Here is a 132,737-nt window from a genome sequence, read left to right as displayed (position 1 = left end):
TTAAATATGTTTTTTCTTCTCCTGTTGCATAATAATATCTAATATTGATATTAATGTTTATATGAAAAATTAATGTTAGCATTAACAGATCTTTGTCTTGTTGATAATGCAACAACTCATACAATTCTTAAGAGTAATAAATTTTTCTCTTGTTTAGTTATGTGAGAAATCAATATTAGTGTCATTTTTGGTACTACAATCGAAGGATCTAAAAGAGATACTATACTTCTACCAATAAATCTAATAGAAACTTATTAAGTTCCAAGGATAGTTGTCTAAATGGATATCATATTGAGACAAACAATAAAAGAAATATGAAATATCTTTATATCGCTAGACTTGGGTTGAATAAAAAATGTGTGTTGGAAAAATTATCAACTTTCTCTTATGTCTTGTACTACACATATATTAGTACAATTAAAATGCATGTCATTATAAACCAAAAGTTTACGAATCAAAATGAATTCCTTGTTTGACATGACTAGTTGGATGGTTTGTACTACTACACATATATTAGTACAATTGAAATGTATGTCATGGTAAACCAAAAGTTTACGAATCAAAATGAATTTCTTGTTTGGCATGATCAGTTAGGTCATCCAGGATCTATTATGATGCAAAAAATAGTTGAAAAAACTCATGTGGAAACCCACTTAAGAGTAAAAAAACTTCTTTAGTCCAATGATTTCTCTTGCACTACACGTTTACAAAGGAAAGTTGATAATAAGACCATCACCAAAAAATTAGAAATGAGTCAATCTCATCTTTAAAATGAATACAAGGTGATATTTGTGGTCTAATACACCTACCATGCAGATCATTAAGATATTTCATGATTTTAATTGATGCATCAACTAGATGGTCACATATTTGTTTATTATCAACTCGCAAAAAGGCATTTGCAAAGTCATTAGCACAATTAATCAAGTTTATAGTGTACATCCTAGTCCTAGATGATCTGATTAAGAAAATTCGTCTTGATAATGCTAATGAATTTGCATCTTATGTTTTTCATGAGTATTGTATATCAATTGGAATTAAAGTTAAACATGTAGTGGCACATGTTCATATTCAAAATGGACTTGCATAATCATTAATAAAACGTCTAAAACGGGTTGCAAGACCATTACTTATGATAGCTAATCTTCCAATGGCAACTTGGAGATATGCAATTTTGCGTGCTACAATATTGATTCACATCAAGCTAACAAGTTATCACAAATACTTTATTATGTAGTTGGTTTTTGGTCGGTAACCTAATATTTATCATTTAAAAAGTTTTCAGTGTGGTGTATATATTCCAATTTTCACACCAAAAGGGACTATGATGGGTGCTCAGAGACGATTGAGAATATATGTTGGATATAATTATCCATTAATAGTAAAATATCTTGAACTATCAACATGAGACTTATTTACAATTCGATTTGTCGATTGTCACTTTGATGAATAAGTTTTTCCAACATTAGGGGGAGAAAGAAAAAATTTGGAAAAAGATATTAGTTGGAATGAATTATCATTATCTCGTCTTGATCCTCACACAAAAGAATATGAACTAGAAGTTCAAAGGATAATTCATTTACAAAATTAGTCAATCAATTACCAAATATGTTTACTTATAGAAAAAAGGTAACTAAATCATGTATATTAGCTACTAAGGCTTCAAATAGAATTGATATTAATTCATAACACGTTTGAAGCGTGATAGGTCTATTGGTTCCAAAAATACGCTTGAAGTGCAATAGACCTATTAGTTCCGAAGATACGTTTGAAGTACAGTAGACCTATTGGTTCCAAAGATATGAACTCTAGAATGAGAAAATGAGCTAAAATGCCAAATGACCTAATAAAAAAACATGTGTAAATCCCAAAAGATTTATTTGATATAATTAAGGATTCAGTTCTAGAAGAACCTCAGGTGCTTGAAATTGTTGAAAATTATCAGATATAAATTATGGCATGGATATGAAAATATGAAGTCAACATTGATGAGACTTTTGCATATAATATAGCGATAAATGTTATGAGTGACAATAAGGATAAAAAATCAATGATCATTGAAGGTTGTTGACAAAGAAATGATTGATTAAAATGAAAAGATGCAATAGAAGCATAATTATATTTACTTACTAAACGAATGATTTTTGGACCTGTAGTTCACAAACTTGAGATTGAAAAACTCATTGAGTACATATGGGTTTTTGCGCAAAAACAAAATAAGAATGGTAAAATTGTTAGATACAAAGCACAGTTAGTCGCTCAAGGTTTTTCACAAAAACCTGGTATTGATTTGTGAAGAAACATATTCACTAATATTGGATGCAACAACATTTCAATATTTGATTTTGCTAGTTGCATAATAAGGTCTGCATTTATATCTAATTGATGATGTTACAACCTATTTGTACGATTATCTTATTTTTGGACTCGTGGTTCATACACTTGAGGGTGTAAAACTCGTTGGGTACAGATGAATTTTTGTGCAAAATCAAAATAAGAATGGTGAAATTGTTAGATACAAAGCACAATTAGTTGCTTAAGGTTTTTCACAAAAACATGGTGTTTATTTGTGAAGAGACATATTCACTAATATTAGATGCAATAACTTTTCAATATTTGATTATCTAGTTGCACAATAATATCTACATTTACATTTAGTGGATGATGTTATAGTCTATTTGTACGATTCTCTTAAGAATGATATTTATATGAAAATCCCTGAAGGATTTAATTTGTCCAATAAGGAAAATTCTAAAGAGGATTATTCAATGAAATTGAACAAGTTTCTTTATTGATTAAAGCAATCAGGACATATATGGTATAATCATCTTAATGGCATAAACATCGTTGGAAAACCTAATGAGCTCACAAAGACAATTGATTGCTTAAAGAAAGAATTTGAGATGAGAGATCTTAGAAGGACAAAGTTTTGTTTGAGATTAGAAATTGAGTATTTAAATAAAGGTGTTTTTGTATATCAAGAGGTTGATATAATGAAAGTGCTTAAAAGGTTCTAAATGGACAAGCCACATCCATTATGCACTCCAAAGGTTCTAAGGTTGTTAGATGTTGATAAAGACTCTTTTAGACCTCAAGAAAATGATGAAGTAATTTTTTGTCTATAAGTACCATATCTTAGTATTATAGAAGCACTAATGTATTATGCTAATTATACTCAAACTGATATTGCATTTTCTTTTGATTTTGTTAAGCAAGATATAATTCTTCACCTACAAGAAGACATTGGGTTGGATTAAAACATATACTTCGTTACCTTAAGGATACTACGAATATGAGCTTATTTTGTCAAAATGATTCATAATTAAATATAATGGATTATGTAGATGCATGTTATTTATCACATCCTCACAATGTCACAATGGTTGATCACAAACAAGATATTTTTTCATATGTTGTAGCACAATGATTTCATGGCGGTCTGTGAAACAAACCATAACAACAACATCATCAAATCATGTAGAATTTTAGCATTACATGAGGTAAGTCATGAATGTGTTTGATGAATGTTTATAATTCAACATAAGCGACAAACTTGCGGTCTATCCTTGGAAATAATGGAATCAACAACCATATATGAAGACAATAGTGCATTGTTCAATTGAAAGGGTGATATAAAGATCTAAAAGATTCATTTATGTGAAAATTTGACAAATCTATTTACAAAGTTTTTACCAAGAAGAACTTTTGAGCAATTGGTTCACAAGTTTGGACTTTGCCATTTTAATGATGCGAGTTTACATGAGGAGAAGAAATATAATATGTGATGAACAATATTGTATTAAAGAACACAAAAATGTTGTACTTTGGTTCCTTTACTAAAATTTTATCCCAATGGGTTTTTCCTAATAAGGTTTTAACAAGACACATTATCTTATCAATGAACAATCAAGGGGGAGTGTCGTTATGAATTAATGGTCGTCAATTGATTTGATTAATTTGATACAGTAACTCAACTCATATGATTGATCTCATTGATTAATTTACTTGAATTACTCATATGATAGGTTTGAATATTTGTATTAACTATTTAATTTGTATCATTTATGAGTTATATTTATGTATTTATGAATGGGATTCTTCCTATCAACATTAACACACACACACACACTTAGAAAAAACAACTTTCCATTCTATCTTCTCCTTTTTCTTCTTCTCTCTATTATCAACTTTATTTTATAACATATTTAAATAAATTATGTATGCGTTTTTTTTCCTTTTAAAAGAGATAAGATGAAACAAATTATAAATTCTATACTTTTTATTTTATTTTTAGGGTTTAAAATTTTAAGTATAACTTAATTTTGTATAATGGAAGATTTTTCTATTTTGTGTAAATATTTTTATATCCATATTTTATCATTAATTATTATTTAAAATTAAAAAAATAAATATAAATTACTTATCTTTTTTTTCTTCTGAAAATCATTGAAGAGTCTTCAAGGTGGGGTGAACTTTATAAGGTGTCAAGGTGCTGCTACTGAGTAGTTAGAATTGAACTTAACTTTTTTTTATATTAATTTTTATCAAAAAGATTAATATATAATTATTATAGTTTAATTAATAATGTATTTGTATAATTATATTCAACCGTTATAGCTATCTATAATTCATATATGTAATACATAATACGTAACCTAGAGTTTATAATAGAAAAAAAAGAACTAAATAATTAATCAATTTTACTGTCATATATATATATATATATATATATATATATATATAAATATGTTATTTTGGATAGTAAAATATGTAATAAGAATTAAATAAGTGCATGAAATAAATGGTTAAATAAAATGTATCTTTGTCAATGATTTAATGGTTTTAAATTTTGAATACAATCTTCCGTATAATATTTATATTCAAGAACCTAAAGACCGGGATTTATTACTCCTCTAACCACAAATTTCATATAATGTCAGGTAATCAATGCATACACTAAAAAAAACTCGATTTTAATCCTCTTTGGATCACTGCCAACCATTTTTATACAATTCACATGTACAAAATTCATCTTATTGGTGTAAAAACGGTGGTTTTAATATATTGCAAAATATATTTATCACTTGCATCAGTTTTGACTTTGGCAATTAAATTAAATTTTGTATGGCAGTTGCTTTTGTTTTATTTTCACAAAGTAGTTACAATATCTTTTGATCATTGTGAAATTATTGTAGAGTTGTTACAATTATCCTAGTTGGCTATAAAATTTTTTAGCCCATCAGAGCCCTTATTTGCACCTATAAATATGTTGTCTAGTGTTCTCCTAAAACACACATTCTCAATTCTCTTAACTCTTTTCTTTCTCCTTTTATTTTCTCTTATTTTCTTGGGTTACTTCTTTTATAAAGAGGAGTATTTTCTTACTAGTTTTGTAACATTATGTTCGGATATTATGGATTTAAATAATTAAAATAGAGATATAAGTATAAAATTGCATTTATGATAATTCCTTTTCCCAAAACGCGAGAAATTTAAAACTTTTATTACCTCAATAATTATCCAAAATCCACAAATATAAATACTATTATAATTATCCAAAATTCTAGTAATAAAAATGATTACAATTTATTTGAAATCATGAAAATATAAAAGCTTTGATAAAAACTTTTCTCCCATGCTAGCCCCACTCCGGCTCTAGGCATCACCAGATCCACCTACAACATCATCTGCTCCCGTGTATCGCATACACGATCATCGCCAAACACAAGCAGATAGGGTGAGCTAATAGAATAAAACATATATATGATACATTTATATATAACACAATCACACCAAAGGAATTCCATCCTTTGATTTCATACCACATGGCCACCACTTACGTCTTCTAGTGAGTACCTCAAGATGTCTTGTTGCCACACCTATTGGCCATAACCGATAGAGCACGTGCAGGAAACCATGCTGCGGATCACACACTGTAACATTAGGTGGAGTTCCCAATACGAACATAGTTCGTAACGTCCTAAGACTACCAAACTCGTTCGCAATCTATCTGGACCCGCTGTAAGAGCCACAACCCGCGCACTCACACCAGCAACACTCGCCAACCTGAGCCACAACTCAAGAGTTCCTCGTGTTCATCTGTCATCCTGAGCCACAACTCGAGGGATGCCATTCCTAACCACAACTCAAGGAATGCCACGTGCTTAACCCCAATCCTGAGCCACAACTAAAGGGATATGTTCTGAGCCACAACTCAAGGAACACTAGCAAACCGACCTTTAAGATATCCTAGAAGCCTTGTAGATCACTCAACCAATGTCAGCAAACATAATTCATGCTCCAGCAAAATCGTCTGGTGCTGCTCACAAGGTGTCAGGCGCTGCCCACTTCCAAATCGCCTGGCAGACACCTCACGCCGCTAGGCGCCATACGCTTTCCAAAGCCTCTACCATATCTTTTCCGCTTGGCGGGTCACATTTTTCCGTTAGGTGCCATGCGTTCCAAGCTTCTATGGTTTTCCCTTATCACCTGGCAGCACACCCCAAGCCGCCAGGCAACACACCCTAAGCCGCTAGGCGCCACACCAGTAGCGTCATTGCTACTGGTTTTTGGCACTTTGAAGCAAGTTCCAAAGAACCCCAAGCACTATATATATAATCCATAACATGAAATATGCTTATCCAGTCATAATCACATATGACTGGATCATAGTCCAACACAATCCTGAACAACCAAACAATATACAAAAGTAGGAAAAATACATAATCATTGTCCCAAAATATTGCACGGACAATAAAACAATAATAATGATAATAAAATCATAAATAAAATAAAAAAATGATAATAATAACAATAATAATAAAATAATAATAAAATAAAATAAAATAAAAATAATAATAATAGGAATAATAATAATAATAATAATAATAATAGAAATAAAAATAATGAAAACAATAATAAAATAAAATAAAATGAAACAATAATAATAAAACAATAATACTAATAAGTTAAAACAATAATACCAAAATAATAATAATAATAACAAAATAAAGCAATAAAAAAATAATGATAATAAAATCATAAATAAAATAAAAATAATAGTAAAAATAATAGTAAAAATAATAGTAATAAAATAATAATAATAATAAAATAAAATAATAATAAAAAAATATTAATAATAATAGTAAATAAAATAATAATAATAATAATATTAATAACTAGTAATAATAATATATAAATAATAATAATAAAAAATAAAAAATATAATAATAACAATAATAATAATAGTAATAATTATAGTAATAAATAATAATTATAATAATAGTGATAATAATAATAATAATAATAATAATAATAATAATAATAATAATAATAATAATAATAATAATAATAATAATAATCATAATAATAATAACTAGTAATAATAATATATAAATAATAATAATGATAAAAATAAAAATAAAAATAATAATAATAATAGCAATAAATAATAATTATAATAATATTAATAATAATAATAATAGTAATCATAATAAAAATAATAATAATAAGATAATAATAATAATAATAATAATAATTACGCCGCTTTTAGGAGAAAAACTTTAAACATCTCGACAAGTAAAAAAAGAAGAATCATGATAATCATAGCAATGATTGAGTCACAAAAGTCAAAAAGAAGAATCATGATAATCATTGCAATGATTGGGTCACAAAGAGAACTCAATACAAAGAAAACCACAAGCACACACAAACTCTCTCTAAAACCACATACGACAAACATCAAGAAGTTAGACGATACAAGAATTTGATTCAGGAGAAAGCTTTCATGCATCAATATATAACGCAATTGCATATAATATCATTAAAACAAGAAATGATAGCTCCCCTAACCTAGATTTCCCGCTCCAATTGTGCTCCTAACGTCCTTTCTTGACCCAAAATTGCCTTGGGTATTTTCTCCTATACTTGAGTGCACCTTTTCCCCTCAAACACTTCCCTTTACCTTTACTCACTCATTAAGCTTTCGCCTAGTAATTACTACATTAATGTCCAAAAACTAAAACAATGATTTAAGCTCATCAATTGCCATGATCCTTACCTCTCTAGCTTCTTTAGAGACAGCCAGGGTTTCTTGATCACTTACTAATGTAGCCAAAAATAATCCAAGTGTAAAAGATCTATTTTGCACTAGCCAAGATTCGAACTCTCATCCACTCAATTATCAAGCATATGCACAACCATCAACCTATAAATGTTTCTTGACATATCATGCACACATATACTCATAACATCATGTGACATGTTCATATATGCGCCCACAATAAATTAAATAATTAAAACATAACATTAATAGCATTTGTAAGGCCTTGAACCCAAGTTCCCATCAAATGCACCAAGCGTGTCTAACCACTTAGGATACCATTGCTCCTTTGTCATAATTCTCCACATTAACTACTTTATAGATTCCTTCCCTTACAATTATTAAATAAATATTTATTTATTTACTTAATTTTCTCGGGTCTTAATAGTTCTGAGATCCTCGAAAAATTTGAGAAGTTTCTGTTGTATCTTGGGAGATTTGCGCAACACACTACGGATCAATCCTTAAGGGCAATGAATCTACATGCCTTAGGAAATGCTCTTTTGTTCGTGATTCGTCAGTTTCCAACAATCTTGAGGACTTATAGGTTGACGTTATGGACTTTGGAGAGAAGAAGAATTTTTTTCTTATGTGTTTTGAATAATTGGTCTTTCACATGAAGAAATCAGAAATATTGTGGAGTAGATTGAGAGTTGATCCTGGCATGGTAAATGATGTAGTGGACCATTATCAGGTATACATGAGTAGTTGTTTGTATACTCCCCACCTACAAATGAGGATGAGCATGACCATGTATTTGCTCATTTACCAATCTTAAATATTTATGAACGTGGGGGTACATGTAATTTTACTCAATTATTTGGAGAAAATTAAAAGAAAAGAGTGACTTTAACCTCCATTTTCAAAGGAAAAGAAAACAATTATTTGTGATGGCTTTTCACCTAATGATATTTAATATTTATAGAGAATGTGTCATTATATATGTGTATATAATATACTAATGATTGATATATGCAATGAGATAGTCTCTAGAGCTAGTTTCTAGAATCTAATTTTGAAATATGAATTGTTTCTATGTGAAGCCAATGTGATTTTAGAAGCAAAATCATAAGGGAGGGAGATAGTATAAATTTTGATTTCATATTCCTTATGATACTAATTCTAAATTAAGGAAAAATAGAGGAGAATTATTTTCTCAATCTTAGTATGCCTAGATAATTGGGAGCTTACTACCTTTGATGGTCTTTTCTAGGCCAGATTTTGTTTATGCAGTAGATAGACTGAGAAGATACACTTAATATTTTAATTAGGAATATTGAAATGCACTTGCAAGACTTATGAGATACGTAAGATATTCAATGGAATATGCCATTAAATATAGTGTAACTAAATCTCTGATTCAAACGTGACAAAATCCATTAGTGGTAATAGATTCACACTTGGGGGTAGTGTGATTCCACGAAGATCAGTCAGGGAAATAATTATTGTTAGATCAACAATGAAATATGAGTATGTTGCTCTTGAAATGGTTGATACTGAAGATGAGTAGTTGACGAACTTCTTAACTACATTCCATTAGGAATGAAAATACATTGTGATTGTTAATCAACAATAGCTATTAAAGAGTGGAACAAATTCCACTGAGTATGTGAAATCAGAATGGAATCTAGCGGATCCTTTGATAAAATCCTAGGATGAAATATGATTATAGAAACATCGAGGAGAATGAGACTTAAGCCACTTGAAACAAACAAGTGATGATAACCCAATCTTTGTGATTGTAGGTCCCATGAATAAGGTTCATATGGGTAAGAACAAGTCACTTGCTAGGTCTAATAACACTATAAATTGATTTTAAATCAATTATGTCTATTCCTATGGTGTGTGTGTGTGTGTGTGTGTGTGAAAGTGCTAGAAACTTCATTATTAAGAGATTAAACTTTGTAATTAAAATTCTCTGAGGTGTAAGAATTTTAGCTAAAACAAAGTTTTAATGATTTTCATATCCCTTATGGGTGGTGTATGATTTACAGAATACACTTGATGAAATCACTTTTATGAGTATAGAGTGAGGCCGCTTGTATGAGATCTTGGCATGATCTCTAAAACACTCATGAATACCGGACACATGCATGGCCTATTAAGTGCAACACAACGATAACAACAAAGAATTGTGGGGGTGTATTGTGATTGATAAATCGCTAACACACACTAAGTGTTTTGGTTCATATAGCTTTCTATACTACACTATGTGTTAAGTTTCTCAATCTAAGACTTATTCATATAGCTTGCTATAATAGCTCTAATGCATTGCATCTTATATGAGACCCATGATTTTATTTTCTTTAGTCTTTCCTTTCTTATCTTTTGCAATATGTGGGAGATTGTTGTAAAAATAGTAGTTTTAATATATTGCAAAATGTTGTTGTAGTGCCTTTACCACTTGCATCAATTTTTATTTTGACCATTAACTTTTGTATGGTAGTTGCTTTTTGTTTTATTTTCACAAAGCAGTTATAACACCGTTTGACTGTTGTGGAGTTATTGTAAATTTGTTAGAATTATCCTTGTTGGCCATGAGATTTTTTAGCTTATCACAACCCTCATTTGCACCTATAAATATGTGGACTAGTGCTATCCTAAAACACACTTTCTCAATTCTCTTGGCTCTCTTCTCTCTCCTTTTATTTTCTCTTATTGTCCTGGGTTAATTCCTTTATAAAGAGGAGTATTTTCTTTCTAGTTCTGAGATCCCTGGAAAATCCAAGAAGTTCCCGTTGTATCCTACAGGACTTGCGCAACACATCGCGGATAAGTCCTTAAGGCTAATGAATTTACACGCCTCAGGAAGTGCTCTTTTTTTTGTGATTCTTCAATTTTCCAACACTTATGAGATTACACCAAACACATAAATCATTAAGCATAAAATAGGCTGAATAATCAATTAGTCCCGCTCAACGAGAACATCCACTCGCTCAACGAGAACATCCATTCGCTCAACGAGTAGTGTCTGAAGGCATACTTGCCCAATGACTAGAAGTCTCGTCCAACGACATTAAAACTAGAACTTATGGTGATTAAATCTCCCAAAATTCGTCCAACGAAGTTCAGACACGCTCAACAACAACCAATTTAGTGAACTCTCTGACTTTGGAGTTGCTCAGTGAGAATATTCTCGTCTAGTAAGTATGCATAATTGTAGAAACCAAAAATTATACAATTTTGCAGATCCAACCTTTGCCAAACTCAATTCAACAGTTTCATACCCAAAATTAGTCTACTGAAGTCTAGACACGCCCAACGAAAACCAAGTTATTGAACTCTCTGACTTTGGAGTCGCTCAATAAGAATATCCTTGCCCAACGAGTTTGCATAGTTGCAAAAAACAAAAATTATGCAAAATTGCAAATCTAGTCTTTGCGAAACTTTATTCAACATCTTCATACACACCACAATACCAAATTTCAATTACAATAATTCAACTCAGTCCAATTCATTGTAATTTCAACATTATTATTTAATTTACTTCACAACTCAATATACAACCAAAACATACAAATTTAAGAACCTAACTCCCAATTCAACAAATCATGCTCATCACACAGCTCAATAATTCATGCAATCATAGTATAATCACTAAATCAATAATTTAAATAGTTTAAAACATAGAATAACTAAAATTAGCTTCCCTCACATGTGACCCATCTCAAACGAATCTAATAATACCAAAATACCTCTAACTCCGCAAGATGCTCTATGTACACATAGAAACAACATAAGAATGATCAAGATATACCGTTATGATCATTGATCAACATGGACTCTATATAGAATACTAAAAGAACACAAGCAAGCAGAAGAAAGCTCACATGCAAAAGAAAACAAATTTGAGCCTAGAGAAAGGAGTAAAAGACCAACTTACTCTATTGGAGATTCCAATAGACTACCCTTATAGAACTTGAAGCTCTAATCATAAAGGTGATCTTTGACCATCAAACAAATGAACAGTGAGGAAAAATTCCTAGAAAGAAATTAGAGAATGCTAGAAAAATGATTTCTAGAAAGATGATATATTTTAAAATAATAAAACTGGTTTATAACAAAATTATGTATACTAAATTTTTTTAATATTAAAATAATTGAGTCTCACTATTCTTAAACCACTATTAATTCTAAAGTACCATTTTCTAAATCTCTAAATCTTTGTAAAAAAATTGAGTATGAAACTTATTTTTTTAAAAACCGAAAAACACAATAGAGTAAATGATAGAATTGATTGATAAATAAATATAAACAGTGGAAATAGGGAAAAATACAATGAAACAATAATACTATTCCGCTTTTGGCCCAAGTTTGTTCGACAACCATCGTTAGGAACAACCACCATGTTCCTGAGGTATTGTCCGCTTTGGAGCGTTGGAGTTCCGTCACAGTTTTGTCCTTAAAAGATGCCTTAGAGGGCGGAGGGAGGTAGGAGTATTTAAACTTTGCTTGACCTCGACTCTGAAGCGATGTGGGACTTATTGGGTGTACTGGAACAAACTCCCCAATCGAAAGCAAGGGAAGTTGAAGGGGAGTTGTCGGTCCCCACGGTGGGCGCCAATTGTTCTTTCAAAAATAATAACTTAATGTCAGGGAACATAAATCACATCTTACCTCAACCACTGACTTCTCGGGCTAGTTCCTCCATCACTTGTATGCGTCTTTCTCCTAGTGTTGGCGGTCTGGTCCCTTGAGGGGTTACCTGCGGAAAGGGCTCCGACGATCATGTTAGCAAGGCTCTCAAAAGTCAAATCTCGAATTAGCGAATTAATGAAGGCGTACCTTTAATTGTTGGGGTCCAAGTGTATTTATAGAGTCATTAATTGTGTCTGCCCTTTCTTGTGGGCTGGGCCCCCCTTTAGCCACTTTGGGCTAATATTCAGATTCTTGATGAGCTTGGGCTGAGCCCAAGTTCTGAGTATATGTGAGGGGCCTAAGTTTGGAGTTAACAACTCTTCATTACACTGTTTATTTTTTGTGATTTAGTTAAGAAACTAGATTTAGTATGCATCTCTTGATGTTCTTAACAATCTTCCTTGTAATTCTTCTTTTGTACTTGTCTTGTTCTTCCCAAAATTTCTCCCTTTCTTAAATCCTAGTTTTAGTCCTTGAATCATCATCTCCTCATTCTTGTCCTCACTCATCTTCTTCAACTTGTAGGGCCATTTGCTTTCCCACCATTAAGGTGTCATTGGCCACAATGTCATAAACTTGGCCTCAAGAAGGTTCTAACGTCAAATTATTAAAATTGGATCGCTTCCGACAATTTTCATCAAATAATTGAAAATTAGAAAAGTCAAGATAAAGATAAATAAATATGAAGAATCATCATTTGTGAGCTATCTCATTAGATAAGAACTCTTAAAGAGAATAAACTCTCAATTTCTCAAACTTTGATTAATCACTAGTGCACCACACAACACAAGAGATAAGATATGAAGAGCTACTCCAAGGAGTGCCACTTGAGATATAACAAACTCAAGATAATAATAACTCACATTTTTTTTATATTATAGTATCAATTGTTTTATTTTTTATTTAATTATGTTTAAGTTGATTTTATTTGAGATGTCATTTACTTAACTTAATCAAATAATCTATCAACCTAAATAAAATATGGTATATTTAATTATATTTTAATTAATCTATCCTAAACTTAGTTTCACCTAAAATGGCAAAATAGTAAAGCAAATCGAGTGGGAAGAAGGTTTTTTTCCCAAACTGGTGCAATTTAATTACGTATTTCCTGAAATGGTGCAAATTTTTTTAAAATTCCAGCGAAGGGTAAGTCGTGCCAAGATGGTGCGATTTCAATATGAAGAAGTCGTGCCAAAATGAGGCGATTTTAATTAAAATGAGTTGAAGTCGTGCCAACATGGAGAGACTTTTGTGTTATGAAGAAGTCGTGCCATATTCAGACGACTTTAATTAACATTTTAAGCAAAGTCGTGCCAATATGGAAAGACTTCAGTATTAAATTGTTAATGAATAAGTCGTCCCATATTGGAGAGACTTCAGTGTTGTATTGATAATGAAGAAGTCGTACCATATTGGGACGACTTTAGTTCGAATAAAAATTAAATATTTTTTAGTCCTATTAATTAATTAAATAATAATGCATATAAGTAATTAAAAATTTTATGATGTTTTGGTTTGTTAAATAGGGCATCAAAGTTATCTATGAGAGCCTGTGCCACAAGGAGGTCTTCTTCGGTGTCGTCTAGGTCTTAATTGAGGGCTCTGAACTGGATCGTCATCATCATTATCTTCATGTTGTTGTCTTTGGTTTATATCTTCCACCATTTGTGGCGGCATTGTAGGTCGATAATATTGCTGGAAGGATGTGGGATATGCAGACGGAGGTGTTGACGAAGAAGTTGCAAAGACATTTTGTGTAGGACCAGAAAAAGTGTCTGGTTGTTGAGGAAACATGTTGTATGTGTATGGAACTTGCTGGAATGGAGTATGTGAAGACATTGGTTGTGATGCATCCAAGTATGGTGGAAAAGGAAGTGGTTGAAAACCTGGTTGACCAAACGACTGGTATTGAGGTTGTTGAACATATGAAGAAGACCCAACATGCTGATAAGGAGTGTGTGGTGGAGGTTGGGTAGACTCTTGTGGCAAATCGTACTGTAATATAAAATTAAAATATTAAGTTAAGATGATAAAAAATTTCAACTAAATTGTTCAAGTGAGGTGACTTACATCATTGTCGGATGTAAGTCACCTCTCGTATCTTTGGTTTACCAACTTTGTTGTTCACTTTTATTTTAATATATATCAACTAAAAAATTATTGGATCTTATATATTTGTTATTAAAAAACTCTTTTTTTTTTCTTTTCTTTACTTTTTTATATCTCGGTACAATACAAATTTTAACTTTTTTATTCAATTTAATTTTATCATAATTCAATATTTTTTCTCTTTTCAATTTAACTTTTTCTTTGTTACTTACAACTATGAAGTCGTGCCATTATGACCAGACTTCCTTTATACCGAAAATACTAAAGTCGTGCCATAATGACAAGACTTTCTTGAAAACCTAATACTGAAGTCGTGCCATTATGGCAAGATTTTCTTAATAACCCAATATTGAAGTCGTGCCAATATGGCAAGACTTTCTTAAAACCCTAATATTGAAGTCGTGCCATTATGGAAAGATTTCCTTAAAACCCATTACTGAAGTCGTGCCAATATGGCAAGACTTTCCTTGTTATCAAGTCGTCCCATTATAGGACGACTTTGATTATTCTCGTAATTAATTTAAGTGAAGTCGTCACCGTTTGGTACGACTTCATGAAAAATATTAAAGTCTCTTCAATTTGAGACGACTTCAGCTCAAATTAATCAAAGTCGTCTTAATTTGACACGACTTCTTTAAGATGAAGTCGTTCCATTTTCTCACGACTTACCTCTGCCGGGAATTAAAAAAAAATCTGCACCATTTTAGGAAATTGGAAAAATAGTTGCACCAGTTTGGGAAAAAAACCTGGGAAGAAAGTGGTTTAGTCAAAACATTTACACACGGGTTAAAGGTAGGAATATGATGACTTTTTTTCCCTTTCTGTAATATGTCATTTTTGAACTTTATTGATGTGAATAGACTATAAAGATTTTTTTTCTCAAACTAGAACCTTTTGTCTGTTTAAGTACAATTTCTTTTTACGAAAGATTAAATTACCATCACGTTTTTTCTAATTTTCAAATGTTGTTTGCTAATTTCTTTTGCAAAAGATTAAATTCTCATCATGTTTTTTTTTTTCTTTCTAATTTTGGATGTTGTTTGTTTCTGTAATATTGTTTTAGGAACAGATTCTTACCAACATTTTTTCTAGTTTTATAGAGTTGTATATTTATTTATAATAAATTACTTAATTAAAAAATTATAATTTTTTACAAACTCATGTGAATAAAAATAAAAGAAAATATATTTAATTTATCATTTATAAATTAATTAGAAATAAAAAAAATTTGAAAAGTGATTATAATAAATAATATAATTTAAATATATTGTAATTATGGTAATGAAAAAATTATCATAATAAAATATTGTAATTATGGTTGTTTTTGTATAATTTTTTATAACTATATTTGTTTGGTTAAAATAATTCATGTAATAAATTTTTTGAGTGTAATGACTTAGAAAAATAGAATTAGATATTAATATGATTATAGGTGAAAATATTTGTAATGTAAAGATGATATGAAGTGTAACACCCCATTTAATTTAATATACAAAATTAAAGGAAGCGTCACAATAAAGATAACATAATAGCACAGTTCTGGAGTTTAAAACTCAACTCCTTACAACTCAAGACACACCACAATGTCCAAAAGAAAGCTGGATAAAAAGTTACAAAAAGTATCTATATCCAAGGACAAACAAGTACATGGGCCATAGCCCTAAAGAAAAGCCCATAAAAAACTAAAGTCCAGACCACATGGACTATGCGGCGGAACCATCACCTCCCTGTTGTCCACGGGTGTTCCTCGCATATGCTCACACCAACAAGTTGAAGATCATCGCAAAAGAGAGTACCACACAACAGAACACACAACAATAAAAGTAGGGTAAGCTAGAGCACAAAAGATTTCATCTATACAATCAAACATATATATTAACCATCCTATATACACGAATCAACCAAGCATGTTATGACTTTGCAAACAATACACTAAGACACGACTCGACTCATCCGGATACATATAACCTGGTCGGATTCAGCGGATGCTTGCACTTGTGGTGGATACCTCTACTCACCCCCGAGCTGCTCACCCCCAAGCTATATGTTACAAGTGTTATAATGAATCAATTTCCCTCACCACAAGGTTAGCCCTTATTGAATTTCAGGCCTCCTGCTACTCTCACCATAGGAATCAGTCTGCTCTAGGTGAGACTAACTAACTCCTTAGAGTGTCAGGATACAACCTTACCTTGAATCCTTACCAAGCTATACAGATGAGGCACCACCATGGACACCCACTAACAGGGGCCATGGAATTACGTTCCGACCACTGGAGCACGATCCGAAAATCCCACCTAGGAATTTCCAAGGAATTACGCATTGACACGGACCAAGCATACCAGATCAATCGATAAATATTATTGCACATTTATATACACATCACATACCATCTCTTGATAATTCACCCTTTTTTAATTCTTTCTCAGTGGTTCCATACCTAACCATTTCTCTCCAACCATAGTTATGGGTTTCAGATCATGCCAACACCATGTCACTTTAACACTAACCATCTCATTTAGTTCACATGCCAAGTTCACACCACATCCATCATTCACATTTCATGAATCATGTCATTCATACATAGCAATTCATAATATATTTCTCATCATAACAATCATACCCAAGCACATACAAATCATCCAAGAGCAACAAAACACCCAAACCCTTGCCCAGCCCCTTGCTCAGGCTGAAAGGTCTCGCTCAGGCGAGCCCCCTTCGCCTAGGCGAGGGCTCGAAAAGGGGAAACAGGAGCTCACGCGGGATCTCGCTTAGGCGAGACCCCTCTCGCCTGGGCGAGATGCTCGCTCGCTAAAAAATTGAGCTGGTCGCCTGAGCGACCTTTCGCGTAAAAATGGTTTGGGCGAGTCCCTGCTCATCTCGCCTAGGTGAGACTAGCTCACTTGGGCGAGATTATCAGGTCTCGCCACTGTTTTCCTGCAACAGCCACCCACACCAGTCCAAACCAAGAATATTCATTCGTTCACAGCTATCATAGCATCACACCAACCATATAACCTCAAAATAACAGATGCATGACAGGGAAAAACGAAAAACAAGAATGAGCCAGAGCTTCCCTACTTGGAAATGACTAACACAAGACCATGACCCCAAACAGCGGAACGCGATAATTCGAGGGACAACACAAGGAGTTGGAAAAATATAAGCAACAACGGAAATATGAGTTACCTAAAGTAATTGTGGTGGAAATATAGACACAGGAGAGGGACCACTTACGTAGAGAAGAAGGAACTGGTTCGAACTTGCGTGCTCACGGTGGTGCCAAACCCTAGTAGAGATAGAAGGACGGTTGCGGCTCTTAGGACCAGGAACAGTTTTTGAAAATGAGAAAGAGTGTTAGGGTTAGGCAGACTTAGGGGTTTTATCTGTTGGGCCGACCTTAGGCTCACTAACAAGGGCAGCCCTTTAATTTAGGGCAGAGAGAACAACACAATTTTTAATGGACCTTACATGAGGGGTTAAATATGTTTTAGTCCTTAAATTTTGATCCAAAATTGGAATTCGTCCGAAACTTTGATAATTTTTGGTCCCTAAACTTTCAAAATAAATGAATATAGTCTTTTTAACCTAATTAAATTAACTTTTTTTTTGTGTCAAATGTATTTCCCAGCAGATAACTCCTATACTAACATGAAACGGGTTCGACACAAAAAAAAAAGTTAATGTAATTGGTTAAAAAGATTATATCGATTCATTTCTAAAGTTTAGAGACCAAAATGTATTGAAATTTTGGATAAGAATAAATTATAATTTTAGATCAAAGTTTAGGGTCTAAACCCATACTTAACCCTAATATGAATGTAAAACATTTTTTCTCAACTTCTCTAAAAATTTTGTAAATAAAAAAAAAAAAACTCTAATTTTGTTTCCTAGGAACGAAATTCTTATCGATATTCTAATGTAGAGTGTTGTGTATTTATTGGTGGGAACAGTGCCCTACAGGACAAAAAAAAAAATACATACAACAACAAACAACATGCAAAATTATAAAAAACATGATAAGAATTTAGTCTTTCGCTAACCTTGTGTTTGGATGGAGCATTTCAACAATGCTTAGAAATTGAAATGCTTTGTATTTGAATTGTTTGTAATTAAATTCCATTCATTCTTTAAATATCTTGTTTGGATAAGGAAATTAAAATTAAAATACCTTACATTTCAATTTCTTGATTGGAAAAAAAATTTGAATTTATTGTGAGATAAAATTTAATTTTAACAATATTTATTTTACGCTTAATTATGTTTTGAGTTCATGATAAATTTGGAAACATGCTCGACAACCCAGGTGGGTCGGGCAGACCCAACTACGCAACCTGATTAGTTAGACCCGACAACCCACCCGAGCTGGACCGACTGGGAAGCCCAGACAGGCTGGGTGGCCCGATGATCTAGAGGCCTGACAGCCCATAATACACGATTGTGCCGTCAAGTTCGTCAATATGGCCCGGTCCAACCCGTCTAAGTCATTGGCCCAATGCTCTAGACGGGTCCTACGATCCAAACAGGCCCAACGATCAAGATGGGCCCAACGAGCTGGATGAGCCCAAAGGCCTGGACGGGCCCGACGAGCTGGATGAGCCCAAAGACCTGGATGGGCCCGACGAGCTGGATGAGCCCGACAATCCGGACGGGTCCGAATACCCGGACGAGCCCGACGACTCGGATGGGCCTAAAGACTTGGACACGTCTGACGACCCGAACAGACCCGACGACCTAGACGGGCCCGTTCTCCACAACTTGTACGAGCCCTTTCAAACTGTCGGGTTCGTTTGGGTCGTCAGGCCTGTCAAGATAGTCTGGCTTGTACGAGTCATCGGGCACGTTTGGATCGTTAGAATCGTTTGGGTCGTCAGGCTCATCCGCATCGTCGAGCCTGTCTGCGTCGTCCCACACTTTTGGGTCGTCGGGCACGTCCGAGTCGTCAAGCTCGTCTAGGTCGTCGGGCCTAATGATTTGGAAGGGCTCGTTCGGGTCGTCGGGCTCGTTTATGTCGTCATGCCCGTCCAAGTCATCGTGCTCGTCCAAGTTGTCTGGCCTGTCTAGGCCGTCAGGTTCGTCCGGGTCATCGGGCTCGTCTGGATTGTTGGTCCTGTTTGGGTCGTCAGATCTGTTTGTGTCATCAGGCCCGTTTGGGTCGTCGGGTACATCCGATTTGTTGGGCCTGTCCGGGTCGTCAAGCACGTCCGAGTCGTCGGGCACGTCCGAGTCGTCGGGCACGTCTGAGTCGTCGGGCCCATCCGAGTTATCGGGCTCGTCCGAGTCGTCGGGTTCGTCCGAGTCGTCGGACACGTTCGGGTCTTCGGGCACGTCCGGGTCATCGGGCACGTCCGGGTCATCGGGCACGTCCAGGTCGTCGTGCTCGTCCGGATCGTCTAGAATATGAGGTTGAGTGAGAAGAATTTTAAATTCCACTTATTTTAAGGATATTTGAATTTTTACTAATTTAGCTAATTGAAATCCTTCAAAAAAAATGCTTGCATTTGAAATGCGTTTTAATTTCTCTATCCAAACAAAATATTTCATTACAAAGAAATCTAAATTCTTCAAAAAAAATGAATTGCTGCATTAAAATACTCTATCCAAACACACTCTAAATGAAATTGTAGAAGAATTTAGTTTGAAAAAAAAATGTTAAGATGTTATACTAACGTCAATAAAGTTCAATAGGGGTCTATAGCAAGAATAAAAATTGAATATGACATTTGCAACGGCTTAGCCATAACATATCTCTAACAAAAAAGACATTAATTTCCAAATGCTTGGGCTACGATTATGAGCTACGGTTATGAAATATTGGATTATGAGCAATGGTAATTGCACTTTGTTTATCACAAAATAGAACTAAAGTGAAATAAAAATACTTGTAACTCGACAAAAGTTTGAGCTAAACTTCCATACTCAATCTTAGTACTCAAGTAGGATCCTGTCATTTCCGAGACCACAAAGATATTAAGTTAGGACCAAGGAATATGGTTGCCTCCTGATCTAGAGCATCTATCATCAATATTTGAAGCCTAATCAACATCAGAATAGGCTTTTAAATGAAAGGGGGAATCAGGAAAGGCGGGATGAAAATGCAAACCATGAAAGATTGTACCCTTAAGATACCTTAAAATACACTTAAGAATTGATCAATGAGAGTCAAGATTTGAAGCCATGCATTGGCAGACCTTGTTCACAACATAACTAATTTCATGGGGAGTTAGGGTGACTTATTGAAGAGCACCCACAACTAACTTTTATAACGTAGGATTAGACAACAAACCAGCTCCATGTTTAGAGACCTATCAATTAATAACCATTGGAGAAGAAATAGAAAGAGCCTTAATAATACTCGTTTTGTGGAGTAAACCTCTTATGTATTTGGTTTGTGTCATGATAAGAGATGTATCATACAAGTATTTGACTTCAAGACCAAGAAAGTAGTCAAGTTGTCGCAATTCTTTCAAAAAGAAACATGAAGTTTTGATGTAATGGACTTAATAAGTTCAACAGATGTACCATTGATGATAATATCATCAACATAAATCATTAAATACAACACTTATAATTGTTTTTTTACAAATAAATAAAGATGAGTCACAAGTACTGTTGACAAAGCTAAGTTGGTGAAGTGTTTGCTACAATATGTTAAACCATTGACAAAGTGCTTGCAATCTTTGTTTAATTTACAAACAAGTCAGGTGGTTGAACTATGTAAACAATTTCATTCAAAAAAGCCATTTAAAAATAAAGACATTATTAACATCCAGTTGAATCAATTTCAACCATAACTAACTACGATAGTGATAATATGATGGTGATAAACAATGTTATCAGACTCAAGAGTCTATGTAGGCTCGTAAGAACTCCGTAAACTCAACCTATAGACTAGTAATAATCTACTTCATATGAAAACAAATATATATACTACCATACCAATTCAAAATTTCACCATTGATGAAAATTGTAAACAAAGTTTAATCATTCTAAAACAACTTAGTTTAACACACATGATTATTTTATAAGTTCAAATTACACAAAATACACAAGTTCATTCAATCACAAAAACATAAGTGTGCATAATCCTCTAATCATATCATCTCAATCATCATCATCATCATAATCATCATCTTCATCACCATCAAGCTCTTCCTTAGATGATAAGTGTGCATAATCAACACTGGTATCAAAAACTATATTATCAAGATTAAATGCCTCTATAATAGGATCAACTGAACTTGACCCAGCTATGTCAACATTTCTCTCGTCACTTTCACCTTGAACTGGCTCAATCAATGATATTTTCAATTCATGAAGACATGCAAAAGTTAAATATGAGGTGACAAATCTAGTCATACCTAGTCTTATCAAATGTCTACATTTGGTGAACTTCTTCACCTGGAGCCAAAAATTTGCTTAGATCATGAACATCTTTTTCTGGCTCTTGCAGCTCTTATATTATCTCATCATCTCTATGTTTATTTAGTGTTGCATCGCAGAGAATGATAATCTGCAAATTATAAGGAAAAACTAAAGTAAAATGACGATATCGTTGTTAATAATTCTCCAAAAATAAATCTCTTAGCGTACAATAACAAGCAAGGTTATGGGAAGTCCAATAGAAAGAAGAAAAAGCCCAATTAGATGGAGGATTTTGTTATTGACCAGGATAAGCATAAAATATAGAGTTTGTCTTTTTACTATGGTTTTTTAAGCTTAACAAACTATATATAGTAGAGATTTTCCTTTCTAGAGGAGACTAATAATAACAAACTTCATATTGTCTTCTCTCTCTATCTTCTCTGCCCCTCTCCCTCTATTTTTCCTCTATTTAGCTGTTTTCTTTCAATAACATATCAATTGGTGTTTTCATTGAGAGCGTCCTGGCTGGATCTTATAGCACCCTTGACTCAGCCACCCTTGAAACCTTGATCTCCATCATTAGAACCATCTCCACCAACCTAGAAAATCTCGAAAACACCTAGCTAAATCCAAAGTAAAATCCATGCCTACTCACATTAAGCAGAAGGTTCCAAGATTTGATGGTAACGATCCTTTAGGTTGAATATTCAAGGTGACCAGTTTTTTGATTATTATCATACCGCTGATGAGCAGCAATTGCATATCGCCTCTTTCCATATAGAAGGCGAGGCTCTCAATGGGTATCAATGGTGCATTCGAATGGGCAACTTTTGTTGTGGTCAATTTTTCTAAGGGCCTTAGAACTTCAATTTGCCCCATCAGATTTTGATGACCCACAAGGTACCTTGTTCAAGTTGACTCATAGGCAACCTCTATTTGAGAGTACTTGGCACAATTTGAAAATCTCGCCAACCGGGTGCATGGTCTTTCTGCTCCTTTTTATCTTAGTTGCTTTATCTCTAGACTCAAATAGGAAACACGACGAGGTAATTTCGTTCCATTACAAGAGAAAATCACAACAATACGTTGAAATTGGGGTCCACCACTGCTAAGCCCATTCTAGGGTACATAGCATCGCCAATTACAAACCACAATACCTGGATGCTACCCACAGTAACCAACATAAAGCCTTTGTTGGCCTCACCATAGTTGAGTAACTCTTCTTCTAAGAGTTGTGACTCCAGTTCACAAGTTAAGTAAATTTGCAAGCAAGGCGAAAGAAGGGACTTTGTTACTATTATGATGAAAAATATGCTTGTGGTCATCGTTGTAAAAAACAATTTAATTTGTTGATAGCAGCTCCACAGATTCCTTCCATAGATGATGAGCTTAACCATTTGCTAGAACATTTGAATCTTCAAGTTAACCGAGTTCAAACTTAGATCCAAACCCACATAGTACACTTGAATCTCTAGACGCACACATCAACATTCATACCCTAACGGGTCAAACTGCTCCATAAACCCTACAGGTTCAAGGTATCATTGGCAGATTAACCGTTAACATTTTAGTGGATAGTGAGAGTAACCATAATTTTGTCCAAGGTGGTAAAATTTTTGGGCTTGCGGCTATACCTGACCCAACCCTTTTCAGTGTTGGTTGGTAGCGAGGAAGATCTTCAATGTTATGCTTAATGCCTCAATGTAAGTCTCAAAATTGATTCCCAAAAATTCCACGTTGATTTATTCGTTCTACCACTTAGTGGGGCTACTTTAGTTTTGGGAATGCAATGGCTTAAATCTCTTGGGTGTGTGTTGACGGATTTCGAGACATTGACGATGAAGTTTATAAAAGAATGTGAACGTAATCCAATTTAGAGGCCAACCTAAACCGCAACCCATTAAGGCTATTGTAGCCCATTTTCAATGCCTAGCCTCAATGGATGCTATTGCTGAAATATTCCATCTTCAAGTCATTCCCTATTCACCTTCAGTATCGAATTCCTAACTTTACCCAAAACTAGTGCCTGCTTTGATAAACTAATTTGTGTAACGACCTTCCCCCCCCCCCCCCCCCCCCCCCCCCTCCCACCGCACGGAGCACAAAATTCCCATCTTACAAGGATCTAACCTAGTGAATGTGCGGTCTTATCGATATCCTCATTTTCAAAAGCAAGAAATTGAAAGATTGATTAGAGAAATGATGGAAACAAGGTTAGTTCAAAGAAGCTGCAACCCTTATTCTTCCCTAGTCTTGTTAGTTTGAAAAAAAAGACAAAAATTGACGGTTTTTGTGTTGACTATCGAGCTCTTAATGCTATAACCAACAAGGATTGTTTTTCAATTCCATCCATTAACGAGTTACTAGATGAGCTCCATGGGACACGTTAGTTTAGCAAACTTGACTTGTGTTCAGGATATCACCAAATTAGAATGCATAAGACAAACATTCATAAGACAACTTTTCGGACTCATGAAGGGCATTACGAGTTTCTTGTAATGTCGTTTGGGCTATGCAATGCGCTTGCAACATTTCAAGCCACAATGAATGAAATCTTCCAACCTTATCTTTGGTGGTTTGTCATAGTTCTCTTTGATGACATTCTAATTTATAGCAAGATGGTTGATGAGCACTTACTGCACTTCACAGCAATTTCTTATTGTTTATTGACTAATAATTTTTTTTTTGAAGAAAACAAAGTGCACGTTTGCCTATGTTACTATAGAATACCTTGGTCATATTATCTCCCAAATGGAATTGAGGCTGATCCTAAAAAGTTGAAAGTCATGATTGCTTGGCCTGTCCCTACCAATATTAAACAACTTCGAGGTTTTCTTGGCCTTATAGGTTTCTATAGGAAATTCATTTGTGGATATGCTTCTATAGTGTTTCCCCTTAATAGATTTATTGAAGAAGGATGGTTTCGTGTGGACAGCAAAAGCTCAAGAGGCTTTTGAGCAACTTAAACAGGCCATGGTGTCTACCCCGATTTTGCGTTTGTCGGATTTTCAATAGGATTTCATTTTAGAAACAAATGCATCAAAGGTGGGAATGGGTGTTGTGTTACAGCCAGATGGGCACCCAACTAGTTTTTTAGTATGAAGTTTTGCCCTAAGCTTCTTAATGCTTCAACCTATGTTCGAGAATTCCATGTTGTTACAGAGGTAGTCAAGAAGTGGCGAACCTATCTACTAGGGCAACAATTCACCATCTACACTGACCAACGAAGCTTACGAGAGTTAATGACGCAAGTGATCCAAACCCGTGAACAACAATACAACCTCTGAAAACTTAGGCTACAACTATGACATTCAGTACAGAGCTTGGGGTTCCAATTAAGTGGCAGATGCACTCTCAAGAGTACTAGACTCAACTGGGCAATTTTTTGGCATCACTATTCCTCATTTGACATTTTTGTGAAGGTGCACGAAGCATATAAGACAGATCAATCACTTTTGGCAGGAATTGTTCAAGCTCAATGGAACCAAGTTACGCATGACTAGTGCTTATCATCCATAAGGAATTGACCTAACTAAAGTTGTTAATCGCATACTACTGCAGTACCTTCATGCCTTTATGCATCATTAACCCTCTCAATAGGGTAAGTTTTTGCATTAGGCTGAATGACAATGTAATTCAGCCTGTCAAACTTCAGCTGGAATGAGTCCTTATCAAGTAGTATATGGGAAGTCACCTCCTTCGTTACCTCAAACATTGTTGGGTCTAGTACGATAGATGCTATGGAGCAAGAATTAAATATTCAAGATCAAATTTTGGCTAAGTTGAAAGCTAATTTGCTTAAAGCTCAAAACAACATGAAGGCTTATGCTGGCAGACACCGTATTCCACATCCTTTTTATGGGCCATACCGTATTATCAAATGCATTGGTGACAATGCCTTTGAGTTGAATCTGCCTCAAGGTTCTAAAATTCACCCAGTTTTCCATACTTCCAAATTTAAGCTTTGGTTACCCCCCTTATATATTGAAAACAAACCTCAAGTTGTACCTACTGCTATACTGGCTTCTAAAATTGAAGGCCACCCACCAAGAGAGTATGTTTTAGTTCAGTGGCAAGGTCTCTATCCTAAAGACTCTACTTGGGAGTTGTTGACTGAATTATTGCATGATTATTCTGATTTACACCTTGAGGGAAAGACATTTAGTCACCACGAAGGGGACGATATGACCCATGGAAATGAGGAGCAGTACAATAATAAGCAAGGCTATGAGAAACCCAATAGAAAGAAGAAAAAGTCCAATTGGATGGAGGATTTTGTTACTGATCAAGATAAGCGTAAAAAATAGTCTTTTTTTTTTTGGTTTGTTATGCTTAACAAACTATATCTAGTAGAGATTTTCCCTTCTAGAGGAGAATAATAATAACAAACTTCATATTGTCTTCTCTCTCTATCTTCTCCGCCCCTCTATTTTTCTGTTTCTCTACTCCTTCTATTTTTCCTCTCTGCAGGTGTTTTCTTTTGATAACATATCAGAAGAATGTTTATTTGTAAATCATAATGAAAAACTAAAATAAAATGATGAAATCATTGTTAATAATTCTCCAAAAATCAATCTCTAAGAGAGAAATACCGTTAACACAAGGTACTTTTCTATCACAGGGATTTCTTTTGGAACCAGGGTGGCTGGTTTTTCTCCAACAGACTCATGAGCCACACCTTTATCAGTAGCAGGCCCAACAATGGTCTCACGTCTGCCACACTTTTCTCCAGACATTTATGTGCTTGGGTCGTACTCCTATAAGGTTGTTATTAGTTTAAAAATAAATTAACTAAAGAGATAGGAAAAAGATATCTCCTAATGGCATCATAATCAACAGACAGTGTGATGTAATAGTCCTTTGGAATAGGAGACTGAACAAAAGAGCTTGCAGATGCTTCGGTGGTACGTTTAAAGAAACACACATAATCAGGGTTAGAAGTCCCACATTGATAAGATTTTTAAGAGAAAACATGTTTATAAAATTTGGTTGATTATAACTGGATACGACCCCTGAACGGGATGGGTTCTTAAAGGGGTTGTACCTCGGTGTACAAACTGCTGACCCTGGTTTGACATTAATAATGATCCTTCATAATCGTTCATAACCTGAGTTGGTCACAGCTTTGTCAGTGGGCTTTAAACAAATTTTTTTCCATACTTCACTAATAATAAAATAAATGAAAAAATTTTCAAACTTAATCTGATATTCATGTATTTGTTATAATTTTAGTTAAAAAACGTTAACAAAATTTACTTACGCTCAATTTCAAAGAATCATAAAGTGAAAAAAAATATATTAAGCTAAATAATATAAAAAATATATAATTTAATTATAATGTAATATACGGTGTGATTACAATAATAATAATAATAATAATAATAAAAAGGTGTGATTGGGTGCTTAGCTTTATGTAATTTTCAAGATATAATTTTAAAGCTAAAATAAGGAATTAAAATAAAAGTGCATTGAAATTACTATAATTTTATCTTATGGTTCACATCCTCTAGATATACAATAATCTCTTTATTTATATTTCATTTTTTTTAGTTTAAAGGAAAAAATATATTTCTTGTACAAACATGTCGAAGAAAAGAATTGTTATAAAGCAAAAATATCACTAGGATAGACTCTATCTAAACCATAGCTTTTACACAATATTAAGAAGTGAACTTTAAGTTTAACTCCACCATACAAAATCGGGTTCTGAAATAAAGTTTGCACATACTTATATACTATAAATTGGTCTTATCTCTAATCGATGTGAGACTTCCAACACTTCACATCACCATCTATTATTGGAAGCTTGTGGCATACTAGAGTCTGCCATCAAAATAGCCATGCATTGTGCTTGTCATGAGTCACTATAGAATTTCTCCATCTAATAAAATTACCATCAATTTTGTTCTTGTTGCGGAGGAAAGTCATATAGACTGCCTTCTTATGGTGTTGATACTATCTATTCTCCTTTAGAATTTATATTCAGTAATCTATGGAGACTTTCTCATATTACCTCATATGATAGTTATAAATACTGTGTCTTTTATTTATACTTCTTTCAGGTTTACTTGGATTTTTTGTATCAAATCTAAAGTTGAAATACTCCTTGTTTTCCAATCCTTTAAATTTGTGATTGAGTTGCAATTAATACTAAAATCCAAAACACTCTGTGTGATTGAGGTGGATAATAGTGACCATTCACTAATTCTTTAACTACTGATGGTAATTTTTGTAGACTTATATGTCCCCACACTCATCAAAACGGGTGGTTGAATGAAAATATAGATATACAGTCGATTTAAGTCTTACATTTTTGCATCACGCTTTACTTCATAAATTTTCCAAATTTATAATTTGTATCTCTATCCCTTCCTTTCTTTTGTCACTTAAGCAATGCAAAGCCTTAAATTGGAGAAGGTAAAATGAATATTTGTACCTGATTGTTGAGGGCTGGAAATAGCGAATCATAAGTAACACTGAAGCACCACTCAGCTTTCTCACTGGTAGTTAGTCCTGCAATTTCTTTCAGTGGCTCCCACATAAACTTTCTCCTGCGACAGATATCAAATAGGCAGCAAAGCAATATACAGGTCAAAATCTAAGAAGCATTTGGGGTGTGTTGTGGCAGAATGGATGCAACAGTGTTATTATCTCTTCTGTTCTTCTTAGTTCTACATTTAGTTAAAACCAAATGAATGTTATACACTATGTTTCATGCCGTTCTGACAGTTTATCAAAACCTTCTTAGTTAGACAAATTCAAGTTCTCAGGCACAAGTTTCACAGCAGAAAGCACTGATAGTTTCTAGACACAAACAAAAATAACAGCAAAGGAAAAACTAAAAATCTAACAACAATAACTAAAGGTTCAAAAAGTTAGCTTTACCAGTTACCACATTCAGTAATGACCCTCACATTAGGCCTAAGTTTTGGCACCAAAGCTAGGAACTGCAGTTCTGCCTTATAGAGGAAGACGATACATATTTTACACCAGTACTTTAGTTCAGGGAACACATAACAATGATAGCATCCCCCCCTGTTATGCGGTAATTCAATGGAAGAGTTTAATGTGATAGTTTGAGGATCAAATGATAATTTACTTTAACTATATAGCAACATATGATTACATCACAGACTTACTTCATAAGAAAAAAAAAAAAAACAAATGCGAAAAAACTTGATCAAAAGATGACTGTGGCTTCTATCCTGTAATTATGTTTTTAGTAAATTCTTAATCAAAAACAAGTAAAGAAGTAGTGCCATAATCCTCACACCTTGGCTTCAAGTATCCACACCCCAACACTTTGGCACTTGGTGGCAATGCTTCTAATCTGTAATTAACTTCTGGAGGGTCCAATTGCAAATTCTAAACACATGGTAGATCTTTTTCAACATCCTACTCTCCATTCTGTGGTCGGTGGCATTGCAATATACCACTCTCACTAGACCTGAAATTACCTTTGTAGTCAACAAAGTTTGTCGGTTTATGGCGTGACCTCTAGACTCACTGTGGTTAAATGTATTTCAAGGCACCTCAAAAGTACTGTCTCATAGACTGCACCTTCAATCTGCCTTCCTTGCTTCAAACTTACCAACAATGTGAATCGTGGATTCTAAATCTTCGTTCACCGGCTCAGATATTTTTATCAGAACCTTAAAAATTGGAAGGGATAAGATTTCTCAGTAGGCAACTTTTGTCTCTCTGATTCATCTGTAGTCAAAAATTTGCTTGGTTCTCGAACATCTTTTTCAGGCTCTAGCAACTCCTGTGTTGTCTCACCATCTCTATGTTTATTTAGTGTTGCATCGGGGAGAATGCTTATCTGTAAATCATAATGAAAAACTAAAATAAAATGACGAGATCATTGTTAATAATTCTCCAAAAATCAATCTTTAACACAAGGTTCTTTTTTATCACAGGGATTTCTTTTGGAACCAAGGTGGCTGGTTTTACTCCAACAGACTCGTGAGCCACACCTTCATCAATTGCAGGACCAACAACGGTTTCACGCCTGACATGCTCGTGTGCAGACACATTTTTGTGCTCGCATTACTCCTATAAACTTGCTATTAGTTTAAAAATAAATTGACTAAATAAAAAGATATCTCCTAATGGCATCATAATCAACAGACAGTGTGATGTAATAGTCCTTTGGAATAGGAGACTGAACAAAAGAGCTTGCAGATGCTTCGGTGGTACGTTTAAAGAAACACACATAATCAGGGTTAGAAGTCCCACATTGATAAGATTTTTAAGAGAAAACATGTTTATAAAATTTGGTTGATTATAAGTGGATACGACCCCTGAACGGGATGGGTTCTTATTGGGGTTGTACCTCGGTGTACAAACTGCTGACCCTGGTTTGACATTAATAATGATCCTTCATAATCATTCATAACCTGAGTTGGTCACAGCTTTGTCAGTGGGCTTCAACAAATTTTTTTCCATACTTTACTTATAATAACACGAATGAAAAAGTTTTCAAACTTCATCTGATATTCATGTGCTGTCGTATTTTTTATAATTTTAGTTAAAACATGTTAACAAAATTTACTTACACTTGATTTCAAAGAAACATACATTAAAGTTTACAAAGTGAAAAAACATATTAAGCTAAATAATATAAATAAAATATTATTTAATTATAGTGTAATATACAGTGTAAAATCAAAAATCAAAAATAGATAATATATCACATCTAAGCCAACCTGCACATTACAGTAATAATAATAATAATAATAATAACAACAATAATAATAATAAAAAGTGTGATTGGGTGCTTAGTTTTATGTAATTTTCAAAATATAATTTGAAAGCTAAAATAAAGAATAAAAAATAAAAAAAGTCCACTGAAATTACTATAATTTTATATTATGCTCCATATCCTCTGAATATACAATAGTCTCTTTATTTATATTTCATTTTTCTCAGTTTAAAAGAAAAAATATATTTCTTGTACAAACATGTTGAAAGAAAGAATTGTTTTAAAGATTATAGCAATAACAAAAAGTTTGATGTAGGGAAAACAGTGTATGAAATATTAAAATAGTAACGAAAAGTTTGAGTATATATATAATGAAATATATGTTTTGAAGCTTACGAAGTCTTTGTCTTTATACTTTTGCATTTTAATAATAGTTTATTTTGGTTATAATGAAAAATGTAAAAAAAAAAAAATTGTGAGTTTTTTTTTTCTTATATACTAACGATTTCGTTGATTTCTACTCAACACTATTTTGTGTATCTCAGATTTAATTTCTTTGTGCATAATTTGCAATGACCAATAATTTTAAAATATGAAATTAAGTCTTATAAAATACAGTTTAATTTTTATTCATTTATTTTGTTTTTGATAAATGAGATATATGTGAAATTTCTTAAATATAAAAATTGAACAGTAGATATTTTGGTAAAAAAAATAAAGTCTGTAGGTCGACAATTATACTTTAATAATATCACCGTTGTCCATGAACTGTAATTAAGAGAAATAATAACAATAAAATTTTGTAAAATTCTATTAAAATAATTGCTTAGAGACTAAGAGATGAGATTGATTGAAAAGAAATAAGTATACAAGGCGATAAAGAAGTATAACAATAATTAATTGTTGATTAAAGAAGAAGTTTACAAACAATTCTACATAGTTTATTGTGAGTATAAACTAAATGCTTGAAATAAAGGCTATTCTCGCCGGGTTTCAGGTTTAAGAAGGGTTGTTCATATATTGAGGGGTCTGGGAATTAAGGAATGACAATTAAATCATTAAAGAGATTATATGCTTCATCTTATGGGCTTATAGGGATGCACATGTTTTCTAGTAAGGATTGAGGTGGTGGTGTGAACTTACACTCAACAAGGAATATTTGAAGTGCAGTTCTATTTGATTTTTGGTTAAAAATACATATGAACCAAACATATAAACTATATGTGATTCAGATTGAACATAACAAAAACCAAACCAATTTTTGTTGGTTGCCTTTTATTAATTTTGTGGATTTATTGTATACTTTTTTATTAGTACATGTATTCGGTCTTATACTTTTTACATGATCGCTAATACTGTATCATAATGAATAGTTTCATTCTCTACTTCACTATAACTATATATTTGTTGTTCTGTTCAACAAAATTGCATATATATTAAGCAATGTGCTTACACATATTAGCAACTTTCTATCGCTTTTATCAACAAAGAACTAGAATAAAATACAGATGCACAGGGGTGTCTATCTTTTTACAAGAAAGGAAATCAAAGAGGATGATTATGATGTATTTAGGGTTTAAGGTTTATAAAGCATGACAAAAATCAAGTAAAATTTATTAAATAAACGAATTTTATTTTTGAGTAAATTATATTTAGGCCATCCAATTAAATGTTCTTTTGCCTGTATTTTTAGATTGTATCTAAACTCTCTTTTTTAAACGTTTTCCTTGAACATTTTAGGATTTTTCCTCCTCTCATTGAGCAATTTCATGATCTCACATGTAAGCTTAGAATGATAGATATCCATTCACTAACTTGAGGGAGAGTGTTGTTAAAAATGCAATACTGAAAGTTGTTGATAGACATTAAATGTATTGTTAGAAGATCCTAGAGATCTCTTGAAAATATTACTTTAGGGTCTGAGTTCTCTATGTATAGAAGTTGATGTCCTATTTCAAATCAATTAACAAAATAAGAATCTTCTTTTAAAAAAATAAAAGTTGTGGAAATCTTGACCTTCTGCTTTCCAACATCTTCCAAGCTGTCATAGTACAAAAAAAGTTGGGGATATTTACACCTTACAATTTTGTCCATTACCTGACATAGTGGCTTGATTTCAGCCTTGACGGCATCATGGTAAAACACTAGTGAGCCTGTCAGCATAAGGCATTCATAGATCCACTTGTGAGCACTCATGTCAGTCCATGAAATTATATCTAGAATGTAGTTAGCAACAATTCCTACGTCTTTTCCTCTGTTCTTCTCCTCCTGAAGACAGTCAATAACCTGCCTACACAAATCTCTATAGTATTCAAGAATTATCTTGAATTGAGAGGCCATCTTCTGTTTGAACACAGGAGCTATGTTGGCACTCTCATAACAGCCTGCCAATGCTTTCAGAGCATGTAACCTCTTGTTAAAGAAATTCAAATAGTTGTTGCTAGAAATGTTCTTGAACAACAATATGATAAAGTAGCCAAGATACACCAACGCTTCAGCCCTATTTATCTTTGGAGCACTATCCATATCGATCATGAAATCCATACCTTGCACCGCTTGTATATGGTAAATTGACCTTATTTCTAGTCGATGTGAGACTTCTAACACTTTATATTGCCTAAAATAGTCTCCTAGGGCTTGGTTTGGAACATTTAGCAATGTTGTTCAACAGTTTGTTATGACTCACAGTGAGACAAATCATCTTTTTATCTTCACTCAAGTGTTGAGTGTATCTATTTAATAGTATATGTTGATGATATTATTCTTACATGCAGTGACCATCAAGGCATCTCCAACATGAAACAACACCTTTGTCACCACTTTCAGACCAAAGATCTTGGCATACTCAGATATTTATTGGAAATTGAGGTAGCATAATCCAACAAAGGTATTTTTATATCTCAAAGAAAGTATGCATTAAATATTTTGGAGGAAACAAGGTTGATGAACTCAAAATCTGTTGGCACACACATAGATCCCAATACCAAACTCTTGCCCAATCAGGGGAAGTCCTTCTCAGATTCTAAGAAGTACAGAAGATTACATGTGGTAAGTCAATTTCTTAATTCCCCATGTGCAAATCATTGGAAGACAATCATTCGTACACTAAAGTATATTAAAGGATCTCCTGAAAAAGGTTTGTCATATGGTCACAATTATCATACTAAAACTTTCTATTATTCAGATGCTAATTGAGTAGAATCTCCTTCTGATACAAGATTTACTTATGAATATTGTGTTCCCATTGGAGGTAACTTGATTTGTTAGAAGAGAAAGAAACAAAATGTTGTGGCAAAATCTAGTGCAAAAGCAAAATATAGAGCTATGGCCTCAGCGACTTGTGAACTTGTTTGGCTTAAATAATTACTTAAAGAGTTGCAATCTGGAGATGTCACTCAAATGACACTTATATATGACGATCAGGTTACTCTTCATAATAGCTCTAATCTTGTGTTTCATGAAAGGACCAAGCACATTGAGGTTGACTTTCAGTTTATTCAAGAAAAGATTGTATTTGAAGACACCAAGATTGGGTTTGTTAATTCAAGAGATCAGTTAGCATTTATTTTCACTAAGCCTCTATGAAGATCTACAATTGATTATATTTGTAACCAGCTTTGTACATACGATTAATATGCACCAACTTGAGGAGCAATATTAGATATTGTTAGTTACAATATTTTTATGTTAATTACAATATTATGTGCATTTGGGCTTAGCCAATATTTTCCGGTATTATTCTTCATTATAAATAAGTATTACCCTATGTTTATTTTCTACACAAGGGGAATTAAGCCTATACCAAGTTTTCACTATTTTCACATGGAAAATGAATATTTGTACTTGATAGTTAATGGTTGGAAATAGGGAATGATAAGTAACACTGAAGCACCACTAAGTATTACCCTATGTGCATTTTCTACACATGGGGAATTTAGCCTATACCAAGTTTTCACTATTTTCACATGGAAAATGAACATTTGTACTTGATAGTTAATGGTTCGAAATAGGGAATGATAAGTAACATTGAAGCACCACTAAGCCTCCTAACCGGTAGTTAGTCCTGCAAATTCTTTTAGTGGCTTCTGCATAAACTTTCTCTTGTGACTAATATGAACCAGGAAGCAAAGAAATATAAAGTTGATAATCTAAGAAGCATTTTGGGTGTCTGTGTTGTTGTAGAATGGATGCAACAATGTTATAATCTGCTCTGTTCTCCTTAGTTTTAAACTTTAGTTAAAACCAAATGAATGTTTTGCACTATGTTTCATGTTGTTCTAACGAGTTTATCAAAACCTTCTTCGACAAATTCAAGTTCTCAAGCACAAACTTTACAGCAAAATGCACTGATAGTTTCGATAGACAAACAGCAATAACAACAAAGGAAAAACTAAAAAATCTAACTACAATAACTAGAGGTTTAAAAAGTTAGGTTTACCAGTTTCCACATTCAGCAATGACCCTTACATTACGCCTAAGTTTTGGCAGCAAAGCTAGGAACTGCAGTTCTGCCTTAGAGAACCTGTGGAACACAACACATATTTTAGACAATGTGATACATGTATATATCTCCTTACAGGAATGTTGCCATTTGGCAATGGCAAGCTGCATAACGAAAAATTTATTAGACCTGATATATATCCACAATGTCGGAGCCATACCAATTGTCGTTGACCATAATTGTGCAACGTTTTCAGGATCCAAGCTCCCTATACTTTTGCTTCCAGAGCAGAAAACAAACCAAGAAATCATATAATTAATAAACCATTCCCAATGCCAACGTCGGTAGGCATTTAAAATTATGTTGGTCTGCATTCACAACTCCTATTGCCAACAATGTGAAGTCTAGATTCACATAGCATCCATAAGCCCAAGGAGAATATACGTGCAAGCATCATATCACTGTCATTGCTGAATGTTGTGGTCTGAGTGGGTAGTGCAGGGTCCTCTCGCCATGAGTGAAATAAGAACGCATCATTAGTCATCTGCTATACATCAACTCATGCACTCAATCAAGCCTTACCAGCAGCAGGATTTCGACCAAACTGTATAATCATTGGCTTTCCTTTTAATACATATCCATTCACCCGATTCTGCAAAAACAGTAATATGAAATACAAAAAACGAGATAACTTGATCAAAAACTTTTATACTGGGACAGTCATTGAAATTTAAGAATATTATTAGCATGCCAAACACTACATGCTACAGTAAAATGTACAAAAAAACTGCAAGAATTTTGTAACGAAAAGAAAATTAAACTGCAATACAAAAGGAAATAAAAATCTGAAAACAAAATCGTCTTGATTAAAACAATTAAAAAAAACACAACCAATCTCCTGCTAAAAACATACCAGGGGAATGTCAGAAATGCTTGACCCCTCATTCGTCCTTCCTGAAGTTGAAAACTAGCTATCAATTTCAGTTTCACAGATATGCTACTACAAGATCTTCACTAATATATAATGCAGGTTAGTTGAGTCAACCTTCAACCATGTAACCCTGAGCGGATATGTTAATAAACTGGATCACATAAGCAATAGCAAATATTTATTTTGGATCTATTTTTACATAGCCTCAACAGAAAATAGTTGGTTACAGAATGTTAATGTCCTACCTGCATTAGCTTGACTTGGAAAGCAGACTTAGCAGCCCCAACACTTCCAAACAAAGACCCTGTAGCAATAACAGTAAACTAAAGTAAACTATGGATGTTACATAACATCCACACAATATTATGAAAATTTAAAAGTATTTAGTTTTGTTATTTTCATTATATCATGTTTCTTTTGGGGATTGCAAAACATTCAAATTGCATGTGATAAGTATAAAACAAGACCTGAATTCACTAAAAGTGTTGATAGCTTACCAAGTATATAATAGAAGTCATCAGCAATCACATCTTTTGCCAAATCCTTAACATACAACACAGGAGCAGGATTTCCAGCTGTATAGTTCTGCACAGCACAATCTATCAATTAAATAAAACTCCCATAAAGATTCACTTGTGCACCATGGAAGCTCTAATAAATTATTTCTTGATCAACCTTTCACAAGTATAATACTGTAGTTGAAATAAGGAGAGAAACAGAGAATGCTGCCTCAAGGGTCAGGAGGAAATCAAGATGAATATTCATTCTGGGCGTGCAGATGCACAGGTAGCAGAAAGAGAATTAACCAGAGGAGAATTCAGCGAGGAGGGCAGTATAAAGTGTAGTGGTGGATGAGAAAGGAGAACAAAAAAGTAAGGTTAGTTTTGGGGTGGAAGGTAACAGGGGTCATCAAAGTTCCTACAGTGTTGGTTTTTCTTTCTTATCTTTTTACCTTTTCACGAGTTACATGATCTCCACAATGATATCAGTTCTGGAGCTTATATAACATAGTTATATGCATAAATATTACAGATCAGTCTCAGATGCCTAAACATTGCCTACTATTAAATCATGCATAATACTAACCAAAGTACTTGTTCTTATAAGGAAAGGGGAACTGTTGGATAACATGGGTATTTGGAGAATAGTAGGGTCAACGTTCTCTTGGTTTAATCACTTCATCGTCCAACACTCAGTATCAGTACCCAATGAAGCTTAAAAAAGTATGATTGACCATGGGCCGTGGTGACACTTAAGATTACTAAAAAAAATAACTAGCTAGCAACAAGTGCTCCTCATTTAAGATGAAACCAATACAAGTTTATTGCACACAAAAATTTGCTAAATATCAAGACTGGGAAATATAAGGTAATCATAATTTTTTTAGTAAAATCTGCAAGCTCATAAAATTGGTGTCCTCTACAGAGATAGGATAGTTTCAAAGGTAAACGAGATCTAAATCTTCATTCACCGGCTCATCCAAAAAATGTGCAAAGTGATTTTAAATTTATCCACTTAAGCTTCGGTTTCAGGTAATCAACTAATTAAAATAAACAATCTGATAACATATTTTAGGACATGATAGGTTCAGAGAAAACCTTCTGTTTGTATTCCCTGTTTTCACATACAAACAAAATTGTCACTTTTTTCTAATTTTGTTTATTGTTTTCTGATATTTATGCAGGGAGTAGTGGAAACAGTGAAAAAAAATGGAAGCAAAAGGGTTTTTTTATTTAGAGAAAAAAACATAGCACTAATAGGGCAAGATAATGAAAGCAAGATGATATTTTTATCAGTACCTTAAACATCTGAAGGGATAAGATTTCCTCAGGAGACAACCTCCTTTCTCTAATTCATCCGGAGTCCAAGATTTGTTAGGATCTGGAACATCTTTCTCCGCTCTCGCAACTCTTGTGTTGTCTCATCATCTCTGTGTTTACTCAGTGTTCCTTTGGAGACAATTTTATCTGTAAATCATAATGCAAACAAAATTAAAATGACCAAATTGTTAATAATTCTCCAGAAATCAATCCCTGAGGAAGAAATAACATACTCTCATGAGTCACTATTCATCAATAGCAGGACCAACAATGGTCTCATGCCTGACACGCTATGCAGACAGACATTGTTGTGCTTGGATCGAACTCCTATAAACTTGTTATTAGTTTAAAAATAAATTGAAGAAAGAGATAGGAAAAAATATCTCCTCCTAATGGCCTCATAATCACCAACAGTTTTCTGGAAAAAGAGACTGAAACATGGTTATACAAAATTCCGTGGAATATTATGGGTTCTGTAGGTTGTGCTTAGCTGTGACCTAGGTTTAGTGACAGACATGATTTTTTTTTAACTAATTACAACCTGATAGTCACAAATTTATCTGACGGGTTAAACAATTATTTTTACATACTTTATATTTATGTCTTCTTCTAATTTTTATAAGTTTAGTTAAGAAACGATAATAAAATTTACTTATTCTCAATTTTAAATAAACATATTTAAGTAAAAAATATATATTAAACTAACTAATATAAATAAAATACAATTTAATTATAATGTAATATACAGTATAAAATTGAATTAAAAAATAGGTAATAATACATCACATCTGAGCCGAGCTGCACATAATAATAATAATAATAATAATAATAATAATAATAATAATAATAATAATAATAATAATAATAATAATAATAATAATATCATCTGATTTGGTGTTTAGTTTTATGTAATTTCCAAATATAATTGGAAAGTTAAAATACAAAAGTCCATACAATTACTATAATTTTATAGTAGGTTCCACACTCACTAAATATACAAGAGTCTCTTTATTCATGTTTCATTTTTCTTATAGTTTAAAAGCAAAAGTATATTTATTGTTCAAAAGATTGCAGTGACAAAAAGTTTGACATGGAAAAATAGGGTTTAATGAGTCTGTTTATTTATGTTTCATACTTCTTATAGTTTAAAAGAAAAAGTATATTTAATGTTCAAATTTAATTATAATGCAATATACAGTATAAAATTAAATTAAAAAATATGTAATACATCACATCTAAGCCAAGCTGCACATAACAGTAATAATACAAAAAAGTCTAATTAGGTGTTTAGTTTTATGTTCCAAATATAATTGGAAAGCTAAAATAAAAAAGTTCAAACAATTACTATAATTTAATAATAGGTTCCACACTCACTAAATATACAAGAGTCTCTTTATTTATGTTTCATTTTTATTATAGTTTAAAATAAAATGTATATTTATTGTTCAAAAGATTGAAGTAACAAAAAGAAAGTTTGACGTAGAATAATAGTGTTTGAGTCTCTTTATTTATGTTTCATTTTCTTTTTTATAGTTGAAAAGAAAAAGTATATTTTATTGTTCAAAAGATTGAAGTAACAAAAAGTTTGATGTAGAAATATAGTGTTCGAAATATTAAAGTAATTACAAAGAGTTTATATATATATATATATATATATATATATATATATATATATATATATATATATATATATATATATATATTGTTATAAAATAAAGCTAATAAGAGAGAGAAGAAGGAGAGGAAGAACAGAGAATGAGAGAGTAGGAAACAACTTCTGGTAACTCAGAAAGAATATAAATCAAATAGTTAATACAAAATATTACATAAAGAGTAATGAATCATATGAGTAATTGTATCAAATTAATGGACGACCATTAATTCATAACACTCCCCCTTGGATGTCCATTGATAAAAGAATGTGCTTCGTTAAAACTTTACTAGGAAAAACCCTTTGGAATCAAAACCTAGTGAAGGAAAAAGAGTATATCATTATATATAATATTGTTCTTTACATATTTTATTTCTCCTCCTCATGTAAACTTACATCATCAAGGTGATAGAGTCCAATCTTGTGAACCGATTGCTCAAAAGTTCTCCTTGGCAAAGACTTTGTAAACAAATCTGCTAGATTTTCACATGAGCGAATCTTTTGGATCTCTATGTCACCATTTCTTTGAAGATCATGAGTGAAAAAGAATTTTGGAAGAATATGTTTTGTTCTATCTCATTTAATATATCCTTCTTTCAATTGAGCAATGCATGCACTATTGTTTTCATATATGGTTGTTGGTTTCATTTTTTCCAAGGATAAACCACAAGTTTGTCGCACATGTTGAATTATAGACCTTAACTAAACACATTTACGACTTGCCTCATGTAATGCTAAGATTTATGCATGATTTGATGATGTTATTGTTATTGTTTGTTTCACAGATCGCCATGAAATCGTTGTGCCACCACATGTGAACAAATATCATGTTTGTGATCGACCATTATGAGGATCTGATAAATAACCTGCATTTGCATAACCCATTAGATCTAATTTTGAATCATTTGCGTAAAATAAGCCCATATTCATAGTGCCCTTAAGGTAACGAAGTATTTGTTTTACTCCATTCAGATGTCTTCTTGTAGGTGAAGAACTATATCTTGCTAACAAATTTACAACAAATGTTATATCAGGTCGAGTATAATTAGCAAGATACATTAGTGATCCTATAGCACTAAGATATGGTCCTTCAGGACCAAGTAGTTCTTCATCTTTTTCTTGAGGTCTAAAAGGGTCTTTATCAACATCTAATGACCTCACCGCCATTGGAGAACATAATGATGTGATTTGTCCATATAGAACTTTTTAAGCACTTTCATTATATAAGCTTCTTGATGTACAAAAACACCTTTGTTTAAATACTCAATTTGTAATCCCCAACAAAACTTTGTCTTTCCAAGATCATTCATCTCAAATTCTTTCTTTAAACAATCAATTGCCTTTGTGAGCTCATAAGGAGTTCCAGCTATGTTTATGTCATCTACATAAATAGCAATTATGGCAAATTCATTCTCGAATCTTTTCATATAAATACAAGAACAAATAGGGTCATTTTTATATCCTTCCTTTCACAAGTACTCACTAAGACGGTTGTACCACATACGTCCTGATTGTTTCAATCCATAAAGGGACTTATTCAATTTTATTGAATAATCCTCTTTAGAATTTGCTTTGTTGGGCAAATTAAATCCTTCAGGGAGTTTCATATAAATATCATTCTCCAAAGAGCCATACAAATAGGCTATAACAACATTCATGAGGTGTAAATTCAGACCTTCTTGTGCAATAAGGATAATTAAATACCTAAATGTTGTTACATCCAACATTGGAGAATATATCTCCTCAAAATCAATACCAGGTCTTTGTGAAAAACCTTGAGCAACTAACCGTGCTTTATATCTAGCAATTTCAATTCTCATTTCGTTTTTGTACAAAAACCTATCTGTACCCAATAGGTTTTACACCTTCAGGTGTGCGAACTACAGGTCCAAAATCTTTCATTTAGCAAGCGAATCTAATTCTGCTTGGATTGCATCTTTCCATTTTGGCCAATCATTTCTTTGCTGACAATCTTCAATTGTCATCAGCTTTTTATCCTCATTGTCACTTATAACATCCTTTGCTACATTATATGCAAAAACCTCGTCAATATTGACTTTATTTCGGTTCCATATTTTATTATTCATGACATAATTTATTGAGATCTCATTATTTTCAACCATTTCAGGTACCTGAGGTCCTTCTGAAACTGAATCATTAATTATGTCAAAAGAATATTTTTACCCCCTCGATTAAGCCATCTTACCTTTTTTTCCCTTTTTCTCATCCGAGGATTTTTATCTTTGGAACCGACAGGCCTACCACGCTTCAGGCGTGTTTGAGATTCATTTGCTATATTAGATTCTCCAACAAGAATATCAATTCTGATTGGAGCATTAGCAGCGGGTATATGTGACTTAGTTACCCTTTTTGTGTCAGTAAAAGCATATGGTAATTGGTTGACCAATTTTTGTAAATGAATTATCCGTTGAACTTCTAGTTCACACTCTTTTGTATAAGATCAAGATGCGATAATGTTAATTCAATCCAACCAATATCCTTTTCCAGTTTCTTTCCTTCTCCCCCTAACGTTGGAAAAGCTTATTCATCAAAATGACTATCAACAAAACGAGCTGTAAATAAGTCACCTGTTGATGGTTCAAGATATTTTATTATCGATGGAGAATCATATCCAACATATATTCCCAAACGTCTTTGAAGACCCATCATAGTCCTTTTTGATGGGGAAATTGGGACATATATAGCACACCCAAAAATTCTTAAATGAGAAATATTAGGTTGCTGACCAAAAACCAACTGTAGAGAAGAGTATTTGTGATAACTTGTTGGTCTGATGCGAATCAATACTGTAGCATGCACAATTGCATATCCCCAAATAGTCATTGGAAGATTAGCTTTCATAAGTAAAGGTCTTGCATGTAGTGTTAGACGTTTTATCAATGATTCTGCAAGTCCATTTTGAGTATGAACATGTGCTACTGGATGTTCAACTTCAATTCCAATTGACATACAATATTCATTAAAAGCATGAAATGTAAATTCATCAGCATTATCAAGACGAATTTTCTTAATTGGATAATATGGGAAGTGAGCTCTTAACTTGATCAATTGTGCTAATAACTTAGCAAATGCTTGATTTCGAGTTGATAGTAAACAAATATGTGACCATCTAATGGATGCATCAATTAATACCATAAAATATCTAAATGATCCACATGGTGGGTGTATTGGACCACAAATATCACCTTATATCCGTTCTAAAAATGAGATTGACTCATTTCTAATTTTTTCTGGTGATGGTCTTATTATCAACTTTCCCTACGAACATGCAATACATGAGAAATCATTGGACTGAAGAAGTTTTTGACTTTTTAAGTGGATGCCCACATGAGTTTTCAGCTATTTTTCGCATCATGATATATCCAGGATGACCCAAACGATCATGCTAAACAAGAAATTCATTCTTATTTGTAAGCTTCTGGCTTACAATGACATGCGTCTCAATCACATTAATATATGTGTAGTACAAGCCATAAGAGAAGGTTGATAATTTCTCCAAAACACAATTTTTATTTGACTCAATTCGAGTGATATAAAGATATTCAATATCTCCTTCATTATTTGTCTCAATATGATATCCATTTAGACGAATATCCTTGAAACTTAATAAGTTTCTATTGGACTTAGGAGAATAAAATGCATTTTTAATATACAATCTTGTACCTCTTGGTAGAAGTATAGTAGCTCTTCCGGAGCCTTCAATTATATTTGTAGTACCAGAAATAATACTAACATTGACTTCTCGCATTACCAAACAAGAGAAGAATTTATTATTCTTGAGAATTGTATGAGTTATTGCACTATCAACAAGGCACAGATTCTCATTATTGGTGTTAATGCCAATATTCATTCTTCATATAAACATAAAAAATCAATATTAGATATTACATTGTAAGAGAAGAAAAAAAAATAATAAATAAAAATAGAGGATTTTATTCATAAAAACTTATACATATAAAAGCAACATGAATTAAATATAAAATATTGTCTTAAAATTTAATAACATAATATAAAATAAAATAAAACTATTTTCTAACACTCCCATCACCAATAAGGTGATCAATGCTTCAATCGGGTTTAGAAAAGAAATCACCAATATCAAGATGAGTAGTATCCATATGGCCATAATCAGAATCACCATCTTCATAAGCAAAGTGTGTTTTTATGTTCTTCTTTTTAAGTGATTCTTGGTAGAGTTCAACAAGATGCTTTGGTGTATTGCAAGCACGAGACCAATGACCTTTACTACCACAACGATAACATATATTTTCAACTTTTTTTCCATTATTTTCACCCATTTCTTTATCCTTTTTCGCAATCTTTTTCCACTTTTGTTGATGAAGTTTCTCTTTGAAATTTCCTTTATAACCATGTCCACGACCATGATTAATAGCACGACCACGACCACGACCATGGGTACGACCACGACCAAAATTACGACCATGATTATAATTATGGTCTTGACCTCGTCCATGATTATATGAATCAGATGTTGTTGCATTCACTTCTAGGAATGGAGTAGAACCAGTTGGTCGGGCCTCATGATTTTTCATCAAGAGCTCATTATTTTGTTCAGCCACAAGAAGGCATGAAATCAATTCAGAATAGTTGTGAAAACCTTTTTTACGATATTGTTGTTGCAAAAGCAAATTAGTTGCATGAAAAGTTGAGAATGTTTTTTCCAACATATCCTCATTAGTAATTCTTTCTCCACATAGAGTCAATTGAGAAGTAATTCTAAACATTGCAGAATTATATTCACTTACAGTTTTAAAATCTTGTAATCGTAAATGCATCCAATCATAACGAGCTTTTGGCAAAATCACAGTTTTCTGGTGGTCATATCTTTCTTTTAAATCTTTCCACAATATAGAAGGGTCTTTTACAGTAAGGTATTCAATTTTCAACCCTTCATGAAGATGGCGATGAAGGAAAATCATAGCTTTAGTTTTATCTTGTTCAGATGCTTTATTTCCTTCTTTAATAACATCTCTAAGACCCATTGCATCTAGATGAATTTCAACATCTAAAATCCATGATAAATAATTCTTCCCGAAATATCAAGAGCCGCAAAATCAAGTTTTGCAAGATTTGACATGTTTTAGAACTAACACATAAAATATTAATAGAATCAAATTTCATGTATCAAATAATAATAATAATAATAATAATAAGACAGAGAAAAAAAATCAAACAATTATTTTCTGTAAACATTATTTTTTTAGTCTAAAAAAATAAAATAGTATTTTTCCATTTAAAAATTCAACCTGTAACATTCTGGTAATGGTTTTCATTTATGAATTGACATTTTGAAACAGAAATTTAACCCGATATTACAATTATTTTAAAAAAAAACAATTTATATTACTTAAGGAATTTAAATTTCAGAAGCACCCTGGTAAATCAACTCCAACGTTAAGGAAAAGTAAAATCTCATAAAAAAATATAAGATAAAGTTTGTGAATGAGAAAAAGATTAGAAAGAACCTTGTTTGAGGAATGTAAGGTGTTGTCCTTAGGGAGAAAGAAAAATATGCCTTCACACTCAGATGGGTAACCCTCGTGCTGATAACGTGTTATAAAATAAAACTAATAAGAGAGAGAAGAAGGAGAGGAAGAATAAAGAATGAGAGAGTAGGGAACAACTTCTGTTTGTATATGTGTCTTATTACTGATAGGACGAGTCCTATTTATAGATACAACATGGTAACCCAGAAAGGATATAAATCAAATAGTTAATACAAAATATTACATAAAGAGTAATGAATCATATGAGTATCAATCATATAAGTAATTGTATCAAATCAATGGACGACCATTAATTCATTGTTGATCTTGCAATAATTTTTTGTATAGCTGATCTTCATGTAATAATACCACCCCAAGTGTGAATACATAATCACTAGTGGATTTTGTCTCTTTTGAATTATAAATCCAATTAGCATCATTGTACCCTTCTTGTATAGCGGAAAACCTACTATATTCAATGGCATAATTCATTGAATCTCTTAAGTATCTTATAATAAGTCTTGTAAGCACATCTGAATGTTCCTAATTAGGGCATTGAGTATACCTACTTAGTCTACCTACTGCATGAGCAATAACAGGTCTAGAAAAGCTCATTAAATGCAACAAGTTCTCAATTATTTGGGGGGCATACTGAGGTTGAAAGATAGATTCTCTTCTATTTTTTCTTTAATTTAGAGTTAGCATCATAAATAGTACTTACTAGTTTGACGTCATAATATCGAAACTTATTGAGAAGTTTCTCAATGTATTGTTCTTAGGATGGTAATATACTATTTCCTTCCTTATGATTTTAACGCCTAAAATCATATTGGTTTTATCCATATCTTTCATTTCAAATTTTGAACCTAGAAACAATTTAGTTCTAGAAACAATCTTATTGCATATACGAAATATTGATATGTCATCCACATACAAGCATATTATCACACATTCACCATTTTTCAAATTTAGAGTACATACATTTATAAACATTATTAGGTGAAAAACCATCATAAAGTAACACATTGTCAAGTTTTTTATGCTATTGTTTTGTTTCTTGTTTCAACCCATATAAAGATTTTAAAAGTTTGCACGCTTTATTCTTTTGACCAAGTACATCACACCCTTCACGTTGAGTCATATAAATTTCCTCCTCTAATTCACCATTTAGAAAAGTAGTTTTAAGATCCATTTAGTGTATTAGTAGCTTATGAATAACTGCTAGAGCTAACAATACTTGAATAGAGGAAATCCTAGTCACGAGGGCAAAGGTTTCAAGGAAATTTATGTTGGATTTATGAGTAAATCCCTTTGCTACTAATCTTGCCTTATATTTCTCTATGGATCCATCAGGATGATAGTTTTTCTTAAAGATTCACTTGCAACCAATGGGTTTTGATCCTTTAGGCAAGTCTACTAAGGTCCAAGTATTATTTTCTTAATTGATTGAATTTTAGTCCTAATGGTTTGATCCCAATGTGTTGCGTCAAGAACACTAGTAGTTTCTAAAAAACTTGTTGGATCGTTTCCAACTAAATAAATATAAAAGTCATCTCCAAAGGAAGTTTCCTTCCTTTATCTTTTACTTCTCCATAAATCCTTACACATGGCATCACTATTACTATCTATAGGTTGTTCAGGTGTCTCATTAACCTTTAAAAAAAATATATGTTCAAATAACTCAACATTTTTTGTCTCCAATATAGAATTGTGATCAATTACATCACTTTTAAGAATAAGAAACCTATAGGCATCACTATGTTCAACATCCCTAACATACAATCAGATATTTTAGAGCCTATTTTACTTTTCTTAGGACTGAGTAACATTACCTTAGCTAGGCACCTCCGTACTCTTAGATATTTAAGAGTAGGTTGATAACCTCTTTATAACTCATAAGGAGTTTTACCAATTTTTATATGAGGTGTTCCTGCAGAGAACAAATAAGATGAGTCAAGCACAAGCGTCACCTTACCATGCAGTCCGTTATCTCCTCATTTGGTCTCTTCCCGGTTGGTACATGTTAGCTTGAACCCAGGAGGGGTTACCTGCAGAAGAGTCTCCGAAGCTCAAGTAAGTCAAAGCTCTCAGAAGGTCAAATCAGTGATTAATGAATGCGTACCTTTAATTATTGTGGTCCACGCGTATTTATAGAGCATTAATGATGTCTGATTACCTCATGGGCCGGGCCTTGACTTGGGCTATGAGTGGGCTTGGGCCCTAACCCAGGCCCTTAAGACCTATTGAACGCGAGGGCTTCTATTTTCACTAAGTTTATTGGAGTTGTCGGCCTGGGCTTTAATCTTACCGGGTATGCTGGAGTAGCCGGCCTGGACCGGCTACCTACCTTGACGGATTATATTGGTTATATGAGGTGCAGGTTATTCCTCTAGATGTATAGGTTAGAACCGGTACAAGTTAGGTTGACTCGGCCTAGGTTGAATACTTGGCTGCCTTAGTATATGCATTGTTTACTTATTTGGTCGAGTTTGACTAGGTGTGATACATGAGGTATATCCTATTTCGTAAAAGACATACAATAAGTAGAGCTTCTCCCCAAAGGTTATCAAGTGCACTAGAACTAATAAGCATGACACTCATAATTTCTTTAAGACTTTTATTCTTTCTCTCAACTACTCCATTAGACTCAGGTGAATATGGTGGGGCTACTTCATGGATAATACATTTTTTAACACAATAGTCATTAAACAACGCATACTCATCACATCTATCTGATCTAATCCTTTTAATTTTTTTATTCAATTAATTGTCTATTTTCGCTTTATAAGTTAAAAAAAAGCATCAAAGGCTTCATCCTTATGTTTGATTAATTACATTTTAGTGTATCTAGAATAATCATCTATAAAGATTACAATATAATTTTTACACCTCTGGAAATGGTTTGTTTTAAATCAGCTATATCAGTATGAATTAATCCTAACAATTCAAACTCACGTTCTACAAAATGGCAAATTTTCTTTGTTATTCTAAATTTCACACATATATCACATTCATAATCGTTGTAATTTCATAACATACGAGGAATTCACATGTCCTAATCTAGTATGCCATATATCACACAAACAATGTACGAAGAAGAACTTGATTCATTGATAATTTCAAAAATATTCAATAGAAAGAAACCTTGATCACATATCCCTTCCCAAAATAAAATATTATTTTTTGTCATAACAATCTTGTTAAATTCAAATGACACTTACCCAAACTTTTCCTAGTAATGTTATAGAGATTATCTCTAATAGAAGGCATATGTAGCACATCACTCAAGGCGAAAAAGTCTTCCCAAATATGAGTTTTATAAGAACCTTTCCTTTTCCTAGAGCAAGAGTTGTGATACGATCCTATCCAGGAAAGAGTTCGATCGTTTCTGAATTTGAATCCTCAAGAGGCACAACAGAAATAAAAAGAAGAATGCAGAGTAAGACATATATGGAGGACGCCACAATCTGGCAGATTGATAAGTCAAATGAAGATTTGCCACAAAGATGTTAATCTTTGATAAGAACTAGAGGCCTAAGCCAAAAACAAAGAGAATCCTCTCTTTAATGAAATCAAATTCAATATATGACTAAGAGTGTCTACATTAGTTTTTGATACCTCTATATATAGGTACATAAGTTTAAGAAAACCTGAGAACCCTATAAAAAGGCCCAAACCCAAAACATAAAAACATAAAATAATTTATAAAAGAAAACCCAAAGCCAAAAAACATAAAACATAATTAATTTCTAAAAGAAAACCCAAAGTCTAAAAACATAAACTAATTTTCCTAAAAACTATCCTTGAAATGTGTTTCAAGCCATGATCTTTATATTCTTTGAATTTCAGATTTCTTGTAGCATCAGGAGCCTTGAATAGATTTGATCTTCCAATCTCTTGCTCATTGCCCTTGTCATAGGTCCTTTAAATTGTAAAGGTTCATCTTCAAGTTCTTCTTGTATGGAATCTTGGAATAGTCCTCTATCATTCCCTCCTTCTCTAAGAGAATTTGTCCTCAAATTTGTAGCACTTGAAGTTTAGGAGATAGTCCTCTATCAAGTTGTCATGGAATCACAAAGATAAACATGGTCTTTTTCATCCCCAGCACTAGTGTAGCACCAAAGTCTACCACTCATTTACTCACATTGGTCATCAAATTTATTTATGAAACGACTGCAACAATACTATATTCCCTTTCAGCTATATTTGCCTTAGGATGGTTGGTATTTCTTGCTCTATGTCTACATTGAGGTGCATGGTGGATTAGCTTTCCATATACGAAGCAATTTCCCTCTTCATAAAGGTGGGGTTAGATCCATTAGGACAGGAATTTCAAAAATTGTTTTTCCTTTTATGATTAGGTTTCTTTTCATACCTTTTTGGAGTAGGTTTGTATTATACCATACTTGTTTTCGCTGATAATGCTTTGGCCTTTGCAGTAACACATTCATTCTTGTTGGTATCTTCAATGATGATGTGAGTAATAAACTCTAGAAGTGACATACGCTTGTGCCTATGTTTTAGTTGTTATTTGTAGTCAGTCCAAGACGAAAATAGTTTCTCGATCAGAAGTTCTAAATCGAACTCATCAAACAAAATTATGTTCATTTCTTTGATATTTTCAAGCAATTTGTGGTACTTATTTATTTGAATTGTGATGTCCTTATCTTCAATTATCTCATAGCGGTAGTAGTTCCCTATGATGAATCTATGTCGGACAACATCTTCAGCAATATCCCAAATTTCTTTGGCTTCCTTATATGAACAATAAACATCAAACAAGTCATTAAACAAAGCACTTAGTAAAGTAACTTGGCAATCCTTGTTCACATGAATCCAATATTTAACATGCTTTACAGGAGTAGTAAAGTCGGATTTTTGAAGATGCGAGAGCAGAAGCAACTGCATACATGTATAAAAGGGTTCACATGTTTTTGCTAGCACCGAAAGTTCTATCCAGAGAAGACCTTAAATTTTGACACATTCGAGAATGGTTTTGCAAAGACAGTTAGAGTTCTAGAAATAATGTTTTATTTATCAGGATTTGGGTTTTGTTGATGTTGGCAAAAAGAAGAAGATGGACATCTTCCTCCAATAAGGAGTTTTGATAATGATGATGATTTATGAAGAAGTATGGAAGACTTGATGATGATGCATGAAAAAATGTTGAAGACTTAAATAATGCTTTGATTCAATAGATGCATTGAAGACTTAAGGGTTTAGTTGTTTAGGTCTTGTAATATGTGTATGTTATTTAAAATAGTTAAATTAGTATGTCAAGAGTCAAAAGGCAAAACCCAAGTAGTAGAGTACCAAGAGAATAATCGATTATTCTTAGTGATAATCGATTATCTTAGTTAAAACTGATTTTTGAGAAAAGCCTCTGTGAAAATCGATTATCACTACTGATAATCGATTATCACCTGCTGATAATAGATTATCACAGTGAGAAAAAGTTTTTAGAAAATTTTATGTGATAATCGATTATATCTATGGCAGTTGTGACTTAACTTTTCATATTCTTAACCTAATTTCTAAATAGGCTTCTATAAATAGAGCGGTAGACTTTCATTATCAAATACAGAAGTTAGAGAAGTCTAAGTACTTGAGAACTCTCTGTGGGAAGTTTTTGAAAAACCTAGTGTGGATAAAGCGATAACTTTCATCAAGTGGGATCTTGAGTGATTGAGTGTTGCTGTTGTTGCTAGGAGAAACCGATCATCCTTTGTGTGATTCAAAGGAGGTGTTCATTCCTTGTGGATTTCAAGGGAGGTGTCTTCATCTCTTATGTGATTCAAGAGAGGTGTTTTCTAAACCCTAATCTTTCTTATCATTGATTGTAAGTTTGGTTTATTTTAGTTATTGAGTTAATCTCATTTTTGAGAGATTAACAACTGGACGTATAGTCTTTTGATCCGAACCAATATAAATACTTTGTGCAATTTTCTCTTCTTTACTCTCTTTATTTTATTGTGCTCTCTTTATTTTATTGTGTTTATTAAAATAAAGAAGACAATTTTAATTGATCTTTGATATTAAAAGGGAAAATTTTAATAGCACAATTTTTATTAAGAACCTAATTCACCCTCCTCTTGGTTTTTGTCCAAACGCTAAACATTTCGCTGTGCGATACCAACAGTTGATGCTAGATATAAGTCCTTAAGATTGTTGTATTAGCTAACAAAAATCATGAACAAAGTAAACTTCCTGAGCTGTGTAAATTCACTGCCCTTAAGGATTTATACGCAGTGTATTGTGCAAATCCCCGAGGATACAACATGAACTTTCCAAATTTTTCAAGGATTTCAAAACTAGCAAGGAACTCTCAAAATAATAAACAAAAACCCATGATTTAATAAAAGATAGAAAAATGAAAGAGAGAAATGAGAGAACAAGAGAGAGGAGAAGAATGAAAGTGTGTTTTTAGAGGTGAGCATAAGCCTCTATTTATAGATGTTGGAGATGGATCAAATAACCACGACCAACTAAGAAAATCCACAATAGATTCAAGATGTCCACCATGATTTGTGGAGAGCCAGCAAAGGAGGAGGAACCAACCTCTAAGTTGTTCTGGATGATGTCTCTTGTGACTTGTAGATGAAGCTCAAAACGGTCATGTACTTGGAAGTTGTTGTCGAATATGAAGGAAAGCATCTCGTACTGCACCTTATCTTTCTCTAAAATTTAAACTGTTTTTGCAATACTTAGCTTTTCCAACACTATTTTCATAAGATTAATAAATTTGTCAATGAAGTTTTCAACGTTTATTCTGGTGGGTCCTGAATGTTAGGTTGATGAAAAATAATACGTCTTCAAAAGTCCCTCATTGCTTAGGATAAGCTAGGAGTGGGTTTTAGTGACTATATAATGGACTCTACGTCCACTATGTTCCTTGCTCCAGTTAAAGACACTTTAAGCTTATATTTGTCTTTTTTAATTCTTATTTCTTATACTCTTGTAATAAAGTGTTGTGATGTTTGGGTTAAATTATTGCTTTAGAGAGTGTGTGTACTTGGGGTTAGAAGGTATGGGAGAATAGTCTATGTGTTGTACAAATTTTCACATAGTGTTACTCTCTAGTTGTCTTTAGACAATGGTTGTGGTTTTTCTTCGGTTTTGGAGTTTCCACGTTATATTTGTGTGTATCCCTGTGTTTATCTTATTTTTCTATTAATAGGGTGATTCTCAAGGGTAAAGACGGTGCATTTTTTCCAACAATGAAGAATATGTCAATGTAATGTTGGAAGACCTTCCATCTCATTATGCAACAATTGTATTGGTCTTTTAAACCAAGAATTGCACGCCTTCCATTTCTAAAATTGAAGTTATTACCTTTTATATTGAAACTCGTTTAGTTTGCTACGTTAAAAACACACAAGGCTTGATATCTCCCTTACTCCATTGTACTTATGGTTGTGGTAATGGTAATTGTGGTGGCTCTATTATTAGTGTTGGTTCTTGTCATGGTAACTTTGATAAAGGTTGTACTAGTGGTAGATTTGTATGTCATTTTAGGGTTGATTCATTCAACTAGCCTTATGAGTCTACCTTGTTTATTGATTGTAACACACAATAATTCATTCCTTACTAAATCTTACAAATCCTCTAACACTTTGGTTAATCCTAATTTTTAGTTTAGGAACACAGCTCAACCAAGTGCAATGTTAATAGATTCAAAATCTCAAGTTATTGGTAACGTACCTTGGATTCCATATTTGAGTGCTAGTTTCCATGTGACTATGGAACTACAAAAAATCAAGCAACTAAGTCATTTTTGTAGTTTAGGTAAAATTTCCACCAAAAGTAATGTAGGTTTAAGTATTTATTTTGTTTGTTCCTCTTCATTTGTATCATATATTTCTTATACATCACTTTTAAACTTAAAAATTTGTAGCACACTCCTTCCATTAGAATAAATGCACTTATCGTTAGTCAATTTGCCAAAGAGAACTATGCTTTCGTTGAATTTCCTTCTAATAGGTGTCTTATTAAATATCACATATTGAAATAAGTTCTTTTAGAGGAACTTACTTGTAACTTTTCAACCAAAATAAAGGCAAAAGAAGTAATTAAGTCTAAAATTTAATTAAAATATTGAATGGCTGCTAATTTTCATTAGTACTAAATAATTACATTTAATGAGCTAACAATTTTTTTACAATAAATTATAATTTTGTTTAGGAAAAAGAGATTGGTTAGTTATCTCTTCTCTCTTTTTAATCAATTATGCTTTCTATCTTCTTTCTTTCTCTCTACTAACTTCTCATCTATCAATTGTACTCCTTGATTTTTTGCTTTTTTCTTGAACATTGTTTCACTAGTTCAATTTGACACAATGGTCGAAGGAAATTATTATCTATTGAAAAAGAAATGTTAAATAAAATTAATTATGACAATTTAATAAATAATCTTGCATTAAAAGAAGTTCAAAAAATAAATTTTAAATAAAATTATGATGATTTTGACATAAATCTTTTTAATTATAAATGAAAAAGCTTCATTCTTAAATTTGTTTTAAGTCTTCCAAACTTTAATAGATCGCCTTAATAGACCGCCTTTGCATGTCTTTGATTTTGTTTATTCTCGTTCAAAACTCATGATCATTAATATAAGGAGATATTCTCATATTAGTCCACACAATAGTTATAATATTATGTTTTTAATGTTGTTTTTTCAGATTTACTTGAATTTTTCCTATCAAATCTAAAATTGAAATACTACCTATTTTTCAAATCTTTAATTGTGGTTGAGTTGCAACTTAATACTAAACTAAAAAAATTCAGTGTGATTGGGATAGAGAATATCGTTCATTCACTAATTCTTTAACTACTCACTGTATTTCTCATAGACTTATATGTTCTCACACTCATCATTAAAATGGTGGGATTGAATGAAAACACAGACATATAGTTGATTTAGGTCTTACATTGTGGCATCATGCTTCCCTTCCTTTATAATTTTGGGATTTTGTTGTTACAACTACAATCTATCTCATTAATTGGGTGCTTACAACTTCTCCTGAATTTGTTATTCCTTATGCTACTTTTTTCATAAGGATCCCGACTTTTCTTCATTAAAACTTTTGGTTATACTTCTTTCCCTTTATTGATACCTTATAATTTACATTGATTATCATTCTGAGAAATGTATGTTAGTGTACTCTTTCTCACACACAAGGGTTATAAGTACCTTTCCTCTATTAGCAAAATATACATGTCAAAAAGATGAACAAGTTGTTGCCAAACAACTTCGCATTTTTCACATTCTCATAGGCAAACTTGATGTGAAAAACTTTTCTTCCAACCTCGCTATGCTGGTGCTTCCAGAGCAGAAAATAAACCAAGAAATCATAAATTTAATAAACCATTCCTATTGCCAACAATGTGAAGTGTAGATTCACACATCATCCATAAGCCCAAGGAGAATATAGGTGCTAGCATTCATATCACTGGCATTGCTGGATGTTGTGGCCTCAGTGGTCAGCGCAGGGTCCTCTCACCATGAGTGAATTAAGCATGCATCATTAGTCATCTGATGTACATCAATACATGCACTCAATCAAGCCTTAGCAGCAGAGGGATTCCGACCAAACTGTATAATCATTGCCTTTCCTTTTAATACATATCCATTCACCCGATTCTGAAAAAACAGTAATATGAGATATAAACCATTACTAACACAAACAAGATAACTTGATGAAAAACTTTGTATTGGGACAGTTATTGAAATTCAACAATATTATTAGCATGTCAAACTCTACATACTACAGTAAAATGGACAAAAAAACTGCAAGAAACAAGAAAAACGACAGAAGGAAATAAAAATATGAAAACAAAATCGTCTTGATTAAAAAAATTAAAAAGAACACAACCAATCTCCTGTGAAAAACATACCAGAGCACGATGAGCCAATTCAACAGAGGGGAATGTCAGGAATGCTTGACCCCTCATTCGTCCTTCCTGAAATTGAAAACTAGCTATCAATTTCAGTCTCAGATATGCTACTACAAGACTTTCATGGATATATAATGCAGGTTAGTTGAGTCAGCCTTCAATCATGTAATCTTGAACCGGCATGTTAATCAACTGGATCATATAAGCAACAGCAACTATTTCTTTTGGATCTCTTTTTGCATAGCCTCAACCGAAAAAAGTTGGTTACGGAATGTTAATATGCTACCTGCATTAGTTTGACTTGAAGACCTGACTTAGCAGCCTCAACACTTCCAAATAAGGACCCTGTAGCAATAAAGGTAAAATAAAGTAAACACCGGAGGTAACATCCACACAATATTACGAAAATTTCAAAATATTTCATTTTGTTATTTTTATTATATTGTGTTTCTTTTGTGGATTTTAAAACATTCAAATTGCATGTGATAAGTATAAAACAAGATCTGAATGCACTAAAAGTCTTGATAGCTTACCAAATATATAATAGAAATCATCAGCAACCACATCTTTTGCCAAATTCTTAACATACAACACAGGAGCAGGATTTCCAGCTGTATAATTCTGCACAGCACAATATCAGTTAAAAAAAAGTCCCATAAAGATGCACGTGTGCACCATAGAAGGTCTAATAGATTATATCTTGATCAACCTTTCAGAAGTCATAATACTGTAGTAGAAATAAGGAGAGAACCAGAGAAACATGCCGCAAGGGTCAGGATTAAATCAAGAAGAATATTGACATTCAGGGCGTGCAGATGGACAGGTTGCAGAAAGAGAATGAACCAGAGGAGAATTCAACAGGGAGGACAGTATAGAAGGTAGTGGTGGTTGAGAAAGGAGAACAAAAAAGTGAGGTTAGTTTTGGGGTGGAGGGAAGCAGGGTCCTCAAAGTTCCTACACTGTTGCTTTTTCTTTCTTTTTTTTTCACGAGTTACATGATCTCCGGAATGATCAGTTCTGGAGCTTATATGCATAAATATTACAGATCAGTTTCAGATGCCTAAAAATTGCATACTATTAAATCATACATAATTCTAATTTCCAGAATACTTGCTCTTATAAGGAAAGAGGAACTGTTGGACAACACGGGCATTTGGAGGATAGTAGGGTCAACTTCCCTTGGTCTAATCACTTCATCATCCAAAACTTAGTGTCAGCAGCCACTCAGGATGAAAAAATTATGATATACCATATGCTGTGATGAGACTTAAGATTATGTAAAAGGATAACTGGCAACGAATAAGTGCTCCTCACTTAGGATGAAACCAATATAGTTTATTGCACACAAAAACTTGCTAAAGGAGCTTCTAAAAGTTCAAGACTGGGAAACACGAGCTACTCCTAAATTTATTCGTGAAAACTGCAAGCTCACAAAATTGGTGTCCTTAACAGAGATAGGATAGTTTTCAAAGGTAAACAATATCTAAATCTTCGTTCACCTGCTCAACCAAGCAAGTGCAAAGTGATTTTAAATTCATTCACATGACCTTCGGTTTCAACATATTTTAGAACATGATTAGTTGAGAGAAAACTTTCTGTTTGAATTTCCTGTTTTCACATACAATTACAAAATTGTCACCTTTTTTCTAATTTTTTTTTTATGATTTTCTAATATTTGTGCAGGAAGTGGTGAGAACAGAGAAACAAAATGAAAGCAAGATGTTTTCTTCTTTTTTTTTATTTAGAGAAAAAAAAAACATAGCCCTAACACCTGCAAAATAATTTTACACTGTCATCCTAATCACAAGCTGCCATGTACGATAAGTTTGTTGACTTCAATAATAATTACCTTAAAAGTAACACCAACGGTGGTTTGTGATTAGAATACATTGTTTTATGCTGTCACTGTATAGTCATTAAATTATTTTACAATTGATGGTGAAAACATGCAGTGGAAACAAATTATTCCAATCCAAACAAGCCGTACATTTAATGAGATATAACTACATCTAGCCTTCTATTAGACCAATTCAAGCCTGTGAAAATTTTGGTAGATAATATCACTTGTTAAAACTAAAAAAAAATACAACTTTCTGTTCAAGAAAAGACATCGGGAACTTGTGATAAAAATTACATCCACCAACAAAACAAATTCCTTGACAAGTATACTGTGTTTTGTTTCAAGATCTTTGAAGCAAATTGTTCTTATTTATATCCAACAATTAGTCTTCAGTCACATAATACAGTAACAAAGAAATTGTTCTTAAATCAACCAGCCGAGACAAAAGTGGGAAATAACTTTGACTGCATGGTGAATGTATGATTTCCAAAGTGGTGAAAAGCTTGCTTCTTAATGTTGCACATGTAGTACTAGAATGGAACTGTAAACGCAGATATTTTTATCAGTACCTTAAACATTGGAAGGGATAAGATTTCCTCAGGAGGCAACTTTCCTTTCTCTAATTCATCTGGAGTCAAAAATTTGCTAGGATCTGGAACATCTTTTTCTGGCTCTGGCAACTCTTGTGTTGTCTCATCATCTCTATGTTTATTTAGTGTTGCTTTGGGGACAATGTTTATCTGTAAATCATAATGAAAAACTAAAATAAAATGACGAAATCTTTGTTAATAATTCTCCAAAAATCAATCTCTAAGAAAGAAATACCTTTAACACATGGTTCTTTTTTATCACAGGGATTTCTTTTGGAACCAAGGTGGCTGGTTTTACTCCAACAGACTCATGAGCCACACCTTTATCAATAGCTGGGCCAACAATGGCCTCACGCCTGGCACGCTTTTGTCCAGACCTTTTTGTGCTTGCGTCACCCTCCTATAAGCTTGTTATTAGTTTAAAAATAAATTGACTAAAGAGATAGGAAAAAGACATCTCCTAACGGCTTTATATTTTATTGTTTGATTGTCAATTAAAATCATTTATGTTTCAAAAAGAACATTTTCAAACTTAACGCCAACAGGAAACTACAGCATAAGCACATTGCAAAGTGGTTAAAAAGGAAATTTCTATAAAACTTTACCTTAAAAAAATACATTAGACTTGAGGCGGGATGAAAACAAAAAGGGAACATAAATATTGAGGGAACCTGTATATGCAATTATAAAGGTGATTCGCAATACTGAAAGCAGTGAAGGTGTTACCTCATCGGAAGATTCCATCTCTGATTCACCACTGGACAGATCTGCAGACTGAGGATTTATAGTTACAGTAGGAGGAAGTGGTGCTGGTACCTCTGGAGGTAATGGAGGTGTGGGCAGTGCCATACGAAATGGAGCAGGGATGTTCATTTTGTTCATCAAGTGCAGAACCTGCATTAGAGTGGTACAATCAATATGATTACTATTTGTCATCAGTTCGGTACAAAACAAGCTGTCAGAAAAGGTTACAGGTGATAGAAAAAGAAACCAATCAATCTTAATGCTGGAACAACCTGAGTGTAAAAGCGAGGAACAGCAATTAGAGCATTCACAATATTCGTTAATATATTTCCATCAGGTGGAGGGTAAGCATACCTGGGAAACAAGTTGAGTTAGACTGTATACAAACTTATCATCATACAAAATACCATACCACCCCCATCCTTGATTAATATTATGATATATAACAGTGTGAGTAAACATTTAACAATCCTAAATGTATTTCTTTCTTTATTTATTTAGCAGCATAGCATTAAAAACTAACTTTATTTAGTGAGAGTTGCTCATAAAATAACATTTGATAAAGCTACTCATGGTCATTTTTTTAAGTTTTCACTCCAAATGGTCAATTCCAAAAGCTATGAAAATGGAAAGGCAAGATAATCACAGAATTTAAATATTTGATACCATAAACAAAAGAAAAGAATAATTATACACATTGGAAAGTACTGCCAGTTTACAATGACATTTTGCTTTTCCTTGTAAGTTACTGTTGAATCACATGCAATAAAAAAATACTCAAACACAACAATGCTAAGGTAGAGCAGACAAATTCAGAGGAAAAGGGAGAACATATAAGTATGAACTGCTTATTCTTAAAAATGTTCTATATTCAAGAAATTTATGCTTGTAAGAAAAACGTTGTCAAGTAAAATGGGTTACAATAAGATTACCCCAATAATTCTTTCAAAATGATTCTCACAATAACCATAGTTTTTTATCATCTTTTTCTCGTGAATCAATTCATTTCATTTTGTTTAATTATTAATCATATTTGTGCGCAATTTGGCACCTGGCATCCCCTTTTGCAATAAAGCAACAAATACTAACAAGAACTTCAAATAAGAAGAAGCATACTCAAGATGGGGAGGAAAAGGATAATTGACACCAAGTCTATCAGCAATTGGCTCGGGAATAGGGAGGCCTCTTGATTTTGTATCTCCGTCAACAGGTTTGCCTACATTTGCATTCTTCAGCATTGATGTTTTAGAGTCCTTACCAAGCTGATCACCACTACTATTTTCACCATTACCAGTTAGCTTACTCGCTCTCTCTGCTGACAAGACCTTACCAAGAAATCTCAACCTGATCAACCCAAAGTAAACAAAGATACAATCATTTAAAACAAATATTAAGTTTTCTTTAAAGTGTTTCAAAATTAGGAACCAATTCAAAAAGATATCAAAAAACATTTCTATGATGTAAAACCAAACAAGAAAACTATATGTCAAGGTTGTCTCTTCAAATATGAAAAAAAATGCGAATGATTCAATTAGTACTACCCATGTAGTTGACGTTGTGCTTGAGATGCCACCATCTCATTTTTGAAATCCGCAAAAGCACAATTTTTCAACCTGCATATATCAAATTAAGATTAAAGCGTGATTTGGCAATGTTGATAAGCAAAAATAAATTGGATAAAAAATAATAAAGAGGTCAAATATCATTCAAATATATCATTAAATAAAGAACATTTATGGATGACTTGGAAGCACAACCAAGGACAAAAACGAGATTCAAGTAGCATAGTAAGTTTATTGTACGAATCTAGTTTAAGATAAGCTGACAACTATCTTATTTATTGAAAATGTAAGAATCATTACAAGATAAAACCTTATAATCAAAGAGCAAAGCCTCTTCAGAGAAGAAATGGTCCTTCTAATCAAAGACAAATTATACACTCTTGACTCCCAAATTGAAAGTACAAACTTTGCGGGACATTCTTGCTATCCTCCCTATGTATATCTACAAAAACGCTTAGAACTTTTCTTAGAAAGGTTACATAACAAAGTTGAAGTGCAATACGTATAGCATCGATATTAGGATGTCCTAATCTAAGATGCCAAATATAAGCACTGCTAGTAGTACAAATATTGGACCCTAGCATTACTACTTATTAGAACAAACAGAAACATGTCTGGGCGTAAAAGGGAAACTTTAAAACTGAAACAGGCCATCAGAACCAACACATCCATGAAGAAGAATGTCATTGGATTCCTGAGATTTGGCAAACCAATTGTGAGAAAAGAAATCAAAATAAATATTATTATCTTGTGCAAACTTGCTTACACTAAACAGATTCTTGGTAATTGAAGAAACATGCAAAAGATTGTTAAGAGCTAAATGTAAATTTATACTTTCCCTCAAGTTAAGTATAAGTAAATGGAAACATATGAACAAGGGGAATCCCTTTAACATTGTAAGCAAATTACAAAGTTCACATGGTAGCACAATACTCATAACAAGAGTTAACCATGGTCATATTCAAACACTCAAGATCATCAAATTGCAACAAAAAGAAAAAACAGTGGGAAATTCAAAACCTTTGGGAGTTAGATACCTGGCAGTAGAGCAAGGGCGCACCGAGAAAGCACCGAAATTTGTGAAGATTCTAGAAAGGGTGTCATGAGGAATGGCTTCTGGTAGGTGCTTAATCAAAAGGGTCACCGATTCTGCTGATTCCACGTCCAAAGGCTTTGATTCTGTGCCCTCTAACACAAATTGATGCACACGGCCATGAGGGGAAGAATCGTAAGCCATGAAATGCAGTGTGCTACTTCCTCTTCTATTTCAGAACTGAATTCAAATTTTAGATAATTTCATCATTTAATTTAAAAAAAAAAAAAGGACTGGGGTGAGTTGGTGGCCCTTGAATTGTGTAAGATTCAAATGACTAAAACTAATTTTTACAAGGTAAAAAACCTAATTTATTTTTTCACTCAAAGAACCTAAAAGACAAAGATACAAAAAAAGAACATATTTTAGCTAAATAAATATGAATATTGTGAATAATACAATTAGGGGTGACAAAGCGGACAGGGTTGGCCTGTCCTGCACAAAATATGCGGGCTGGAATCAGTGGCCCACCCCACATTTCTTTTGGCCTGCAGGCCCATGGGCTGGCCTGCATAATTGAGGGCATCTTAACTTAAAAAAAAAAACAATTCATGGACATCTTAAACTAGTCGTAGAGCATAAAAACAGTGCAATCAAACGAATCCTGGAGCATCATAAGAGTGCAATAAATCAAGTCCTGGACAAGTGCAACAGACAACATCAAAACACTACATAAAATCAAGTCGTGGAGCATCAAAACAAGTGCAATAAACAATTGACAGTGTTCTGATTGATCTATTTTCTTCCCCTTCAATTTTCCTCTCAACTCTAACATCATTTGACCAATATCTTCACTTTTGGTTTTATCACATTTCATTGACGATTCAAATGAGAAGTTCCATATTTTCTTCCACCACACACAAATTTTGTTGCAACCATTACACCTTGCCCTTTCTTTCCCATCCTTATCCACCCCAATCTTAGTAACATACCTCCAACAATCAGTTGTGCTAGCCTTATTTATCCTTTTATTAGTCTCAACTGAGACTAGTGGACTGGACCCCAAGTCCAATACCAGATTGAGAAGAAACAGATGAGCCATGAGAGTTAAACTGCATACATTACATTTTTCTGATGTATAAGAAATTATGTCATACAAGGAGTTATAGGTTATATATTATCATTTAACAGAAAAATAAGTTTTAATCAGATTAAGTTATTCATAAAGAAAAGTACATATGGAAGGAAAATTGAAAATGAAAACATAAAGCTTCAAGAAAAACACCACTAACAACATTTTAAAATGTAAATTAACAGTATGCAATATTTACTTACTGATACTTATACCACATATTAAGAAAACAGAAAATAAAACTTTGTATTGAGTATCTGAGTTTTTACAAGTGATGAGCTTCTGTTTACAGCAAATACATATAGACTACAGAGGCTCATTTAAATGATGAAATCATTTATAACAGCTGACTAACAAGCATCCAGTCACAGCTGTAGCTGTAACAAACAACCTGTCAGTGACAACTGACAAACAGAAAACAACAGATCAGACAATATAACTAATCAGACTACAACTGATCAAACAAGTAATTCACTCACTGCACAATCCTCCTCATGGGCATTATATGCGATTGGTTACTATTTGCAACTCAGTCACACATCAGTCTGAAAATTTTCAATTCTACTTGATACTACAAGATGAAATATCTGGTGATTTTGGATGATCCGTGAATTCATATTCTACTTGGAGTAAAAAACATTCATTCCTTTAATTTCTACTGTTACCAAAGCAAGTACAGAAGGCTTTACTTTTCCTTTACATAAACAGGATTCATATTTAAGTAATTTAAGTAATACACTCACAACCAGACTAATTATCAGGCAGTAAACTATGACCAACAAAAAGAAACATGAATTTTCTTCCCTTTCCCCGTACAACTTTCTCCATCACTTTGTACTGAAACAGATTTAAAAATAGCTGTCCAATTTAGCTTGGAATATTATCAAGAGGACCAATGCTTCTGTAGTAAAGAACCACATTAAAAATCAAGAAAAAAGTAACACTAGAAGAACATGCATGTTTAAGCTGGATAGCTCTATTTTTGTGGACAGTAATGAATCTTCTAAGAAAAATAAAAGAACCAAACAAAGAAAAGACAAATTTGATAAACAAGCACCTGTTGCAAAAGGGGGTTTTGTTGCTGGGCAGAAAACTGCTTATGGTTTCCCCCAACAAGAGAAGGCATATTAAGAAGGGTACCGTGCCCTTGTTGCACTTGCTGATACTTCTGTAAAAACTTTTCCCTTTGATCAGGAGCTATTTCAGTTCTTCCACGAAGCTGGCCCTGAAGAAGTAGTATAGATTAAACAAGATCTATTCAGTGATAATAATTTTACATATGCAATAACAGAACCAGGATGATACTTTCATTCAACCCAGCAATAACAACAGTGAGTGAAACATTTGTAGTGGTCTGACCATTACTTGAATCCATCCATGTAGTTATCTAAAAGTGGCCAATGTAATAATTTTTCATGTAAATGCAGCAGAGGTATTAAATCGCATTAAAGGTCTAATATGAAATGCAACTATCAAGGACATCAGCAATGGCATTTTGATCCGGACAATACCAATTCGGGAAGGGCGCGTTCGAGTTCGACAAGGGTGATTCAGGCGCGTTCGACTTCGATGCAGGTGGGAAGGGCGTTATGATGCGACTCAGATGAGAGAGCTGGCAGTGAATCGTGATGGGTGGTGGTGAGGCGCGCCTGCGGTGGCCGTGAATCGTAAAAGGGGTGGAGTAGAGGCCGGTCCTGCGGTGCGGTAGCCGTGAATGAAAGGGATATGTCTGTTAAGAGATGGGTGGGGTTGGCTGGGTCTGATTAGGGGTGAACAGCGTCAGCGTGGAAGAGGATGATCTTTGCAGTGTGCACTTGTTCTTCTTACTAACTTATGCGGCTGCGAGCCAACCCGCGCATGTAGCGGGCTATCTAGACCGGGCTTTTGACGGGTCTGGAGATTCAATATTTCAACCTCTTTCACGCATTTTTAGTCTAGCAGCGGTCAGGCTTTTATTTTCATCCCTATTTCAAAACATCCTTTTGGATGACAAAATAATAAATAAAATAAAATAATTTTTTTTAGTAATAATAATTTTATTTTTTATTTTTTAAACAATTAATTTAAACATATAATATAACATAATTAAACTTTTTTTTTAAAATAGAAAAGTAAACTAAATAGAAAAATAAGAAAAAAAAACTTTTATAATGAAAATAAGTTTTTAAAATATAAACACAAAAAATAACTAAAATAATAATTAAGAATAAGAATTTTATAATAAAATAAAAATAATAAATTGGAAATAAAAAAATAGAAAAATAGTTTTTAAATAATCAAAATAGTTTTATAAAATATATTTGAATTTATAAAAAATGAAAAAAAGATAACGGTAAAAAACTATAAAATATTGTTTTAAAAAATATATATATATATATATATATATTAGGCTAATAAAAATTAAAAAAATAATAAAAAGATATATATAGTTTTTACTAAGAAGTAAAATTAAAATTAGAAAAAGTAAGGAAATTTTTAAACAAGTGGTTATATGTTACCGTTACTCAACTGCACCCTCCTTATATTCCCACAATCTATATTCTTCCCCATTTTTTCTCTCAACCTCCGCACACAATTAATATCCTAGACGATGCTAAAAAATTAGAAAAAATGTCTTAAGATCTGATAGTCTCTCACTCTCACGTTCGTCCCTTAAGCTCTTTTTTTTTCTTCTCTACTTCATTTAAGAGAGGTTTTTCACACAACACATAATGAGAGATTTCTCCTCCATCCACTGTCATCTTCTTCCCAAGGTCAAAAATATCCTTTTTGGATCTCACTCTCATCACCCTCCATTAACGATCATTCTAGAACAACTCACACTAAGGGATCACACACCACGAAACACAAAGAAAAAACACATGAAAATACTTCTTGGAGGGGCAAAGCCACCAAAACACGAAGCTTTTAGAAGATAAGAGAAATACACTTGCAAACATTGTTTTGATTTTGAAAACCAAAAATCTTCAAACAGATGTGAAAAAATCCAGGTTTTTCTTTCTCCTTTTATATTTACTTGTGATATTTATTATGAGATCATCGCACCGAACATATTGATTATTTTGTTTTCTTTCTTTTCCTTCTCTTACACTGAAGCTTGCACTCATCATGGCATCATATGTATATGTTCTAATTATCATTTCTTTTATGAAACTGTCTCTTGTAATGTGGTTTTGTTATGTCAAAATAAATGGTTGGTTGTGTAATATACGGAATTTGGGATGGGCTTTATTGCCATTAATATTAGATGAAAGTTGCGTATGTGTGTTGGCATAAAAAAGTGTCAAAGAAACATAAACCTTATATGTATATATGAATCTCTGCATTTGAAAGATTCTTTTGGTACATTTAGTTTATTAATTAAAATATTTTATACTTTTTCCTTAATTTCTTTTATCGGATTATGAGTGTTGATTTTAATGGCTAATATAATACGTTGCTTATATTGGATGTTTCAAAATACACACTAAACATGAATATTGGAATAAAGAATTTTGAGATAGCTATTAAATAATAAATATATCTAGGCATTTAATTGAGAAAATTTTATTTTTGTTTGGAGATATTCTTTTCTAAAAAAGATATATAATATTTTACAAAAATTATCAATTATTTATTTTGTTATATATATATATATATATATATATATATATATATATATATATATATATATATATATATATCGCATAACATTAATTATCATGTTGAGCGTCGAATTTGCTTGATAACTAAAGTTTCAAAATTCTCATTAGGTCTCATACTTGCTTAATAATTAAAATCTTTTAAACTTTTTTTCATTACATTAGTAATTAATTTTCATAATTTTAATTATCATGTCAAGTTCCGAACTGGCTTGATAATCATTTTTCATAATTTTAATTATCAGGTCGAGTCCCGGACTCGCTTGATAATAATTATTTTTCATAATTTTAATTATCATGTCGAGTCCCAAACTCGCTTGATAATAACTATTTTTCATAATTTTAATTATCATGTCGAGTCTCGGACTTGCTTGATAATCATTTTTCATAATTTTAATTATCATGTCGAGTCCCGAACTCGCTTGATAATAATTATTTTTCATAATTTTAATTATCGTTATGAGTCCCGGACTCGCTTGATAATAATTATTTTTCATAATTTTAATTATCATGTCGAGTCCCGAACTTGCTTGATAATCATTTTTCATAACTTTAATTATCATGTGGAGTCCCAAACTCGCTTGATAATAATTATTTTTTCATAATTTTAATTATCATGTCGAATCCTGAACTCGCTTGACAATAATTATTTTTCATAATTTTAATTATCATGTTGTGTCCCGGACTTGCTTGATAATCATTTTTCATAGCTTTAATTATCATGTCGAGTCCTATACTCACTTCATAATAATTATTTTTCATAATTATAATAATTATTTTTCATAATTTTAATTATCATGTCGAGTTTCAGACTCGCTTGATAATAATTATTTTTCATAATTGTAATTATCATGTTGAGTTTCAGGCTCGCTTAATAATAATTATTTTTCATAAATTTAATTATCATGTTGAGTCTCGGACTTGCTTAATAATCATTTTTCATAGCTTTAATTATCATGTCGAGTCTCGGACTTGTTTGATAATCATTTTTCACAACTTTAATTATCATGTCGAGTCTGGGACTCGCTTGATAATACTTATTTTTCATAACTTTAATTATCATGTTGAGTCTGAGACTCGCTTGATAATCCTTATTTTTCATAATTTTAATTATCATGTCGAGTCTCAGACTCGCTTGATAATAATTATTTTTTATAACTTTAATTATCATGTTGAGTCTCGTACTCACTTGATAATCATTAGTTTTTTATACTTTTTAATTATCTTTTTGGGATTGGGTCTCGGACTTGCTTGATAACTACTTTTTACAACATACAAAACTTCTTTAAAACAATTTGAGTTTACAAACCCTTTCATCTTTTTCAAACTACGTGATCTCTGATTTTTGAACTACGTGATCCTTAATTTTCCATTTTGAATGGAAATACGTAGGAGCAAAGTCAAGTCTTTGTCGGGTTCACCTTAAAAAAAATTAAAATCTTTTCAAAATCATTTTCCTTTTTTTTTTTTCACTTAGAACTACGTGATCCTTGATTCTCCATTCCGATTGGAGATACGTAGGAGCAATGTCAATCCTTATCGGGTTCACCTTCCAAAAATCACACCTTTTTCAAATAGTTCTTTTTAATTATTTTTTTATTCTAGAACTACGTGATCCCTGATTTTCCATTCTAAATGAAAATACGTAGGAGCAATGCCCAGTCTTGTCGGGTTTGCCTTAAAAAAAATAAAATATTTTCAAAATCATTTTCCATAATCTTTTATTTAGAATTACATGATCCTTGATTTTCCATTCTAAATGGAAATACGTAGGAGCAAGGCCAAGTCCTTGTCGGGTTCACCTCCCAAAAATTTAAAATCTTTTTTTCCAAATAGTCTATAAAGAACTACGTAACCCTGATTCTCCATTGCAAATGAAGATACGTAGGAGCAAGGTCAATCCTTGTAGGGCCGAAATAAAAATTTCAATATTATTTTCTTTAATACTTGGTATTTTTTTATTTGTTTGATTTTTTTATTTTATTGTTTTTATTGTTATTTATTTATTATTTTTTTGCGGGAAACCATATATTTTAAAAATTGCATTAATTTTGCATACTTAATTAAAAGGAATCATCTTTGGATGAACGTTGTGGGGTGCTAATACCTTCTCTACACGTAACTGACTCCTGAACCTAAACTTGGTTTCAATATTCAAGGTGTTTCTATAGTTTTCCTTAATAAATTATGGTGGTGACTCCTCTGTTATTTTCAAATAAATTTTTTCACCGTCCCGTCATGACCCCGATTGCGACACATGCTATATTTCAAAATACTTCTGCTTTGAGATGGAAAGGACACAATATCAGATCTTCAGTATTATAAATGATTTTGCCTCTGAAGCTTTGAGAACTCTTTGTTTAGCCTTCATTCCTAACAATGGCTATACTCTAATAGCATTAGTAGGTGATAACATACATACAACAGAAGTTATAGCCAAAGAATGCAGTATACTTTAGTGATTAAGTTGTTGAGGATAGGGAAAGGAGATAGGAATGGTGATTTGTATCCTGTCTTGAGATGCTTGACTTTTCTTTTATACTCGATATGGTTATTGATGGCACGATCCTTACCACTCGACAAGTATAAGTTCGTAAGCAATCTGAGGAGTATGTTTGGTGAGGTTGTTGGTGTTACTGGTGTTAGAACCAACTGTTTGATGAGCCATTTTATTCGAGGACAATTCCAAATTTTTACAGCTTATGCTTCTCTTTAATATTCATAGAATTCAGTTGAAAATATTAATATGCAAATCTCTAAAATACCTTTCATAGGCCCTTGTTACCAGCATGATAAGGTGATGGCATACCCCTAGCATGCCCAAACACTTTCATGAAAAGATAAAGTCATTTGTGCAAGGTGAAGCAAAACTCTTTTCTTTTAGGTCACAATGGAGTACCTTTAGTAGATTAGGAATTTTAAGACCTTGTATTAAGGGTTATGTAATGTAGGTTTTTCTTTAAAGGCCTTGTATTAAGGGCCAAGTAACGTAGGGTTTTAAAAACAATCTTACTTAAGTAGGGAGCATCATATGCGCCTAGCTTAAGGTAGAGGACGTCCCACACATGCCACATGGCAAAACCTTTAATGGAGAGTTCTCTTACATAGGTAGTGGTCATATGTCATTATCCTATTGGAGAGGCTTTTCAAAAAATAGCTTTATATATGGCAACTCATGAGTGGTTCGTTTTGTGAGAGTGAGGATTACCATATGTCAAGCTCTCCTTCACCAAGATAGCATTTTTAAGGTTTTGGTGCATGTTAGCAATTTAGGGTTTGGGCCATTTTGGAGACACCTTACTCTATAAATAGAGGTGTCTCCCCCATGTATTTCTCACTTTGAGAATGATAATGTTTTGATGGCAAAACTATTTTTGAGCCATACTTCTTCTCGTAGTCACTTGCTAGAGCATCCCAAGAGGTCCCTCTAGCACTCCTTTCTCTAGAGTTGGCCTAACCTCTCTCAGAGCTCCACAAACTGTTAGTTTTGAAATAGCGAGTTTAGCCAAGAAGGGGGGGTTGAATTGGCTTTATAAAACTTTTTCCAAAGCTTAAACCTCTTTTCAATTGAATCTAATGGACTGGAAAGTTTAGATGTAAATGCAGCAGACCAATACACTTTCGGTCGATTAAAATATAAAACAACAGACTAAATTTTTCTTGACGCTATGAAACAATCGATTAAAAAGACAAATCAGTCGACTAAAATACTGGAGATTTATGCAGAATGCAGAATTCATAAATTCAACTCAAACAATAATATTTTACATACAAGACTTATTCCAAACAATATTTATAACAAGTATAAAGCCTAAGATTACACAAGAACACATTAAATCACACCAAAGATCAAATTGCTTGGTTTTCTTGAGTTTTTAAAGAGTTTCAAAGAGAATGAGATGAGGGAAAGAAAAATGCACAGTTGTTTTTATATTGGTTCACTCAATCACAAAGCTACATCTAGTTTACCAGGACAACCTGAGCCTGGTTTCCACTATATTCAAAAGTTTTACAAATCACACACCAAGATTACACTTTTGAACAACAAAACTCACAAATTTTTGGCTCACACAAAAATCTAAACACACACCCTACAAGAATCACACTTACAAACCTGAACTCAAATCAGGCAAACCAACCAGAGGCACAAGAACATTCAAACCTGATGGTGGTTGTCCCTAGCCAACCATACATGTGTTCTTCAAGCTACTCACAAGCCAAAATGCCTCCAAGATCAACCAAGATCTTCAAAACACGAGTTGCAGTTGTGTATTGTAGAGAGAGCTTTCCAGAGATGAATGACAAAGTTTAGTGCACAAAAACTCAGATTCGCACCTCTGCTCGCGAAAACACAGCTTATATAGTCTGGTTTAAGTGAAAACAGTGGATTGAAGTTTTTGTATAGTCAGTTGATTTCACTTAACTTAAGTGAAATCAGTCGATTGAAAAATATTTCAACTAACTGAATACATTCATACCAGAAACTATATACAACAAGCCTTTTAACCTGTTAAAACTCATTTTAACATATTATAAGAGACACACTAAGGCACACAAGACATCCAACCTATGTCATATAGCCTACCAACAAGATATAACACTAACACATTCCATTTAACATGTTATTTTCAGATTTAACACACTAAAACATAATCTTCAAATGGATCTTCATCAATCTTCATCAAACACCTATGATATTCATATACATGGCTTTATCAATTCTTTGCTTCAAGCTTACTTATGCCAACACAAACAACCTTCATCCCATAATTAAATCACCAAAACCGAGAGTCATTTTCTCTCAACACCAAGCTTCTGCGAATCCACCATCCACCATAGTCACCATTTCGTAAATTGTTAATTTTTTAAAATTTATATATTAAAAATTGTTAATTTTTTTAAATTTTTTTAAATCATATGTAGCATATATTGAAAATGGATGGACATTAAATTAGATATTTTTTTTATGAAGTATAACATTTAATGATAATAAATAATAAAATATAAAATTAAATATAATAGAATAAAAGTATCTAAGATATTTTTTTCTTTCAATTGTCTTTTGAGTTTTTCACATATTATACTCATCTCTTACTCTCGCCTATTTTCTTTCTTTTTTGTTTTCGAATGTAAAAGAAAGTTAAACACAAACTCACTATTTTGTCTCTCATTTCTTATGTTTTTTTTTTCCATTCTTGAAGAAAAAAAAAGGCTATTGAAGCATAACTTTTAACACTTGAAGAAAATGAGACATGGGATGTTGTGCCATGTCCCCCATCTATTAAACCTTTGGGCATCAAGTTTGTCTTTTCAATTAAACTTCGTTCAGATGGATCAATTGATCATCACAATGCCCGATTGGTTATGCTGGGAAATAAGTAAGAATATGGACTTTACTATGATGAGATCTTCACACTGTTAGCCAAGATGACCACTATGCAAACAATTCTAGCCATCGCTACATCTTGATCTCGGCCTTTACATCAAATGGATGTCAAAATGCATTTCTTCATGGCCTTTATATCTCAATATTAACCACTAAATACTATTTGTAGACTAAAACGTTCTTTATATGGTTTGAAAAGTTTAGATCCACACTACTTGGTTTTTCATTGAGAGAAAGTCAATATGATCCATCATTTTTCCTACAAATTACTTATAAAGGAATTGTCATACTACTTGCTTATATGGATGACATTGTGGTGATCGGTTTTGATGAAGAGGTTGTTTTTATAATTAAACAATTGCTGCATTCAACTTTCCACATGAAAGAACTTTCGACTCAATTACTTTTTAGGTTTAGAGGTGCATTATGAACCTATAGACATATTTGTAAATCAACACAAATATATTCAAGATTTGATTGAGCTAGCAAGCCTCACCAATTCAACCCCTATTGACACCCCTATGTGTAACACCCCAATTTTGGGATGTTAAGGAAAGTTAGAAAATTATCGCGTTTAACGGAAAAGAATTATCATTGAAATTATACTAATAAAAAAAACTTATATTTTAATTTAAATTACGTACTTCAAAAAATCAATTTGTCAAAAAAATTCAAATAACAATTTTGAACAAAAGAAAATTATATAGTTTTTAGTATCTAATTTAAAACAACTAAATAAATTATAAAAACTCCCGAGGCCACCTCAGCCTCTCGTTAATCTACTCCATGCCAAAATTATCTGCAATATCATTTGTTCCCGTATAACACACGTTATACGATCATCGCACATACAACAAATACATAAACAAACAAATAGGGGTAAGCTAACCATAATCAATGATATATAAAAGAATTTCGTAAATAAAACATGACAAATAATATTCAATATCTCATTCACGTAACACTAAACCATTATGATCACAATCAATCCTTGGTTTGAACACACAAGCCAATAATCCAAACAATCATATCAAACCAAACATAGTATCACATTCATCTAAAATCTTTAAACATAATGATCATAATCAAGCTTTGGTTTTCCGCGGCCTTTTACCCCATGTCAACACCCAATTTCATCCGGGTGAATAAAAATTGTTTCCTAAATATCCAAAAGATAATTGGTAATAAATTGTGTTAAAAAATAATAAAATTAATTAAAAAAATTCTTTAAATTTCGTTTAAAAAAATTAAAGTACGTGTTTAAGTAATTTTTAGAAATAGGAGTCAAAAAATAAAAACTCAAAACAAAAAAATAGAAAAATAGAAAATGTTAATTAAAAAATAAAAAAATAATAAAAAATCAAATTTAATTTTAATTAAGTTAAAAATTTTAAAAAATACACTTTTAATGTAAAAGTGGAGAAACAAATTTTTATCATAAATATATATTAAAAAATAAAATAAAAAGAAGGGGATATTTTTGTTTTGGCGAGTTTAGAAAACAGTTATCTCTTTAACTTCTTTTATTACCGTTTCATCGTTGCACATCATACATCATGGTTAATTGCCTTCAACTGCTGCTCACCATCACAACCGGTAGACAATTTTTTTTTTACTATTGATAAAAAGAATTTTGGGGACAAATTCATGGGGGACGATGGAATTACATTAGGCAAGCAATACTCAATAAATGTTTTTCTGCATTGATTTTGATCCAAAGCCATTACCAACATTGTTACCATCATAGAAAGCATTTCCATTCACCTTCACCGACTTCCTTCTTCAACATCCAACACATTCATCCATTCCAATCACAAAATATCCATCATAGATTCATTAAGATCCAATTCGGTACCATCATAAATAGATTCATTCAATATTCACACAAAATTCATCACTTCCCGAAATCGTAAGGTATTGGTGATGTTTTTGATGGATAGCAACATTGTTGTGGATGGTGATGGAGGAAGAGGAATCGTAATTGGATGCTAAAGTCAGCGTTGCCATTAATGGTGAAGAAGTTTGGAGAAGAAATACTTTGGTTTCAGTCATGGAGGAAGAGGGATAGAACCTCCACGCAATAGGGACAGTGCGACAGCGTTTCGCACGGCTATGAGTGGCGAGCAGCATCTATGTCGGCATCGACAGCTTGTTGAGAGTGGCCACCATCGCCGCTGGCAGCCTTCTGCAAGCATAGGTTGCGTTTTAGTTGGTGACCGCGCATGGTAGTGGTGTTTTGCGGAAAGGAAGAAGATGTCTCCCTCGTGCGTGTAAGAAAAATGTCGATGACGGTGGCCTAAATAAGTATCGAGCGGTGGCAAGCGCTGCCGTTGGTGGTGGCGCGATGATGGCGAGCGACGCCGTTGTTGGTCGCGTCGCCGCCGGTGGTCTAGGTCGCAAGTTGGGGCGGCAATGGTGTTTTGCGAGAGGGAAGAAGATGAAGAAAGGTTAGATCTCATATTAATTAACTTGTGCGTTTTGGCAAATTTAAATTTTTTCATAACGCACCATCATAATTAATTCACGCATGCCTGTTTTTTAAAGTTAGCATATTCATTTCTTCATGCACTAAGGTTGGTAGATTCATTTCTTCACGCACCTCCATAATTTAAGTTGCGTACCCCCACTTTTAATTTGAATTATGTTTATTTATTTACTTCATGCATTTCCCAATGTAATAATCCTACACCCCTTACATTAAGTTTTATTTTACCTTATGTACCTTCATTTTCACTAATCACACACCCCACTCTTTTAATTTCTTTATTTTAGGCTAGGATGTGTTTACCTTGTCCACCACGTGTTTCTCTATATGCACCACATTCTCATGTGTATAGTTTTTCTCATTGCACCCACATATTTACTTATGTACTTTCACTTTCTATTTTCAATTTTACCTTTTTCTAATTAAATCTAACATTTCAATCATATAATTTTCTCAAAATATTTTAAATTGAAATAAAAATTAAAATAATTTCCAAAAATGATAAAAATAAGAATAAATAAAAATTTAAAATTATTTTTCTATATTTTATTCTTTAGTGTCTAATCGACCGTTTGGGTTGCACGACACTTCTTTTTTTAAAAAAAAAAATTGGTGTCTAATCGACCGCTCGTACGACACTCCTCTTCAAAAATCACATAAATGTTTTTGGTCTCTAATTGACTGCTTGCGTCACACGACACTCTTTTTCAAAAATACAAAATATAAAAAATAATTTTAGTGTTAACCCGGCCGCCCGCGTCGCATGACATTTATTTTCAAAAATGTCAAAAGACAACTTTAAAAAATTAAATATTCTAATCAAACTTTTTTTATCAAGAACTACGTGATCCTTGATTCTCCATTGTGAACGGAGATACGTAGGAGCAGAGCAAGTCCTTGTCCGGTTCACTTCCCAAAAATCAAAAGGTTTTCCAAATCATTTTCAAATAGTTTTATAAAGAACTACGTAACCCTGATTTATTTTCCAAATCATTTTCAAATAGTTTTATAAAGAATTACGTAGCCCTGATTTCTCATTTTTAATGAGAATACGTAGGGCCAAGGTTTTAACCCTTGTCGGGTCCCTTTCACTCAAAATATATGTTTGTTCAATATTTTCTTATTTTTGGGAAAAATAAATATATAAAATAAACACATCTCTTTTGCAAATTTAATTAAAGGTACCGCCTTTGGGCGGACGCTGTAGGGTGCTAATACCTTTCCTACACGTAACCGACTCCCGGAAATTTGGTTTTCGTAGACTTTATATTATTTTTATGGTTTTCCAGAATAAATTATGGTGGCAACTTCTAATATCTTTTTCCAAATTAATTTCTTTTTAGTTCGTCATCCCGTCGTGATTTAGGTTGAGACACCCCACAACAACATCTAGTTTCCTAGAAATAGATTGTTCGATGTGTCCCACTATCACAGCCAGACTGTCTCCCTTATTCCTCAAGGAATTATGAGTAAAAACATCGATGCATCGCACATCGGGTACTATACTGCAACAAGCCGAAATAAGGTGAAACATCTTTTCCCTCCCCAGTGCTTTACATAGGCGAAATGATACAACACTCGAACCAATCCTCTACCACTGCTTCACACAGGCGAAGAGGACCCCTTTCCACTGCTTCACACAGGTGAAAGAGTCATAACTAGGTCTCTAGGTACGGAAAACCTCATACAAGAGCATTCAAGCATCGTGTACATACATCATAGAAGAACCACAAGAACCATATATACATCCAACCATAAAAGAGAAAAAGAGTATAAAAGTTAAGCTTCAAACAACACAGAAAGCAAACTCAACTTCCCCTACCTGGATTTGGTTCTTCACTAAGTGTTTCTCCCGCAGCCTCTTCTTTCCCTCTCCATGTTTCTCCCATTTCTCCAACTCTCGTTCTCTCCCTCTTAATAAACCTAAAACTAAGGGTTTTTATCCCTAACCCAAACCTAAACTCAAAAGAAAATTTGGAAAGTTAAAGATAAGTATTCTGGCTGTTTTAATTCTTCTAAAATATATGACAGCAACGTAAAAAAAAAATATGGAACTGCACATGAAATGAGGAGAGAGAAATTTAATGTGGAAAAGTTTCGTGGGCCCCACCAGAAAGAAGAGAAAGAAAAACACAATTTAACCATTTCAATGCTACCTTGAGTTGAACCATTGCACTTTTGCACAACAACACACACACCGACCACCAAGCCAATTGCTTTCTCATAACATAGCGTACATTATAAATTCATAAACACATGTACTCAATATTAAATATAATATTAATAATTAAAATAAATACAACAATAACTTAAATCACTCAAATAATTATTCAATATGTAATACTTCTAGAAAATAATTAATTTAAATAACTCAACTATGTTAATCAAGCCATCAAATCTATTTTCATGTGCTTCTCTTTATTCTAATTTTTCCCGGGTCTTACACTATGAAAGTTAATGTAAAATATAGACGAGATGAAAGTGACCTTCTTGAAGATCCTACCTTTTAACGCAAGCTAGTTAGTAGTCTTATATACCTAACCATCACTCACCTAGTTATTTCTTTTGTTGTCCACGCAATAAATAAGTTCATGCAATCTCCTAGTCATTTCCACCTTTCAGTAGTGCAACACATAATACGTTACCTCCTTGGCATTTCTAATTGTGGTTTATCTTTTCAAACGAGTTCATCTCTCAAACTACAAGCATACGATGATGTTGATTGGGCTGGATGTCGAGATACGAGGAGATATACTTCTAGTTGGTGTATGTTTGTGGGAAATCTCTGATTCCTTGCAAATGTAAGAAACAAGATCAAGTCTTTCAGTCATCTATTGAAGTCGAATATTGTACAATGTTCGCTGCACAATCTGAAATGATTTCGTGGTCTTCTAACAGAGCTTGGATTCTCTCAATCATAACCTACTCCATTACATGCTGACAACATAAGTGCCATAAAAATTGCAACAAATCTAGTTTACCATGAACACATAAAGCACATAGAGGTTGACTGTCACTCAATCAAGGAAGCATATAATCATAGAATTATCACTCTTCCTCGTGTTTGAACTTTTAATCATAGTGCAAACTTATTAACCAAATCATTGACACGACAACGTCATAAAATTGATGTTTTTCGACTTACTGAATCAATTTGTGGGGGGTTATAAAAGGAATTAATGAAGAAATATATTGGTCATTAAAACCAACATTGATTGGAAAAATATATGGTGATCAAATCCAACAAATTGATAACATATGATAGCTGGACATTTAAAGTCAGCAAAGTCTATGCAATTGTAATTGTAGTTTTGTATTGTAATTGTTATTCTCTTTTATTAGGATATCCACTTATAGAATAAATGCATATATATATATATATATATATATATATATATATATATATATATATATATATATATATATATGATTATTTTCCAATAGAAGAACACACAATTTTGCCTACACATTTATGGAGTATACATGGAGATTAGCTAATATTGATGTAGGGTGTGTGGTGATTACACATGGAGTTTGGTTAGCATAGATGCAAAGTGTGTGGTATTTATGCAGGAGCATTGACTAATGTTGATGTAGGGTGTGTGGTGATTATACACGGTCATTAGTAAGCATTGATGCAAGGTGTGTGAGCATTACTTAATATTGATGCAGGGTGTGTGGTGATTATACACATGCATTGGTTAGCATTGATGTAGGTGTGTGGTATTTATGCACGAACATTGGCTAATATTGATGTAGGGTGTGTGGTAATTACAAACGAGCATTGGTTAGCACTGATGCATGGTGTGTGATGTTTATGCACAAAAATTAATTAATATTAGTGTGGGGTGTGATGATATACACAAGCATTGGTTAGCATTGCTGTTGGTGTGTAGTGAAATAAAATCTCAGAATGGTTTAATTCCTAGTGAGTATAATCTTTTTATGGTGGAGTATGGTTGTTGGTGTAGACAATAGAGATAAAAAGGAAGTTGTGTATATTTTAATCATGGTGATTGTTGAGTTGATGAAAATAATACATCTTGTAAAGTCTTACATCGTCTAGGATAAGCAATGATGTGGGTGATATATAGTGGCTATAAATAGAGCACTCTAAGTTCATGGTTTTAGTGGCTATATATATAGTCAAAAACACTTTAAGCTTCTATTTGACTTTTCTTATACTCTTGTAATATAGTGTTATGAAGTTTGTGTTAAATTCTTACTTTGGAGAGTGTAAATATACCTGAGGTCAAATGACATGGGAGAGTGGTTTGTGTTATAAATTTTTTCACATTGTGTTATTCTCTGGTTGTCATTAGACAACGGTCATCATTTTCCTCAAGTTTTGGAGTTTCTATGTTATATTTTTGTGCTGATTGTGTTGATCTTATTTATCTATTGGCAAGAGGTAATTTCCAAAGGATAAAAATGTTGATGTTCTTCATGATGACATTTTTTTTTCATTGATAATCAAAGAGGTAACGGTGAGTGATTGATGTTTTATGTGAGTATTAAGTTAGAAAATTCAATAAAGTTCTAAGTTATACATTCATATAGATAAACATATCATGTGATAAGAATCAATAAAAATTTCTAACATCAAATCAGGGTTTAATCATATAATCGACAAAATATATGAGAAATTATAAGAGTTTGTTAGATGAAATCTGTACCAAAAGTGGATAAATTAACAAGAAAATTGGAAATTATGACAAGAAACTTGAACTTAATACTAGTCTGCTAAAAATAGTTATTCCTAATATATCTGTGTTGATGAAATAGGTAACTATGGATAGACGATGTGTACTTATTCACATGTATTAGCGTTATTATATATTTAAATTGAATAAATAATTCACTATTGTTTTATATATGCTTTTTTATTTTTTTTATGATCGTCTTTTAACATCTAAATAAATAGTTTTATGGGAACAGTTGTCGAATATATATATATATATATATATATATATATATATATATATATATATATATATATATATATATATATATATATATATGTCTTGTATATATTTAGTATTGCAATCACCTCATGCGGAATCTGAATATGCCATATGTATTTTTGTATGCTGTATTAAACTTGAAAATACTGCTTTTGGATAATATTGTTTTCAAATAAAATATTAATATTAAATATAAAATATAATGCATATATTTTAATAATTAATAAAAAAATTATTTATTGAGCTAGTTTTATAGTGACTAAAAAATGGAGCATGCTTTTGTTATTGTAAATGTTTCGTTAGTCTATTTATTTGTTTAATGACAAATCAGCTAGCCCATAAATTTATAGGACTTTTTTTTTTCTTTGTGATAGACATTTTAGCTCGTAGGCCTACATTGACATGTTTAAGAATAGACCCACTCAGTAGCTTATTTTAAGGTGATAATTTTTTTTTTCATCATTTTGATATTCACAAAGAAGATAATAAATTAGAAAGTCTAGTAGACTTTCTCTAATACTTAGTTAGCTAAATTCTATAAAAGGTTAGACATGAGACAAGCAAGATGTTAAATTTGGACTATGGGATTATAAAACATATCAAATACTTATTTAGGTTTGACTTCAATTACTTTTATCCCACTTACCCCCATTTTTTTATATGTAAATCTCATATTTTTATATGAACCAGTATGTAATAAAATAAACATTAAAACCCACAAATTAGAGAGAAATATAATAATAAAATTTAAAAATTTGAGTTTGATTGTGGGAAAAGTATCCAGAACCAGAACCATAAAATTAGAAGGAAACGAGAATAAGATTTTTGTTTACATATGTACATATATGTATGAATTGTTTTCTTTTCTTTTTCCAGGTTTAAAGATGAATTTGAAGATCTTTTAGAAAAAGAAGTATAGAAAGTTAGTCTTTATCGTAATGATTAACGAATATTGCTCACTTTGTTACTTTGCTTCCCACATATGTTATTATACCTTTTCGTTTTTGCTTTACTTTTCGGCCCCATGAAAGAAGAAACAAAGCACGAAGGTGGATGAAGCAAGAAGTAGCAGTGCATTATTATTATTATTATGATCGATGGAAGAAGCCAAAAGGCACAGCCATAAAAGTGCAGTTAAGTTCCCCGCAAGCATAAAACCTGATTCAACGCTTTGCTTTGAATGGAAAATAATAGGCACATAACATATAATCTCCATCATTGATGATAAAAGAAGAAAAGAAAAAAACTCCAAACTCACATCACATGAATGAATATGGAAAAACCTTTCTTCTCTTCCAATAACCGATACCCTTATCCTCTTCCTCCGCCACCTCTACGGTGCTTCCTATCTACCCTTTTTAGCCTTTGCTTACAAACTCATCCCTCTTTTTCTGCCTCTCATCTTCTCACATTCACACATGCATCTGTTTCTACCTTTCACATATCATCTTATCCCTCAACACTCAATTATTAATCTGCCTAACACACACACACCCCCACATACACAAAAGGTAAGAAAAAAACATGGATAAGTATTTTTCTTCCAAACCCATAAATTTGAAGTAACTATGAGTTTCGTTTTGCTGTTATATTTAGTTTCTGCAACATACCACAATATGATACCTAACCACAACATTTATCGGTCTCATAAAAAGTTGATCTTCTTATGTAGGGTATGTGCATATTATTTTTAATGTTTTTAAAACATATTAACAAGATTTATAAAGTACCCAAGACAGAAAACCTATGACGTGTTTAGAACACTGCTAAACCTATGACATGGTTAGTTGTGTGTAGGTTAATTTCTTTCGGCAAAAGATTCTGGCTGGAACCAATAAAAAATGTTTGGATCCTTTATAATAATAGTCCTTCCTCTGCAACAAATTAAGATACAGTACATGCAGTGCAGTATACCACTGCATATTAAAAATCAGAGTACTCTTATAATTGGTTCATTCTTGGTCAAGATATTCTGACATCTGCCATTGTGTTGCTGCAGAAATTCAAAGCCTCCTCTATTGTGGTCACATGAACAGTTAGTGCGTGATTATCATTGGGGAGAATTTATGGTTGATGTGCTTTTCTTATGGTTTGTTTTGAATGAGAAAAGAGAAAATATGAATAGCAGTATATTTTAGGAAAAAAATAGTGTTTTGGGTAATTATATTATAGGTGTAACTTATCCACCAACTTTTGTCAATCATTACTTTGTAATTTTTAAGGATTTTTTTTCTTATGATTATATTTTCTTTCGTGCAATTTGTCTGAATATGCTTTTAAAAAAATCTGAATCTATTTTCTTGTAGTGTTTATTGAACTGATTCACCTAATCATTTTTATTTACAAGAAATATATAGATGTTTCTTCAATGACATTCAATTACAAATTGACAAGTATAATGTGTTACAATAAATAATAATTATTTTAAAATTTATATTTACTTTGTCTTTTTATCGATTGAAAATGTAAGAAATGTAATGGAAGAAATAATTTTTATTTAACAAAATCTACATGTTTGTCTGTTTCTATTTTTCTACAGCTCTAGTTTTATTTTATAACATGTTGAATTCAATTTCTTTTAACAATTTAATGAGGTTAATTTGATATAATTAATAAGAGTTTGAAAAAAATAACAAATAATCTAAAATAAAATAAAATATTCTAATAAAGTGTGTAAAAAATCACAGAAGATATATTTGCTTTATTAATGGGTTATTGATGTAGATTAAAGAAAACTAAAAAACAAAACACAAATATTATTTTGTTTCTTTCTGATAAAAATTTCAAAATTTGTTCTCTCGTTTCGTTTTCCTTTTTGGTCTGTGCAACACATGATAATATTTGGGAAATGCTCTTCCACATGAGGCATCTTATGCGCAGTTTCGGGGAATTATTCACATCACATGCTACACTAATCGGTGCTCACTCAGATTCCAGCATAACATATTCATTACTCCATTTATATGTATTAACCAAATCTAGTTAAGTATCATTAATGCCCTTAAAAATAGTTTATTTATTAATCACAGAGCTTACTGTGATAAAAAAAAAAAAATATCTCAAACATATCGTGCTACCCTCATACTTATCATTTTCAATTCAGTAATAATTTGGTGACAAGACCAAAACTTATGAAAGACACCATTTGTTGCGGTGTTCATGAAATTTTGAAAGGAAACAATAGTCGTGTCTTAGAGGTAGGCACTAGCTAGCTAGGAGAATGGAAGCTTTAAATTCACAGGTTGGCAAAAGAGAAAAGAAAACAAAATGCACAATTTTTCTTAGGAATTAATGCTCCTCACTGTTGGTGGGGTGTCACAGTTCACAAATACATATTCGACAGCGTATAAAAATATATTATGCAGGAGAAGAAATCAAAGGGTAATTTATAAGGAGTGCTAAATAATCTATAATAAGAAATGGGAAAACTTCAACTAGATTTAATACAAAGAGAATTCTGATTTGTTTGAACTTGGAATAGCTGAAAGATATATATGGAAAGAAAAAGAATAAAAAAACAAAGCCACTAATATAACAAAAGAATATAGATGTACACGATTCATCAAGTTCTTCCCCTCGATAATACCTATGAATACAAAAACTAACATCGAAAATTCCTGGATATCATAAATCTATACAGTGTATGTATACCCAAGAACTTTCCTATATATCATGTCTAACAATAATGTGTATGATCACGTTTATGATGATGATGAAATCAGTATGTAGAGGACTGTTTAAAACCAAACGAAAAAAGAAAGAAGAAAAGTATGTGATGATTAATTACTATGCACGACGATGATCCCAGAATGAAAAACCCATGGATCTGCAAACTTGATTTTTATGTAATCGTCTCTTGTTTTCTTCTTCTTCTACTTCTTCAGTAGTCATCCCACTGCAGACATTCCAAATCTGAGAGAGGTGCAACTGAAGAAGGACCTTCAAGATCCTCGTACAATGTCCGATTTCTTCCCATGTTGTCCTGCTTCGAAACCACCGAGGATGTTTCCGTGTTTCTGTCGTTGCTCAACCCCGTGTCTTGCGAGTGGTTAGAGGAGAATTGTTCCATCTTGCACTGTTTCTCCAGGAGAATTGTTCCATCTTGCAAGTGCTCGTTGTTCTTGGCTGCAAATGCTCTAAGGATAGCTTGATCGTGGTTGCTACCGAAACCCGAGGCTTCAATACTACTGGGCATGATGGAATTTCTGATCCTGTTTTGGTGCACGTAGTAATCAGAGAAGATGTTGGAGGGTTGTGAGGAGAGTGTGTTGTTTCCAATTGGGTTAACGTTGTTGGTGAGATTGGGTTGGTTGGAGGTGTAACTGATTGTGGGATTAATCTCATAGCTTCTGTGGTGGTCTTCTGGCTTGATGAGAAGCTGGTGGTGGTTGTTGATGGAGAAACTGGGGAGATAATAGCCCTCTGATTGTGATTTAGTTGATGAAATTGGGTTAGTGTTGCCATAAGGAGGATCCATGAGAGGTGGAAGTGAAGAATAATCAAGAAGATCATCGCCAATAGAGTTTATCCTCAGAAGACCAGGAATTGAGGATTTTTTGACATCTGTGTTCTTGTGAAAAACCCTTGACACCACCCATTCGTCCTGCAATACCAAAAAGAAAAAGAAAAACAGAAAACTGTTAGCTTTGTTGACAAAACTCATAAAACTAGAACCATATGAATAAAGGAAAATAATAGATGAAAGAAACTGGCAAACTAACACAGAAAAGACACTTTTGTAAAAAGATAAAAAAAAAAAGGTTCACTTTTGATACCTTTGCTGCCTTAGGAAGATTGTAACTTGCAAATTTGCCCTCCAATCTGAATTCATGCATGACCCAATTGGTTTTCTCACCCTTGGGAGCTCTCCCTCTATAGAACACAAGGGTCTTCTTCATCCCAACAAGGTTTCCTTTCCCTTTGTAAATCTCCTTATCTTTTCCGGTGGCCTTCCAGTACCCAGATTCTGTTGCTCTATTGGTTCTCATACCAGTTGGATACTTTCTATCCTTTTGGCAGAAGAAGTACCACTCTTTCTCCCCTATCTTCGCTTTCTCTGCAAAACATAAACTCAACCCTCTCAATATCTCATCAAACTTCAAAGTCAAAACAGAAACCAAACTCACAAATTCACACAAACAATTAACTTACTCGGCAAATCCCAAGGCTCGCACTTGTTCAAATCAGCCTCTCCAATAGCAATTGCACTGAAACTACTATCCTTCACCTTCTCAGTCAGATAATGAGTAATTATCTCCTCATCGGTGGGGTGAAACCTGAAACCTGGAGGCAAATCTAGAGGCTCCTCACCTTTGTTCAACACAATAGGCTCCTCCATGAAATCAAATATATGGGTACCAACTACTCAAATTTATACTATATATATGTATGATATATGTGCATACATATATATACCAAACAACAAGGAACAAAAGAAAAAGAAGAGAGATAGAGGTATATATGAGAAGAGATGAATTGTAAGAGTAAAAAGAAGAAGAAGAAATGGAAGAGAGGTATTAAGAAAGTAGAAGGAAGGGAAGGTGATGTGTTTAAATAGAGGAGCGTGTGCATATAGACCTCACACGGTGGAAGATCCGTGGTGTGCAAGGCACTTGCTGAGGAAGCCTACAATTGGTGCTTTGTTTTTTCTTTGTTTATGCTTTGTATTTTCAAAATACGTGTATTTTTATTGGTATATATATGACGTATGTCCTATCCGGGTGGTTTCTTCGCTATATCTACCCCTTTGAAAACGAAGGTGAGTGAGAAAAAGAAATGGTAAAAAAAGTGCTTTCAAAGCTGGTGGACCCCACTTTCTATAGGCTCCCCCACTTTTTCACATTATTAAAAATAAATAATTAATAAACTTTATCCGCTAGCTTCTTCAACCTAACTTTCGCAGATTTTCATTTCATTACCTGTTCAAATCTGTGGAAGAAATAGTTGAAAACAAAAAATGAAGTGTTCCTTTTGCTTACCACTGTTTGTGCCATTGAAAGCAGATGTTGCTACTTCTGCTACTGCGGCTTAAATTTTCATTTTGTCTACAAATGCTAGCAGCTTTAGGTGGGAAGTGGTTGTTTCAGTTGGTGGCTAGCTTGGCTCAGCTGCTTCATATAATATTTGTGTACACATTTGCATCACTTCCTAACCTCATTGAAAATTAGACCAATAAAATAAATCATAATAATATCTAATGCTTCTATCATTGCCCACCTTTAATTTATTACTCATAATATTTTTTCTTTATACTTATATTGGAATGAAGTAGAGAAATTAGAATCCAAATCCTTTCACAGTTTCACACCAATAAGTCAGAAGAATGAAGCAGTAATAAATGGTTGTGAATTTTCCAAGACCTTTCCAAAATGTTTCCATTCTTACCAGGCAATGTGTACATGGTCTACTGAAAAAACCTATCTTTACAACTGTTATCTTATCACCAGGAAAAAAAAATTAATTAAGAATTAACAACTGCATCATTCTTTATATAATAAATATGAAGTGAAAATAACATTAGGGAGATTAGAGTATGTACATGTGTCAGAAGAAGGTAAATATTGGAATAATTTCTGATTTTGGATTTTCGCTTTTTAAATAAGGTATATAGAAATATTTGCCCTTTTGACATCAGAAGTCACAAGTGTGGCTGGGCTTTAAATTAAGATATAAATTGGAGGGAAGAATTAATGAATCTGTCTTACTCTAAAAATTAAATCAAATACATGTTTTTTATAATGTGAAGCACCGATAGCTGATTTTTTTGTTGGTTTGGATGAAAACAATGTATAAAAGTCATAATCATGAATGAATATTTAATTACACAACTTGTCGTGTATATACGAGTAGGATGGACTAGCCACTAAATAAATTGCCTGAATATTGACACCCTCTCTGCAACTTCCTTGAAACTTCTAAGCCAAATTTGGGAGACAATAATAAAATGGTCAAAATGTGGAGGGCATGAACGAAAAACATGCTAACAAATAGCCATTTTAGTAGACCCTCTACTCTGAACTAATAAGCATATACCATTAATGTTAATAATAAAGAGAGATAAACTCTCATGAAAGCCTCACTTTTAGACGAAATTAAGAAGGTGATTAAGGCTAATTAAAATCATCTTTAACCACGGAAAAGGTCAACATGATTAGTCCATTAGTCCTTTCTGATTTTGCTTTGGTGAACCGTAGCTGCCGATAGTAAATCAATTATTAAAGGACCGAAAAAAAAATAAATAACGCGTCTCCTTAACCAGATCCAGAGGTGAAAAAGTGAAACATTCCGGCGCCGACATTGAAAAAAATCGAAAACTAGGTTGTTTTTGGTTGGAATCACTGTTCCAATCCAACACCACCACCTCTCTTCGTTGAATGAATTTGTTTATGCAAAAACCAACCAGATTAACTGACTAATCACTACCTCTAAGATTTATTAATGAATTATGGTGCATGTTACAGTTTTTTAAATATTCTTCATATACTATTTGCTATTATTTTTATATATCCAAGTTCGTTAAAATCTACACCCACTTGACACGTGTTGACATTATCAGAAACGAATGTGGGACTGAGCTGGAAAATAATTTAAAAAGGTGATTATAATTTATTATTTAACTTTTAATTTAACTAAGCGTGTCCAAATCGTAAAAGGGTGGTGAGGTGTTAGGGTTAAAATGGGCAAACGCGCCCTCTAATGTTGGCTGTGGCTGATTCTGCCACATGCCCTCCGAATTTCGCGAGACAAAATTCAAACCCCACCACTCGATACGGAATAAATTCCGCAAACGCACTTTTTTTATTCATTATTCAGAGTTTCATTTTACATTACTAATTAGTGTTCAGAATTATTTTGATTAAAATAAGAAAAAACGGAAAATTATAAAATAATGAAAACGTGTGGACCCCTTCTTCGATCAGAGCATGCTTTGTTGATAATTATTATTAGATAAATAAATAAAATAACAACATAGAGGGTGTTTGGATTGGAATAGAAGGCTTGAGAAATCCTTTGCTCTTAAAACCGTTTGACTTTTGAACAACGAAACTCAACCGCAAAAGCAAAAATGGAAGCATTCTCCACAGTCCTCACAAACCCCTAACAGGTGACGTTTTATGAGAACATTATGCTTGGTTTCAAAGAAGCATATATTTTAAAGTATAGAAAAACAATCATACTTTATGAAATAAAATTGAATAATTATTTTTACCTCTTCTAAATACTATATTGTATGATACAATAATTGGCATTCAAGTTTTGTTAATGTCTGGCTTAAGACAAACACATAAACCTCCGTTTAACAGTTTTCATGATTCATGAAATATAATTATAATTTTTTATTGAATAAAGTAGTTAAATAAATCCCTATAGCTATGGCTCATTGCACGCGTTGGCCCATTGATTGGCATTGAATTGAACAATTGTGGAGTCTGAGATGATAGCACAGTGATGTCACACATGAAGGTAGGTTTTGATTATCTTTGTGGACTTTACTGTAACAAGGGACTATATATTATTATATTAATATATATAAATAATTGTAGTTTTGTTATCCTTAATGTGATTACTATGATTAATGAATAGCATGGTGGGCCAAAGAGGGTGGGGTTGGGTAGCACCAATTATTGGCGATACACTAACGTAAAGCGCAGCAAAATGAGATTAGTGGGGAAGTGTAGGAACCATTCATTCTAAAGTTTGTTACACTGTTTCTTAGGTTCAGACAGTTACCTCCGAATGGACAAAGTTATTGAATTCTAAATTGTTTTCCTAAGAACAGTGGAAAAGAGGAGAAACGACACCCTTTGTTGATAGAATCTTGTTTAGAGCATAATCAACGCTAACCAAAGCCTCTTCCTCTGTTTTTGTGAGGCTTCTTCTGAAATTTAGGAGTTGATTTGCTCTTTACATAATCATTCTCATACTATTAAAATAATGTTTAATCATATCATAGGTATAATTACCATTTGATTTTGATTGTCAGTTTTTAAATTATGTTAAATATTATGGTTTATATAGTAACACTCTATTTTGGTGAAAAATAAATTAATAAAATTTATTCTAACTTTAATAAATACAATTTGAGTTTTTCAGTTTTTCTTTTAAATAATCGTGTTATTATTTACAATTTAGATGAATAGATATGCACAGATTAAATCATAGAAAAATTAAGGTTTAATTAAGTTTTAAGTTCTTGGTAGATTTGAGAACTTTTAATTGAGTCTTTATTAAAATTTTGTACTATATTAATTTTTCAAAATTTTAAAACTTTTTAATTGAATCCCAACAATTAAAGTTTTTTGTTAATTAATTATGCCGTGTGATATTTACCTTGTCTTACTATTTCTCCTTAAATGTCGTTACATAATATTATCTTACAAGAGATTATGATGATAATTATAATGTTATAAAATTATACAATTTTATAATTTAATAAGTGATAAAAGAAGTGTAATAATGAAGTGTTTGTATAAATTCAAACATCCTTTATAGAAAACCTCTAACTCAAAGCATATATACAATTAGTAATGAGTCACAAAGGATCTTTTGTGACGCTTATTAATAGAAGTTGCACCATGTATATAAGCTCATGTATATAAATCACAAGCTTCCTACTCCATGACACATTGTCTGATGATAATATAGAAACAAAGAAGATACAATGATATGCTTCGTTTTATTCAATATACAACGGTGAACTCTATCGTCAGGATTTTTTCTCTCCCTTGCTTAAATGTTTAGACAAGGATCAAACACAATATGTGTTAGCAGAGCTTCGCCAAGGAATATGTGACATGCATTCAATAGCTTGATGTATAACATCCCAAGTTCTACGAGCTAGATATTACTGGCCCATACGACAAAAAGGCGCCCATGACTTCACCATAGAGTGCATTGAATGCTAGAAATTCGAACCATTACACCAGTTTCCTAAAGAAGAGTTGCACACCATTGCCACACCATGGTCATTCACTAAGTAGGGAATCGATATACTCGGCCTATTTTCCATCGCAAAATGACAAGTTTCTAATCGTGACCATCAACTACTTTAAGAAAATAGATAGAATCAAAGTTGTTATCCATGATCACAGCCCAACCAGTACAAAAAATCTCTTGGAAAAACATAATTTGCAGACATAGTTTACCACACTCAATTGTCACTAACAATGGCTATCAATTCTCCAACAAAGGTATCAAATAGTTTCTGCAACAACTCAACATCAAACATCTAGTAACCTCGATATAGAACACTCTTTACAAACAGACAAGCAGAAAAGAAAGAAGCTTAGATACACAAAAAGTATTTGGGCTAATGAAGTACTTAATATCCAGTAGAGGTATCATTGCACCCCTCAATAAACAACAGGTGAAACACCATTCTAATTAATGTACAACACTGATGCCATGATTCTACTGAAACTCAATGAAACTTCTTGGCAAAAATGACAACAGTTCTAGCTTAAGAGATGAGTTAGAACTTATACGTGAAATCCACGAAGAAGCAAGAGTAAGGGAAGTCGTGGTTAAAGGAAGAATCTAGGAAAGGAAAATGCAAAGGTAAATTAATAGCTAACTAGGAAGGATCATTCATAATTTTCGATTCCCTTCAAAACGGAGCTTACAACCTTGAAGAGTTAAATGGTAAATTTATACCAAAACTTGGAACACTACACATTTAAAAATGTATTACAGTTGAGATGAAATTATTTACTAATTTTACTCAACTTGGGTTTTATCCCAAAAAAGTGATTTACCAAGTGAGGTTTTAACAAGACATGTTTCTAGAAGAAAATATATTTAATATTTATTTATTGCAAAGTTGTCAACAATATTTACTCAATTATTACACTAAAAACATATTCAACGTTGCACTCGTCCTTACCGATAATGGTAAAAGTTATCCTTACCAAGGTAAAATAACACGTCCCTACCAACAATGGTAGAAGTTATCCTTACCAAGCCGACCAACAATGGTAAAAGTTATCCATACCAAGGTAGAATAACACGTCCCTACCAACAATGGTAAAAGTTATTTGTACCAAGGTAGAAGAACTTAGCCCCACCGACAATGGTAGAAGTTGTCCCCACCAAGGTAGAAGAACTCGTCCCTACCGACAATGGTAGAAGTTATCCCAACCAATGTAGAAATAATTATTTTATCGACCAAACACAACTCAAGATGAAGGTAAATCCACCAAAAAGGCATGTTATAATAAGCATTAATAAATTTTTTTAGGTCTTTACAACAAGTAAAGCAAAATGTGCAACGATCTTATAAAAAACAACCTAATCATCAACCAACTCATTTTCAACAACATCCTCAGAAAGGTTGAACTTGGCTGGATCAATAAAAAGAGAGAAGTAAACAACTTACCACATAACTTTCATGAAACCTTTGACATAACTCTTCATACGCAATTTGGCTATGTCCACATTCCAGACCTCTACCTTAGAAATTTTCTTTGCCATATTAGTTTGAGACTTCAACGTCTTAGCCATATCTTCCTCCAAATGTCAGGCAGTTTCCTCGGCATCCTTCATTTTCTTCTCTAACTTGTGGACCTTGGACAACGTTTCCTTTAGGTGTGACACCACAACCTCTCAATCTTTAATCTTGTTCTTGTCATTTGCAACATCTCCATAACCTCTTATGTTATGTGCTCTCATATTCACATGCCAAAAAGAGTTTGAACTGAAGCGACCATGGATACATGATCCATGCGAGTCAAGGGCCTCATTTCCTAACTCCAAACAAGAAGACCAAACAATTTTTGGCACAAACCTACTCCTTGTGTAGCCCTAGGAGGCAAAGTCAAAACCAGACCATGATCAACTAAGGAAAAGGGACCACCTTGCCTAAAAGTCAGCATTGTGGTCTAGGTGGCAGCAACAACGGAAGACCCACCTTAAATAAAAGCTAAGGAGGTTGAATCGGTTTCAACATGAGGAGAAATGCCATGACTCGAGGTGCCTGCATTTGATGGATCAACAATCAAATTTCCACCGATTATTTACACATCATCCTCCACAGTTGGATCGACGTCTCCAACCTGACTACTAAAAAACATTGGCTCCATTTCCTCTAATGTTCTTCCTCTTCTTTGATCTCTAGAAGGCAGCAAAAAGATTTCCATGAAGCTCAGGCTCCCCACCTTGTCAAATATATTCTTGAAAGCAAAGTATTTGCCCATGATATATGTATAAGAAGATAAATGGGAAACCAATATAAGTTAAAAAACCTAGTGCAAATTCATCGTCTTACCCAATAAAAGATAAGGCAAGTTCTCAGCATAAGATACCCTCAGAAGAGCTATACTACTTAGAGGACGAGGTTGATTCATTAGTATTTCAATGTCCATCTTGGCCCTAGGACTAAAACATCGAGAAGCTTTAGGATTTTACTTTCGAGGTCATTGCCAAATAAGGGGAAAGATAGGAACACGGTTGGAACTCAAGAAAGGTTTTTTATTCGGATCACGAGAAAAGCTTTTGAGTTTGAAAAATCTATCTTTAAATATTTAAAGGACCATGACAGGAACTATACAAAGACATCTAACCAATCTTGGACACATGTTTAACTGATAACTAGAAACTAGAAACAAACTCATCAACAAACTCTTGGGTTGTAAAAATAGAGGAATAAAAAGCAACCTCACAAAGCACCTAGTGATATTTTGGATCTAAAACAAGGGGAAACTTATCTTTCCTCCTTTTCTTTAAAGTTGGTTTAGAAGTTCCCTAATCCACACATTCTTGTTCTCCAACGCCTCCCATGACAACCACTGCAAGGCTGACAATGACCACTAGGGGAGCCATTACCATATGTAAGGAAAAGGCCTCACCTCCACCACCCTCAAGGGGAGCTGGGTTTGTACGACTCAAAGAAATAATTTCAACAAAATCATATTCCATTAAGGAAGGCTTTTCAAATGAGGAATCAAACAAAGAAATAAACATTGTGAACTTACCTAAAAAATGATAGCGAAGGTTCGACGCGACAAAAATGACTGCTAGTTGAAAAGCCCAAAAGTTGAAACTTTTTAAGGTTTCTAAAATAAGGGGAAAATGAAATGATATTTAAACATTACAAGAGAAGTGAAAAGGCTCTACAAAAAAACTCTCCAAGAACAAATACGTCACTTCAAGTAATGATGCATTGGTCCCACTCGCTGACATGGTGAATATATAAAGGCCATTAGTTGACACGTTCAAATGTGCAGAACAAGACGTAAAACCTCTCATTAATGTTCCACCCCATATAAATGACAAGTATAATGTGACTATGAAACACTAAAAGCCTAGTTGTCGATACAAACTCACCATTGTCCAAGTTCTTATCTAACTATGGATGAGTACCACTCCAGTTCAGTTATCAAGCACACGCCACTTTTGAACTTGTTTACTCATATAAAGTTCTGAGCTCGAGGAGCTTATGTACCTCCCCTGATCAAGCGTAATATGATAAGAATATCTAAATAATATTTTCCCAATATGTCTTAATTATCCCATAATAAATGCAGCCATAGGCACTAATTGTGATTCTGCAACTTTATAAATATTATATAATGACCAATATCATGCCAATCAACATTATAATCATATCAATCTATATTTATATTTTAGGTCCACCTATAGAAGAAGAACATTCTCGTAGGAAGTATCATATTTTCCCTTATCTATTCACATATTATAAATGAGTTAAATATGTTTTCAGTAAACTTTAATGCAAAATTGAAATTCTTCCTGTTTCTAAACTCCGATATATTTGGTCCTCAAACTTTAAATATGAATTGATACGGTCTTTTTCATCTTATTGTGTTAATTTTCTTTAACATGTCAAGTGGTGTTTTGGGTTGGTGTTTAGGTTGTTTATACCGTTTGACAAATTCTAGCTCAAATGACAATTTGGAATGTTGTTTAATACATAAAAAAATTAATATCATTAGGTTAAATGGACCATATCCATTCATTTTGAATGTTAGGATCAAATTTTCAAACAAGGACAAATTTTAATTTCACGTCCAAGTTTAGATACTAAAAACATATGTAATCCGTTATAAATTTACTCATACTCTTACTTATTTGAGCGTCGAAAAATCTTTTGCAGGTGGATCTTCCATCCTCTTATCATGAGCTTATGATGTAGTCCTTCCTTCTCACCTAAGAAGGTTCAAGCTCTTTTTGGTAAGAATTATTTGGAAGTATAAAACATCCTTTAATTGGTCAAACTACTAACCCACCAACTCATAGTGGGTCGAGTCGGGTTACAAAAATTTTGACACACCAAAAAGTGAGTCAAATTAAACTCACTCATTTTTAGTTCACCCCGTGGTAAGCCAACCCTTGAAGGCGGGTTAGCTCACTTTGACATGATAATATGTTAAAAACATTAAATTTTGTGAATTAACTAATAATTAAAATGAATAAAGTAATGTGCTTATAAGAAATGACTCACTAAAAAACAATAATGAGTTTTATTTTTATTTTTTTGGAATGTGAGAGAGTTAGTTAATGATAAATCTCGTGATATGTTGATTAATTTGATTATTAAGATGTATTCCATTTATATATTTAATTTTTTTCATAATAAATTTTTTTTTGGCTATTTGTGCAGTATAATTTTATCAAGATTTGGTGTGGTCTCTCGTGTTTTTATGATGTTTTCGATTTTTTCGTTTTAGTAAATTTTTCATGTAATAGTAGTAACACGCGGTATAGGTCTATTTAAATAAGTGACTTAAGCCTCATATTATTGTTAGATTATAAAAATATTTAATTTGTATTTGTTACTCATATTTGTATATGTTTTATTTTTTTTTTAATTAAATTATAAACCTAAGATATTCACTAATTATATCATTAAAATATACAAAATTTACATTTAAAAATAAGAATTTGGTTTATTGTGGATTTTTAAGTTAAGAAACCATAATTATATATATATATATATATATAAAGAAATACAAAATAATTTTGTAGACATGTTTGATTTTTTTATAGTTATTTTTTATTTTAAATTATGTATTTTTTATTGTATTAATAACAATAATTAAATTTTATACATTTTAAATATATTATTTTGATTTTCTAAAAAATATTAGTCAAGATCCCGTTAAGTAAGTATGTAAGACTAAAATCACAAAATCAAAATTGTAATTATAGTTTTTTAGTAATTATGCTCAAATTTTGGCCAGTTAAACCATATAAATCAAACGTCAGAAAAGATTGTAATAATACTATAATAATGAAATCCGATGAAGAAATAGTTGCGTCTATTTAACATATTTGATTAGAGTTTAATTGTTTGTTAAAACCAGCAGCAGAAATGAAAATAACGAGTTTCTTCTAAATAGAATTAATTTTATATTAAAAGTAACGTTACGAAAATTCAAATCTTGATTTTTAAAGTAATTTTGAACTAGGAAAAAGAAAATATAGAAAAGATAAATTAGTAAATATCCTTAACAGCAGAAACAAAATATCACACAAGTACTTGTTGGACTAGAACCTTCTCTAAAGCGTCAAATGTCTCTTTACATCTTAGCTTTTGATTTTTATAACATTCAAACATTAAACAAAGACCAAGAATAAAATTATGAAAGTGCCCCTGATTGGTAGTTACACCTGAAAAAAATCTCTCTTTCTCATTTTATGATATACCAAACAGACAAAAAATACAAAACTCTATATCATTCTCGGTTTATATCAGTGATGGTAATACAAACCTTATTATTATTATTATTATTTATTTTATTTTATTTGTATATAGCTGTTGTTGTCATTATATTATAATTATATTGAGGAGAGGATGAAAAAGTCACATTCACACACGTACATGAGGAAATCATGTTGGTATCAAATAAAGAGGAGATAAGGTGTAACTGATGGGAATTGGTTTTGTTTTTTTATGAATCAAAGGAATCATATATATTAAAGTTTCTTACAAAGTTCATCACCTTTAAAGTTATGAAGGGGAGTTAAGGTATATGAGAGTAGGACCACAATAAGGAAGTGTAGTAGCCCATACTTATCATCAAGCGTCGGAGTAATCAAATTTCAAACATCATTTTCCTTTTTCTACATCAAAAACAAGAAAAGAAGAAAAAAAGTGTGGGGACAATCACATGAACCTTACTTTACACTAAATAAAATAGTTTTGATTTAGATATACCTTAAAAACCAATTGGGACTTCAGGATCTCCTTTTATACGAAAGTAACTTATAAATTTATATTTAATCTTAAGATATTGTTCACCGTAATGCGTAGAATTTCATTAGGATTTTGTGTTTAAAAAATTGATGAAAAAAAAAATATTTAAACTATTTTTGACCTTAGTTTTTAAATGATATAAAACTTATTTAATATACCAAAACACTTACATCAGTGTAGGAAGGGGATTTGACAGCGGTTCTTTTCCTCATTTTGCCTCGGGTTTGGAACCGAGGCATATTGGAACGAGGCCAAAAGAGGCCTTTTGGCTTCGGTTGTTACCCGAGTCTATAGAATCCCTTTTATGCCTTGGTTGTAAAAAATCCGAAGTCATAAGATTGATTTTCTGCCTCGGGTCCTAATGAACCGAGGTCATAGAGCCCCTTTTTGCTTTGGTCTTGGTCATAATCGAAGCCTATTCTACTGCTTTTTTTTAAATAATTTTTCTGTTTTATTGTAATTCTCACATTTAAACCTGTATATTTTTTTCACAAAGCAGCATAAACCAAAATAAAATATTTTCTCAAACATCCACTATCCAAAAACATTTAAAAGATAATGGAAATATACACAATCCAAGAGATGAAATATTCAAGGTGAGTGACATTCATTATCATGATTTTTTAATATATATATATATATATATATATATATATATATATATATATATATATATATATATATAAATAAATTGTGGTTAACTCATGTGTTGTTGAAAACGTTGTGTTAATTAGATAGTCATGTTGGGCATGAGTGTGGAAATAATGATTAAGCAGGGAATGAAGACATGAACATAATGACAATTTTGTTGATTGAAATGGAGTAATATAGAAACTTTTTTGGAGACTGTCGGCATCAAAATGAGCACACACGGTGCCTTCGTGCCACCCAAAACAAAATTCTAAAATATTTTAGGCTTTTCAAACTAGGGTCAAAATTCATTTTCAGTTTCTATTTTCAAACCCAGCTTTTGCTTTTATATTTTTCTAATTATTAATTACATTCACTTCTCGTAATTAATAAAATTGGATTAAGATGTTACAGAAAAACCACATGGAAATTAAAACGATAGTTAATAAAATGTTAAAATATAGAAACCAATACCTATTTTTTTCAAAATAAAATGATATACCTAAAATAAAATGATTATCAATCCATTAAAGAACACAACAATTAATCACTTTTAATAATATGTTTTCCTAATCAGCAATATATTTTTCATTCATAAAACTCAATCTCAATCTAACTTATAGCACCTGAAATCTAATATCAGTTATATTAAACAAGTCTGGTTTCACATATATCAATGACTTGTACATTGTCTAAATTATTGACCAAGAAGAAGAAAAAAAACCCTTTTTTAATATATATTTTTAAGGTTAAATATGTTTTTGTCATTTAACTCTTAATAAAAATTGGAAATAGTTCTTCGTTGAAACTTTAGACTAATTTAGTCTCCCAACTTTAAAAATATGTATATTTAGTCCTTTTAACCAAATTTTTTTAAAATTTATTTGACATTTCAAACACATTTCATGGTAGTACTTTAGTTGTTTACCTTGTTTAACTTATTTTTGCTTCAATGTTTAGTTGTGAAACGCGTTTAAAACGTCAAATAAACTTAACAAAATTTTGTTAAAATGACTAAATTCACATAGTTTTTAAAGACAGTGGACTAAATTAGTCCAAAGTTTCGAAAATGGACTAATTTCAATTTTCATTAAAAATTAAAGGATAAAAACATATTTAACCTATATTTGTATATAAATCAAAACATATTGAAAATCACAAATTATGATGAACTCTACCTCTCATTTTCTTTTTACTAATTTTACAACTTTTAATAAAGTAAAATGAATTATATTAAAGAAGTGGTGTTAATACAGTTTGAAAATAAAAGCAACAAAAGGTGAATAAAATGTGTGGTGAAGGAGCAAAGAACAAACCCTAATTCATAGACTCGTGTTTTCCACATGTATTTGGGTCCTTCCAAATTGGAGAGCAAGTGAAAGCTACTATTGCCGAAGAAGAACGTGATAAGTGATGAAATCTTGAGAAGTAGTAGCTTTGCCAGCATAGATCCCTGTCATAACCCTGTAACATTGACCATACTATAACACTTCAATTCAAACTATGTTTATTTTCTAACATCAAAAAATAAGAATCAGAGAGAGTTAAATATCACATGAGGTAGGTAACGTTTTACCATGAATTGGCCTATTTATTATTATTAGGTCCAACGGGTATGGTTGCCATTAAATTAAAACAAATTCTACAACATTACACACCTCATCACATTATAATAACAACACTTAACTGGTTCAAAGCTTAACCATCAGAATATTTCTAAACATAATATATATATATATATATATATATTCATTCTACAGCATTAAAGGTGCAGGAATCTTCAAAGGGAAAGTTCAATTGTTGATCATCTGGGTCAAACTGAGAAAATGGGGATGAAAGAGATGAAACAAGGATAAATCTGAGCATTATTAAGTAATGAATTAGTGAGGATAAAATGTGTTATGTGACTTTTTTAACTTTGATTTAAAGATAAACTAATATTATAGGTAAGTTCCAAGCAGTTTCAAACTGTTGGAGTCTGATTTAAGAGCAAAGAAACCATTAGTAGCAGTGATTAAGGTTAAATTTTGTTGCAGATGTTGACCAAACAAAGCTGTGAGAAATGAGTGTGTGTGAACACTCAAAAGTCAAGAAATTAAGTGGCCATGAATGTCATTTTCCTCTCGTGGTTGCACCTGATATATTTATTTTTTTGACTTAGGTTAAATTATTGAATTGAGTTAGATTTTGTTTAGTATAATATAACTAAAATTAGACTGAATGATGAATTTATGGATTTTAAAATTAATGAATTTATAATAAGAATGTAAACTTTATGAAAAATGTACTAGAAAACTAATTTTATGGTTTATTTTATAAATAGTATTATGTAATATACATGATAAAATTAAGAAATATATTGAAAATACTTTGAAGTTTTTAAAATATTATAAATTTGCTCATTATTCCACCTAATAACCTTTTCCAGTTCATACTAATTAACGATAACTGTTGAATATTCGAATAAAGTTGGTTGAATTGGGAAAAAAAATGACTAAATTTCATTCAAGTTATGCTCCTAGAAATTGAGTTAGTAACTCAAATTCCAGTTTCTTTATTTCTTATAATCTAAGAGAATCATTTTCATTTTAATTTTAAATTATTATAGATTATACATTTCATTATATTATCTGTAGTTCTTTTATTACTAGTAAACTTACACAATTTTAAAATATGTACATCCATAGATATCATTGAAAACATTATTACTCATTTAACTAGTTATCAAAAAATTATCTTACACTTCCTTTAAACTCAAACAAAATAATAAATTGAAACGAATGTAAAAGTTAAAGTTCATTAATATTATAAAATAACTTATTTTGATAAAAATGATAATAATTAATGAGATTACACATTTAATGTTCTTGGATTTTATTATTTTGCATAAATATTAAATCAATTTGTTTACTTTTACTATTATTTTATTGAATAGTTAAATATTTTACTTTCAAATAATCAGAACATAAAAGGATAAGGTTAGCCGAACAAGGAAGAAGAAAAAACTGACACCCTCTTCGGTGCGTCTGGATACAGTTCGTACTCTCACCCACTCTCCCACGTTCGATGATCTGATTTCCTAACGTGGAGGGCTGAGATCTGTTTACGTTTCTAGACACTATAAGGAAAAAGAGAACATTTATTTTTCAAAATTCAAAATTCAAAACATCGATTGTTGAAAAAATTTGATCACATTTGTGTAATTTTTTTCATATTTTATTCTTCAATAATTGTTTTTTCAATCTGTACAGATAATTAATAACAAAAATTATTAATTTTTCTACACGTTTATTTGTCTGTTTTATTTCTAATATGTGTTTCTATTATATTTTTCAACTGCTACATAAAGCCGTCACATCTTACAAAGTAACATAATTGTGTTCATACAACGGAGAAAACAAGTGATAGTTTTTTTTTTCAATTGATGAATGAAAAATAAATATAGCATAAAATATTAAAATCAATGTAACTCATAGTCAACTTTGTCCAAACTTAATATGTCACATAAAATATTCCATATTAGATTTTTATTTTTCTAAAATACAATTTTTTTAATAGTTTGAAAATTATTTTTAAATAAAATGAACTGTCAATAATATTATATAAAGTATTTTCTAAAATGTCAAGAACATAAAAATATACTTTAAAAATATTTTTAAAAGAATAATTTCAGTTAAGACTTTATAAGAAAGCGAGATCACATGGCTTTTTTTTTTTGTTTTTCTAGATCTTTTTGACTAGTTATTTGTAAAATAGGTTGTTTGAAAAAAAATTTGGAAAACAGGATTAAGTCGTTATGGGAGAGTCATCCTTCTCCCGGCCGGTTTCAATTTTTTAAAAAAAAAAAACAAAGTCGTTGGATAGAAGCACGATTTTTGAAATGTGAGGATGAAGTCGTCTTTGGGATGCCGGTTTCTGAAATGTGTAAACTGTTTTCTCTAACACTCCTCCAGCATTGATGAGTGTGTGTCGAGTCAAGGCATTAATATGCATTGTGTCCTTGAAGTGTGGCTTCAAGAGCTTGTATATGGGATGAAAAATGCTCATCTGTCTATGTGTGCCTGTTATGAATGGTTCAATTACTGCGTGGGAGTATAACCTACACAAGAGTCATAATTTTGAGATCAGAAATATAATAAGTGAAACCGGCATCTCCAAAGACGACTTCATCCTATAATGAAGTGAAACCGGCATCCCCAACAACTTCATCCTCATATTTCAGAAATCGTATTTCTGTCCGACGACTTTGTTTTAAAAAAAATTGAAATCGGTTGGGGAAGGACGACTTCACCTTCAATGTAGTCCTCTCCCATAACGACTTAACCGTATTTTTGAAAAAAATTTCAAACGACTCATTTTTACAAATAACTGGTCAAAAAGACCCAAAAATACAAAAAGACCCAAAAATACAAAAAATCCGAGATCACGTTAACAAAAAGTAAAAACTATTTTAATTTAATTGACAATAAATAAATAGTTTTAAATTTAATCATTGTGATTTTAAAAGCATTGTCTCGAGGTTGGAGTTTAGAAAAGAATGTGTAGTATACACCGAACGCAAAGGAGATAACAATGTTTAAGAACAGAAAGTTAAAAAATGAAAAATAGTATAATATTTTATATAAAAAAACATAAAAAAAAATCTCTGATTGATGTATTTTATATTTCTATTTTATTTTTAATTATATTTTAGAATTAAAAGAATAAAAATAAATTATAAAATATATTAAGAATAATAACACACGATGTACACCGTATTATAAATCACTCATATATCTTAATTATTCTAAGTACTACAAATCACATGTTATCAATTTATAAAACTAATATTGTTAATTTTTTCTTTCAAAAAATAAAGAATAAAATGAATAGCGTGAAAGTGCCGGCCCAGTAGTTAGGATATCCATATTGAACTAGGCCCAACATTTACTAATATTTAATTTTAAATTAATTTTGGTATAGACCTTTACCCAAAAATCCCTTTTTGGAGATTAAAAAAACTTTGGACGCATAAATAACATTTATATATCGCAAGAAATAAAATCCTTGGGCCTGCAAACTATATTCGTATTTTGAGATAAAGTGAATTATTTTAATTTATACACTCATATATACAACTTGCAAACATATTTGTGTTTATTTTCAAAAAATTATTCTCAAATAAAGACATTATTCTCAAATAAAAATTCCTTTTCTGTTTTGCTTTTACTTAGAAGCAGTGAAGAAAGATTTGTGGTCCCCAATTTCTTTTTGTCAGACTTTTAATGTATAGATGTAATTATAATTAAATCGTGAAGATTTCCAATGTATTTTTAACATACACCATTTAATTCTAATAAATATCAAACATAAAATTAAATATATTAAACCATAAGAACGGATAAAATATATGAGAAAAATAATAAAAACAAAATTAAACGTTTCTCTCACGTTCAATTCATTCTTCTTTTTTCTTTTTTTTTTTACAATAAAACACATAAATAGTTGTTTCTATTCATTTTTCATTGATATGTTCTATTTTTTAAGAAAAAAAAAAGTAAAAACATATTCACTATTTCGACTCGTGTTTTTATTTATGTTTCATGTCCTACTTGTTTTGTTCCATTTTAAAAAATAAAATAAAATAATTGGCTCTCTTGCCTCCATTTGACGACATAATATTCATTTTATAGTATAACATTTTTATATTTTTTTAGTGTTCTCATGTAAAACAATTGTTCCAAAGATAGAAAATAAATGTAATTTTTTATAGTTATAACTATATTAATTTATGTATTATTTTTGTTGTATTAATAAAAGTAATAGTATGTATAAATTACAAATATATTATTTTAACTTCATAATTATGTGTCAAAATTTATTAATATTTATGTTAAATGATTTTATCAATTACCACAATTGACCTTCTACCTTTATTACTTGCAAAGTCACCGGAAGAAGGATTCCGGGATGGGTTTGAATTGGGATATCCATCAAACTTTTACATTACGGTAAACTTTTTCCAAACATTTTACACTTGTAAAATGGACTTTCTGTAAGTCACATTTAGGTTTTATTTGGTTTTGAAAATAGATTTCACAAAAAATGAGTGGATGAATTTGAGATGATCATGGAATAGCGTGAAGTTTGTTTTAAATGATAGAGAGGTAGAAGTAAACATATTTGAAAAAAAAACTTATGTGTGATACATAAAAAGGTGTTTTAATATTTAAAAATATAATAATACAATTTTGATATTATGACTAACATTAATATAAAATAAAATTTAATTAGTTAATTAGATGTGAAGCTAATTAATTGATATATTATTACCTTAATCGGGTACAAGAGGACTGGACCTGGATAAATCTCGATCGATCCAGTTGAACACGATTTTTGCCGAATATTTGATAATGACGACATCATATAGAATATATAAATAATAATTAATTAACTCTGGCAATTATTAATTATTATCTCTTTAAATGAAGTGAACAGAACAAATTTTAATGCTGAATTCTATATAGCAAATTTACTCTCCTAAATAACAAAAACACGGATTTTACTTAATTACATTAAGAAAAAAAAAGTTGTTTCACTTTACTTGACGACCATTTAAAATAATCAAAAGAAAAAACTTTTGTAATTGTAAAATAAAAAAAGTAAAAAACAATAAATATAATGTCAAATGAGTATAAAAAACTTTTTAATATCAAAATACCATTATCCTAATAATGTTAAAAAAGTAATAAATCTGAAAATACCCTGAGAGTACTTACAACAACCTTTTACAACTTCTTAATAAGTGATTTTTTTCTATCTATCGCTTGAATTATTCTTCATATCACACGTTTCTCTCATTATCTTCTTAATTATAAACTGTGTTAGTTCTGATAAAAAAAAATAGACTTGTTCAAGTGCCTCGACGAGCAACCTAAATTACAGGAGTAATTTAAGACAATGAAACATTGAAAACCCATGATAATGGTTAGCCACATTGTAGTTGAAATAATAGTTAAATAATTATCAGCGACAGATGAAACAAAGATATATAGAGGCACACACGAACTGTCTACACCACCATATTAATATATGGTCATCAGCACAAACAAAACACTCAGATACAGAGGCCAATGGTCCTCTTAATTCAGCATCTTCAAATCCGTTAATTTTACTCCTGCATTAAGCATAATCGTGAAGATTAAAGAAAACTGAGAAATAGTAAGATTTAGTGTACCATGTTATGGACAGAGAACTTACAGTAAGGTAAGATCTTCCACTGTTGGTTATCACCTTTGTTCCACTCCCAGAGGCCTATTGTAGTGCCATCATGCACACCACCAGATTTCTCATCACCTTTAAAAGCATCCACATTGAGATGAATGTTATTCACCATCCTTATCGCTCTGTGCCCATCACCTAGGTCTCCGCTCTCACTCCATAAAATGGACTCGTCAAGGATCTCGGGATTGTAAGCTATAAGCCGAACCTACAAAACAATTATAAAAATTTTCAATGTAAATTACAAAGAAACTGCACTAGTGGAAAATGAACACAGGACATTGGGATCATTCAACCAACTCACAATTCCCATTCCATAATCCCAATTGTAAAAGCAGCAAAGCAATTATCAAGCACAATGACATCAAACAAAAAGAAACACTCCGAAATGAAAGAGTAAACCTTGAGAGAAAGATCTTACTGGATGAGAGCCACCAATGGAATGCTTCAAGGCCTCACCGGTGGCCTTGTTGACCAAAGAGAAAGCAGTGCACCCCTCCTCATCCTTCACCCTCGTGCTGTACTTCTCATCCTTGTACCAATGCTGCATTTCCCAAATACCCAAATAAAAAATAAGTAATCTATCACAGAAAAAAACCACATTTTGCGCGAATTGGGGTTGCGAGGGGGACACGAGGAGCTACCTGGTACTCGTTGGAGGGATCGGAGGGTGCGAGAATGACTTGGCCATGACGAATGGTGAGAGAGAAATTGGGCGCAGCTTTGGTGACAACCCTCACGGTGGGTTTGCTCCGGTGGCTGACGTGGGTCACGGTGGTGGTGCTGCTGGGAGCATTGTGAGAAGAAAAATGAGGGGTGTGGTGGTGGGACTCGTGAGCCACGTGGTGAACGGTGGAGGTGGTTCCAGGAGGGGGGTAATCAGCTGCAGTGGGAGCAGGGGAGTACCCGTGGGAGAACCCCTTATCTTCATGATGGTGATAATGATGGTGATGATGGTGATGATGATGATGATGATGATGATGGTGGTGGTGAGAAGGGGGAGCTGAGTGGCCGAAATCCTGCGACACGTGTCCTGGTGGCGGTACGTGAGAGATGTGGAACAGGTTGGTATCGGACTGAGGGGGCGGTGGTTGAGGAGCGCCGTAGAATGGTGGGGGTGGCTGTTGGTGAGGGTTGGGGAAGGTGTTTCCCGGCGGAGGGTAAGCCGTGCGTCGTTCATCGTGGTCGTGGTCGTCACAGCAGTGGTCGGTGGGGCTGTGGGGAAACAACATGGTGGATTCTGCGTTTGGGAATCGGAACTGAGAGAAGAGCGCTTAGTGGTTAAGTTTAGAAATGAAGTGATAAATAGGGTTCGGTTTCTCTAGTGGCAAGATTGATGGTGTGCGTCTGCTGAGTTTCCAAATGCCGTTCCACCTAAGTTGATTAACAAAATATATTTTGTAGCTTTAATCATGAAATGCAAAGGGTGGCGTCTGGTAATGATGAAATTGGAATAAGACAAAGAAATAGACATCGGGAACGTAACTAAAAATTGTTAGCGGCGTGACAAAAACAATGTTGCTCGTTGGAAAGCCGAGAAATGTAAAACATCCTAAAGTTCGAAAACAAACGGGATGAAATGATATTTAAATGTTACAGGGAAGTGAAAAGGCTCTACGAAAAACTCTTCTGGCCCCAAACGTCACTTTCGGTTCTAATGAAGAAAATAGGAACTGATGATTTAAAAAAAAAATTGTGTTCTTTTCGTAGATTTAAAAGTGAAGAAGGACATGAATTTGAGAGATCTCTTCCTACATCACATCTTATTACCACAGTGAGACTGGAGAGTGATCGGAGTAATTTTACACTTATGCTCTTATTATTTTAGTTCTAGAACGTGAGTTTCTTCTATACCACTCTCATTCTTTTTTCCTGTCTTTCTCTTTCTTTGAATATTTTTTCGGATTTGTTACCTTTCCACCAGTGTTGGTTGTTGAGAAGAGCGACGGTGGCAACAATAGCGGCACACGACAAAGGGTTCACGGTGCGGCAGAACATTTACGGAGTGGATCTATGCATATCTCTTATTTGGAACCGGATATGTTTTTGTGGGTATTTAATGGAATCAAATCTTTTTTTGCCATAATGGAACGAAACTTGTTCCCTTTTTGTTGGATCCGATTCCAACTTTGTGAAAGACATGCATGATTTCGTTTTAACTGGTTTTGTTTTCATGTAACCTATTCCATTTCTATTTGTGGTATTTTTGGAAATTAAAATATTAAATTTTTAAATCAAATATATTTTAATATTATTTTTTCAATTAATAAATATTATTAATATTTTTATTTATCTAAATATCATTTTATTATATATTTTTAACACCAAGTACAATTAGGTCATTTTACATTTTAATCTATTAAATTTAATTTTTTATTAGTCACATCAGTCAAATCCTTCACAAACTTTCACAAAAATTACTCTCAAATTCACTCCACTATCACCCACAAATCCCTACAAAAGAATAACACAAATCTCATCTTCTAATCAACTCAAATCAATCCTCTCCCTCAAATCATCACTCACATAAGAACACACCCTAAATGATGCATTGGGTCACTCGCTGACGTGGCAGTTATCCTTCATTAATTCCATCAAAATAAATGACAAGTGTAAGGCGACTGTGAACATAGTCCAACTCTCATGTGTTCATTAACACCCGAAGCCTAGTTGTCGACACAAACTCTCCATAGTTCGAGTTCTAGTCCAACTATGGTCGAGTACCACTCAAACTCAGTCTAACTTTTCTCCCATCTAACTAGTGCACACACCACTTTTACGTAGTGTTCCAATGCATGGATCACACTGTTTGCCTTGATTTGCACAAATGGATTTCTAAACAGCCGATTGTTCTTTTGAGGGGATGTGCATTGATTTGCAAGAGCGGATTTGCGGGATGAATTCCATATTTCATCTTCACTGATATGCCACGATTTGAAAGTATTATCGTTCATTTTACCAAATTAACCCTACAGTGTGTACCAGTTGTTGCTACGTCTTTTCCCAACTTCCTTTTCCTGCTCCAAAGATTCTTGTTGCACCTGAAGATTCCTGATACAATTGTAACATCCCTAAGGAATATTACTTTGAAAATAACGTAAACAATTAAATAAAATGAAATAAATACGATAACATCGGTAATTTCCTCATTTATAAACACATGTTCCCAAAACGCGCGAAAATTAAAATCGCAAAGTTCAAGACATTGTAAATGTTCGCAATTCAAAGTTATTACAACTATAAAAGCCCAAAATGGCTAATGTTCAAAACATAAAAACATCAAAAACTCGAGTCTTCAAAAGCCCATATGATCCCGCACTCCAGTCTCAAGCGTCTCCTAGCTCACCTGTCAAATCATCTGCTCCCGGATAATAAATCATCCAATCATCGCCACACACACAGATAGGGTGAGTTATGCATATATAAATACAAATTAAGTATGATACCCTTCCCAAGAAATAAATTTACTGATATGTGTTAACTCCAAATTATCCACCCCTGATCTCATATTCCTTCATGAGTCACATGCATGAAACTAGGTCTTGGGACTTTTACTGTGCTTCCACGAAACTATCCCTTTCGTGGTCCAACCCTACGAGCCAATCCTGCTCATAGTCCAACCCCACAGACTCCTCATCTGTAGTACAACATCCAAGCTTACCTAGCTTGGACCTTGACACGCACGCAATCACCATACTATGGACTCCTCGCCCGATAGTAGCCGACGAGAATAAAACTATTCCTTGCCCATCGTGTGCCCGACGCATGCAATCACCATACTAAGGACTCCTCGCCCATTAGTAGCCGACGGGAACCAACTGGTTCCATGCCCATCATGCGTCCCCACCACCAAGGACATCCCAAACCCCTATTGGACTTAGTCCATCAAGTCCAAGCACAAAAGAAGTGAACTTAGTCCTTCAAGTCCACTAATCAAAGCAATAACCAATTATACAGCCACAAAAACCGCCTGACACCACCTAGACATCGCTAGGCAGATTCTAGCAGAAAACCGCCCAGCGGCCAACACCCTACCGCCAGGCGCCTGAAACCATACAGGAGCCATCCAGCTCCGTTATTGCCTGGCGGACATAACCCCGCCGCCAGGCGCCTCCTGCGAACAGTGACTACTGTCACTAATTTAGGACTCTATCGCCTGGCGGTTTGTCCCGCACCGCCAGGCGCTATACCAGTAGTGTTGTGCTACTGGTTTTTGGCATCTTTAACAGGTCTTAAGAGACCTCAAACATGTAATTCAATCTTCACTCATCAGATATAACACTTAGCACATAACAAACTGCTAACCACAACAAGTTTAATTAACTCATGCCCAACATTAGATTTTAACAGGCTCTATCATGATTTATCTTATTCATTTGTAAAACAGTCAAGAGAGGGTCCTCTTGATACCCACCTTTTTGCTATTGCACAATTTTGGACCATTCACAGTACTCTATTACACTACATCTACAACCCCAAATCGTACCCACTCAATTTCATCATGCACCTACACTCCCTCTATTATTACCTTAAACTTGTCTCCTATTCACAAAGTGCACCAACCTCATTCTCTCATAGTTCAATATTTCATATTACTCCTGCCACCATGACTTATCTTGAATTGCATCTATTCTTACTAAATAACACCAACACTGCAGAGACCATTGTGTATGGAACACTTAACCCACCCAACGCACACACATAATTCTCTTGATTATCACTAAATGACCTATACCTTGAAACGCAAGTTATTGCTCTCTACCACTCATTCTACAGGTATCCCAATCAACCACTCTCATATCGCGAGTTCACCACATATCGCTGTTCTGCTGCTGATGAGCCGCCCGACGGTAGCCTCAGTGCCGCCAGGCGGTGCGTGAAAAGTTGGGTTCCACCCTGATTCCTCTCACACCCAGCAGAACTCTCCAACCACCCCAACATCAATCTTTACCTTAGAACAGACGCAATTTCGCATACACACCACATACAAGATTCATAAGCTAATCATTTTACCACCGATCACGCATAACCAATACATAATTATGTCATTCATACCCAATCAACACATGAACCCTAAAATCCCAAATTCATACAATCTCGTTCCACTTCGTCAATTACAGATAACAACTCACAGTATTAAAGAATTTCATATCAAAATAATCATTTCCCAGTATCCCCACATCACGAAAACATCAACATGCGCGAAAGCTGTGCAAGCCAGTCTTCGTCGCCTGGCGGGCAACACTTAGCCGCCAGGCGGTGCATAGCAGGAAACCCAGAAATGGTTCTGGAAGCATGAGCCGCCTGGTGGGCCTTCAACGCCGCCAGGCGGTTAAAGCTTGCAGAAACCTTTCTCCTCTCTCATAATTAGCTTTTTTTCAACCAATCCAGATTTCATGCTAACCAATATGATTCAATGATTATAACACTCCATAACATGATTAATATATATATATATATATATATATATATATATATATATATATATATATAAAATAATACTAAGTTAATAGCACACAACACAACATGATTAATATATATATAAAATAATACTAAGTTAATAGCACACAAAATGGCATAAATAGGACTCGAACCCAAGTCCTCTTACACAATTAAAGTACTCTCAACCACTTGAGCTAGTACTTTTCCACATCATAACATTCCACATTTATTACCTTAAAGGTTCCTTTTTACCCGCATTAATTAAATAATTAATTAACTAACTATTTAATTTTTCCCGGGTCTTACAACAATCATATTCAAGATTCCCATTTGAATTTGCTTGGGTTGGTTGGGTTTGAAGTTTGCCACTAAATGGGAAGCTTTGCGCGTATGTGATTGTGAATGTTCCTAAAAGGGTTTGGAGTTGGACATTCCCATCCTTGTCTCTCATTCAAGTTCAAAGGTGAGTGGTGGTGTTATTTGAAGGTGAACTAAATATGAAATAGCAACAAGAACTGGTGTGAGTGAAGTAGTGTGTAAGTGTCAAGAATGGAAAATGTTTGGGTGTGGGTGTGTGAGTGAACCAGTGTGGGGTGGGAAGATTGGGTGGTGTGTGAGTGGGAGTGGTGCTTTGTGAGTGGTTGCACACCTATTACATAACCGGTGCAGTGATGTGTGTGTGGCACTAGTTACGTAACCAGTGCTGGTGTAATGTTGAGAGTGACACTGGTTACGTAACCAATGTTGTGTAGTGTGCGTATAATAATATATATATATATATATATATATATATATATATATAATTAAATAATAATAATAATAATAATAAAATATATATATATATATATATATATATATATAGAAATTAAATATAATAATAAATAATAAAAATAATATATATAATAATTAATAATAATATTAATTATTAATAACTTTTTAAATAATAGTAATTATTATAAAAATAATAATAATAATTTAATGTAATTTGTTAAATTTTTTTTATTAAAATTTATTAAATAATATTTTTAACATTTAATATTTTTAACTAATCAAAAAATCATTTCTTTTATTCTTACCATCAAGAGTACTTTAGTAATATTCAAATTCTATCTATTAAAAGTTTTTTTTAATCTATTACATCACTCAAATTACTCACTAACTTTCTTAAAATTCATTTCCAAATTCACTGACTTTACCATCTAAATCCACTCAAAAAAATATACATATTTATCTACTCAAATCCACACAAATCTATCTTCACCCTCTCTTCCAAATCTATCCTACTAAAGAAACACACCCCTAATCTCGTTCACTCGTACAGAATTCTCATAACATGATAAAAATCACATAATAATATTTCCATAATATGTCTTAATTACCCGTAATAAATGCAGTCGTAATAAACCCTAGTTGTGATTATACAACTTTATAAATATTATATTCCCATTAATATAATTGTCAGCATATTGTATCATAAACTAATTGATTTATGATAATTAATGCATATATTTGGTAACAATAAATATAATGACCAATATCATGCCAATCAACAATATTATCAATCTCAATTTATATTTTAGGTTTATTTTCGTCTAGAAGAATATTTTTACGTGAAATGTTATACTTTTCTCTTATCTATTCACAATAAATGGTTTAAATATATTTTTAGTCCCTAAACTTTGACATGAAATTGAAATTCGTTAATATTCCAAAATTTTGATATAATTTAGTTTTCAAACTTTAAACATGAATGGGTATACTCTTTCTAACCTAATTGCGTTAAATTTTTTTAACATATCAAACGACGTTTTCGACTATATTTTGATGTTTATACCATTTGACACATACTATCTCATATGTCAGCTTTAAATGTCATTTAATATGTAAAAACAATTAAAATTGTAGGTTAAAATTACTATATTTATTTATTTTTAAAGTCTGAGGAGTAAAATGTATCAAAGTTTTGAATAAAGAAAAATTTTAATTTTGCATTCAAGTCTAGGGACTAAAAATATATTTAACCCATTATAAATTTACTCATGCTCTTACTCCAAACAAGAAATTTTGGTAATAGTCCAAACCATTCATAAGCATCACCACAAATATTATTAAAACATTTGTAGCGCCCATGTAAATAAGTAGCTCTAATGGGAATTTGATAAAATATAGAATAAAAATACACAAACAAGAACTAGTCCAAATGAAAAAGCAGAAAAAATCGGATTCGTAAAGATACTACTCCTAGACTTCCTAATATGAGACATGATCCTAGAAAAATTAAAATAAAATCATTTAGCAACATTAGAGAATCTTCTGCACGTGGATCTTCCCTTTATCCTATCGCGAACTTGTGATCCAGTCCTTCCTCGTCATTTCAAAAGTTTCAAGTTCTTTTTGGTAAGAATAAGTTGGAAGCCCAAAACATCTTTAAGTGAGTCAACCTACTAACCCACCAACCCGTTGTGGATCGAGTCGAGTTACAAAATTTTTGACACACCAAAAAGTAAGTAGAGTTAAACTAACTAATTTTTTGTTCAACCCATGGTGAGTTAACTCACTTTGACACTAATAATATATAAAAAGTATTAATAAACTATTGTGAATTACTATTGTGTTTGTGAATTAAGTAATGTTTAGAATGAATAAACTATTGTGTTTACGAGAAGTGACTTATTAAAAAGTAATAATGAGTTTTAAAAGTTTTTTTTTATTGTGAGAGAGTTAGTTAATGATAAATCTTGTGAGATACTGATGTATTTTTTTAAATAATAAATATTTTTTACTTATGTGTGCAATGTAATGTTATCATGAGTTTGATGTCATCTTTTATATTTTTTCTTTATATTTAATAAAATTTTCATATAACAATAGTAGTACCATGAGACTATTTAGATAAGTGAGTTAAGCCTCATATTATTGTTTAAATCACAAAAATCTTTAATTTGTGTTTGTTACTCAAATTTGTATATGTTTTGTTTATTTCTTTAATTAATTCATAGACCTTATATGTTCATTTAAGTCATCATTAATAATTAATTACACCATTAAAATACACAAAATTCACATTTAAAATTAAGAATTTGGTTTACAATTGTAGATTTTTAAGTCTAGAAACAAATATATATATATATATATATATATATATATATATATATATATATATATATATATATATATATATATATATATATATATATATAACTCACATCACAAAATAAAAAATTGTAATTATAATTTTTTAGTAATTATGCTCAAATTTTGGCCAATTAAATCATATAAATCAAACATCACAAAATATTGTATTCGATTACATGTTTTTGTAATCGATTACAAGATGAAGTTTTTGTATGTTTGTTGGATAAGTTAAGAAGATATTATCGTGGCGTAAAAGGATTAATTAATAGTGAGATAAAACAAGACAAAATTGTAAGAAAAAGTTATTGAAATTACAAAGCAACCCAATTCATTGGCGAAATGGACATTGGCTTACATGACGACCTTTAGTACGATAGTAAGAACATTTTTTTGGTTTATCTAGAATTGGTTGATCCATTTCGTTATGGATTCTTGTAGTAGTTGGTTGTCCGAAAGCCTTATGTTTGAGGGTCTGGAATGAAATTTGGACTTGTATAGGTTGACCAATAGTCCTCATTTCACAGGATTGATAAAATTCACAAGCGGCAGATGAGAAAAAGAACAAACAGCTATGATGTGATGACATGGCAGACAATTTGCTTAGAAGTGGCCACAATCACTAATCTTTTAATCCGACACCGAATGAGATTGGTTTTCGCTGATATTGGTGGGGGCTCAATACCTCTTACACCTCCAATTCAAAATTCTCGCGATGTAGAGATAAACATGACAAATTGATGATTTCTACTTATTTTGTTGAAGTACGGGAGTTATGTCTTCTGGATATTGATGACCTGCTCTTAACATAGAGTTAGCCTCCAAGCCTCGTTCAACAAACCACGAATTTATGTTTCTGAAGGATTTTTTCAATAGTGTACAGATAGGTAAGGATCGAGCCCCCTTAAGCACTAAGCCAAGTTTGTCGTCATGTGGTCGTACCTCCGACCCATATCATAAGCCTGAGACACTTGTGTAGGGGAATTTTATCTATCCAAGCTACCACCTACGGGAATTGAGACCTCATTACAGAAAGTTTTGCTTGGACAATGGGTTGCTGGACTTCGTAGGTTGTGAAAATGAAATGACATAGTAAATGAAATAAGATTTGGTTAGAAAGATAAATTGAATAGATATATGGAAGCAATGGTAAGAAAATGTATTAACGAAATCTTTCTTTAGGTTAGCAATTTTAAACCTGTTGTTGAAGTTGGAACCCATATAACGTATGTAGTAGACTGAGTGAAGATTATCTGGTTCCCTAATCAACTTCTTTTGAGCGTAAGGCTAACAAAATGCCTTTGCCTCTATTTGTTATCACATAGAGATTTGGTTGAGGAGTTACATGCTTTCGTAGTAGTTGAAAGAACTAAATCAGTGTCTCCTTTGTCTCACCTTCTATTATTGCAAATGGCAAAGGAAATATGTTTCTATTTCCATCTTGAGCAATTGCAATTAGCAAGGTGGCATGATATCTATCGGTTAAGAATGTTCCATCTACTTGAACAACAAGTTTACAATATTTGAACCCTTCAATGGATTGTCTAAATCCCCATAAACAACATTCCAGAATGTAGTAGGATGTGTCATCCTCACAATCAACATTAACTAGAGGACAAGAGTATTGAAAAATTGTCCAAAGATTAGTTTCCTAGACAACTTGTAATCATCTGGGAAGGTCATTATAGGATTGCTCCCAGTTGTCAAACTACATTGCAATTGCTTTTTCCTTTGCTAACCATGCTTTTCTGTATGAGACAATATAGCCATAATTACTTTTAATGTATGTAATCAAGCTTTTAATGTGAATGTTTGGGCTGGTCCGCACTAAATGGAGCACAATCGAAGCTATTGTAGTGATCTTGGAAAATTAATGAAGAGAAACAAGTATGAGGTGCCTCAATGGACTTGATCTCTCAGTTATATATGACTTTGCTGTAACCGACCCTTAAACGTCATTGATAACCATTATTATAATTGATGCATCGTTCTACGTATATATAGGGCTTGGATTCCACAACCATGAAGGTCTACCCATTGGTGATGTGGTAGTGGTTTATTGCAGACACGATTTCGTCTTTTGAATCGAAGTGCATGCATTCCTCCAGTTGAATTTTAAAATTTGGATTGTACTGAATTGAAGGTGTTTAAACATCTTCTTGGTCGTATGGCATGTCTTCAAAATCATCATCAAAACTAAAGTCGTCTATAATGTCTCGAATCACAAGTAGGTCCTTAATTTGGTGTAAGGAAGAGGAGCCTCCAAAGTTCCAAGAACTCATGATGAATTTGATGTGAAAATGGATTGTAGCAGAAATGGTCTTAAATTGTTATGCGTTGTTGAATAAAAAGGAAGATACGAGGTTAGATCATGGTGGTGGCATGTATAAATAAGGAGTATATGGAGGTTTGGAAGGCAAAATAGGTGTTAAGCTAAAAACATCCACCCCCACATGTTTTCCACTTAGTAATTGTCAACCCCCAAAATGTTTCAACCAGGACCACCTAGGTGGGCAACAAGGAACTACATGAAATGGTTCAACTAGGACCGCCTGGGTAGGCGACATGGAATTACGTGAAATGGTTCTACCAGAACCACCTAGGTAGGTAGGGAACTACGTGAAATGGTTCAACCAAGACCATTTGGGTAGGGGGCATGGAACTGCATGAAATGGTTCAACCATGACTATCTGGGTGAGAGGTAGGGAATTGCGTGAAAATGTCCAACTAGGACCGTCTGGTTAGGGGCAGGGTTCTACTTGAAATGGTTCACCCATGATCGCTTGGGTAGGCGCCAGTGAACTGTGTAAAATGGTTCAACCAAGACTGCATTAGTAGGCGACCAAGAACTGCGTGAAATGGTTCAACCAGGACCGCCTAGATATGCGACATGGAACTTCGTGAAGTTGTTCAACTAGGACCACTTGGGTAGGCGGTAGGGAACTGCGTGAGAAACTTTAAATTTACAAGTTGTAAGCAAATAGTCAAAGATATTTAGTAGTAGTAGTAACCTCTCATTTTATTCATCTAGTGCCTCGTTAAACCCTTCTTGATATAGTCAACACAATGTGTCTCCAGAGTTGACCAAAATTAACCAACTTAAAGTACTTGTGTTGTCATTGTTCTTGCACCAAAATGATACCTATAGATGCCTTCATGCAATTTGTGTAGGACCTAGTCGGCTTGTTCTACTATAACACACTTGAATAGTGGTCGGCTATATCCTCTTCTAAACAACTCATCGCCAATTATTCTTAGGGACCGAATATATTATGTGGGGACTCTGAAAGCACGGTTGACCTTCAACTTTCAGGTACTCGTCCTCCGAACTCTAGGTAGGCTTATACCTACAGAAGATTATCTATCGATGCTTAATTTAGCCAAGTGCGTTAGTAAAAAATTAATGTTATGATTAATGAAAACGTAATTATTTATCTCGTGTAACGTTTTATAATCTTTACCTAGGTGGACCTGAACCAAGAGACCCAATTAACTGAGAGACTCTAACTATGGGACTCAATTACCTATGGACTTAATTATCTGATAAGTTTAATTACATGTGGACCTAATTACTTGATACATTGTTACCTTAGTTGGGTAAGAAAGGACTCGATACATGTCGGCCTAGTAGACCGATATGTACTAGACTGAAGGCGATTCTTGCCAAATCTAATGGTGACATGGTCATATAGTATATAATTAGTTAAATTATATTTTTAGTCTCCATTTTCGTAGCAAAATTTGAATTTGGTCCCTCAATTGTTTTTTATCTCAATCTAGTCCTTATTTTGGGAAATTTGATTCAATCAAGTCCTTTCCGTTAGTGGTGTAGTAACGGTGTTAAATGGGGTTTCACGTGTCAGCTTCTGGATTTTTTGAATGTTTTTATTTTTTATTTTTTATTTTATTTTTTATATATTTTTTAAAATTTTTTTAAAAAATAAAAATTTGCCACGTGTCAAGCTGACATCGTGCCACGTGGCAGTGACAGTGCCACGTGTCACTATTATGGGAGGTGTCATTTTCTCATTCTCAATTTGGTCCCTGTATTTTAATTTTTGACTCAATTTAGTCTCAATTTTTGTAAAAACTATGCAATTTCGTCCCCTTCCAAATTGAAACAAAAATTATAAAATTTTATACAAATATTTTTATTAAATTTGATTTTTTTATTCAAATTGATATTTTTATTATATATTTTCAATAAAACTAAGTTTATTTAAATTTGTTTCACATTCGATTTTACTTAAAATTGTTTTCAAATTTTAAATTTATTTTACTTAAAATTGTTTTCAAATTTTAAATTTATTTGTTTTTTATTGTTACATAAACTATTTAATTTTTCTTAAATTATATAATTGTTATTTTTATACCAACTAAAACATTTGTATAGAAATTATTGAATTTTACACATTTTAAAAATATACAATTATTTAAAATATAAATTCTAATAAAAAATAATATTAAAGTGTAATATAATAAAATATCAATATAACTTATGAATTTTTTTATTAGCATTATTTTCTATTAACAACTTTAAAACAATTTTAAATAAAGTTTAATGTAAAATATAAATTAAAATAAACTTAATCTTGTTAAAAATATTTACTTGAAATATCAATTTTGATAGAAATATTTGTGCATATTTATATAGAAATTAAATTTGGTTTCAATTTGGAGAGGGACAAAATTGCACAATTTTTACAAAAATTGGGACTAAATTGAAACAAAAATTAAAATATATGGACCAAATTGAGAATGAGAAAATGACACATCCCATAATAGTGACATGTGGCACTGTCACTGCCACGTGGCACGATGTCAGCTTGACACGTGGCAAAATTTTAATTTTTTTAAAATTTTTAAAAAAGTAATTAAAAAATTCAAAAAAATTCAAAAAATCCAGAAGCCGACACGTGACACCCCATTTAACACCGTTACTATATCACTAACAGAAATGACTTGATTGGATCAAATTTCTCACAATAGGGACCAGATTGAGATAAAAAACAATTGAGGGACCAAATTCAAATTTTGCTACGAAAATGGGGACTAAAAGTATAATTTAACCTATATAATTAATAATTAATTAACTCATAATGACATTTAATAATTATTATCTCTTTAAATGAAGTGAAGTGAATGAAATGAAAATAAATATGCGAAGAGAACATAGGAGAGAAGTGTAAGATTTTGCAAATTTTGACAAACGGTGGTTAATGACGGAATTCCGGTGACTCGCTGTTGATTGTTGAATTGCTGAACAAGTTGGAATATATGTTCAATCAAAGCCGAATGATATTTACTTGTTATATATATATATATATATATATATATATATATATATATATATATATATATATATATATATATATATATATATATATATGAAAATAGTCCTTTAAAAATATATTATGAAAAAAGTGGCTTAAGTTTAAAATCAAATTCAAATTAAGAATTTCTAACATTATAATGTTGTTATATTTAAATATTTTCAATTAAATATAATATCGAAGAAATTTAAAATATGTAATAGCATATACAAAGAATTAAAAATAAAAGAAATAAGATCTTTAATGTTATAAAAAGTCATATAAATTTAAAAATACCCTGAAAGTACTCCTATTCAAGTAAAAATTCAAATATAATATATTTCAAAATAATAGCATACATACACCAACTTTTTACAACTTCTTAATAAGTAATTTTTTCTCTCTATCTATCGCTTGAATTATTCATCTTATCACACGTTTCTCTCATTAACTTCTTACAACTTCTTAATATAAACTGTTCAAATTGTTCAACTGCCTCAACGAGTAACTTAAAATACAAAAGAAATTTTAAGACATAATGAAACATTGAAAGAAGCTCATGATGATGGTTAGCCACATTGTACTTGCAATGTTAGTTAAATAGCCATCAGTGACAGATGAAACAAAGATATATAAAGAGGTACATGAACTGTATACACCACAAATATCAATATATGGTAATCAGCACAATAAACCAGTGTCACATGTACGCAGTAGTAATAGATAAACACACACTTTATTCAATTAAAAAAGCTGATTGCATCGCATAGTAGCAGTAAATGCACCAGATCATTCATATTCTAGATAACACCCGCAAGGAAAATATTCAAAGCACAAACCACTCAGATACAAGGCCAATGGTCCTCTTAACTCAGCATCTTCAAAGCCACTCCACTCCTGCATTAAGCATTATCGTAAAGATTAAAGAAAAATGAGAAACAGTAAGATTTAGTTTATTATGTTATATGGATAGAGAACTTACAGTAAGGTAAGATCTTCCACTGCTGGTTATCACCTTTGTTCCAGTCCCAGAGGACAATTGTAGTGCCATCATGCACACCTCCAGATTTCTTATCACCTTGGAAAGCATCCACATTAAGATGAACGTTATTCACCATCCTTATAGCTCTGTGCCCATCACCTAGGTCTCTGCTCTCAGTCCATAAAATAGACTCGTCAAGGTACTCTGGATTGTAAGCTATCAGCCGAACCTACAAAACAATTATAAAATTTTTCAATGTACACAGGATTGTTTTACTGTTGCTCTTGATTAAACTTTTTATTTCTTTCTATTCACTTTGAAGTTTAACCCATTTTATGTTCATGTGAATCATGTCAGTGAAAAGGAAATAGACAAACCAACAAAAGGTTTACCCAAGAAGTCGCATTGCAGCTACCCCAATGCAAACAGTTTTGAAATTTGCCCATCAGAACAACACACCAACGCATCTTTATCATAAAAGCATAAAGCTCCAACCCTGTCATTATTAAAGCCATTGACAAAATGTCCTAGCTTCACTATTCTGATTTTAGCGTTATTATGATACATATTCACTCTCAGTTCCATCTGATTTCCAACTCATTTTTCTCGTGTCTCTCTGTTCACCTTCCATTATATCATTTACCAACTCCATCATTTTCTTTTCTCTTTACTTTTTCTTTTTAGCACTCATTCCCTTTCATCCACCCATAAACCCCATTTTTGGTATGTACATTAGCCATTTATTGGAAGCAGAAAAGCTAGTAAAGCAGTCATGTTGTTACTACAGTAAATACATACTCAGTAGTAACAGAAAACCAAGATCACAGACTGGTATCCACTTTCACTAACACACATCAACATTCAATGGATCACACAAATTTCCTGCAATCAGGAATTTAACACACAGAGTCGCTAATAACTGTAACCCGTTTGGATGAAAATCAAACGGATCCCATCATAACCCATAAATAAAACTAAAATTGTTCATCTGAAATTTAATCCGTCCAATCCTCATCCAGTGATGCTGATCCCCAATTGCGCCAATGCACTGAACATTGGGATCATTCAACCAACACAAATTCCCATTCCATATTCCAAATTGTAAAAGCAGCAAAGCAATTATCAAGCACAATGACATCAAACAAAAAGAAACACTCCGAAATGAAAGAGTAAACCTTGAGAGAAAGATCTTACTGGATGAGAGCCACCAATGGAATGCTTCAAGGCCTCACCAGTGGCCTTGTTGACCAAAGAGAAAGCAGGGCACCCCTCTTCATCCTTCACCCTCGTGCTGTACTTCTCATCCTTGTACCAATGCTGCATTTCACAAATACTCAAATAAAAAATAATTAATCTATCACAGAAAAAAAAATCACATTTTGCGCGAATTGGGGTTGCGAGGGAGACACGAGGAGCTACCTGGTACTCATTGGAGGGATCGGAGGGTGCGAGAATGACTTGGCCATGACGAATGGTGAGAGAGAAATCGGGCGCAGCTTTGGTGACAACCCTCACTGTAGGTTTGCTCCGGAGACCGGTGTTCGTCTGGTGGCTGACGTGGGTCACAGTGGTGGTGCTGCTGGGAGCGTTGTGAGAAGAGAAATGAGGGGTGTGGTGGTGGGACTCGTGAGCCACGTGGTGAACGGTGGAGGTGGTTCCAGGAGGGGGGTAATCAGCTGCATCGAGAGCAGGGGAGTACCCGTGGGAGTACCCGTGATCGGCTTCATGATGATGATGGTGGTGGTGATGATGAGACGGGGGAGCTGAGTAGCCGAAATCCTGCGACACGTGTCCTGGTGGCGGCACGTGAGAGGTGTGGAACACGTTGGTCTCGGGCTCAGGGGGTGGTGGTTGAGGAGCGCCGTAGAATGGTGGGGGCGGCTGTTGGTGAGGGTTGGGGAAGGTGTTTCCCGGCGGAGGGTAAGCGGTGCGTCGTTCGTCGTCGTCGTCGTCGTCTCTGCGGTGGTGGGTGTGGCTGAAGGGAAACGACATGGTGGATTCTGAGTTTGGGAATCGGAACTGAGAGAAGAGTGCTTAGTGGTTAAGTTTAGTTTGGTCGATACGATTAATGTTAGAAATGAACAGTTAAATAGTGTGGGCCGGGCCCACACCGCATCGATATATCACTGGTAGTTGGATACGTGGCACGGTTTCGGTTCGTGTGGGGCGATTTTCTTTTCTGCATCTTTCGATGAGCTATGTCATCAGATTCTGATTATTAGTAATAAATTGAACAACAGTTACGTGTGAACCGGTAGATATACGACTTCAAATAAATAATTGTTTTTGGAGTAGAAGCTATACTAAATTAAAATAATCTTAAGGTTCTTTTAATTAATTAATTAATTACTTGGTCATAGATTATTATCTTTAATTAACTGAAATTATCGAAAAGATTATTTCAACACGACATTTTTTATGTTTATTTAATATTTGTTATCGGTGCATTATTTTTGTCATCAAAATAGTGGTTTTTAATCTAAGTTCTTTTGTGATAATTGATTTAAATGAGAGTGGAAAGATAAATATCAGTGGATTAAATGATAAATATGTGTTATTTTTTTTCAAGAGATTTGAGGATGAGAATGAATAAATTTGGAATGAGATTTGAGAGTGATCGGTTGATATGATAAATAAATAAAAAAGTTTTAATAGATTAAAATATAAAAATATCATTTTGCCCTAAAGATAAAAAATAATATATTATTATTATTTATTTTTATTATAAATATTATTATTATATATATAATAATATTATTATAATTATTATATATATATATATATAATATTATTATTTATTATTTTTATAAAACCAATGCATAACATCACCATAATACCATCATTGTCAAAATGCAAACTAGGTTTAATTACTCGAATGATACCCATTTTGGTAGGAATGTGTCAATTTGATATATTCGGGAAAAAATGTCAATTGTGTCTCCATTTTTGAAAAAAATATCTCAATTAGATCCTTTCAGAAAAAAATAATTAATGTCGTTAACGACATGCCACGTGTCACTCTCTAGTTTTTTTATTTTATTTTTTAATTTTTTTTCAAAATTTTGTTGTTGCCACGTGTCAAGTTCATGCATGTTGTCACACGTGGCAATGTTAGTGTCACGTGGCAGGATAATGCCACGTGTGACAAATGTCATTGTACTGATTTCAATTTAATACCCATATGTATCTCATTGTTTCAATTTAGTCCCCATTTTTGTGTCTTTGGTTCAATTTTGTCCCAATTTTTTTTAATAATTGAAGTGCATTTTTTAGTTCACTTTTTCATAAGATTAAAACTAATTAAGTATAAATATTTTTACAACATTAAGTATTGATATTTACAATAAGTATAAATAATCCGCCAGGAGGAACAACAAATCCCTTTATGATAAACAAATTCATTTTGCAAGTTCGTCTATTCCAATTAGATGTTCAAAATGCCTCCTGAACGGGGACCTAAAGGAATAACCTTAGCTTTCACCAACTAAACGAAAGGGAACTGCTGGCACAAGTAAGATGTTCATTGCGAACTTAATAAAGACTTCCTTACCGGCTACGCACTCCGAATAGAGCGCGGAGCCAACGAGTCTTTAAGTGGTCCAGTTGAGGCCCTCTCCACACATCCTGCAGATGAACCCAAGCTATCTACACCCCAGGTGGCAAAGAGCCGACATCGAGGTGCCAAACCCTTCTCGGTCAGTATATTCCCATAATCTCTCTATCATCGACATTGACTGCCTACTTCCATAATTAATTGCATCATAAAGTAGTAGACTTTGGGCTAAATCCGGCTCATTTGGACTAATACAATCATGAGATTCGTTGTTCAATCTTGAAGCAAGCATTTATCGTCTAGTCGGAGGAATAATCGTTATTTCACCATTTGAAGGGGGCCTGAAGCAAGGCAATGGACTATTCTTAATGTTCTTACTGGGAAGATGTGAGTGTTGGACCAGAGCAAACAAAACCACCTTTAAGGGGAATAAAACCATCTATATTAAGATGACACCTATCTTCCGCATATCTTGCTCATCCGACATGGCATGAATCACCGAACCTGCCTCAGGAATAACGAAAAAGGGCGTTGATCCAAGATTCGATTCAAGGCTGGGCAGAAGGAAAAGAAGCTCCTAACGTAGTCTCTATCTTCTGGTCGGAGACAAGGGATGGATGGACATTGGTTTGTTGGTCAAGTGTTTGATGATCGAACGTTCTTTCATAACGCAATTATATTTAATCCAACTCGCGGCTCAACCTATGATTTAGTAGATCGAGCTCACTACGCCCTACAACAACAACACGACATTAAATGGGTTAATGGGAAGCTCAAGAAGGATGAGTATTGCGCCCGCTGAACACCGTGATTGATGAGTGGGTAGGTCGATTAGGTGCGAAGCCTTGGAACATAATTCTGCTCGCGGCAAATCTTTAATCAAAATAGTGATTCTTTGAGGATTCAGATAGATGAAGAGAAGGCCAAATTGTTGGGATGAATAAGCCACCACAATATAGGAAAAATAATAAGCAATAGGAGAAGGATGTGTCTCAGGTGCAGAGACTTGTTTCGAAGGTGAACCAGTAGAGTATGATGCAATCGGGCATGATGTAGTAGGTGGCCTCGTGCTGGAAAAGGTAGTCTGGAAGCTTTCTCTCTCCCATCAAGCAAGACCCGTGTGGATGAGAGGGGATTGAATCATTCATCAGATATATCTTTTTCCGTGATCCATTTCATGTCAACTCTTATTAGCATACCTCTGGTTGGGATGGGTAGTCCCACCAAGAGGCAAAGGTTGTTTGCCTTGCTTTCAAACTGACTTGCCTTATCCTATTGGGCGCGTTGGTTAACCTCACCTTCCAACTGGTGTGAAGGTTTTATTCCTCACATCAAAGGTGTAACGAATATGAGGAAGTTCTGACCATCTATCAGAGAAAAAAGAACGAATGGCTCTGTATCAATGGAATCTCATCATCCATACATAACGAATTGATGTGGTATATTCAAATCATACCGCCTAATCATCTAAGGATGTAGGCACTGCCTATTCACTTCACTTGGACCATCAAGTGGAGGCGTCGAATCCTTGCAAGAGGGGGGCAGACTAGTCAGGGTGGAAGCTGGCGGTAGGGCTTGCTTAACCGTATATATGGGAGCGATTTGAGCATCATTGCTCGCCAAGGAATGAAATAAGCACTCTACCCTACGCCATTCACCGCCTTTTCCAAAGGATTCTCAACGCTCTCCGATGTAGTAGATCAACGGATCGAAATATTAGCATGTGAGGCGGCAAGGATGATACAATTATCATCAAATCAAAGGTGAAAGACCCTTCGCTCCACAGCTTGCCCCCTCGGCCAACTCTCACAAAGGCAGAAAGGAGGACTTCTTTGATAATAGCAAACTCCCTCTTTGGACGATCACAGGGCTTAGTCAAGTAGAACCAGGTTGCGCTAATTGATGGTATTAGTATTCGTATCACTCATAAGAATAGCAAGGACCTATAGCCTTCTCCTTTAGAGGGAAAGCTAAGCACCAACGTGCAAGTAACAAATACTACCTATGAGTCTCATTCTCTCGCATTCGTTGTTAGACACGCTATTAAAGGTATAAAAGGTGGGCTATTGTTCTACATATACAAGAGGGGGTTCAAAAAGTCTTTCTCTACTGTCTTCAGTCTGGTTTGCTTTAGAAGTAAGTTTTTCTTAGATGACATGTTAAAGGAATGTCTGGATCGATAGGCGGATTCCTCTGATTAGTAGTCAGACTGATGATCTACCAATTTTCGAAGGGGTAGACCTGCCATGCAATCTGAGATCCCTCGTCGATAGACATGTAACAGTTGAGTCCTCTCCAAACCGCAGGAGATAGTTGCCCATCATACGGGCCATGGCTCTTCCATCGTCCTGGCTCCCTTTCTTACATATGTTATGCTTCTTAGAGGAATAATTACCGCATGACATGGAGGGGGAGGTCATAAGCCAATTTCTTAGTCACCGGGTGGAGCGCACCTTAGGTACTTCAGTAGGGCGACACTATTTCTTAGATTCATGGACCCAATTCTATTTAGCGAGATTTTTCATTCATATTTTTCTCCGCTGGAATTAGGGCCCTCGAATGATCCCACTACATCAGGACCCTTTCGACATTGCATAAAAACCATTACTTTGTGTTAAGTGAAGGGAAAAGAATCAAGACTATTTTACTTTACTAGATTAGCTACCGAGCTTACTCAACTCAAGGAAGTCCAGAAATAGCCCTGATATGCACAACGTTATCTCCTCTATGAGATCTCGGTGCTACTGCCCAGCCCCACCTTGAATAAATAGTAATCTCGTAGAATATATTGTCTCTTATAAGGGGCTTGACCGTGTAATTAGGATGATATAATGCAAGGTGCTTGGGGGTGAAAAACTACAGGAATTGCAAACGACAAATGAACACCCGCCTGCATAACCTTTTCCAAATCCTTCGGATAAAGGGCTCGTTCTTGAACATCTTCAACGCTTCCCAATAACCCAGCTCCTGTTACGACTTCAACATTAATGCCAGCTTGAATTTGCTTTAACTTGCTTTAAAGGTGTTTTATTAATTTTTTTTTCAACTTGAAAATTCAGACAATGGCCTTCCATGCAATGAATGCAATTTAATGTTGATGGCCGACGGGACAGCCTCTCAAAGTAGACAAAGCATACTTGCACAACTTCATGTGACGGTGCAGTGAAAGTACGTCTTTTATCCCTAGTCCAACAGGGAAATTTCAAGTTGTCATGATAAATCATGAGACAGGGTGAGGGTAGTCTACATAACAATTTGTGGATGATATCACTGCAACAACATTTGCTCATTATTTTGGAACAAATGCTTGCAAATGGGTCACCATGTTCATAAAACACCACGGTAAATTTTTATTGAAAGAAGTTGTTGTATATATATATATATATATATATATATATATATATATATATATATATAAGGAACCTGTTTTTTTAATTCATCACTGAAAACAACTGATTGGCCTAAATAATACCAATTGCAGGTTTGGTGGAAGAGGGTGACATGAAAAATGTTACTCTCATGTTTACCAAAAAGCTTTATGACAGATTGCCCTTTGTGGCCTGTGTTGTGAAGGAGTGTAAGCCAAATGGGTTGAGTGATCTGCTTCTGACTGTTAAGGTTGTTCTTGTTATCTTGTGTTGTTAATGTCCTGAATTTTTCCCCAAATAAAATGGTAAATAAAGATTATAATGCTCGTAAACTATTGTATCAGGACCAAAAGCATACTGCCCAGGCCAGTGTCCTTCACCTCAATCTCCATCGGTTCCCACTAAAAGCAAAGCATTAGCCCGGTGCTCATGTCTACCTTTAGGTGTGTTCTTGCGAGGAGGTCGAGTGAGACAATCTCGAATTCAATTCCCAGGCTTCTTTTAGGGGAAGTTTAGGAGAGGTGGCAAAGCAAATCAGAAAGAAAGATGTCATATGTGCTCTTGACATCGAGAAAGAGCTTCGTTGTTTCATCACCTTGATAGATTGAGTCAAGTAATGGCATCCACGTAGAGCTTACGCTTAATAGGTCGGCTTCCTCTCTGGCACCCACCAACGAGTTTCCGCATCTCGATAGTAGGGACCCTTGCAAATTCATTGGACGTTGTTGATGTGGAAAAATCTCAAATTTATAAAAACTAGCGGATGAATTTTCCATCTCCAAGCTTTCTTGTCACGTTTGAACGTAAGTAAATACAAATTAAGATCGTAGAAACATGAGCTTATAAGTCACCAGATGAATTATTGAGTAGATAGATCAAATCCGGATGCGACTGGAGTGATTAGAGTAGCCCTTCTATATTCGAGCTCCAATGAGTCACTCCTCGCTGGAATTAGGGTTGAACCGTCATAAAGAAGAAGGGGGACACAAGCAAACTTGGAGAGTGCAGTACAACGGATAGTTGTATGCTGATGAAAGTACTAACTTCCCTTGAGATTGAGATTTTTGGACGAAAGCAACTATGATTGACATCCTTATATAAGCTTTAAGCCACTTGACCAATAGGCGAAGCAATACAGAATTTGGGTGGACTCGCTCTATATCCTTATGGATATCAAATCTAGTGGGCCATCAGAATATAGGACAAAAAGTCGCTGGAGAAAAGTATTTATAAATGCGCTATGCTAATCATCACGCACTTGTTTGTCACTTTGTTTTTAGTTGTTCCCAACTCTTAGGCGAGACATTTCTATCGATTTAGGCCATGCTTTTAGGCTGTCGAGTGAGCATTGGCCTTGGATCAACATCCAGCCGAGAGAGGACAACCTTAAGAAGTAACAAGTTCATCTGACTATCGCTAAAAGTCAGGGAAAAAAGGTGGACGAAAGATAAGTGAGACTTTCAAGCAAGGCCAAGGATCATAAGGAAAGCTTACGTCTTCATCTCTTGAGGGACTTCACCGCTAAGGAGCATTGATAAGCTGTTTTTTGTAGTGCTAGTTCAAAGGCTTAAGGCCCGATCCGGTAAGGGAAGGATTGCAGCTAGATACTAGGCGGATGGGAAAAGTTAGGGAATATCAAAAACAACTTGAATAAGATTGGGGTCAACCGTTTTAGCACGACCCTGGTTCAGGTGGAATCTTCAACTCCTTTCTGGGACCGTTCCACATATTTAGAATCTTTCTACGGTGTGCTTTCTGAATCAGGGAAAAGTGTGGCACATTCATCTCTCACTAAGGTCCTGTTAAATAGAGTTGAGCTAGCTACTAAATCCATTGCTTCAGTTATGGTTGCGCCATCCAATCAAATATAGGTGGTAGGGTCAGGAATTGGGTAGTAGGGGGCGAGACCCTTGGACCCCAAAAAAGGCTTTGACCTGCTGTGTAGACTGATGTTTCTTTCATGACACTCTCGGTCAACAGAGAAAGCATGGGAGAAAGATGCACAAAAGAAACTAACAGCCTTTTCAACTGTTATTTGCTCGATAATCTTATAACGTATTTAACTACTCACTCTTTTAGTTACAACTGTGGTAAGACGGGGGGGAGTGTTCTTTCGAGCATCTACTCCCACTTTGGTTCTTCTTGTTGGAATAAAGCATCTTTCCACTTTCTGGGCATTCTTAGAACCCATTGATGGAGGGGGGCCTCAGCTCCGGGAAGGGGATAGTGGCCGAGTGGTCAAAAGAGGGTATATGGGTTATCAAGAATAGAGTCAATAGCTTGCCTTTCTCTCTCTCCCAACAAGCAAGACGAGATCACCACTTCTCTCAATAATGGACTTCCTTTAATTCTTTGATCTCTTATGAATGTGAAGCAGTTCTCCTTCTTTCTTGTCACCTCCGAACGTAATCAGAGAAGACAAGTGTGGCCTTGATTCTTTTGCATAGTCCGGGGGCCGGCCGCTGTAGAGCTGCACGCAGCTTACCCTCCTTTCACAACAAGGTAAGCTATTGAGGAACAATAGAAAATTCGATCTCATAGAGTTCAATTCCCAATGGATCCTCTTGAAAATGGGAAGATCTAGGATAAGCGGCCAACCTCCTAGAGTAGTTCGCTCAAAGACCCCACCCCCTCGAGAGCAAGATGCCGGTCGAGATGGAGTTGGGAGCCAACTTAGACTTTCCTTCTATTATTAACTTCACCCGTTGTTGTCTCAGGATCTTGAGTGTTATTTTAGTTAAGTTTAAGTTTGACGAGAATAATATTCTACAACCTTTCTTACGCTCTCGAGTGGGTTTGTACTCTGTTATGCTTTGAGTTTATCTTATCTTGAAAAAAATAACGTGAATATCTCCTGAAGCAGCACGCAACCTCCTATGACACTATAAGAGAAATAATATTTAGCAGGAATTAGTTTTGGCATTTTTGGCAAATTTAACCCCTACTAGAATGTTACCTACGATTTGTTTTTTCCCTAAAAAAATCAGCATCGTTGCTAACAGATTATCGACGGTTTCTAGAACTTGCATTATTTATCGACGGTTTCTGAAACCCCCATTATTTATCGACGATTTCTGGAACCCCTATTACTTACTAGTGGTTCTAGAACCCCTAGTACTTTTAAGGGATTTTCAAACTTTTGCTAGTTTTCATTAGTTTGAAATCCCTAGTGGAGTTTTCTTTACCTCTGTATGCAGTTTATTATCTACTGATATTTTTACTTGATGTTTCAAATTCCCTTAATTTTATTTGTTTCACTTTTTTAATGCACATAATTCCTATAACATAAAATGAAAAGCAAAAATTCTAAAATTTTGATATTTGTTTATAACTAGATATAACATTCATAAAAATAAGAAACATCATCTATAAGTTCAAGGTAAATAATAAAGTTTAAACGTTCAAACTAGTGAAATATATATTACAATATCTTTGTTTCTTCATAAAAATAAAATAGTGAAAGTCTAATAACATTATTCAATTATTAATCTTCATCTGAACCATTTGTTTCTTTATTAGGAACACTTTCTTTATCTGATACCTAAAATAAATAATAATCATAATTATTAACATTCTATATAGTATAAAAAATATATTAATATACTAAAGATTTCAATATTACTAGTGATGGATGAAACATAGGAAAGTCATGGGACAATTCTTCTTGATAGTTTGTACAAAGAAAGTTATCATTGTCTTCATTTCATTAACTTATGATGTTAATGAAAAAAACCTATTTTAAAACAAAATTAATCCAATTAATAAAGTAACATAACCTAGATGACTACAACTTGAGAGGTACTAACAATCACATGCAATGATGGGCAAGCTCTCTTTTACTGTAGAGGAATACATAATGAGCTACTTGCATTGGCTAGGGTAGGACCATATCATATCTCTTTGTTTATCTAAGAGATCAAATCATATATTTTTTGTTCATACTACTCATATTCATACATTATGCTATTTATCTATTTAGCTATCTATCACAATGTAGTGGCTATTGAAATTATGAAATGGAGACCCTTTGCTCTTATGTGTTGTTGCTATCTTTCAAAATCATAACTTCACTGTTTCCCAAATGTGGCAGCACCAGGGCTTCTCTTGCCATTGAGTAACAAACTTCACAAACTAAGGTTGATCTCCTAAGAATTAGCACCAAAAGAAGGTACTATAATCTTCCCTTCATAATTAAGCTTTCAATTATGAGCATTTATTGTAAAGTGGTTTTTGTGTATGATAAGTTAATTGGAGTGTGAAAATATTGAATTCAAAATTTTCTAAAAGAGCAACTAGTTTAAATGGCAAGTGTATTATGACAGAGATGAAGACAGTTCTTGTGATTTTACTTGAAATTTGATTGTCAAAACAAAAGGGTTTTACTTTTTGTAACAAAATGTAGTTCATCAAGATTGTAAACGATTATTTGTTACACCATGTTGCTTGCTTGTGTTTTTTGTTTGATGTGATCAAAGTAGAAACGTCATAAGAGAGTTTATTGAAATAGCAGGTGAAATGCTTATAAATTGTTATCATCTTGGTGGATTTAAGTTTACTTCATACCTATTTAAACCCATGAGGTTGAAATGAATACAAACTATTTGAATAATGACAATCTCATATTTGTCTTCTATGGTAATGAATTTTTTATGTTTATTTACCCTATTATTCTTAGCTGGCATGGTTCTTCTATCTACCATGATTGGTTTTGCAAATGGTCTTGGATTCCATTGTTTATTTGGGTTTATTTATACTTTTGGTAGTCCGCTAGCTCTGGCTCAAGCATTCAAGACCAGAGACAAGCTCCTGGCATGACATCACATTCAGAGCTAGCAGAAGAAGGGGTTATTCAGATTGTAATAATAAAAACAAATTGTGATAAAAAAAAGTTACCAACCTGGTTTTGTAACTGTGTATATGAAGGAAAACTTGAAGATGTCCCACTTTATGAATGAGCATTGAAGCCAAACACTTTAGATAGGCAAGGTCTCATACCTAAACCCTTAATATATCCACAATGTTCTTGACTTCGAAAACATAAGCTAAGGAATCATTACTTGATATATCTTTTGATTGAGATGACGATAATTTTGATTCATATGCTTGCATTTTTTTTCCTACATAGAACACGAGAAGAAAGTAATTAAAATAACATGAAGTACGGATGATAATTATAGACTTTGTTAGAATTGAACTTACACCAATTTCCCTTCTTCATCACTAACAAATGTTCCATTAGCATGCTTATGTGTAGATATTCATACCTCTGCTTTGTTGACCTTGTGGCCACATTTTTTTTCTTATAAAATTGAAGAAAAAATATATGACACAATTCAAAAATTAAAACATAAATTTTACTTGAATATATGTAGTATTGTAGCTATTTCATCTCTTTTTCTTGCGATGCTCTTAGATCCACTTATGTGAGGAATGGTTTGCTTTGCTCTATTCTCTTTTTGGCATTTCAGAATACATTAAGTTTCTCTATACTTTTGGAGTTGAACTTGTTGAATAATTGGCAGAGAACAAAAGTATTAAAAATTAGAGTATCCTTTACCTCCTCCTTAACGTTGAAGATTGACTTTCCATTAAGTTGTAAAACCAAGTGTACATCAATCTGATATAACACTTGAGCTAAAAGGCTTTTCCACATAATACTAGTAATAAGAGGTTCAGTCCTACCCACTAGTTTTTTCTCCATTAACTTCTTTATAGGTCTTTATTTTTCCAATGCCAAAGCTCCTAGCGTATCCATAATGAGATTTACCCATAAAAGTTAAAGAAACTGCTGCAATAAAATTGATCACCAAAGTCTAGTATTCTGCATTCTATTGCTATTCCTCTAGCAATGAATATTTTATCCCCTATGATCATCTTGATACTAACTCCTACGTGTTTACAAGGTTTCCCCAACCTTCTTGCAATTATGATTTATGCTGGATAAACAGGAATCTCGTTGAAGTAAAGTCAAAGTTATTAAATACAGTGTGGACCAACCAGTTTGCGAAGAAGAGCCAAACTAGAACTTTGTTTGAAAACTTCGTTTTCCCAGTTTATTTGAGAACTCAACTAAGTTTATGGTATCTGAATCAAGTAGTCATGCATAGGTTAAATAAAGTTTCCCTTCCAGCTACATATACCATGTTACTAACAGGCGAGGAAGGAGAAAATATTAGCAAATTAATAGAGGAACATTGTGAATGGTTTTCAACCATTTTCGAATCTATCATTCCATTGAATAAGAAGGTGGTTTTGGGAAACAGAGAATTATGAGTCAGATGTTAGAGGATTCTGATACATTTGCTTCGAAAAGATGGGGTCTTTAGTTGGAGCGTTTGTATCAATAGACAAAGCTACTGAGAATATGAAGAATATTGAATATGCAAGGATAAGGGTTCATGTGTCGCTTGGATCGGAAGTAAAAATGTCAAAAAAGATTATGATTAATAGCAAGCTCTGTGAAGTCTTTATACACGAAGAACATTCAACGTATATATCTCATGAATACAAATGCAGATCTTTGGTGAGAAATGACGAATTTGATAAATCAACAATCGCATCTTTGGATTCATCAGTGTTTGAATGTCTAAGTAGCTTCAAATTAGAGGATTGGAATATGAAGGATAATACAGTGCAAGCCATCGTGGTGGAGTCACCGGAGGAGATAATACACTATTTTAAGGTTTTCTTTTCTTTCTTTGTTTTATCACACTAATAATTACAATGGTGTTTTTTTAATATCATGTTAATTTTTATTTTCTTTAATATTTGTTGCAATTTTTAACCTTTCAAATTTAAACCAACACTGTTAGTTTCTACCATTAAATTTTTTATTCTAATTTTAAAATAAATATCTTTAAATTTTAAATACTTAACAAAAATATGAATTTTAATAAAAATATCAATATAACATTTATATAAAAAATTAAATTAAATTTTAATTTTAAAATAAACAAATTAATTTATTTAAAATAATTAAAACTAAATTAATAAAAGATAACGAATATAAAAATTAAATTGAATACAAAACATTGATACTTGACATCATATTACATGTGACATTTATATGTGACATTTGTTCTGTCATATGATACAATACTAACTTAAATATGCTATTTTTTTAAAATAAAAATAATTAAATTAAATTAAAAAAAAACCACAAACTGAAACGTAATATATACATTTCACTGTTAATTAGTCATTTAAATGATATTAATAACAATAACTAAATTAAACAAAGACGAAAATTGAATTGAATGAAACAAATTCAGAAAAAAATGAAAACCAAATTAGTATTTAAATTTAAGAAAAATAAACAGTAAAAGACACCATTATTTGCATTTCATGATGGATAATTGCACATGGCACAAGTGCCTTGTTCCACGTGCCATATAGTTTTTTACCATTTGTACGTTAATCTATTTATAACCGAATAAATAGTTTTAAGAGTATAAAGTCGTGAAATATAATTTATATATTAAAAGATATGTATTTAATATATTTTAGTATAAATTATATTTATAAATTTAATTTATTATAACTTTTAATGCATAAGTTTTATGTCTTTTACCATAATTATGAAATTCTGTTTAATTTTTTATCTTTTAAAAATGTAATTCGGTCTGTTATCGTTTTAAATTTCTCTCAATTTAGTTTTATTAATTTTTATCATTTTTATTTCAAAATAATTTTTTAGTTGATGCATGACATGAAATTACCTATTAAATTAATTTAGATGAAAATTTTGAATCCAACTGATCTTAACAAAATGACCACTCATTCTGAAAGCTGAACCCTACCAACAACTGGAAAAAAACAAACCTGAAATTGGAATTTTCAATTTGTTGGTAGTTGATCAAACTTAGTTTTCATGTGATTTTCACCATATTTACCAACCTTTTTGTTTGAATATCAATTGAGTTTTATTCTTTTCATATATAGGTAAATCTAACCAAGTACGTTTTGAATCAATTCACAAAATTTTCAAACTCTTATCATAAAATCGAAAATAAAAAAAATATAGATCAAAGTTAATTTTCAAAAACTAAAACTTATATATAAAACGTAGGACAAAAATATAATTTAGCCTAAAAATAAATAGTTGTCTTTTAAATTATGTACTTAAACCGGAGTATAAAATTTTAATTGCGCACTTGAAGCATTTTAAGTGAAAAGATAGAAGAAAGCTCACCTTACACTCCTCTCTGTTATATCTGTCATTTATGCCAAAACCAAGTAGTTATTGTTAAATGTAGACTTTAAATATAATTATAAACTACTCAAAAAT

At 32.9% G+C, this 132,737-nt stretch overlaps 6 protein-coding genes and 1 long non-coding RNA gene across 16 annotated transcripts in view; all 7 read right to left on the bottom strand.

Annotated features, from left to right (window-relative positions):
* Positions 1 to 14,278: 14,278 nt before the first annotated feature.
* On the bottom strand, positions 14,279 to 17,174 carry LOC114190051 (alpha/beta-gliadin clone PW1215-like). Its single transcript, XM_028078810.1, has 2 exons — positions 17,097 to 17,174; positions 14,279 to 14,737 (listed from the first exon to the last, which is right to left on the bottom strand). The coding sequence occupies exons 1-2, from the start codon at positions 17,172 to 17,174 to the stop codon at positions 14,279 to 14,281; spliced, it is 537 nt and encodes a 178-aa protein (XP_027934611.1).
* Positions 17,175 to 21,777: 4,603 nt separating this feature from the next.
* On the bottom strand, positions 21,778 to 64,003 carry LOC114184092 (U11/U12 small nuclear ribonucleoprotein 65 kDa protein). Of its 10 annotated transcripts, none has more exons than XM_028071374.1 (18): positions 63,597 to 64,003; positions 63,143 to 63,310; positions 60,958 to 61,193; positions 59,900 to 59,971; positions 59,475 to 59,702; positions 58,631 to 58,712; positions 58,341 to 58,508; positions 57,850 to 58,014; positions 57,594 to 57,764; positions 55,718 to 55,805; positions 55,471 to 55,529; positions 55,185 to 55,250; positions 35,551 to 36,013; positions 35,359 to 35,442; positions 29,490 to 30,038; positions 28,653 to 28,767; positions 26,809 to 26,973; positions 21,778 to 22,364 (listed from the first exon to the last, which is right to left on the bottom strand). In XM_028071374.1, exons 3-13 carry the CDS (start codon positions 61,155 to 61,157, stop codon positions 35,933 to 35,935), a joined length of 1,380 nt encoding a protein of 459 aa, XP_027927175.1. In that variant the 5' UTR covers positions 61,158 to 61,193; positions 63,143 to 63,310; positions 63,597 to 64,003; the 3' UTR covers positions 21,778 to 22,364; positions 26,809 to 26,973; positions 28,653 to 28,767; positions 29,490 to 30,038; positions 35,359 to 35,442; positions 35,551 to 35,932. The 10 variants fall into 10 exon arrangements, with proteins under 10 accessions (XP_027927175.1, XP_027927160.1, XP_027927182.1 ...); XM_028071359.1 differs by lacking the exon at positions 26,809 to 26,973 and having other exon boundaries at positions 21,778 to 22,034; positions 22,213 to 22,364; XM_028071381.1 differs by lacking the exon at positions 26,809 to 26,973 and having other exon boundaries at positions 21,778 to 22,034; positions 22,234 to 22,364.
* LOC114184152 lies at positions 36,322 to 38,582 on the bottom strand. Its single transcript, XR_003604552.1, has 4 exons — positions 38,092 to 38,582; positions 36,790 to 36,877; positions 36,538 to 36,596; positions 36,322 to 36,443 (listed from the first exon to the last, which is right to left on the bottom strand). It is a non-coding gene; the product is annotated as an uncharacterized LOC114184152 (long non-coding RNA).
* Positions 64,004 to 82,071: 18,068 nt separating the features above from the next.
* On the bottom strand, positions 82,072 to 84,065 carry LOC114194056 (NAC domain-containing protein 87-like). Its single transcript, XM_028084100.1, has 3 exons — positions 83,713 to 84,065; positions 83,337 to 83,617; positions 82,072 to 83,164 (listed from the first exon to the last, which is right to left on the bottom strand). Exons 1-3 carry the CDS (start codon positions 83,897 to 83,899, stop codon positions 82,442 to 82,444), a joined length of 1,191 nt encoding a protein of 396 aa, XP_027939901.1. The 5' UTR covers positions 83,900 to 84,065; the 3' UTR covers positions 82,072 to 82,441.
* Positions 84,066 to 102,294: 18,229 nt separating this feature from the next.
* Positions 102,295 to 104,202, bottom strand: LOC114162896 (ricin B-like lectin EULS3). Its single transcript, XM_028046892.1, has 4 exons — positions 103,306 to 104,202; positions 103,083 to 103,205; positions 102,641 to 102,869; positions 102,295 to 102,557 (listed from the first exon to the last, which is right to left on the bottom strand). Coding segments are annotated over exons 1-4 (942 nt in total). The 5' UTR covers positions 103,894 to 104,202; the 3' UTR covers positions 102,295 to 102,555.
* A 12,956-nt stretch (positions 104,203 to 117,158) lies between these two features.
* On the bottom strand, positions 117,159 to 119,611 carry LOC114194575 (ricin B-like lectin R40G3). The gene is made up of 4 exons (XM_028084906.1): positions 118,949 to 119,611; positions 118,724 to 118,846; positions 117,530 to 117,758; positions 117,159 to 117,444 (listed from the first exon to the last, which is right to left on the bottom strand). Coding segments are annotated over exons 1-4 (927 nt in total). The 5' UTR covers positions 119,522 to 119,611; the 3' UTR covers positions 117,159 to 117,442.
* An 8,495-nt stretch (positions 119,612 to 128,106) lies between these two features.
* The window catches only part of LOC114180031, an 11,713-nt gene continuing 7,082 nt past the window's right edge, over positions 128,107 to 132,737 (bottom strand). Inside the window, exon 2 of the mRNA XM_028066499.1 lies at positions 128,107 to 129,567. Within this exon, the coding sequence (XP_027922300.1) occupies positions 129,446 to 129,567 (122 nt within the window). The 3' untranslated portion in view covers positions 128,107 to 129,445. The remainder of the gene's footprint in view (positions 129,568 to 132,737) is intronic.

Source organism: Vigna unguiculata, chromosome 1 (assembly GCF_004118075.2).
Source record: "Vigna unguiculata cultivar IT97K-499-35 chromosome 1, ASM411807v1, whole genome shotgun sequence".
NCBI lineage: Eukaryota > Viridiplantae > Streptophyta > Magnoliopsida > Fabales > Fabaceae > Vigna > Vigna unguiculata.
This window is presented reverse-complemented; position numbering and strand designations above follow the sequence as displayed.

Excerpts from the sequence above, each read along its gene's own strand:
- LOC114190051 (XM_028078810.1), bottom strand. The coding sequence starts at position 17,174 with ATGCGTAATTCCTTGGAAATTCCTAGGTGGGATTTTCGGATCGTGCTC. Across the intron at positions 14,738-17,096 it reads AACGTAATTCCATGGCCCCT|TACGATTTGCCACAAGAGTC; the intron begins GTTAGTGGGTGT and ends TTTATATTACAG.
- LOC114184092 (XM_028071342.1), bottom strand. The coding sequence starts at position 61,157 with ATGGCTTACGATTCTTCCCCTCATGGCCGTGTGCATCAATTTGTGTTA. Across the intron at positions 58,509-58,630 it reads TTCCTCGCTTTTACACTCAG|GTTCTGCACTTGATGAACAA; the intron begins GTTGTTCCAGCA and ends ACTCTAATGCAG. Across the intron at positions 58,015-58,340 it reads AGATGGAATCTTCCGATGAG|GAGGGTGACGCAAGCACAAA; the intron begins GTAACACCTTCA and ends ACAAGCTTATAG.
- LOC114194056 (XM_028084100.1), bottom strand. The coding sequence starts at position 83,899 with ATGGAGGAGCCTATTGTGTTGAACAAAGGTGAGGAGCCTCTAGATTTG. Across the intron at positions 83,618-83,712 it reads CGAGCCTTGGGATTTGCCGA|AGAAAGCGAAGATAGGGGAG; the intron begins GTAAGTTAATTG and ends TATGTTTTGCAG. Across the intron at positions 83,165-83,336 it reads ATCTTCCTAAGGCAGCAAAG|GACGAATGGGTGGTGTCAAG; the intron begins GTATCAAAAGTG and ends TTGGTATTGCAG.
- LOC114162896 (XM_028046892.1), bottom strand. The coding sequence starts at position 103,893 with ATGTTGTTTCCCCACAGCCCCACCGACCACTGCTGTGACGACCACGAC. Across the intron at positions 103,206-103,305 it reads ATCCCTCCAACGAGTACCAG|CATTGGTACAAGGATGAGAA; the intron begins GTAGCTCCTCGT and ends TGGGAAATGCAG. Across the intron at positions 102,870-103,082 it reads CCATTGGTGGCTCTCATCCA|GTTCGGCTTATAGCTTACAA; the intron begins GTAAGATCTTTC and ends ATTGTTTTGTAG.
- LOC114194575 (XM_028084906.1), bottom strand. The coding sequence starts at position 119,521 with ATGTCGTTTCCCTTCAGCCACACCCACCACCGCAGAGACGACGACGAC. Across the intron at positions 118,847-118,948 it reads ATCCCTCCAATGAGTACCAG|CATTGGTACAAGGATGAGAA; the intron begins GTAGCTCCTCGT and ends TGTGAAATGCAG. Across the intron at positions 117,759-118,723 it reads CCATTGGTGGCTCTCATCCA|GTTCGGCTGATAGCTTACAA; the intron begins GTAAGATCTTTC and ends ATTGTTTTGTAG.